The sequence below is a fragment of the Bos indicus x Bos taurus genome, chromosome 10 (assembly GCF_003369695.1).
Source record: "Bos indicus x Bos taurus breed Angus x Brahman F1 hybrid chromosome 10, Bos_hybrid_MaternalHap_v2.0, whole genome shotgun sequence".
NCBI classification, from domain to species: Eukaryota; Metazoa; Chordata; class Mammalia; order Artiodactyla; family Bovidae; genus Bos; species Bos indicus x Bos taurus.
Window position 1 is genome coordinate 20,593,794 of NC_040085.1, and position 141,754 is coordinate 20,735,547.

Sequence of the window (141,754 nt, forward strand, 5' to 3'; positions counted from 1 at the left end):
TTGCCATGAAATGATGGGACCGGATGCCATGATCTTAGTTTTCTGAATGTTGAGTTTTAAGCCAACTTTTTCACTCTCCTCTTTCACTTTCATCAAGAGGCTCCTTAGTTCCTCTTCACTTTCTGACATAAGGGTGGTGTCATCTGTATATCTGAGGTTATTGATATTTCTCCCGGAAATCTTGATTCTAGCTTGTGCTTCCTCCAGCCTGGCATTTCTCATGATGTATTCTGCATATAAGTTAAATAGGCAGGGTAACAACATACAGCCTTGACGTACTCCTTTCCCAATTTGGAACCAGTTTTGTTCCATGTCCAGTTCTAACTGTTGCTTCTTGACCTGCATACAGGTTTCTCAAGAGGCAGGTCTGGTGGTCTGGTATTCCCTTCCCTTTAAGAATTTTCCACAGTTTGTTGTGATCCACACAGTCAAAGGCTTTCACATAGTCAATAGCAGATGTTTTTCTGGAACTCTCTTGCTTTTTTGATGATCCAATGAATGTTGGCAATTTGATCTCTGGTTCCTCTGCCTTTTCTAAATCCAGCTTGAACATCTGGAAGTTCATGGTTCACATACTGTTGAAGCTTGGCTTGGAGAATTTTGAACATTACTTTGCTAGCATGTGAGATGAGTGCAACTGTGCAGTAGTTTGAGCATTCTTTGGCATTGCCTTTCTTTGGGATTGGAATGAAAACTGACCTTTTCCAGTCCTGTGGCCACTGCTGAGTTTTCCAAATTTGCTGGCATATTGAGTGCAGCACTTTCACAGCATCATCTTTCAGGATTTGAAATAGCTCAACTAGAATTCCATCACCTCCACTTGCTTTGTTCACAGTGATGCTTCCTAAGGCCCACTTGACTTCTCATTCCAGGATATCTGGCTCCAGGTGAGTGATCATACCATTGTGGTTATCTGGGTCATGAAGATTTTTTGTATAGTTCTTCTGTGTATTCTTGCCACCTCTTCTTAATATCTCTGCCTCTGTTAGGTTCATACCATTTCTGTCCTTTATTTTACCCATCTTTGCATGAAATGATCCCTTGGTAACTCTAATTTTCTTGAAGAGGTCTTTCCCATTCTATTGTTTTTCTCTATTTCTTTACATTGATCACTGAGGAAGGCTTTCTGATCTCTTCCACATTGTAGGCAGATGCTTTACAGATGTTCTTTGGAACTCTGCATTCAAATAGGTGTATCTTTCCTTTTCTCCTTTGCCTTTAGCTTCTCTTCTTTTCTCAGCTATTTATAAGGCCTCCTCACACAACCATTTTGCCTTTTAGCATTTCTTTTTCTTGGGGATGGTCTTGATCACTGCCTCCTGTACAGTGTCATGAACCTCCGCCCATAGTTCTTCAGGCAGTCTATCAGATCTAATCCCTTGAATCCATTTGTCACTTCCACTGTATAATCGTAAGGGATTTGATTTAAGTCATACCTGAATGGTCTAGTGGTTTTCCCTACTTTCTTCAATTTAAATTTGAATTTAGCAATAAGGAGTTCATGATCTGAGCCAGCTGATCTGAGTCAGCTCCCAGTCTTGTTTTTGCTGACTGTGCAGAGCTTCTCCATCTTTGGCTGCAATGAATATAATCAGTCTGATTTCGGTTTTGACCATCTGGAGATGTCCATGTGTAGAGTCTTCTCTTTTGTTGTTGGAAGAGGGTATTTGCTATGACTAGTGCGTTCTCTTGGCAAAACTCTGTTAGCCTTTGACCTGCTTCATTTTGTACTCCAAGGACAAATCTGCCTGTTACTCCAGGCATCTCTTGACTTCCTACTTTTTGCATTCCAGTCCCCTGTAATGAAAAGGACATCTTTTTTTTGTTGTTAGTCCTAGAAGGTCTTGTAGGTCTTCATAGAACTGTTCAACTTCAGCTTCTTCAGCATGACAGGTCAGGGCATAAACTTGCATTACTGTGATATTGAATAGTTTGCCTTGGAAATAAACAGATCATTCTGTTGTTTTTGAGATTGCATCCAAGTACTGGGGGCCTACTAGCATACAAACTACTTTTAATATAATTGATGAATTCCTCTTGCTCATTTCATCACCTAGCCCTTCAGAGAAGCAGAAACCAGGGTTCTAGGTCATTGTACACTGAAGGCAGAAGTGGAGGACCTTACCAATTGTGGCAGAGATGCTCAGGTAGGAAAGTGTGGTGCATGAGATGGCAAGGACAGTTCGTGTGGGGATACCTGTAGTAGGGTAATATTAACAAAAGTTTACCCATTAGTGGAGAGAAGAGGGGCAATAGAGTGCACTCCAGGCCTGGACATCCTTCTCACCTTGAGATCCCCAGAGGTTTTGGTCCTGGTGAGTACCCCAGTGGCTAAGAAGAAGATGGAAAATGCACCAAGGACACTGCCCTCTGGACCACACTCACCACTGTGGAACCATATTTTCTAAGAAAATGCTTCCTATGTAAAGGAACAGAGAGAAGAGGTGAGGTTTTGAGGAGCTCTCCTGGCTTCTTTCATTCAGCCCAAAGTATTACCCCTCTACTCAGTTTAGTGTTGGTGACTTAAGTTAGGCTGGGAAGCATAAGGGAATTTTGGTCCAGGGACTTAACAAGGACTCTGAATGGTCTGCTGGCCAACTTGTGAATGACATAGAGAATCAGAAGTCAAGGGGTCTTTTCTGAGGAGGGTACACATTTCTCAGTTAATTTCCCACTGTCTCACCTTGACACCCAAAGAAGCCAGTGACTTGTTGGCTGGGGTTTGTGGGGAGAAGTGTCCCCAGCAGGTAGTTGATAAAGGAGAGGAAGATGAGGAAGAAGATAATCTGGAACTCGACGGGTGACATCCCCCACGCCCCACTCCCCCAGGGAGAGAAAGAAAGAGAGGTGGTGGAAGAGAAGGAACAACTCTTCCTCCTCCCTCTCTGTGTCTCATCTTCACTGTTCTGTCCAGTCCTCTTGTTCCCTTTCTCGCCAGCCTCTTTCCATAAAGGATTGTGGCTGAATGGTTATCCTTTTCCTTCTTGCCTCAAACTGCAAAGCATCCTTTCCCATGCTAGAGGTGAATCTGAAGATTGTAACTATCTGGGAGCACGAAACAGGGCATCTCTCACCTGGTAATCATGTCTAGTGCTCATCCCAACAGATCTTCAGAAGGAGTCCTCTTTACTTTCCCCTTCAAGAACTGGCATGGGGAGTCTCCCCCTGCAGAACTGGCTGGTTTCAGGTTTGTGTCCCTGGAAATCAGTTCTGTCAACCACACACACACACACACACACATCTCCCCACATTCAGTCTGTTCCTGATCTGTCTAGCTCTCACTGCTATCCCCTTAGTCTTTTCACCCCCAACTCAATTCCCCTTCACCTGCCTTGGACTCCCACTCCATGCCTGCCAGTGCCATACCCAGAAGGATAGTCACAGTCACCAGGCCCACCACCCAAAACTCATTTACAGGATCCATGTTTAGTAGATGTGCTCCATGCTCCTGGAAGGGCAGAACACAGAGGTTGGGGGGTCACAGAGACTTTATTGGCTGATTTGATGCCTCCATCTAATTCTTAAAATAAATCACCCAAGGCACTGTGATGACCTAGAGGGGTGGGATAAGGAGTGGGTGGGAGGGAGGCTACAAAGGGAAGGGATATACATATATACTGATTCACATCATTGTATGGCAGAAATCAACACAACATTGTAAAGCAATTATTCCCAATTAAAAAAAAAATTTGACTTGCCCAGGCTGGAGTCACAAAAGTATAAGCCGGATGGTCAGTGGACTTGAGAAAAGGGCACACCAAGGAAGGAGATGGGCTTTATCCGGAACAGGTCCAAAAGGGTCTTCATGTAGCCTACCATATGCACAGCCATGGCTACTGCACTGGAAAAAGCAAAGATGATTCCATGGAACTGCTAAACTCAGAACGCGAGCTGTGCAAGACAGGGAAGTAGGTGCCACTAGAGAGGAGAGAAGAGTCAGTCAGTCTCAGCAACTCTCGACAGGACTAGGGGCCCTAAGAGATCATGGAGTCACAAGAGACTTAGCACTGGTGGAGGTGACTGAGATACACAGGCTGGTGATATTAGGGGCTGAAGCTGAGAGCAGTATTATAATGAGCCATCTGAGCCCTGGAGTGGGATAAGAATGGGGCTCCTTTAATTCACTCAGGCTGAGTCCTAAAGCCCTTCCTACTGTCCCACAGAATGATGAGCCCATACCTGTGCCTGAGCAGTGAGCCAAGGCAGCAGCAGGTAGAGGATAATGCCCCAGATGTCCAGCATGCAATAGATCTGGGGAAGCAGGGTCGGGAGGGAGAAGTCAAGGTCACCCTCAGCCCTCTTACCCTCGGACGTACCGTTGAGACTCTCCTCTGGAGCAAAATCCTCTTTTCATGCTTTCATCCCCAACCTTTGAGAATCCTGAGCACCAATCTGTTACCATGACTTCCATGGTCTAGCTAACACACACTGGGACTTGCTAGGTCTGGACTTGCCAGTCCTGAATTCTCCAGATGATCTTAGGAGCATGGTTACACATGGGGCTCCTGAGTAGAGGTGGAAAAAATAATGTCCCTTGAATGAGATGCCAAGACCCCTCCCCAGCAAGCATGTCAGCAACAAGACCTGGAGGTGCTATGGAGGGAGATCAGTCCCAAGGAGTTTAATGGAGGATGGACAATTGCCCAGAAAAGCGGATTTCATCCAACCTTTGTGGATTCGCTGTGAACTATGGGTCTCACCATGGCAGAGCTGAGCAGAGCTTCCTGAAACATGTGGCTGTGGTGGAGCTGTCCCAGGACCATGGGGTTGGCAGAGAACTCAGGGTCCAGTGTCCTTGTCCTTGTTGGCAGGGGAAGGAAGAGGTTGACCTGGGGTTTGTCTCTGCTGGGTAGCACTTCCTCCTCTTCCTGGTAGGGGCTCAAGGTGTTGGCCACCTTGTCTTTTGAAGGGGAGGCCATAAGAGGATCCACGCAGAGGTTAGTCACTATCACCCATTTTGCAGGCCAGAACAACCAGAGGTTGCCTCTCTGTTGACCCATCTGGTGGATAGCAGCCCCAGGGTTGGGTTTGGCTTTGTCACCACTGACTCCACCTCAGGACAAGGAAACCCCTCACTAAGAGTAGGTCACGGTTGGTAGCCCTCCCCATACCCCTTCACCTCCCCCACCCCTCTGCCTTTCTTGGACCAGATGGGTTATATCTGAGATTCACCCCAGTACTGTTCACTCCAGGGTCTCAGCTTTAGCATGCACAGAAAAATCAACAAAGGCCAGGACTGACCCCTAACTCACCCTTCACTCTCTCCCAACTTTCCCCTGTATCAGTCCAGACGTTCTTCATCCACCTCTCCAGCCCAGCCCAGTGGACACTGGGCTGGCTCACTCCACCACATTCCCCTCATCCTCCTTGGCTTCCGAGTTTGCTTTGCTCAGCACCAGGACGCGACCTCCAAGTGGAAGAGGGGAGGAGGTAATCTCAGGTCGGGCCCAGGGGATTGGGTGTTGGAGTTTGGGCACCCGGAGACCAGCCCCTTGCCTGCCAGCAATGGCTATAATTAGCCAGGCGCCACCACTGACAGGGACAGGGTTGCATTCCCTCTGCCACTCCATCAGAAGTAGAGCAGGCCCAAGTGAGAGGATAAGTGGGACGCTGGTGTCTTAGGAGGATGACTATTGGGATGGGGGAGAGACGGGTGGGGTACAGTTTCAGACACTGGATCTTTACTCATTGTTCTGGCCTTTGCCGCCCCCAGTGCACTTCATAGTTGCCTGGTGTAGCCTAGATGCTAGAGCCCTGGGATAGGGGGAGATGGTTGAAATAGGAAATGGGGCTGGAGGCAGGGCTTCCTCTGGCCTTTGTGGGTCCAGCTCTTACACTCTCTTCTCTTTCCTCTTTCTATCTGCAGCGATCCAGCAAACTTGGGCCATGAGCCTCTCGGACTCCACACGTCGTCCCTCAGGGGCAGCGGAAGTCTCTCTTCTGGTCCAGAAGGACGACCTTGACCTCCCTTTGCCCACCCAGAGAACCCCTTCCTGGCCTCCGTCCCCGGATGAGGATCCTGGTTTGCCCCCTTTTCCTCTGGACGAGCCTGGCCCCAGGCCTATGACCCCAGCGAGCCTTCCTTCTCCAGCCTTGTCCCTGGAGGAAGAAGAGGAGGAGGAAGATGAGGAGGATGGAGAAGACTCTGCCGAGCCCGAGGGGCTGTGCAGCGAGGAGCATCCCAGCCAGTTTTTCGCGGAGGCACAGCGGCTGCGAGAGCAGAGGTTGCTGCTGGACGAAGAGGTGTCAGTCGGGGGGAGAGCGTATGGCGTGCATCGGGTGATCTTGGCCTCAGTTAGCAGCCTCTTCAGAGGCAGGCTGATGGGCGGCAGAGGTCCGCAACCCCCCCTTAGCCTGGACGTAACCCCGGCGGCCTGGGAGGCCGTGCTGACCTTTGCCTACGAGGGTGTGCTGGGACCCGCCTCATGGGAGGATGTGCTGGTCGCCGCTGAAGCCCTGGGAGCCCCCCGGATAAAGGCTGCGGCCCAGTGGGGACGCCAGGGGACTGGAAGTGGACGGGAAGATGAAAAGCAGCCCAGCCAGGCAGAGGAACTGAGAGAAAACCTGCGCAGCATTGAGCTTCTGTACCAAGAAGGCATCGGGTGCGACCTGGAGCTGGAGGCAGGCGGCTGCCGGCTGCGGGGTGAGGGCCTGGGGGTGGGGGTGGGGGGCATTGCGTTGAGGCAGGTGCATATGCCACCTGGAATGGTGTGTGCAAGCAGTAGCTGATTCGATCCCTAGCATAGTGCTTTTGATCCCTGTTGAAATCAGAATTTCCCAGGGCGTGGCCTTGGCGCCTCTCCTGACCCACTGAGAATGGGGCATGCGCAGTTGAGTTGTTTTCCTTAGGCGCACCGACAGATTTATGCTGTGGCTTTTCCTGTGCCCAGAAACAAGAAACTTCCATTCAGCTGGCAGGCTCTAAGGTATAGTCCATGCCAGCAGAACAAGCAGAAGGTGATTGACTCAAACAGAGATTAACCAAAGCCCCTTCTTGGCATCTTCTATTTAAGACATAGGAAAAGCTAGAGGAACACGGTGGAAAAATTTATAGTGTGTCCTTTTGCCTAAGTGAGCTTGACACCATGGCACTACAGGACTCTACACCAAGGACCCTACAGCTCATGAGCAAGATCTGGTACTGTTTTCGCAGAATCTAAGGCTACCAGGTTGTGGCATTTTGAAGTTAACTCTGCTCATCACTAGGAAAGCTAAAGTGAAAGTCGCTCAGTCGTGTTTGTGGAATTCTCCAGGCGAGAATACTGGGGTGGATAGCCTTTCCCTTCTCCAGGGGATCTTCCCAACCTAGGGATCGAACCCAGGTCTCTCACATTGCAGGCAGATTCTTTTTTTTTTAAAGAGGGCACTATTAATAACTGTGTAGGCATGATACAGATAAAAAGGGGCTGCCCTGTGATCTGAGTGTGGCCCTAATAGAGGCCTGCTTCATAGACAGTGAGGAGAAGATTGGATTTTATTCTAAGGATAGTAGGATCCTCCAAGGGTCTAAATCAGGACAGCTCTGCTCTCTCTCTGTGTTTCAGATAAATGTATTGGAGAGGGTAAGAGTGTGATGGGGTGGAGGCCAGAGGAAAGACCTGTCAAGAGGCCTGCTTCCTCCAACTAAAGATGCTGGTGTCTTGAACTGAGATGACTGGGTTCATGAGAAAGAGAAACAAATTGTTTCACATATATTTTGGAGAAGAAATGTTGAGTTGAATCTGTTGGATAAGGACAAAGGAGAACCTAGGGATGACCCCTCAGTTTTTGGCTTTAACTAATAGGTAGAGAGTGATCTCTTTATTGAAAGGTGGAAGAATGTGAAAGACAGACATTTGGGAAACTAGAACCACAATTGGGTTCTGCATATTGAAAGGTTGTTGTTGAATCACGCGAAGACACCAGGATTCTTGGCCCCCGGAGGAGAAGAATTCAAGCCGGGGCCAGAGACAAGGCTTGATCAGTCAGAGCTTTTGTGTAATAAAGTTTTATTAAAGTATAAAGGAGATAGAGAAAGCTTCTGACATAGGCATCAGAAGGGGGCAGAAAGAGTACCCCTGCAGGCAGATTCTTTACAAGGGAAGCCCCCAGGAAAGCTAAAGAGGATTGAATACCTTGAGAATTATTCAGATTCTACTAACATTTAGTGAGGTACTGGGTACCAGAAATTTTGTTTTTTACTCATGCCATCTCTTTTAATCTCAGGTATTTCTAGCTGCAGATAAAGAACATTAAACTCAGAGATGTTAACTGGTGAAAATCAGGATATAAGCCCACATCCATTAGCCCAGTCTGCTCTCACTAGTCCATACATTGCTTCTTATGCAGCCAAACCAAAGGCACATAGCACCTGGCAAATGGAGCCAGAGTGTAGACATATAAAAGTTTAAAATTAAAAGGGATTAATTTAGCTATTATCTAGTTCAGTGCTTACACCTTACTGATAAGGAAATCAGACTTTAAGACATGTCCAAAGTCACATAGCTACTACTCATTAGAAAGTGACTGGGACCCAAAGTGCTTCTGCTGCTACCAAGTTGTTTCAGTCATGTCCGACTCTGTGCAACCCCATAGACCTTCAGATACCATTATGTTGGGGACTAAGGCTTCAACATATAAATTTGGGAGGGGCCCAAATGCTTAGTCCATAACAGATTTTGAAGTATTTGTTATAATTTCTGATAGCACTAGATGGAAGGGGAATTTAAAATTTCATAAAGTTTCCACTAGGATTTGGAATTTAAACATACTTATATTGATGCTTTCACTTTCTTAAGAAACATTCCAACTTAATAATGGTGAGTAAGAAGGGGTGCAAAATACAAGTGGTTGTGACTCCTTTGACAGTTGGCTCTGAGCTATAGGCTGATTGATGGTAAGGAAGAGGAGATGGTCTACTTGCTTTGAGGAATGCAGATGTTCCCGGGGCAATATATATGTGAAAGTTGTCACTAATGTCTACTGCTTGGGAAGCACTGAGCTACTACCTACTGCTTAAAAAGACAATGGAAAGCCATGCTGACATCACTTGCCCTCTGAGAGAGGTGAACATGCTGCCGCTGGTCAACGTAGCCTGAGGTTCATAAACGTTACTGGGAGCTTGGGTCTGTGTGACCTGCCTCAGAAGACTTCTAGCAGCATTTTCCCGCTTTTCTGTAATGAAGCATTTCAAACACATAGCAAAGAAAAGAGAATATTAAGATGAACGCTAAAACACTCATCACCCAGACTGAACAATTAACATTTTACTATGTTTGTTTCTGGAAAAGGAAATGGCAACCCACTCCAGTATTCTTGTCTGGAGAATCCCACGGACAGAGGAGCCTGGCGGGCTATAGTCCATGGAGTTGCAAGAGTCGGACACAACTTAGCAACTAAACCACCATACTTGTTTCATCTATTTATTGTTTTGGTGAAGTTTAAAGTATTTCACTCATAAATACTTGGGTATGTGTCTCTCTAAAAGAGGAAATTTTCTCATATAACCACACTATCTAGCAAAATTAGTGTGTTAGTCACTCGGTCATGTCCAACTCTATGCATATGCAACCACATGGACTGTTGCCCAACAGGCTCCACTGTCCATGGAATTCTCCAGACAAAAATACTGGAGTGGGTTGCCATTCCTTCTCCAGGAGATCTTTCCTGACCCAGGGATTGAACCCAGATCTCCTGCATTGCAGGCAGACTCTTTACTTTCTGAGCCACCAGGGAAGCCCTTTTCTCAATATCACCTCATCCACACTGAAATTTTCTCACTTGTCCAAAATAGTGTATGTTAGAGCTGTTCTGCTCAATCCAGGAGCCAATCAAGGTTTACACTGAATTCAGATGTCTCTGAAGCTTCCTTTACTCTTGTCCAGTCCTCTCTCCCTTTCTTTTTCCTCCCTTTTTTTTATAACTTGACTTATTGAAGAAACAAGATTAGTTTTCCCATAGAAAGCTCCAATTTCTAGATTTGTATACATTTTCCTTCTGTGTGTGTGTGTGTGTGTGTTTAATTTGTTCTTTTAGCCTCTCAATTTCCTATATACTTGAATTTAATCTAAAGGTTAGATTAGATTTAAGTTAAATATTTTGGTCAGAATACTTCATACTTGATGCCAACTGCCTCAAATTGAGTTACATTAGGAAGCATATGTTGTTGTTCACTAAGTTGTGTCCGACTCTTTGCCACCCCATGGACTGCTGCACGGAAGGCTCCCCTGTCCTTCATTAACTCCTGGAGTTCAGATTCATGTCTGTTGAGTTGGTGATGCTATCTAACCATCTCATCTTCTGCTGTCGCCTCTCCTTTTGCCTTCAAGCATATGAGTTCTAGTTATTTAACAACATTTAAAAAAATATTTATTTGGCTGTGTTAGGTCTTTGCTGCCACGCGAGGGCTTTCTAGTTGTGGTGTGCAGGCTCGGAAGAACACGAGCTTAACTGCCCCGTGGTACATGGGATGTTAGTTCCCTGACCAGGGATCAAACCCATGTCTCCTGCGCTAGAAGATGGATTCTTAACCACTGGACCACTAAGAAAGTCCCCTAACAACATTTTAAATAATTTATTTCTTTTTAATTTTTAATAGGACATTTTCAGTGTCATAAGGGCCATGTGCATAAGCAGGGAACTGATACACAAGTATGCTCAAAGCAGCCTGGCAGCAGTCACAGTGCATGACACTCTTCCCAGACAGCTACTACATGGAGATAAAAAATAAATCACTGCCTTTCACTAGGACTCAGTTTCCTTATCTTAAAATGAGCTATTGAACTAGATGGTTTTGAAGGTCTCCAGTTTACAGTGTTGTGATTCCATAACTCTATCAAGGAGGTGGGTATGCAAAGAAAAACTATAACACGTGGGAAGTATTAAGCACTAAATCTTGGGTAAGAGAAGATGACAGTTAGATGAGGTTGAGTCATAGCCATTCCTGAGTGTGGTACCATTTTCCAAGTAAAATCTGACTAACAGAATGGCTGATGTCAGTGGCTCTTCTAATTGTAGAGGAAAGAACTTTATTCTGTGCACAGTATGGAAAGACCTATATAAGCTGCACATTGGTCTTTGCAGTTTATTTTCTACCCCCTTTTAGCAAATGTTCTTTATAGCCTCTTCTCCACGTAATCAGTCAAGACCCTTTTTCTAATTGGCCTGCATCAAAAAAAGTAAAGCAATGTTTTTCCAGGGGCTTCCCAGGTGGCTCAGTGGTAAAGAATCTGCCTGCTAATGCAGGAGACAAGGAAACACACGATTGAACTCTGGGTGAGGAAGATCCCCTGGAGGAAGAAACGGCAACCCACTCCAGATTTCTTGCATGAAAAATCTCATAGACAGAGGAGCCTGGCAGACTACAGTCCATGGGATTGCAAAGAGTTGGACACGACGGAGCACATGTACACAATGTTTTTCAAAGTGTCTTTAGGTCACTAACATGAGAATCATGCAGGGTGCTTGAAAATGTTAAAACACAAATTCATAGGATCTCCCTCTGGAGCTACTGGGTCAAAATCTCTGGGGGTGGGTCTGAGAATTTAATTTTAACAAGCACCTAGTGGTGTTCTGTGCATATCACAGTTTAGCCTGTGGTTTGGGTGGTTGGCCCAAAGTGGGGGTTGTGAAATCGAAAGCGTGCCTAGTGGTTTGCAACACTCTGGATTCCCCTCTGCTTCTCCCTCTTGCAGTGCACCGAGCAGCCCTCGCCTGTGGCAGTGAGTTCTTTGGGGCCATGCTCCTGAGTGGGATGAGGGAATCCCAGGGCACAGAGGTGTCTCTGCACACCATCTCTGCCCAGGACCTGCGACTCCTCGTCTCTTTTGCCTACTCTGGAGTTGTGCGGGCAAAGTGGCCAGGACTACTGAGAGCTGCCCAGGCTGCTCTGCAGTACCAGAGCTCCTCCTGCCTGGCTCTGTGCCAGAAAGCCCTGGCACGAGGCCTCAGCCCTGCCCGTTGCCTGGCCCTGATCCCCATGGCAGAAGCCCCAGGGTTGGAGAGGCTCTGGAGCAAAGCCCGTCACTACCTCCTCACCCACCTGCCCGCTGTGGCTTTGTGCTCCACTTTCCCTACTTTACCGGCAGCCTGCCTGGCTGAGCTCCTGGACAGTGATGAGCTACACTTGCAGGAGGAGTTCGAGGCCTTTGTGGCTGCACGGCGTTGGCTAGCTGCCAACCCTGACACCCAGGAGTCAGAGGCCAAGGCCCTGCTTCGATGCGTCCGCTTTGGCCGTATGTCCACCAGGGAGCTGCGGAGGGTAAGGGCGGCCGGGCTGCCTCCACCCTTGAGCCCCGACTTGCTGCATCAGCTGATGGTGGAGGCTGAGGTTCCAGGACAAGAGAGACGGAGGGAGCCTGACCAGGCACTGGTGGTGATTGGCGGGGACGGGCTCAGATCAGACATGGCCACCAGACAGCCATCCCGAGGAGTGTGGTGGGCCCGGGCCTTTCGCTGCGGCATAGGACTGGTTCGAACTGTGGAGTGGGGGCGGCTGCCTGCCCTACCTGCCCCCGGGCGCTTTCGGCACGGGGCTGCGAGCCTAGCAGGAAGTGTCCTCTACGTGTGTGGGGGACAGGATTTCTACAGCCACTCTAACACCCTGGCTTCGACTCTCAGGTATGGATGGGCTCCAGAGAGTGGCAGGTCCCAAGGTGGGCAGCTGAGGGAGTTTGTGGGCCAGCCAACAGCAGACTCCCAGGGTCACTCTTCCCATCTCTTGTCCCACTGTCTCCAGGTGGGATCCCAGTCAAGAGGACTGGGAAGAGATGGCACCTTTGTGCCAGCCTCGGAGCCTTTTTCCCCTGGTGGCGCTGGATGGACTGCTTTACGCCCTGGGTGGACGAGACAGTGGTATTGCCCTCAGGTCTGTGGAGACTTATAATCCTGAGCTCAATGTCTGGAGGTGAGCAGGGAAGGGGGTGTTTCAGGCATCAGGGGTCTTGGCGGAGGAGAGCTGAAGATGACTGATGCCTGACCACGTGCTCTGTTCTCCACAGGCCAGCACCTCCTCTTCCCGCACCACGCTTTGCCCACGCAGCTGCTGTTTTGGAGGGCCAGCTGTACGTGAGCGGTGGCTGCAGTGAGACTGGCCAGTACCAGGCCTCGTTGCTGCACTACGACCCCAAACTTGAGAAGCCGGTGACACTTCTGAGCCCTATGGGGGTGCCTCGGGCTGGCCATGTCATGGCTTCTCTGGGTGGGCGGCTATATGTAGCAGGTGGTCTAGGTCAGACTGGGGATCTGCTGAGCTTCGAGGCCTATGATCCAAGTACTGGTAGCTGGACTCAGCTGACCCCCTTGCCCTCCCCCCATGTCGGAGCTGCAGGTGCCGTGCTGCAGGGGGAGTTGCTGGTGCTGGGGGGCTACAGCCACCGTACTTATGCCCCCTCCCACCTTATCCATGCCTATTGTCCTGGCCTGGGCCGATGGCTGTGCCTGGGAACTCTGCCGAGGCCTCGGGCTGAGATGCCTGCCTGCATCCTGACCCTGCCCGCGGTGCAGCACGTGGCTTTGGTTCCCACACGGCATCAAACTAAACCTGCTGGGTGAGAGGGCAGCAGTGGTGGATGGAGGGAGGAAGGGATAAGAGAGGATAGAGACGATGAGTGCAGGGAGAAAGAGAAGGCTTTGTTCATCATGGCATTTCATTCTAGCGCAGCGCTTTACAACTCATAAATCGCTTTTGTATATATGATCTGCGTTGAGGAAAAGGTGGTTCTGGAATTCCTAGGGAGAGTATGGAGGAAGGAGAGGCAGTTGAATATCTAGGTAAGGAGAAGAGACCTAGGGGCAACTCTACAAGGTTTAGGGACCCTGGCTTGATTCTTGGTGGGGAAAGTGCATCTAACTAGAAAGACAGTCATGAAGCATCGGTGTAGGGGCCGTGAGAGAACAGTCAGGAAAATTATGATTCCGACCAATGGATGAAGGAGAAAAATGAGGAAGGGTCATCTGTGAAAAGAGCTGAGGAGTATGTTGGGAGGACTGTAACTGCTGCTTCTTTTTACTCTCCAATTCCTGGGACATCCAAACCCTCTTGATGATGTTCTTTCTCAGGTAGCTGGTAGACCCAGTCTAGCGTTTCCTCAGCCACACACCGCAGGCTGCCCCTAAGAGCCTCTTGGATTTCAATCTGAGGACGAATTTCCCTCCTGGACCCGGCATAGCACAGGGGCCCGAGATGCCAGAGCGACCAGGCAGGGAGGCTGCAGGTGGGGAAGTTGAGGAGAAAGAGGGAGGCGTCCATGTGGAAAGGGATGAAGGATTTGAGGGCATGGGGTGGGAGAGGTCAGGAGCTGACTGGCTTCTTTCTTCCGCTTTGGGATGAATCGAGGGATCAGGAGGGAAAACGGTACAGTTGTGGTGTGTGGTCCTAAGTTGTGAGAGGAAGCAGCAGAGAGGAGAGAGGCAGAGAAGACCCAGAAAAGTGGTTTCTTTCTCTGTTCCTTTCTTCCAGAGTTTTTTGAATCCATTTCCCTTTCTCCTGGCCAGGGAAAGCTGAGTCAGATGTTTCCTCTCTCTCTTCCTCCACCCTGCTTTTCATCCCCTTTCCCCTTCTCTTCTATCTTTTCTCCTGTCTCCCTCATAGTTAGAAATTATCTACTGTGTGCCAGGTACACTGTGAGGCACTAAGGACCCCAAGATCAGGGATTTTGACCAGAACACAGACTTGTAAGCAAATACAAGTTTTACAGTGGACTTAGAGGTATGGACACTTGCCTCATAGTTCTCACAAGAGCCTCACACCCCACAAGCCTCACAGTTGAAGGTATGAAAGCCCAGAGGACAGAGAGGGAACTCTGTCCAGGGAAGCCTTCTTTGAGGGAAGGCATCATTTGATGGGTATAGACTGAACTGGATCTTGAAGGTTCCCTAGAAACTCACCAGTCTGAGGAGGGAGGCATTCCAGTCAGAAGAAAGAGGTAAATGGGATGTATGGTGCCCTGTGTCTCCACAGCAAAGGGGAAGTCAGTATTCCAGGGGTTCTTCAGGGAATTCTGCTGCTATTCCAGCCTACTCTCTTCCCTGAAAGCTTCCTGAAGACAGGGGCTTTCAGTTAACAATTGTGTGTTCCCTTCCTCTACAACTCCCCTACATCTTTCCTGTCTGGTGTTTCCACTTCTGACCCCTGAGCAGCTTAGGGCAAAGGAGGGCCAGTTCTTTGTACAGGTCAATTTTCTCTTACCACTGCTTATTAAGATTCTCACTCTGCTAAGGTCAAGATGAGGGAGCCTTCCTTGCTTCTTTCTTCATCCCGACATGTTTTTGTTTGTTTTGAGATTTCATTATTTTGCTAAGGTTTTTTTTCTGTATCTCTGTTTAGGAACATAGTTGAAAATGAGGAAGGGTAAGTAGGATATATAAGAGAACAGAGAAGAAAGATTGAAGAGGACAGGGAAGAAGGAAATTGGAAGCACTGAGAAACAAGGGTTGAGTCTTTAGGGTGAGCTTCTGTGATCAAGTTCTTAGTGATTTGTATGCAAAGACAGACTTAAATAAAGGTTTCACCATGACTGACTCATTCTTGTCTGCGTTTTTCCATTTTAAAAAAAATTCCATATCCCTTGTAATTTGGTTTTTGTCTACACTGCACTACCGAAATCATTCTCTCTCATGTCACTGTGACCAATTTCTCACCAAATTAAACAACCTAAGGCCAACCTCATTCTCTTTCATCTTTCTGCAGGAACTGGCTGGCTTGAAAACTGGCTTTTGAAACTGGCTTTTGCAAACTAAAAATTTCTCTTTCCCTGTCTCCAGAGATGGCGCACTCTCCTATTCTTATTTCTCCAATCCAAAGAGGCTGCAGAAAGTCAAATCATGGTGTCCAAGAGGGTATGGTGCCATCCGAGGTGGAGCTGATAGTCCAAAAGTATGTAGACGGGGGGAGATGGTTGCAGAAGGCTCTATCATTAGGCTTTTTAAATTTTTAATTAATTAATTTTATTTTTGGCTGCGTTGGGTCTTCGTTGCCTTGTGAAGGCTTTCTCTAGTTGCGGTGTGCAGGCTTCTCATTGCAGTAGCTTCTCTTATTGCGGAGCACAGGCTCTAGGTGCATGGGCCTCAGCAGTTGCAGCACTTAGACTCAGTAGTTGTGATGCAGGGATTAGTTGCTCCATGACATGTGGAATCTTCCTGCACCAGGGATTGAACCCGTGCCCTCTGCCTTGGCAGGCAGATTCTTATCTACTGCACCACCAGGGAAGTCCGCTAGCCTTAGTTTTGAAACTGTGGTTGGAATGAGAAGAGAGGAAGAGGTTTCTAATGTGAAGCAGGACTCTGGCCAATGGTCCACTCTTCAGTGAGAGGGTCCTGAATTAAGCCAGGTAACAAGTTGGGGCCTTGGGCAAGTGCACTGAGATTCAGGGCAATATTTCACCCCCAGAAGGGAAGTGGAGTAAGAATCAGGAATTAGGAAGAGATCATTCCTATAGAGTGGGCAATCATGGCAATTTAGGAATTAGGCGACAGTTTGGTGAATTCCTAGAGGTGCAGGATTCTTATTTTGGTAAATCAGATAATGAGCCAAAGTGTTGTATATCCTCCCCTACTAGTTGCCTCCACAGTCTTCCTTCAACCTCCTTTCTGGATTAGGGTGGAATTTGCACACTTGCTCTCGTCTTTTCCAGGTTGACTCAGAAGCTGGATAGAACTTGGAAGTGTGTAGTTTCAGTACCGATACGTCTGTTAGACTATAAGAGTCTTCTATGCCTAATTCATGGACAGGGGAGCCTGATGGGCTACAGTCCATGGGGTCACAAAGAGTTGGACTGAGCGACTAACACACACACACACCTAATTCTGGGTTGTCCATGTTCCTCTCTTACCTTGCTTCATGGTGCTCTTCAGAAAGCTCACTTCCCCTCTATCCTAGGCCTTAATGACTCACTCGGGTTCTGGTTAAATTTTTCTGTTTTTTAGCAGCCCTCACCTCCACTTGGATTTACCACTATCATCGGTTCAGACTCATCATGCTTTGTTGGTGCTATCATTTTTCCTAGACACAAAGCTTTATCATCACCTTGAGTTTGTTCTCTTATTTTCACTCGACTCATCATGGACTTCTGTACTACTGAAACAGAAACTGTACTGATTCCTTCTCCCAGTATTTTCCCTGTCAAATATACTGTCCTGGACATCTGGAAATCTGATAGCAGAGAAGTTTGAAAAACAAAGGAAAAATATATACAAAAGAGTAAAAATCACATAAAAATCCTACTTCAGGGAACTCCCTGGCAGTTCAGTGGTTGGGACTTGGCCCTTTCACTGCTGCGGGTCAGGGTTCAATCCCTGGTTGGGGAACTAAGATCCCAAAAGCCTTCCAATGCATCCCAAAAAAGTATCCTACTGCAAAACTAAGTGCCATTATTTATCTAGACTGACAGTCCAGGATATAGAAGCAACAATGTCCAACTCCGAAGAGTGAAAAACTACATAGAAAGATTGTTCAGTAGAACATGGAATGAAGAGATTTTGGAGACAGTGTAATTCAAACCTTCCTTTACACAGTGTAAGAAGCCAAGGCAAGTGGCACAGTCTGGATAATGAAAAGGAACATTTTCAATGAGCGCAATATCCAAGTGACATACCTATAACACTGGGACCCGGAGACTGGCTGGGACAAGCATCACAGGTTAGGTTTATATGCAGGACAGTCATAATTACTCTTTTAGGGCCACAGACTACATTCCAAATCTGAGCTAACTCTTGGGATCAAAGGATCATAGCTGGAAAAGTGTGAATTTATCACAACTCCTGCTAACACAACTACAAAAAAAATACATACATTACATACATACATATACATATGCATATATACAAGCGTGAATACATGTGTATGTCATTAGTGGTGAGATTATTGTCTTTTATAGTCTTTATTTCCTCTGAGAGATAGATGTTTATAGATGATTCAAAATACAATCATTTGTATTTCTAATCAGAACAGTGAAAAAAAGTACAGCTTGAGAGTGAACTGAATTAGAAGTAGTAACTTGAGCTCAAGCTCCAAATCAATTGCTGTTTTGGTAATCATGAGTAGATCTCTTAATCACTTTGAATGCCAGTATCTTAATCCATAAAACGGGGATAACACCTATATATGAACATCATAGGGTTATTATAGTCATGAGCCACAGAACTTGGGATAGTCCTAAGGACCTCTACGCACATCTTGAAAAGAATTTAGCTGATAGTTTGTCAATTAAGTTTCCAGGCTACATCCTTTTAGATTAGTGAGCTAGATGATGCCAAAACAAGGGGCCAGTGTATTGCAGCACCCCTGAGACCATGAGTGCCGTACAGAGGGTTACAGGTTTATGCCCAGCTAATGCAGACTAACATTGCTTCTGAGATAGGGATAGAGATTCATCTGGACTCCAGCTGAGGGTAAGGCACTTAGGGGGCTAGAGGTCTTCTAGTTATATATCAGTTTGACTCATCAGCAGACAGGTAATCTGAGCCCCAATGCATTACATACTTTTCAAACAACTTACTGATGAAGGTCAATCTCATAACAGAGAAAGAACTAGTTTAAGTGTTTGCTATGTGCCAGGCAGTGTGTTAAGTGCTTTACATGCATGATCTCATTTAAATGCCAATAAAACCCATAAAAAGTTGATGCTATTATTACCCTCATTTTACAGATAGGGAAACTGAAACTCAGAGGCATGAATTTATGCACCCAAGGTCATAGAGTTTATAAATGCTGAGCATTATTTAAACACAAGTAGAAGGACTTTTGAGCCTGCTTTCTTTATCATACCACATCTCCGGTGTAGATTCACCTCCATGGATGAAACTTATTGATGAAACTCTTACTAGGACTCTAAAAGTGGAAATAGTTAAAGGTTATCAATATCTTCTAGCAATCTATAATGGAAAAGAATCTGGTGAAATTCCCTGGCAGTCCAGTGGTTAGGACTCAGCACTTTTGCTGCTGTGGCCTAGGTTCAATCCCTGGTTGATACCAAGTGCTCTCAAATAGGTGCTTGTTCATAAACCACTTGTTCAGTGCAATTCTTTGAAGTAGGTAGTGGTTAGACTGAATGAAAGCTTCCCTGGTGGCTAGCCATAAAGAATCCGCCCACAATGCAGAACAGGCAGCTTCCATCCCTGGGTGGGGAAGATCCCCTGGAGAAGGAAATGCAACCCACCCCAGTATTCTTGCCTGGGAAGTCCCATGTACAGAGGAGCCTGGCAGGCTATAATCAATGGGATCCAAAAGAGTCAGACACAACTGAGCGACTGAGCATACACACACACAATTAGGCTTTAACGTTATTTTAAATATAAACATAAGGCATTTTATGCATAGTTTAATATACACTAAAATTTCTAGGAATGCCACTACAATGAATATCGTGAGATGACTATACCTTGTTTCGTCCAAAAATTTGCTAAAAATTATTTTGGAAAATCATGCTACATCAGCAATTCTGTTTGTGATATCTGAATCACCATTGAACACCCCCATATCATGCTGCATCTGTAACTGTTAAATTCAAGGTGATTCTATAGAGAGATGTGTACATCTAAGTATCTCATTGTGTCTTCTTGTCGTGTCCAACTACTTATGTATATAAACACATAGTATTTTATAATAAATTACCTTCTCTCTACTGTTCTTTTATATCTCTTTAGACATTTTATAAACTTCTGGACTGTGTATCTAGCTAAAGTACACTTTATGATTTGTAGCTCAGGATCAAACAGGGAATATAAAAATATTTCTTATAAAAAGAGTGCTGGGACTAATGGGATAGGTGGTAAGAGAGGCAACTAGGCAAGTTAGGTGGGATCTGGGTGCCCTCGATTCTGAGATGAAGCTCAGTTGTCACCTGAGAATTCAAGTGCCCTCCAGGCTTGTATGCATGCTCAGCTGTGTCAGACTCTTCCAAGACCATAAACTGTAGCCCACCAGGCTCTTCTGTCCACGGAATTTCCTAGGAAAGAATACTTTAGTGGGTTGCTACTTTCTCCTCCAAGGGATATTCCCCACCTGGGGATTGAACCCCTCTCTCCTGCTTGGCAGGCGGACTCTTTACTACCGAGCAACCTGGGATGCCCACTCCCCACCCTTAGGAAAAGTGAAAGTTAGTCACTCAGTTGTGTCCGACTCTTTGTGACCCCATGGATTGTAGCCCACCAGGCTCCTCTGTCCACGGAATTCTCCAGGCAAGAATTCTGGAGTGGGTTGCCATTTCCTTCTCCAGCAGATCTTCCTGACCCAGGGATCAAACCCAGGTCACCCGCATTGCAAGCAGACTCTTTACCGACTGAGCCACTAGGGAAGCCTACCCTTAGGAAAGGGATATTTTATTGGAGACAGATAATCATAATCTGTTTTACAGGAGGTAAGCATGTTTCTCCTGCTGGAATCTGTTTGGCCCTGCTCTTTATGAAACAGCACTAGCATTACCATCGTAAAGGTCACTTGTCTCTTCCCTGAGTCTGGTCCCATCTTTTGGGAAACAGTTCTGCATCAGCCATTCAGAATGGCTCCAAAAATTTTTTTGTAATCCAGGGACCTCTCCCAGATGGACATAGGCATGCTCTTAGTTCACTCAGGTTTGATCATTTGATATTTACATCCAGTTATAGGCCATTGCTTTAGACCTTCCCTTTCCTTTTCTATTTTTACCAAGTAACTTGCGCCTGAATTAACAGTCCCACTATATTTGATACCAGAACAAAATGTGTCCAAAATGTGTCCAGATCAGCAGCGAACATTGGAAGACATAACAAAAGAGGAAATTTCGCAAAAGAAGAAAATTTGGTAGAAGAGAATTTGGTAGAATTTGTCCCTGAGGGACAAGAAAAGAGAGGGCGAGGAAGGGGAAAAGAAAGTGCGGCTTGATAGTGGCACTAACCGCAGGCCCCAGAAAAAGCTGCGAAGTGCTCGCTCTGTCCTCGTCGTCAGCCGCTCGTCTCTCCGCCCCGCGGGCCGCACCTAGTCCTGCACAGTCTCCGCCCTTCTCCCCGCCCGGCTCCGCCTCGGGTTACCACTCTTCCTACCAGTGGAGCCCAGATCCTGATCCTATTCCTGCTGCCCGGAACCGAGCGTCCCGCTTGGCAGCTAGCTGCTCCAGGCCCGGGTGTCTCCCGGGAGGATCGAGCGCCGGCAGCACCGGCCCCGGCCTGGATCTCGGCGTGGGCTCGGCCGCCGGGGCGAGCGGGCAGGGCCTAGCGCGGCCAGGTAGAGACCTCCCCGGACGCGGCAGGGCGGGCGCCGCGTGGGGTGCCTCGGCCGGGCTACTCGGACAGCTCTGGGAGCGGAGGTGGAGTGTGAAAGAGGGAGCGAGAAGGCGGAAGGAACGGGAAGGCCCGGGGATGGGAGGGACACTGGAGGAGGGAGGAAGAGGCCAAATGAGAATGGGTCCTCTTCCTTGTTCTGTATGCTCCTTGGAAGGGAATCTGGGCTGTGCTTAAGCAGGGTAGAGTGTCACACTACTGCTGCTAAGTCACTTCAGTCGTGTCTGACTCTGTGCGACCCCATAGACGGCAGCCCACCAGGCTCCCCTGTCCCTGGGATTCTCCAGGCAAGAACACTGGAGTGGGTTGCCATTTCCTTCTCCAGTGCATGAAAGTGAAAAGTAAAAATGAAGTCGCTCAGTCGCGTCCGACTCTTAGCGACCCCATGGACTGCAGCCTACTAGGCTCCTCTGTCCATGGGATTTTCCAGTCAAGAGTACTGGAGTGCAGTGTCACACAGTCAACTTAAAAGTGAGATGGCTATTAACGTGCTTCCCAGGTGACGCTAGTGGTAAAGAACCTGCTTGCCAACTCAGGGGACATAAGAAATGCCAGTTCGATCCCTGGGTTGGGAAGATCCCTTGGAGGAGAGCATGGCAACCCACTCCAGTATTCTTGCTTGGAGAATTCCCATGGACAGAGGAGCCTGGTGAGCTACAGTCCATGGGGGCGCAAAGAATCCGAAAGTACTGAAACAACTTAACACACAGCGTCTAAAGTATGATTCTCTTTATTGTTGTTTATGCCAAAGCCTTTGACTGTGTGGATCACAATAAACTGTGGAAAATTCTGAAAGAGACGGGTATACCAGACCACCTGACCTGCCTCTTGAGAAATCTGTATGCAGGTCAGGAAGCAACAGTTGGAACTGGACATGGAACAACAGACTGGTTCCAAATAGGAAAAGGAGTATGTCAAGGCTGCATATTGTCACCCTGCTTATTTAACTTATATGCAGAGTACATCATGAGAAACGCTGGGCTGGAAGAAGCACAAGTTGGAATCAAGGTTGCCAGGAGAAATATCAATAACCTCAGATATGCAGATGACACCATGCTTATGGCAGAAAGTGAGGAAGAACTAAAGAGCCTCTTGATGAAAGTGAAAGAGGAGAGTGAAAAAGTTGGCTTAAAGCTCAACATGCAGAAAACTAAGATCATGGCATCCGGTCCCATCACTTCATGGCAAACAGATGGGGAAACAGTGGAAACAGTGGCTGACTTTATGTTTTTGGGCTCCAAAATCACTGCGGATGGGGATTGCAGCCATGAAATCAAAAGACGCTTACTCCTTGGAAGGAAAGTTATGACCAACCTAGACAGCATATTAAAAAGCAGAGACATTACTTTGTCAACAAAGGTCCATCTAGTCAAAGCTATGGTTTTTCCAGTAATCGTGTGTAGATGTGAGAGTTGAACTATGAAGAAAGCTGAGTGCTGAAGAATTGATGCTTTTGAACTGTGGTGTTGGAGAAGACTCTTGAGAGCCCCTTGGACTGCAAAGAGATCCAACCAGTTCATCCTAAAGGAGATCAGTCCTGAGTGTTCATTGGAAGGACTGATGTTGAAGCTGAAACTCCAGTACTCTAGCCACCTGATGCAAAGAACTGACTCATTTGGAAAGACCCTGATGCTGGGAAAGATTGGAGGCAGCAGGAGAAGGGGACGACAAAGGATGAGATGGTTGGATGGGATTACTGACTCAATGGACATGAGTTTGGATAAACTCTGGATGAACTCCCTGATGGACAGGGAGGCCTGGCATGCTGCGATCCATGGGGTTGCAAAGAGTCAGACATGACTGAGTGACTGAACTGAACTGAATCTCTTTTTGCGACCCCATGCTCTTATAGCCTGCCAGGCTCCTCTGTCCATGGGATTTCCTAGGCAAGAATACTGGATTGGGTTGCCATTTCCTTCTTGAGGGGATCTTTCCAACCCTGGGATCAAACCTTTGTCTCCAGCATCGTCAGGTGAATTCCTTACCGCTGAGCCACCTGGGAAGCCCCCAGATTACAATCCATTGGCTTGATGAATTCTGCTTCACAATGATAGAAAGCGCTGACATCAAACTATCAAAGAAGGATCCTCTTTGTGTAAAGCAAAAGAAAGGAGCGGGTGGTGGATATGGGGGAAGGAGAAGTATAGACCTATACATGTACTTGTATATGCATAGAAAGTTTCCGAAGCTCTTCATATAAAACTTAGCAGTGGTTGTCCCTGGAGAATGGAACTCGAGATAGGGATTTATACTTTTCATTTGTAGGTCAGTTGAATCTCCTTCACAAGCACCAGGGAAAGAAAAACATGTAACTGTAGTTTTTTCTATTTTTATAATAGGACTTCTTTTTAAAGTCTTGAGTCAATTCTGAAATTCCCCACTCCTTTTGCTGAGGGCTTATATAGCACAAAGACATGAGGGAAATGTACTAAGCATACAGGCTGTCATTCTTTTTTGTTGTTGTTGTTGTTAAATTTTTTTTTTTTTAATTGAAGTATAGTTGATTTACAGTGTTGTGCCAATCTCTGCTTTAAAGCAAAGTGACTTGGTTATATAGATATATACATTCTTTTAAAATATTCTTTTCAATCATGGTTTTTCCAGGATATTGAATACAGTTCTCCGTTCTACATATTAGGACTTTGTCCATTTTAAATGTAATAGTTTACATCTGCCAACCCCAATAGCTTGCATGTACCCATCCTAGTCCATCCCTCTGCCTCCCTTCCTTCCCTTTGGCAACCACAAATCTGTTCTTTATGTCTATGAGTCAGTTCCTGTTTTGTAGATGGGTTCATTTGTGCTATATCTTAGATTCCATGTATTAGTGATATATGGTATTTGTCTTTCTCTTTCCGACTTACTTCACTTAATATGATGATCTTTAGTTACATCCCTGTTACTGCAAGTCAGGCCATCATTCTTTTTTGTAAATTAATTAGTTTTTGGCTGTGCTGGGTCTTCATTACTTTGTGAGAGCTTTTCTCTATTTGTGGTGAGTGGGGGCTTCTCATCGCGTAGTTTCTCTTGTGGAGCACGGGCTCTAGGGCTTGCGGCCTTCAGTGGTTGTGGCGTGTGGTCTCAGTCATTGCGGCTCCTGGACTCTGGAGCCCAGGCTCAACTGTTGTGGCACACAGGCTTAGCTGCTCCATGGCATGTGGGATCTTCCCTGACCCGGGATTGAACCTGTGTTTCCTGCGTCGGCAGGCAGATTCTTTACCACTGAGCCACCAGGGACATCCAGGCCATCATTCTTCATTCCATTTGCCCACACTGATGTCCAGTGAGATAGCCATTGTCCTTTCTGGTTCTGGATTGTCAGTCCATTCAAGTCTTCTTGGAAGTATTCTACATTTCAGTACATAAACCTCTTACATATTAAGACATACGTACGTATTACATAAACTCTTACGTATTAACAACATACTTTTTCCTAAAATACTTAAATGTAAACAGGAGATAAGCATTTGTCCAAATAAGAGAGTATATACATTCCTAATAATATTAATTCAAGCATTCTGTCAGATGGAAGTTCTTAATTTGCAGTTAATAGAGATTCTAGGAGATACATAGGCGGACTTCCTGTAACCTGAATGCAAACTAGTATATACTCATGTGAAAAAGCTCCATAGCTTTCACCAGATTTTCAAAAACTTCTGAATCCCATGGACTAGGCATTGTTCCGACAATGCTGAACAAGGCTGAAGGGTCTTTGTCCTCAGGAATTTATAGTCTGGGGGGATGAAAGACAAATGAACAGACAATTACAATACAAAGATGTGTTCTCTGCTTGAGGAAGTACAATGTGGGAACATAGAAGGACCACCTGTACAAGGCTGGGGGCTGGGTTTCACCCGAGGCTCCGACTGTTAAACTGAGGCCTTCAGAGTGAGAAGGAAGTAGAATTTGGCCTAGTAAAGAAGAGGCTGGGGAAGACGGGTGGTCTCAGTAGAAGGATGAGTGTTCCAGGCCTCTGCCTGTGCAAAGATCGAGAGTCAAGAGATACCTCGGCAATTCATAAGCTGAAAAGAGTTTGTATGGTTCAAGCATGAAGTTAGATGGGAGTAGCAGGAAAAAATGAGACTGGGAGATTAGAAGCCAGGTTATGTGTGTGATGCTGGGCATACAGAGGTGAACAAGACAAAGGAGCCTTGACTCTCAGGGAGTTTTATCTTATTAAGGAGAAATGGTGAACAAGTAGGCAGATAACCTAACAAAATAAATTTTTATCTTGATGAAATAAAGTGATGCACTAAATGGTGGCTGGGGTATGTATTGCTGCTGCTGCTAAGTCACTTCAGTCGTGTCCAGCTCTGTGTAACCCCATAGACGGCAGCCCACCAGGCTCTGCTGTCCCTGGGATTCTCCAGGCAAGAACACTGGCGTGGGTTGCCATTTCCTTCTCCAATGCATGAAAGTGAAAAGTGAAAGTGAAGTTGTTCAGTTGTGTCCCACTTTTCATGACCACATGGACTGCAGCCTACCAGGCTCCTCCGTCCATGGGATTTTCCAGGCAAGAGTACTGGAGTGGGTTGTCATTTCCTTCTCCGGGGTATGTATTGGGAGCTCCTTTAAGTAGAGCTACGTACTGTGTGCCATGTGGACTGGAGCATTTCAGCAAAGATAGTGGCAGGCAGAACAGAGAGAATTAGATTTGGGAGATATTGAAGGAGTAGAATCAATAGGATTTGGTAGTTTATTGGATAATAATAATAAAAAATAACAACTTGCATTTAAGCTCCAGGCACTACTCTAAGTGCTTCATATATTTTTTTCTTACTTCTTCCTGTACAACTATATGAGGTAGGCATTTATTTCAGTTTTGTCGATGAGGAAACTGTGGCACAGAGTTTAAGGAACCAGTCCAAGGTCTCATCGGGATTCAAACTCAAGCCTATTTTATTCAAACCCCTGTAAGCCGAGGGGGCAATGAGGGGAAGTGGATTTGGGGAAGACGTAGAAAAATGATGCCTTTGGGATCTATGGAGTATTGGGTACCTTTGGGTCATCCAAGTGGTGATGTCCAACAAAGGAATGAATAAATGAGTATGAAGCTCAAATGAGACCTGGGTCATGGAATAAATATGTGAGTTGCCAACATAGCAGTGTTATTTGGAGCAACAGAGTAGGTGAGACCATCTTGAGAAAGTAGTGTATAGAAGGGTTAGAAAAGAATTCTAAAGAATATCAATATTCAAGGAATGGCAGAGGAAGAACCCCCAAGAGGTGCAGTCAGGGTTTTAAGAGGAATACCGGGATGGCACCATGGAAGCCAAAGGGAGAGTTTCAGGAGAGAGTGATCACAGTGTCATAGTCTACTTGACAGATAAAGTAAATAAGGGCCAAGATATGTCTATTTTTGTAGTAACCAGAATTTCATTAGTTACCTAAGAGGGTAGCCTTGGAGAACTAGTGGGGATAGAATCCTATTTAGTTGGTTAAAGAGTGAGTAAGAGGCAAGATGTTGACGTGGTATTTTTTTTTTTTCTGCTTTAAAATTGCTTTATTTTTTCTTTATATATTTTATTGAAGTATAGCTGACTTACAATGTTTCAGATGCTCAGCAAGGTGATTAGTTATACATATATCATTTTCAGATTATTTTCCATTATAGGTTATTACAAGATATTAGCTATAGTTCCCTGTGCTATACAGTAAACCTTTGCTTGTTTGTATCTATTTTTTTAAAATTAGAATCCTAGCATTCTATTCATACTGAGTCAAACAAGTAGAATCAAAATGTCATAAATTTTTTAGCTAGGCAAAAATTCATGTTCTTTAAAATATATATTATACATACTATATATATGTATACAAAGGCTTTTCTATTATGCTTAATAAAAGCTTGAGCAAGAACATTAAAAAAAATGAAGTGACAGAAATTGGAAAACATAAACTAAATGAAATGGAAGCACTGAATATGAAATAGAAAAAGTCAAACTAGATAAAAGTAAAAGATCATTATATAGTCTGGTTTTTAAACATGGCTCCTGCAGTCCATGGGGTCGCTAGGAGTCGGACACGACTAAGTGACTTCACTTTCACTTTTCACTTTCATGCATTGGAGAAGGAAATGGCAATCCACTCCAGTGTTCTTGCCTGGAGAATCCCAGGGACTGGGGAGCCTGGTGGGCTGCCGTCTATGGAGTCACACAGAGTCGGACACGATTGAAGCGACTTAGCAGCAGCAGCAGCTCATTAAAAACACATCTGGAGTTTTGGAGAAAGAAAGCAATAGAGGTGGTGAGTATTGATACCTGATCAAGATGTTTGTTTTTCTTTCACCAAGAATCCAGTCCAGATGACCAGTATGGCTCCTGTGCTAAGTTGGGATCAGACCGATAGCTCTAGAGTTTTCCTTACCCCTTCATGTGAAGACACGTTCCTTTCCTCTCAAGCCCTTGCTTTTTCTTTTCTTTTTTTTTTTTTAAGACTTCCTTACTCTTATTAAACTTCTGCCTTATCTTTTCCCTACTCCTCCTTAGAGTACTCTCTGTATTCTCTGGATTGAATACTCCCTGAATACATCCTTGGAATGAACCCAGTCCTAGAAAAACAAATATTGGTTGTTCTGTGCCTTCAGGTCACTGGCATTACCAGGAAGACTATGGGAAAGATTTAGTCCCAGTACACATGCATTCCCACTACAGCCAGCTGCTCATCACCTCTCTTTCTCTCCTTCTAGCTATATACAGATTGGGCCCCAGTCATGGAGAAATTCCATGGGTACGTGTCTACCCACATGGACATCCTTTCCTTGAAGAACCGGTGCCTGGCCACACTTCCTGACCCGAAGATGTTGGAGAAACCACTTGGGCATGTGTCTGCTCACTCAGACATCCTCTCCTTGGAGAACCAGTGCCTGGCCACCCTTCCTGACCTGAAGACCTTGGAGAAACCACCCGGGCATATGTCTGCCCACTCAGACATCCTCTCCTTGGAGAACCGGTGCCTGGCCACCCTTCCTGACCTGAAGACCTTGGAGAAACCACCCGGGCATGTGTCTGCCCACTCAGACATCCTCTCCTTGGAGAACCGGTGCCTGGCCACCCTTCCTGACCTGAAGACCTTGGAGAAGCCACCCGGGCATGTGTCTGCCCACTCAGACATCCTCTCCTTGGAGAATCGGTGCCTGGCCACACTCACCATTTTAAAGAGCACTGTGTCTATCAGCCCCTTGCTCCAGAATCTCCAGATATCTCACTTGGCTCAAGCTGATCTGTGCAGCTTGAACAGCAGCAACCACCTGCTTTCTGAGCATCCAGCCTCGAGGGTGCAGTACCTCTCTGAGGGACGAGGCCTTCTGACCTGCCCCAGGGTCTCGAAAACCATCTCTGCCCCAGAGAGAGTTCAGGAAGCAGTTCTGGTAATGGCTCCAGGCAGCTGTCTTCACTGCAGCCATATGTGTTGGATGCTCTAGTCACTAGCTTTCAGTGCCACACTGTCCCTCTGTTCTGCATCTGTGTACCCTGTCTCCTCACAGTCTCTTCCTGAGGTGCCCTTTACCCAAAGGTTCTCTTCATCAGCATCAATACTCTTATTGCATATATAGTTCAGAGACTCTGAACAGTAGAGCAAAAGTAGATTTTGTTTTTAGAAAGCCTCTGCATGGGAGGAGAGCTGGCATTATATTGCAGTAGCAGAGTCAGTCAGGTGCTTTTGAGATCTTACAAGGCAGAGACACGACTGTAATACCCTGGATCACTTCACTGTGTGTGCATGTGCAAACACACGTCCACTTACACATCTATATAAACACCTTTGGCATACAGGTCAGGATCGATAGGCAGATACACATTCCTTTGTGGAGACTTGAGATTTGGACTGAGGGAAAGGTGAATCTGAGTCTTTCCCCTTCTCTGCCTATTATTACAAGCCACTCAGACTTGGGCAAGACTCTTAACCCTTTGAAGCTTTAATTTTCTCACCTTTAAGATGAAGTCAGTGAAAGTCCACCTCATTGAGTCATTGTGAGGATTACAGCTACTGCCACCTTACGTTTATTCAGCACTTTGCAATTTGCAAAGAGTCATATACACATCCCATTCAATCTTCTAACAGCCCCATCAGGTAGGTGGCAGAGGATGAGGAAGCTGAGGCTCAGAGAGTAAGATCACGATTGCTGGGGGATTAATCTGGGACTTGGTCTTTTTTTCTTCTAACTCCATAATACCTTAATAGCAATTAGAAGATGTGTTGTGAGGGGCCCCAGGCTTCTAGGCTATGACATCAATAAGAAGATGAAAGCAGATCATGAATCATCTGAGCAAATGCTCAGAATGTTGATTTGGGAAACAATGTGTGTGTGTGCCAGTGTGTCTCTCCATCAGACCAGACAGATCCATGCTAGGGTGTGAAGGGAGAGGAGTTTAGGTGCTACAAGGTAGATGTGGACTCTTCCTAGCCCTGGATGTTTCTTTCAGCTCTCTGTCTGTTTGAGGGGCTGCCGGTGTATGCTGGGATTAATAACTGCCACAATCCCCAGGGTCGATGGTCATCTTCAGGAGAGAAAAAGCCAGAAGAGAAGGAATGGGCAGAGGCTCAAATGCCTTTTTATAGACTAAGCTTGGGAGAGGAGGAGGAGGTGGAGGAGCTGGCCTTGAAGCTCACCTCTGGGGACTCTGAATCTCATCCTGAGCCTACTGAAGAAGTCCTTCAGGAAGTGAAGGTAAAAGTTCCGGAGCTGGGAGAGGTTGGTGGTGGTGGAGGGGAGGGGATGAGGAAGGTGAGAAGAATGGTCACCAAAGGCTGATCCAGATCCCCTCCATGGAAAGAAGGGGCAGGAGCTCTGGCGTTTCACTTGCTAAACGTCTTTTCAGACCTCTTAGCCAGACAAACATCTTCCTGAATCTGGGTTCTTTTTCTCTGTCTTTGACATTGTAAGTTGGCCTGAGTGGATGCTTAAGTTGGTCCTTCTGACCCCTTTCTTCCCTCTCTTTCTTGATTCCCAGATGGTTCTCATGAGCTTTCTGTGTTCATCGCTGGTGGCAAATGTAAACAGAAATGATGCAGCGTACTCTACCCAGGCTTTCCTCCTCAAAGTCTGTAGCGAAGTTGCCCGCTTTGAGCCTGAATTTGTCCTCAAGGTATTGTGATGTGAAGGAAGGGATGGGAGTGGGAAGCTAGGAGGAAGGGAATTTGGTTATGGTGTATGAGGGGGATGGTGGGCAGATTCGTATTAGGGGTGGGAGGAGCTTTACTTAGGAAGACAGTAGGATCTTTGGGTGAGCCTGAGGCCCAGTCCCTAGGGTTCTCTGAGGAGGAGGGGAAGAGAGGATTGAGAAAGAATATACTAGGGTTTGTTTATTTAGTAAGTTCAGTTCAGTTGAGTCACTCAGTTGTGTCTGACTCTTTGCGACCCTATGAATCACAGCACGCCAAGCCTCCCTGTCCATCACCAACTCCCAGAGTTCACTCAAACCCATGTCCATCGGGTTGGTGATACCATCCAAACATCTCATCCTCTGTCGTCCCCTTCTCCTCCTGCCCCCAATCCCTCCCAGCATCAGGGTCTTTTCCAAAGAGTCAACTCTTCGCATGAGGTGGCTAAAGTATTGGAGTTTCAGCTTTAGCATCATTCCTTCCAAAGAACACCCAGGAATGATCTCCTTTAGGATGGACTGGTTGGACCTCCTTGCAGTCCAAGGGACTCTCAAGAGTCTTCTCCAACACCACAGTTCAAAAGCATCAATTCTTCAGCGCTCAGCTTTCTTCACAGTCCAACTCTCACATCCATACATGACCTCTGGAAAAACCATGGCCTTGACTAGACGGACCTTTGTTGGCAAAGTAATGTCTCTGCTTTTTAATAAGTACACAGGCTAAATACACAATGCCTTGAGGGCTATACCAAAAGATATAATGATACTTGGATCTGGCTCTTAGGGCATGTGTGGTATTGTTAGGGAAACCAAAGCAATCCCAGATATTATGTAAATGCAAATGGAGTAGTAGATAGTAAATGTCTCAGAAGCAGAGAAAAGGGGGAAAATATTTCCTATTAGACTTTGGAAGATGGCAGGATAAATCAGCAGTCTGAAAAGTGAGAGGTCTTCCAAAGAGGGAAAGTGAAAGTGAAAGTATTAGTCACTCAGTCATGTCCAATCTTTGCGACCCCATGGACTGTAGCCCGCCAGTCTCCTCTGTCCATGGAATTCTCTAGGCAAGAATACTGGAGTAGGTTGCCATTCCCTTCTCCAGGGGATCTTCCCGACCCAGGGATCGAACCTGGGTCTCCTGCATTGCCGGCAGTTTCTTTACCGTCTCGACCACCAGAGAAGCCCTCTAAAGAGGGAAAGGGTTAAACGCCCTTAAGTGGGGGTATGTAGATTATGGGCTAGATTATGGAGCATGTAGAATGCCAAGCCAAGAAGCTTGGACTTTACAGACAATATGGAGGGCTCAGGAAAGGTTTTATGCAGGCAGGTTAGATAAGGAAGTTAGTTTATGGCACGATGCAATGAAGAGATGGCTGAGAGGCCAGCGCTACCTACTCTGTTCCCTAGGCATCTCTGTACACCAGGCAGCAGCTGAATGTCCGGGATGTGGCCAACAAAGTCTTGGCCATTGCTGCCTTCCTGCCACTCTGCCGCCCCTACCTGCGACGGTACTTCTGTGCCATCGTCCAGTTGCCTTCCGATTGGATCCAGGTAGCCAGGTTCTACGAGGTATGGCATTCAGTTTCCTGAGCTTGGATTCTCACTTGGTTCCCTTTCCTTTGCTCACTGCATCCCTGGAGAAAACTCTCAGACACTTTGACCTGCTGTCTCAAGCCCGGTGCCCAGACAGGACAGTTTCTTGCAGTACCAGGCTGGGTTGCCCAACAGGGAGGGCGTGACTCAGAAGGGCTGGGCGGAGTTTGAGAAAAATTGGTGTTACTCTGGACCTCGTGTTTACAGTGAAGAGGAGACTCTGAGGAGTCTGCTGACAGGTCCAGGACCACAGAAATTGCCGTTGTTGAGCTGGGCCTGGGAATTTGTATCCTGTGCTGTCACTGAACCCCATGAAGTGGTCTCACCCTTGATGGTTTTTCATCTCTTTGACAGCTCCTGTGCAGAGAACAGGAAGACTGTCTCGCACCCCTGCCTGCCTGCCTGCGTGCTGCGATGAGGGACAAATTTTCCCAGTTTGATGAGTACCAGCTGGCTAAGTACAACCCTCGGAGGCACCGGGCCAAGCGGCGCCCCCGACGGCCACCCCGCCCGCCAGTCAGTCCCTGCCTCAACCCTGGTCATTTACAGCCTGGCCCCTTTTTCCCTAGAAAGTTGGCGGGGGTGGGGGGGGGAGGGGCAAGGTGAGGGAACACACTGATTTCCCCCCAGCCGCCCAACCTCCTCTAAACAACTGACATGTTTCTACCACCAGGAACAGAGGGAGTCAGAGAAATGCAGAGGAGCTGAGTAGAGCTCAGGCAGCAGAGAGCAGGGCCCGCCTCTTTCCCAGCCGCTTCCTTTGTGATAGAGATGGGCTATTGGAATGGGTCTCTCTAGGGACAACCATCACCTCCCTTTTTGAAACAGTTTCTTCTGTCCTTACAGAAGGAACATACATTTTCTGAGACACAGACGTATTTGCCAAGGTTCATTTGGCATATTCGAGGTGAACAGAGGATGGTGAGTGCCTTTTTCTGGGGTTCTAAATGTACATGTACAATCTTTTCTCAATTAATACTTAGAAATGGAATTCCATTTGGTCTAGAGATACTAGTAGTGGGTGTAGTAGGCACATGCCAGTGTCCTTGGAATTCTCAGCTGTGATTCTGGGGCTTTGGGAACACTGGGAAAGGCTCCTTTTGTTTCCACTTTGCTCTCCTTGGTGTCATTCTTTACTGACAGAGGTCACGTCCAGCTGGATAAGTGAGTTAAAAACATTATGGAATCTCCACCTTCCACAGGAATTTAAAAAAATAAGCCAAATAAAAAATTTTTATTTTCGTTTTTACTTTAATAACAAATTAGGCACTAGTCTTAGTGGTTAGGGCTTCCCAGGTGGCGTTAGTAGTAAAAAACCATCTGCCAACACAGGAGACATAAGAGATATAGGTTCAATCGTGGGGTCGGGAAGATCCCCTGGAGGAGCGCATGGCAACCCACTCCAGTAGTTTTGCCTGGAGAATCCCGTGGACAGAGGAGCCTGGTGGGCTACGGTTGCCATAGGGTCGCAAAGGGTCGAACACGACTGAAGTGACTTAGCATTCGCACACACACACGCTTAGTGGTTAAGAGCGTAGAATCTGGATCCAGACCACCTAGTTTTGAATCCCACCCCATCCCCACTCCTTAGTTGCTGGCTGTGCAACCTTGGTCAAATGACTTACCTTCTCTTGACTCATTTTCCTCACATATAAAATGAATCGGATACTAGCAGGACCTACTTCATTGGGTTCTTTGTGAGGAGTAACTAAATCAGTTACTGTATTTAAAGGATTTCTAACAATACCTGGATCTGAACGATGATATCATATTCATTAAAATAAGATTATTAGGGAAATATGTTAGTATTACAAGAAAACACATCCTCAGTTGGTCCACTGGTCTTTTGATCCTATTAATATATCCCAAACTTAGCTCTTCTAAGATAGAAGACTCTGAAAGCCAGCTGCTTTCATTTTTTAACTCCTCACAGCTTACATTGTGCTCCAGTTGCATGCTCCAAGTCTCAGACATTTGTTCCCCAACCAGGGATTGAACCCATGCCTCCAGCAGTGGAAGCATGGAGTCTTAACCACTGGACCACCAGGGAAGCCCATCAATGATTTAAATAAGAGCTGCTTTCGCTCTCTCTCCCTCTAAGAACCGGCTCGTCTCTGTTTAGTCAATCCCCATCTTGCTTTTCACAAGCCATTCATCCATTGTTAACTGTTGGTAGTCCGACTTGTGTAGATGAAACACAGTGACCCCACACACCTACTCAGAAGTTCCTGCTGCTGAAGAGTTTTACTCTTTAGTCCTGTTCTTTGTCAAATCTAGGTGTAGAATGGTCTTGTTTTTTGTTTTTTGAAGAAGATGACCATGTTATAGATTGAATGACCCCTGTGGGACTTGGGAATATTTCCACAGTTTGAGACAACCTATGGTTCAGTGTCAGAGAAAAAGAGTGAGCAAAGGTTCACCCTGAAGAAGTTGGTACGGAGACTGCACATCCATGAGCCTGCACAGCTTGTCCAGGCCCTGCTGGGCTGCAGGTGAGAAGATGCACACTCCAGCTGGATAACCCCTTGACTCTTCAGCGCCCATAGCCCCAGTCCTTATAGTTTGATCAGACCTGGCCTTAACCGGGACTTATTGGCTTTGACTGACTCACTGTTCCTTTCCGAGTTATTTTCAGATGCCTTTGAAATGATGTTTTTCCTTGTCTGTTTCAGATACCCCTCCAACCTACAGGCCTTTTCTCGAAGCCGCCTCCCAGGGCCCTGGGATTCTAGCAGAGCCGGGAAGCGGATGAAGCTCGCTCGACCAGAGACCTGGGAGCGGGAGCTGAGCTTACGGGGAAACAAGGCCACCGTCTGGGAGGAACTCATCGGTAGAGTAACCTTGACTATCACACTCCCTTCCTGTCTTACTCACTCATGCTTCTACATTTTGGCCCCTGAAAGAGAAGTTTCCATGGCGTGGTGCAATTATTCTCACTTGGTAGTTCCATCACTGGAAATGATTGGATTTAACAGGTCTGCCACTGACCACACCAAAGTGGCCAGTGGCCTCTGCTTTGAATAGCACTGACATCATAGGAAGGTCATAATTTCAGACGTGATTAGGTGATATGTTAGGTGATATAATACAAGCCTTTATCAATACATGACAAAAGCATTACCTTCTCTCTGATATCCCTTGTGCAATATCTGTGTCACTCTTCCAGACAAAGTAGGACTGGGACATGGCACATTGAAATCTCCACCAAAGCCCATTTTTAGGACACAGATGTTCTAGGTCATATGCCCACATGAGTAAAAATAATTCAGGTGGGGAGGACCAAGTTACTCTCAATCTCTTTTCTTGCTTGTTTATTTTTAACTATAGAAGGCCCTTTTTATTCCATGTTTTCTTTTACTTCCTCCTTCATCTTTGAAAGTTTAAAATCAGCTTCTTTCTGTCTGACTGTAGACTTTTTGCCTGCTTGAGGGTTTCCTGCGTTTGTTTGTTTTGTTTTCGTTTGTTTTTTGGTTGACTGTGTCAGGTATTAGTTACGGTGCGTGGGGTCTTCCTTGCACCCGTAGAATCTTTCATTGTGTTGCACCGACTCTCTAGTTGTATGCAGGCTCAGTAGCTCCACAGCATGTGAGATCTTGGTTCCTTGACCAGGGATTGAACCCGAGTCCCTTGCATTGCAAGGTGGACTTTTATCCGCTGGGCCAGCAGAAAGGACCACCAGAAAGTCCTGGCTGTTTGAGTTTTATGGACTTCATATTTTGGAGCTTCAGAAACCCAAGCTGGCTTTTCTTTTTCTGTGAGCTGTCATTTATAGATTGTACTCAGGGCAGACCAAATAGCTCAGCCGCTTATCATTCCTCTCACTTTGTAATTGTCTATGACAGTGTATATATCAGAATCACATGAGAATTAAAACACAAAAAGACACACACACACACACACACACACACACACACACACACACACGCTTGACAACCTTTTCCCCAACATTTGGTACGACTTTGGTTAGAGTGGGATAAAGAGACCTGGATGGCAGCTAGCATGTTTTGGTGATTCTAGTATGCATCATCTCCACTTCCTCCCTCTGACCCTGAAAATTAAAACTGTGTCATTTATCTTGGTTGAGACAAATGCCCATAATCTAATCCAGTGGTCCCCAGCCCACTGGATTATATATTGCAGAAAGAATTTTGGGGATACACCAGAATATATGTACATGTATTTTTAAAAATTTTATACATGTACTAATAAATTGTGTACTTTAGGAACTACATAACTTATATAAATATAGATATGAAGATAAATGTAAAAAATAAAGTATACAATATAAGATAAAATATAACTAGATATACAGATCCCTCTTTGGCCCTCAGAGGCTCATTAGTAACTCATTAACAATTTTTTTAGATTGAAATCAGTGAACTACTTCATCTATAGAATGAGTATTCATTTTATATTCTAGTGTATCAAAGAATATGATATTGAATTTAATTTCTTATCAAATTGATCAGTATATCTTTCATATATAGCAACATTTGAGCAAAACTTATGAGTTGACAAAGGATGCAATAGTTCATGACTTGTCACATATCATTTACACTGTGTATACAACTTAATTGTTGTATACAATCTAACTCAGAAGAAGACTTATGACTGGAGAACCACAGGACTTCCAGGAGGCTGAAAGCTTTCTAGCTATAGTTCAAATGAGACTTATATAACCTTAAAAAAGGTACCACCACTTTCCTAATGAAGGCTGTTGATGGTAGAGCTAGTGACTGGGATGTGGTTTGGGGCCTCATAGGCCAGGCCTGTAATGTGGTCTGAGTGTGGTCTGAGGGTTTTGCAGGGGTACCCAGGAAAAATATCACACCTCCTGTTTATGTCTACCTTTATCTAAAGAGTGTTTCCAGTATTTACTATACAGATTGAACTCCTGTAATCACTTAGTCCATGTTACATGGTTGCTAGTACTCCATGTATATAATTTATGAGATTACACTTGGAAATTTCTCTTTTAGCCATCTAAAAAGTTTGGAAATCATTATTGTAGAGAATGTATTTTGCCAGTTAAGCCCAGTCTCAGGACTGAAGCCAACAAAGTGATGACCGAAGTTGTTTGTTGAAATAGCTAATTCCATAAACGTACAGATTTTGCTCCAAGATCAGGCAACCCAATTTTTATCTTTCCAGACCTTTAAAACATTTTGTGGACAATAGATCACTTATTAGTACCTCATTTCCTCTAACATGCATATTCTCCTTGGCCTCTGGTCATCCTGCTCTGATCTCTGACCTCTCTCATTCATCCTTTGTTTGCTTTTGCCACCCTATGTCTACCTTCGGCAGACAGTGGGAAACTCCCCTTCATGGCCATGCTTCGGAACCTACGTAACCTGCTGAGGGTTGGAATCAGCGCCCGTCACCACGAGCTTGTGCTCCAGAGACTCCAGCATGCTGTACGTGTGAGGGGCGGGGAGCCAGGCTTCTCCGAGTGGCTGGGGAAGGTCATAGCCACTGTGCTGTTTGAGAACTTTCCTTTTTATTTTCTGAGATCATTTCTGTGATTTAACTCACTTAGGAGGGAGTCTGATATAAAAGAAACAGGGAACTTTCTGTTACTTCCTCTCCTTTTTTCTTTCCCATAGTCTCTCAGGACATCTATTCTTTTCTACCTTTGTCTAATATCTATTTTGTCCTTTCCCACCTTCCCACAGATCTAATAGAGGGGGTATCTCATCTTCCTGGCCCCTGAAGCCTCTGATGCTCCCCATCCCTCTTGGTCCTCTGCTCATGACCCCTCTTTTTGCTTTGTAGAAGACAGTGATCCACAGTCGGCAGTTTCCATTCAGATTCCTTAATGCTCATGATTCCATCAATGACCTTGAGGCTCAACTCGAAAAGAAAGGTAATATCTCTCTTCTTCCAACTCCTGTTTATCTCTCATGTCTGAGAACAGATGAGATAGCAGCACTGGTATTTTCAGCCTCTTACTTTCCACTCTCAGTGTATGGGGTGGGCAGAGGTCAGACACTGGCCAGCCTCCTCAAGACAGCATTGATGGGAAGATAAGAGGAGGAAATAGAAGCTGCCTAACTCAGATACTTACCTGTTGCCACCCAGAGTTGCCATTTCCTTCCAACACACAACTGATAAAGCAGATAATAATTAAAAACACAAAATATGGCAAGAAGCATGCCTATTCCTGGCAGTTTCGCCAACCAAGCCGTCGGGAACTTCGGACAGCAATGATGATCCCTGTGATATATGAACAGCTCAAGCGGAAGAAGATGAAAATACACAAGGCCAGGTGTGTGTGTGAGTATGTGCTATCTGGGAGCAAGGGGTGGGCATGAGAAGCACCCTAAAAGGGCTTGGAAGTCATCTTGAAACCCCAGCTTTTATTCTGTGAAAACATGCTTGTCAGTCTCCCAGCCACTGAAACTTGACTGTTTCCCATCGTCTTTTGCATAGAAAACCTAGTCTTTAACTTTGTCCTGCAGAGAGATAGTGAAACAATATCAGTGTTTGGCCTCCACTGTAGTATCTGTGGTTGCTTATTGGTTTCTGTGGACTCTGTCAGCCTATGTGGCATTTCCCTTCCTCTTTGTACCCGATAGTGCCTCTCTACCTATGCTCTGGTTCATACTCGTCTTTCTTTTTCTTCTCTATCTGTTTCTTTTTCTTTTTGTTTCTCTCTTCTGTGTATTTTCTGACCCATTCTCTTTCCTTTCTCTTTTGATACTTATAAAGATTGTTATCCTCAAGCAGACTCAAAGATAGGTATAAAATTGGTTCTGTAAGCTTGATGAATTTCCAGAATTTTGTCCTTTTAGATACTTCTTCATTCATTTTCATTCAAGACAAATGCAGGTCTCATCTAACCTTCTAATAGGACTCAGTGGCCAGGACTCACCTGAATCAGTGGATCAGTGGCTGAACACAGGGCCATTAAAGAATTAAGCTGAGGGTGTAGTCCTAACAGTATGTCTTTGCTGGTCAGTTTGGTAGCCACCAGCCACATGTGGCTCTTGAGCACTTGAAATGTGACTAGTGGGAACTGAGATGTGCTGGATTTTGAGGGCAATGTGAAGAAGGATGCAAAATATCTCATTTTTAATTTTTGTATTAACATGTTGAAGTGAAAAATACATATATATATATGTACATATGTACATTAGACTAAATTAAATGTGATATTAATATTTCCTGTTTCTTTTTACTTTTTAAAATGTGGCTACTAGAAAACCTTATATTACATGTATAGTTTCAATTTCATTTCAATAATTGTAATTTATTTCTACTGGATAGGCAATGGTAGAGACTGCTGGCTTCTCTAGATTAAAAAAATGATGAAAAAAATTAAACATGTAATGAGAATAACATAATGGACTCCCATTCAGTGAAAAATCAAGATTTTACCAGCCTTCGTTTCCTGATCCCTCTCTTTTCTTTTTTTGAAGATGTTTTTAAAAACAAATGCCAAATAATATGATACATTTTCTATCATTCCCCATATTTACTAGCTGGAGCTCTGAAAAGAACCACCCTCTGTGAACTAAAGCTATTTAGTTACTTTGAAATAGAGATTGTCTTGGAAAGGTGGGATGAATGTTTCTTTTTCCTTTAATTGCCATTTTTCAGATTAAGAAGTTAGTGTTTGTTCTTCAAATTGCAATTTAAAAATAAGCAGCAGTTGGAAATTTCCTGGTACTCTGACTACTGGGGCCAGTTTTGTCCCTGGTTAGGCAACTCATATATCCAAAGCTGCCCTGCACAGCCCCCACCCCCCAAAAAAGTTGCAGTTAAATCTTGCTTCATGAAGTAAATATGGCTTGATGTGGTAAGCATGGCAAGCAGTGTCTGAGAGTGGGTCTACTCCATGGGATGGATTAGCAGAGTCCTGTAGAATGGGGCCAAGGGAAGTTCTGTCCTTATTTTTTCTACTGACACTGGAGACGGGCTGTGGATGGGTGCAGACTTAATACTTGAGTGGCAAGTTCTCATCTTCCCGTTTGCCTTCAAGTGGCAAACAGAGAAGCCCCTGAGCCCTCCGTCTGTTTCTTTCCTGCCTGCAGACAGTGGAAATGTGACCGTGAGATGCTGGCTCGGTATCGACAGGCCCTGGAGACAGCTGTGAACCTCTCTGTCAAACACAGCCTGCCCCCACTGCCAGGCCGCACCCTCCTGGTCTATCTGACAGATGCCAGTGCAGACAGAATCCTTCCCAAGAGCAACCCACAAGGGGTAAGACACTCCTGCTCGGCAGGCGGATTCTTTACCACTGAGTCACCTGCGAAGCCCATCTATTTTTGTGGGGGGAGTATTTATTTATTTACTTATGTGGCTGTGCCAGGCCTTAGTCGTGGCATGCAGGATCTTTAGTTATGGCATGTGGGATCTACTTCCCTGACCAGGGATTGAATCCGGATCCCCTGAATTGGGAGCGTGGAGTCCATCACTGGACCACCAGAGAAGTTCTTGAAACTGTCTCAGTTGGGGACTTTGTCCACTTTACTCTAACCAGTAGAGACATTTGGTCTCCAGATTTGGGTGGGCAAAGTGGGTTCTAAAATAGGGGAGCCTATTTCACCCTGATGCTTGTCCAATCAGCCCCCTCTGAACTATGTGCTGCTGTTGATTGCCATGATGATGGTACGGACGGAGCAGGTGGAGCTTTTGCTGTGTGGAGGGGGCATTGTGAAGACTGCTGTGATTAAGGCAGAGGAAGGCATCCTGAAAACTGCCACCGAACTCCAAGCTCAAGTCCAGGTCAGACTCTCACCCCTTCCTTGCAAAACTGCATAACTAGACAGAGGCCTGGGAACAGCTAACTTCAGGAAAGGCTCGGATCTACTCAGATCTGAAGATTAGCCGTCTACAGTCTTTGTTGTTTACTGACCATCTCCTGTGCGACTGCATGACATGAGTTTCTTTCCTTCAGAAGTCAGATGAAAGCTGTGAACAGTCCCTGACTACTCTGGGGAAGCACTTGCTGTCTCTGGCTACCCAAAGGGTCCCTGTGAGTACTGCTCCTTCCCTGAGAAACCCTCCCTTTCTCCACGTTTTCCTCCGCATGGATGTTTCTCATTTTTCAAAGCTTCTTTGTAACCTATGCACAATACCCTGATGACTGCAACCCCCTACTCAGTGGTATGCTGGTAAATATTTTTTTTTATGCTGGTAGATATTTGCCTCAAATAGCAATCTGGAAAAATCATCTTGGTTAATAGCTTTTGCTATTTTCCATGGTGTGAATACTTCTTCCATGACTGATTTCAAACTACCCACGTGCTTTATTGACCACAGAGTTAGAAAGAGTTGCTCAGTAGCACACCTTTGTATAGTAATTCTATAATGTGTATAATATGGATGTAAATAAGGTCAAGAGTATTTAATGGTGAAATGTGGTAAAATAATTAGGAAGTGATGATGTTTTAGTATTTATTAACATTGTTTTTAATGTAATTTATTTGACTGTGAGCTTATACAATTTAATATTTAATGGTGGCCATATTTAACAGCTGGCTCACAGAATTCCTATAGGTTTGACAGTCAGCTTTTGTGAGCCTAAATGTGCCAGCTACTCACCACCTCTACCCCAAATTCCACTTTATTTTTTATTTTTGTTAAAAATTTAATATAATTTTTAAAGGTTACTTTCCAAATACAGTTATTATAAAATATTGACCATAGTCCCCATGTCGTACAATACATCCTTGAGCCTATCTTGTACCCAGTAATTTCTGTCTCCCACCACCCCCCCACCCCTATATTGCCCACCACTGGTAACCACTAGTTTGCTCTCCGTATGTGTGAGTTTGCTTCTTTTTTGTTTTATTCTCTAGTTCGTTATATTTTTCAGATTCCACACATAAGTGTTAACATATAGTGTTTGTCTTTGTCCCGTCTGACTTATTTCATTTAGCACAATGTCCTCCAGGTCTACCCATATTGCTGCAAATGGCAAATTTTCCCTCTTTTTTATGGCTGAGTAGTATTTCATTGTGTGTGTGTGTGTGTGTGTGTATCACATCTTCTTTATCCATTCATCTGTTGATGGACACTTAGGTTGCTTTCATATCTTGGCAACCCCTACTCCACTTTGATGCTCTTCAAGTCAGGGTGCAATGACTTTTTGCACCCTAAGTACACTCCAGAAAGGCCATTTACACCCACCTCAGAGCTCTCCTAGTTCCTCTGCCCTCAGAGATCCTGTCTCTTGATATCCTGAGCTCTTTGGCACCTCCCTCGTCTCAGCCCCTCCCCTTTCATCTTACAGGTGGACAGGGTCATTGTCTTTGGCCAGACTACAAATGAGAAACTGATAAATGCAGCCAAACAGCTCTTCTGGCAGCATGTGAATCCCAAGTGCCTCTTTGTTGGTGTTCTCCTAAGGGCAAGTTACCTGTAAGGGCGCTCATGTTCCTTGCTCAGTGCCGGCAGATAGTGATCCATATTTCCTGTCTATCCCTACTAAAGCTTGGGATACTCCCACTCTCTAGGCCCCTTCCCATTTCTGCCTCTTACCTCTGTTGCACTTCTAGTGCTAGAACCTTCTCTGAAGTCTTCAGCCTGGCCCCATACCCCTTTGTGACGGTCCACCCCAGTTCTAGTCTAGCACGGAACCCTATTAAAGGTGCAGAGGTGGGGGTGGTGGGGGCAGTGACTCTATGTTCCTGGCACTGTTTCTAACTGCTAGTGACTTCTTCTTTCTTTGGCAGATGTACCGATTTGAATCCCAATGATGTGACACTCTCAGGCTGTACTGATGGGATACTGAAGTGAGTATAGCATGGACATTGGAGAGGTTGGCGGCTTTGTTAGAACATCTTTTAGAGATTATCTGTGGTTTCTGCTCTAACCACTTCATTTTTTAAGCACGATAAAAGATTATTCTGCTTTTACAGCTGTCTAGGCATGGCAGCAACATGATATTACAGGTACCTGGTCATCTTCTATCTGTTGCTCTACCATTTTCAAATACTCTGCTTCTACTTTATAGTTCAAGATGGCTACTACATCTCCAGCCATCATTTTTGTATTAATCTAGTGGGAAAGGAGAAAAGGGAACATAGGAGATTGTACTGTTTGCTTTTAAGGGTACAACTCAGGAGTTTGTCCCATCATTTCTATTCATTCTCTGAGGGCTCTGTTCCATTCCATTTCAGAGGAAATACCACGTTAATTTTATTTATTTATGCCTGATCTACAGAAATCTTTGTTTGTTTTTCTGTCCGCTATCAGGCTTCCAATTTATTTGTTTTCTCCTCTGCTCTTTCCTTTGGATGCCACCCATTGCCCCATGTTAGGAAGCCTCATGCTCCTCCCTCCCCAGGGAGTTTTCATGGCTGGTACAGAGCTAATCAAGCCCAGAGCTGATCAACCTTAATCTTTACATCTTCAATCAGCCCAGTTGCCCCTGGTCCAACAGAAAGCCTGTGATAACCATGCACACAGAAGGGGCTATATCTGGGTTTCTTCTCTGTTCCCTCATTCCTCTGGTTCTGCTTCCTTCCTTATTTTAATCTATGTTTACTCTTCATGGTAATCTTCCTAAGAACCTCCAATTAACTGGTTGACCTAATTTAGCCATATCTTTGTCCCTTGCCCCCTCGGAGGACCTTCCTGATTCCCTCTCACTCTGCTATTTTGTTCTCATTTATTTTCTCACTCTTTATTTCAGGTTCATTGCAGAGCGTGGGGCCTCCCGGCTTCTAGAACATGTAGGCCAAATGGACAAAATATTCAAGATTCCACCACCCCCAGGGAAAACAGGGGTCCAGTCTCTCCGGCCACTGGAAGAGAATACTCCAAGCCCCTTGGCTCCTGTTTCCCAGCTTGGGTCAGTCTGTTTTTTATGCCTTTGTGAACTGGGAGAGGCTTTAGTCGAAACCTAGAGAAACTCAAGTGACTGAAATTCTGGCTGTTGAGATGCTGCTTGCTCTATTGTTGAGGAACATTTCCTCTTCCCAGGCAGGGGTTTGTCTAACACAGATGGTGAGCATGTCCCTTACTGTACTAGGGAGAGGGGGCTAGAAGGTGAGGCAGGCAGTGGGCACCAGGGCTCAGGCAGAGGGCTTCGAGGCATGGGCCGGGGCCTTCTTATCTTGGCTTTGCCAAATAATAGCTGAAGTTTGGGCTAGTTGCTTGATGTCTTAAGCTGTAGTTTCTTTCATTTATTTATCTTTGGTTGCACTGGGTTTTTTCATTGCTGGGTGGGCTTTCTCTAGTTGTGGCTAGTGGGGCTATTCTCTAGTGGCTGTATGCAGGCTTCTCATTGTGGGGGCTTCTCTGGTTGTGGAGCATGGACTCAAGGCACACATACTTTAGTGGTTGCGGTGTGTGGGCTCAGTAGCTGCGGCTTACGGGCTCTAGAGCATGGGCTCAGTAGTTGCGGCACACAAGCTTAGTTGCCCCATGACATGTGGAATCATCCCGGACCAGAGATTGAACCTGTGTCCCCTGCTCTGGCAGGCAGATTTTTAACCACTAGGCCACCAGGGAAGTTCAAGCTGTAGTTTCTTGATCAGTAAAATGGAGAGAATGATTGTGCTTACCTCACTGTGCAACTTGGGCCCATATCATGGGCAGGATAGTAGATGCATAATAATCATTGCTGACACAGGAGGGGTACATGAGAAATAGCCAGTGGGATTTAATTTCCAGACTCTGCATTTGAGGTTACAAGCCTGTTATTCACGGAGGCCAGTTGGATACCCCCTGCCATCTGTTGTACCTGGCTCAGCAGGGTGAGGGGTGGTCACAGCCCTGTCTATGGGGTGTGGGGCTGACCCCTGATTTACTGGCAGATGGCGAAGCATCCGGCTTTTCATTTCCTCCACTTTCCGGGACATGCATGGGGAGCGGGACCTGCTGCTGAGGTCCCTGCTGCCAGCACTGCAAGCCCGAGTGGCCCCCTACCGCATCAGCCTTCATGCCATCGACCTGCGCTGGGGCATCACTGAGGAGGAGACCCGTCAGAACAGGTGTGGAGGCTGCTGAGAAGAGGGGCTGGGTTGGAGATGAGGGGCTTGAGTGGCAGTAGGGATGGGGCTGCAAGGATGGCTGAGGGCTGTGGGCCAGAGGTGCTCTTTGGATGCTATGGGATGTGAGCTGGGCCGTCTCCCTGACATGGTGCTCCCATAACCTTCCTGCAGACAGCTGGAAGTGTGCCTCGGGGAGGTGGAGAACTCGCAGCTGTTTGTGGGGATCCTGGGCTCCCGCTATGGCTATGTTCCCCCCAACTACAGCCTCCCTGACCATCCTCACTTCTGCTGGGTAAGACAGACATGGTTGGGGCAGGGGCGGGAGAAGTCACGGTGTGTCTAGAACCCCGGGACTCTGCACAGGCAGATCCTTGAGACTTGAAGTGAAACACAGGCAGAAGGTTCTGTGAGTGACCAAGTCCTAGATAAGGGAATTCCTTTGGGAAACACCTCTGGGTTGGCCACAGGATGCGAGAGGTAGGCGGTCGGTCTGATTAGGCTTTGCCATCTGACAGAGCTGGGTTCTGATCACTCTTCTGTCATTGTGAGGCTTAATGGAAAATGGTTTATACTAATCTAGATTCAGCTTCTTCCTATATAAAGGAGAAGCAGTGATGTCTACATTTCAGGGTTATTATGAGAATCAGAAATCTATTTCAAGAAGGCTCAAAAAATGTTCAAATTGTGAGAGGCGTTCAATAAATCTTAGCTATTAGCTCTATTTTTACTGGCTAGTATCTGGAGAGAGAGGGGAACATTACTGAGGTGAAGGGCCCTGGGTCATGGCAGGTCTCACGGGAGGGGATAGTGTGACCAGGACTGAACCCACTTGCTCCCTGCCCTCTCCCTGCAGGCCCAGCAGTACCCTGCAGGTCGCTCTGTGACAGAGATGGAGGTGATGCAGTTCCTGAATCGGGGCCTCCGTCTGCAGCCTTCTGCTCAGCCTCTCCTCTACTTCCGGGATTCTAGCTTCCTCAGGTACCTCCACAGAAGGCCAGATAGGCTCAGTGGGGGTGTCTTCTCTCCTTAACGTTCAGAGTACAAGAAAGGGTGCCTAGGATGGAGAAGCAGGAATCAGAGAGCTTGCCTTGCAGCTGAAGGCAGGAGATCTCTATTGGAGCAGTTTCTTGAGGAGTTTCAGGGAACCACAGCCAGGTCTGGTGGCTGGCGGTGGAGAGATGCTTTGGTCTGAATCCAGCCTCACTCTTGGGGTGTCTTTGGTGGTCAGCTCTGTGCCAGATGCCTGGAAATCAGACTTTATTTCTGAATCTGAAGAGGCTGCCCATCGGATCTCAGAACTGAAGAGCTATCTGAGCAGACAAGAAGGAATCACCTGTCGCAGGTGAGCTGGGAGAGGTAGGGAGCACCTGCCTGGAGAGATGTGATGAAGGGTGGGCCAGGCCTGCTCTGATCCTGCTTGTGCTCACTCTGCCCACAGATACCGCTGTGAGTGGGGCGGTGTGGCAGCTGGCCGGCCCTATGTCGGGGGGCTGGAGGAGTTTGGGCAGCTGGTTCTGCAGGATGTGTGGAGTATGATCCAGAAGCTTTACCTCCAGGTCAGCAGGAGTGCTGGTGGCCAGGGGAGTGGAGAGGGGGTAGGATGGTCCTGGGTGGGAAGTGACTTGGTGGGGGTGCTGTAAGTTTTAGGCCTGGGGTCCTGAGGAGTGTGGAAACATAGACAGTCACTGCCCCATGTGCCCTCAGCCTGGGGCCCAGCCGGAGCAGCCAGTGCCCATCCCAGATGATGACTTGGTCCAGGCCACCTTTCAGCAGCTAAAGAAGCCGCGGAGTCCTGCCCGACCACGCCTTCTTCAGGACACAGTGCGGCAGCTCATGCAGCACCAGGGGAGGCTGAGCCTGGTGACCGGGCAGTCAGGACAGGGCAAGACCGCCTTCCTGGTACAGGGTCCCAGAGGCCTGGACAGGAGGGAGCGAGGGCTGTGTGTGCTCAGGAGGGCTAAGGAGGTGGGGCACCGGAAGCTGGCGTATGTGACCGTGTTTTCTGTTCTCTTCCCCCTCAGGCATCCCTTGTGTCAGCCCTGCAGGCTCCGGATGGGGCCACGGTGGCCCCCTTAGTCTTCTTCCACTTTTCAGGGGCCCGCCCTGACCACAGTCTTGCCCTCACCCTGCTCAGACGCCTCTGTGCCTATCTGCATAGCCAACTGGAGGAGCCAAGTGCCCTCCCCAGCACCTACCGGTGTGTTTCTCCCCGACCTAGACCGGCCTGTTGATAGCCCCTCACACCACCCCCGCTGACGCTGGCCCTCCCCCTCTGCACACAGGGGCCTGGTGTGGGAGCTGCAGCAGAGGCTACTGCCCAAGTCTGCTCAGTCCCTGAGAACTGGCCAGCCTCTGGTGCTGATCGTCGATGGGGCTGACAGGTTGGTGGACCAGCGTGGGCAGCTGATCTCGGACTGGATCCCAAAGATCCTTCCCCGGGTGAGTGTGAGAAGGAGGTGAGGTGGGATGAGGTAGGGAGAGGGGCTTCTCCAACAATATTCTCCCCGCTCTCCTTCTTCATCACTACCCTTTTGTCCAAATCTCACAGTGGGTGCACCTAGTGCTGAGCGTGTCCAGTGATTCTGGCCTAGGGGAGACCCTTGAGCAGAGTCAAGGTGCCCACGTGGTGGCCCTGGGGCCTCTGGAGCCATCTGCCCGGGCCCAGCTGGTGCGAGAAGAACTGGCCCTGTATGGGAAGCGGCTGGAGGAGTCACCGTTTAACAACCAGGTTGGGTCTAGGCTGGCGCTGATAGATGTGAGGGGTGAATCTGGGACCTATGAGACTCTGAGTGCTGAAGCTACCAGCTGCCCCGCACAGACCAGCTCCTTCATTTTCTCAGGAAGTCTGTGCAGGGGAAGAGGATTGTGATTGCTGATAATATTACCTGGTCCTTTTCCCCTGGTAAATGTCGGTTATCTATCTGGGTGGGCTGAACCAGCGGGTGTGGGGGGAGAGTGGAGCGAGCTGGGCAGAGCAGTGCCGGGCAGAGATAGCTGTGTTCTGAGTAGCACGGTGGGTCTCTCCCCTGTGGGGGCTCTCAGAGGAGAAGCTGCCCTGCACTGGGCTTGGTGCCCGAGTGGAGGGCAGTGGGCCAGCTCTCTGGTCCAGTGCTGAGTCCTCTGAGTCTCATCAGATGCGGCTGCTGCTGGTGAAGCGGGGGTCAGTGCTGCCGCTCTACTTGCGCTTGGTCACCGATCACCTGAGGCTCTTCACGCTCTACGAGCAGGTCGGTTCAGGATGTGAACCCTCACTTCTCATCTTCTGTATCCTAACCCCATTTCCCATTCTCCATTCAACCTCTTCATCCGCATCCCTCACCCCTTCCCACCCTCCTCCTTTGCCACTCCTCATCCACACCTCCAACCTGCTTCCCTCCCACCGGTGTTTCCTTTTCATCCCTTCCCATGCTTTTCCTTGCTGCCCCATCTCCTACCCACACCGAAGCTGCCTCTCCCCTTCTCTGCGCTGACGGAGGCCGTTCGCGCTCCTCCCCCAGGTTTCCGAAAGGCTCCAGACGCTGCCGGCCACCGTCCCTCTGCTGCTGCAGCACGTCCTGGGCACCTTGGAGCAGGAGCATGGCCCCGACGTCCTTCCCCAAGCCTTGGCCACTCTTGAAGCCACACGCAGCGGTCCGCGCTTGGAGTGGGCTCAGGGGTTGGACGACCTTGGTCGTATTGGGGTCTCAGCAAGCTGTACAGGGAGTGATTAGGGATTAGGTGGGGATGGGTATGCTGCCTGGTTTAGGGCCTCAGTGACCTTGGGTTTTCAGGTCTGACCGTGGACCAGTTGCATGGAGTGTTGAGTGCATGGCGGATTCTTCCCAGGGGGAGCAAGAGCTGGGAAGAAGCAGTGGCTGCTGGTAACAGTGGGGACCCCTACCCCATGGGCCAATTTGCCTACCTCGTCCAGAGTCTGCGCAGGTACAAGTGCCCCCACTGAGCTCCCACTGACCTGTGCCTCCCTGTCTTTGAGGCAGGGCCCCATGTGACCCTCTTTCTTCATCCTCTTCCTCTCTTGGTATAGCCCCTGACACTTGTCTCCAGACCCTGCATGGCTGTCACTCAAGTTACCACTGTTGGAGGTGGGACTGGGAGCCCACCTCTGTGCCAGACTGCTCACTGACAGCCCTTCTCCCACTTCTCTTGCCTTCTCTCCCAAACATGGGGTCAGTTTGCTAGGGGAGGGACCCCTGGAGCGCCCTGGTGCCCGGCTCTGTCTCCAGGATGGGCCCCTGAGAACGGCTGCCAGGTGTCGTTACGGGAAGAGGCCAGAGCTGGAGAAGACAGCGCACCTCCTCACTGCAGGTGACTGCAGCCTGGTTAACCTCCGGGGCACTGAGCGTGGGGCCTGGCACTCCCCATTGGCTGGCCTCCTCACCTGCCACCCCAGTGAGGGGATGGCTCTCACTGTAGCCTGAGGAGTGTGATCTTTGGAGATGCTTCAGGGCCGAGCTCATCTCAGTGTCTCTTCCTGTGACCCACACCTGCAGCTCAGCTCTGGAAGACGTGTGACCCTGATGCCTCAGGTACCTTCCGAAGGTGCCCTCCAGAAGCCCTGGCAGACCTGCCTTACCACCTGGTTAGTCCCCAGAGCCCATCGGCACCTTCTCCCAAGGAACTGCTGTGGCCGTTCTGAGCCCCCTCTTCCCCCAGCCACCACCATCATCCCCACAATCGTTACCCGCCTTCCACACTCTCTGTACCTCTCTTCTTTCAGTTTTCCAGCCCTCCTCCTTCAGGTCCTTTGTCCCAGCTCCTAAGTCTAAGTGTCAGCTGCACAGGCAGGGTCCAAGACTAGACTGTCCCTCCTCACCAGCTTTGTCACATCCCTAATGAATTCAGTCTGACTTTCCAGCTCCAGAGCGGGAACCGTGGCCTTCTTGCCAAGTTCCTCACCAGTCTCCATGTGGTGGCTGCACACTTGGAACTGGGTCTGACCTCTCAGCTCCTGGAGGCCCATGCCCTCTATGGTGAGATGAGTTACGGGCTGGAGTCTTCTCCAAGCTGTGGGGTCCTGGGTGTGTTCGTGGGGTCCTGCTCAGAGGGAGGTGTAATGGAAGGAGCAGTTGATTTCTATTCCAAGGTGAAAAATGCCATGAGTGTAAGCAAGTGATTCTTAGGAGACCTTTTACTCAGCTGTCTTAAATCTTAGTGGGCATAAAATTACTTGGGAAACTTGTTCAAATTGCTGATACCTGGGTCCTCAGATTTGGTTTCCTAGGTCTAGAGAGGGACCCAAAGCTTTGCACTTAAAAAAAAAAAATTATTTACTTATTTATTTTTGACTGTGCTGGGTCTTCATTGCTGTGTGGGCTTTTCTCTAGTTGCAGTGAATGGGGGCTACTCTCTAGTTGCTGTGCATGGGCTTCTCACTGCGGTGGCTTCTCTTGTTGGGGAGCACAGGCTGTAGGGCACATATGCTTCAGTAGTTGTGGCTCCCAGGCTCTAAAGCACAGGCTCAATAGTTATGGCCCACGGGCTTAATTGCTTTGCGGCATGTGGGATCTTCCCAGATCAAGGATCGAACCCCTGTCTCCCACATTGGCTGGTGGATTCTTTACTACTGAGCCACCAGGGAAGCCCGGCTTTGTAATTTTAACAGATGTGCCTGATCTGGAACCGGAGGGCCACACTTTAAGACTTAGCATTTTGGACACATCATATGATTGGCTTGGTCCTGGGGTTCATGGGGGTCAAGGCTGACTCTGCATCTCTTCTCTAGCTTCCTCAGTCCCTGGCGAGGAACAGAAGCTTCCTGAGGCTGATGTTGCTGCATTTCACACCTTCCTGAGGCAGCAGGCTCCCATCCTCAGCCGGTACCCACTGCTCCTGCACCAGCAGGTAGCCAACCAGCCTCTGGACTCGCCTCTTTGCCGCCAGGCCCCCCGACTCTCCCAGCGACAGCACCTCCAGTGTATGCTGCATTGGCTTAATAAACCTCAGACCCTGAAGCACCAGCAAAGGTAAAACCCTTGACCCCAGATGCTGACAAGCCCTGCCAGAGAGCGAGCTGCAGCCCTCTCTGAAACTAGAGAATAAAGAACAGACCAGAGTCACCAGTAAGATGGGACTTCAGGCACAGAAATGCACATCCTTCCCCTGGTCCCTCATTTCCACCTTTTCTTGTTATTTTTTCTGTAGCTCCAGCCTATCCCTGGCAGTTTCCTCCTCCCCAACAGCCGTGGCGTTCTCCCCTAACGGGCAAAGAGCAGCCGTGGGCACTGCCAATGGGACAGTTTACCTTTTGGACCTGAGAACCTGGCAGGTATGACACTCAATATGGGGCAGAGTTTACCTTCAGAAAAGCCTCCCAGCCTGCCCCGAAGCCCAAGACAAGACAAGCCTACCTGTTATCACCCTGTTTGATTCAGCAACTTTACTTTCACATCAGATCCCAAGGGCTTGGTCAAAAAATGAATCCTACAGCAAATTCTTGCTCTGTACTTTCCTTTGAAGGCAGTGTGTACTAAGCACTGCAAGAAACACAGGACTTAGGACATTGTCTTTGCCCACCAAGTGGTCAGTTTTGTTGAAATTTAAGGCACAGAAGGTTAAAAAGGGAACCAGAACGTGGCCATGTGTCATAGATAAGAGCTAAGTGAACTGTGCAGGTAGTAGAGGACACAGGATGAGAAGGGCAGGTGTTCCAGGTTGAGTGTGGAGCCTGGGCACAAACATTGGGGGGAACGTTTCCTTAAACTGCTGGCAGTGATTGCAGTGGAGTGTAGGTAAGGGAGGGGCCGAGTAGATGAGGCTGGAGAGGTGGGCCCCACAGCCACAGTCACTCTCTCCTCTTCCACCCATGTCAACCCATCTCCCCCATATATATGTATGTGTATAACGTCATTCCCAACTCAGACCAATCAGAATCTTCTGTGACTTGGGGATAGTTATGGGGTTTGAAATGGGGGAGACGATGTGACCTTACTTGGATCATGAGGTCCCACTTAAACCTGTTTGAGCTTGGCCTGGGTCTGGAGTGGGGCCCAGAGCTTTGCACTTTTCACAGGTGTCCCTGTGTGGGGCCAGAGGGCCATAATTTGCGACTCAGCAGGGACTGTAGAGAGCCAAGGGCTTTAGCCCTTCTAGCCATCGCCTCATTCCTGGTTGGGGCTTGGGGGAGCCGGACATGGGGTGGTCAAGGGAGTGCCCTGAGTGTCTTACCCACTTGCTGTCACAGGAGGAGAGGTCGATGGTGAGTGGCGGTGATGGGGTTTCCTCTTGTTCATTCCTCTCGGACAACGCCCTCTTTCTAACTGCCTTTGATGGGCTCCTGGAGCTCTGGGACCTGCAGCACGGTTGTCGGTAAGGGGTCCCCGTGCTTGGCGTGAGGGCCCTCCCTGTTTGTTGGAAGCCTAGGGGGAAGGGAATGAGGAGGGAGGCAGTGGCCAGGGGACCCTGACCTTATCTCCCTGGGGTAGGGTGCTCCAGATCCAAGCTCACCAGTACCAGATCACTGGCTGCTGCCTGAGTCCAGACCGCCGGCTGCTGGCCACCGTGTGCCTGGGTGGAGGCCTGAAGGTAACAGCCAGGGGCCTGTGGTGGTGAAAAGGGCCCTAAACGTGGCATCAGCCCCATGAAGTGGCTCTCTCAGTGGGGCAGATGCTCTGACTGCTTGGCCTGCTGAGGGCTGGGGAGTGGACGAGGTGGCCCCTGGAGCTCTGGGCCCAGCAGCTCAGGGGTCTATTCAGCTTCCCGTGTCCTCTTTCCCTTCTCTCTCCTCCAGCTGTGGGACGTAGTCCGAGGGCAGCTGGCCTCCCAGCACACCTGTCCCAAGCCCCTGAACTGCGTTGCTTTCCACCCAGAAGGACAGGTGATAGCTGTCGGCGGCTGGGCTGGCAGTTTCAGCTTTTTCCACGTGGATGGGCTCAGAGTCACCAAGGTGAGAGGAGCTAGGTGTCCCTGTAGCGGGAAGCACGGGAGAGTGGAGTGGAAGGTGGGGAATGGCAGACACTTGCATCCTGGCTCACTCTGGGTTTGGGTTGAGAGCAGGCCCTGCCATTCCAGTTTCTATCTCTTCGTGTAGGAACTGGGGGCCCCGGGAGCCTCTGTCCGTACCTTGGCCTTCGGTGTGCCCGGGCGGGTTGTGGCTGTGGGCCGGCTGGACAGGATGGTAGAGCTGTGGGCCTGGCAGGAGGGGGCACGGCTGGCTGCCTTCCCTGCCCACCAAGGCTTCGTTGCTACCGCCCTTTTCCTGCGATCTGGGTGCCAGTTACTGACGGCTGGAGAGGACGGCAAGGTCAGGTTACCGAGAGCTGGTGGTGGGCTATGAGGAGGGGGCGGCAAAGGCATGGAAATATTTGTGTGAGGGTGGGACCTTTGTCGAGGAGTCTAGAGGGGCTTGGCTGGAGAGCTACAGGGAGAGGGCTGTGGGTGTGTGCATAGAAGCTCTCCAGAAGAATTTCTGGAGGGAGGACTTTAATAGGGGCAGAGAAGAGGGTGGGCTATCTTTAAGGCCCTTTCTTGGCCCGCAGGTTCAGGTGTGGTCCGGGTCTCTGGGTCGGCCCCGTGGGTGCCTTGGTTCCCCCCACCTCTCTCCTGCCCTCTCCGTGGCTCTCAGCCCAGATGGTGATCAGGTGGCTGTTGGGTACCGAGCAGATGGCATTCGGATCTGCAGAATTTCTTCAGGTACCGAAGGGAGGAGGGCTGGAGTCTTTGAGCCTGGAAAGAGACCCCCACCTCTGTTCCTGCCCAACTCTGGCCCCCTGTGCAAGTGGCTTATTCTCTTGTCCCTTACTCTCCAGCTTCCCAGGGGGCTCAGGGTCAAGCGCTCGATGTGGCAGTGTCTGCTCTGACCTGGCTCAGCCCTAAGGTGTTGGTGAGTGGTGCAGAAGATGGGGCCCTGCAGGGCTGGCTGCTCCAGGGGGGCACCCTTCAGTCCCTCTGGCTCTTGTCCAGACACCGGAAGCCTGTGTTGGGACTGGCCGCCTCCCAGGAACTCTTGGCCGTTGCCTCAGGTACGGTGGGCAGGGTTGTGAGTCACTGTTGCTTTTAAATATATGAACACATTTCTTCAATTCATATGTATATGTGTGTGAAAATACACCTGTATAACTTATTTTTCCAACTTTCAAAGTGCTTTTATTTATTTTTTAAACTTTATTTTTAATATGGTAAAAATCACATAACGTAAAACATACCATTTCAACCATATTTGACTGTATTCAGAGTGTTTTTAAATGCATTTATCTTGCATAATCAGTCTAGGCTGTTTTCTTCTTGTTCCCTGACCCTGATTCTTAGATGCCTTTGTAAACCCTGTAACCCTGTGAGCTTCTGCCCACTGGGGATTTTGCTGTGTGAAGGGTTTCCCTTGGGAGAGAGGGAGATGTCGAGGTGAAAATGCAGGATGGCCTTAGTCCTTTCTAGGTAGGAGGCTTGGTCAGAGTGACACTGGGCACTTTAGCAGAGCAGAGTGTGGAGGTGCGGTTAGAGAGAACTGCAGGGCTGGAGCTGGGTGTCCTGGCATGCCTTCTTATGACCTCGCATGGGACAGACCTGTGTCCCAGGTCTCAGTGTGACTCACGGAGTCCCTCCCTTGGAGCTGTGCCTTCAGACATCACCCTCAGCCCCCAGGATTGCCTTTGTCTTTGGCTTTCCAGGCCTGTCTCACTTTCTCTTTTCAAGAAATCTTCCTCTCTCCCCATTTTCAATGCAGAGGACTTCACAGTGCGACTGTGGCCAAGGCAGTTGCTGATGCTTCCACAAAAGACAGAAGACTTTCCTCGTAGCACTGAGCTCCGGGGACACGAGGGCCCTGTAAGCTGCTGCAGCTTCAGCACTGATGGATGCAGGCTGGCCACTGGGGGCAGGGATCGGGTGAGTCTCGGGAGGATGCACCCCTGGGCCCTCCTCCCCACGGACCTCCAGCCCCTTGGGGGCCCACAGCCCCTGGATTTCCTAGCAGCTCACTTCCTACTGCTTCCTCTGGCTTTTTGCTTTCCTAAACCTCCTGTACTGGATCTGCCCACCCACCCTCCTTTGTTACTCCTTCTTTCCTTGAAACTTCTTACCTGAGATGGCCCTGCTATTCCTACCTCTGTCCTACTATCCTGACGACTTCCTCTCTTGGTACCTGTATCCAGAGTCTGCTCTGCTGGGATGTGAGAACACCCAAAGCCCCTGTTTTGATTTGCTCCTTCTCTGCCTGTCACCGAGACTGGGTCACTGGCTGTGCCTGGACCAAAGACAGCCTCCTGGTGAGTGAAGGGGTTGGGATGGTGTAGGGCTCAGCAGGGTTCCTGGGAGAGGGAGTCAACACTTTCTACCTCATCCTATTCCCAACACTCATATATAATAATACAGTATTAATATAGTTTTCTAACACCCAATATAATAGAGCACTTTTTGAGCACTTAGTATGTGTCAGACATTGGACTGAGTCCTTAGCATGTGTTGCCTCATATAGTCTTTACAACACCCTGTAAAGAAGTTACTGCTATTCTTTCTGTCTCATAGACAAGGATATTGAGCTCAGATAGATTAAAGACCATTTCCACGGTCATGTAAATGAAGAAGCTGAGTCAGTAAACTTTATGATAAGAAACCCCATGCTCATAACAGGAACACAGAGCTGTCTCCCCAAGGGCTTAGGATGCCCTGTTCCTGCAGGACACTTGTATTGCTATGATTTCTTTGGTCTTAAGTGAAAAACCAGTCTCAATTTATGCACTCAGGGTTGGTAAAGCCTAGTTTCCCAACACAGAATCACTGTTCTCAAAAATAAATAACAATTGAATAGACTTGTCATAGTCTGTTCTACCCCTGCCTTCTAGGCATAGATCTGTCCTGGGCATTGCAGACTTCTCACCTTTGTCAGGGTGAGACAGAGTTGTTGACTAACATTATGTTAATAACAAGGACAGTAGCTACTATTTATTCAGTGCTCACTATGTACCAGGCAGTGTATTAAGTCCTGTATATAGATGCTTCAGCCCCATATCAGTAGGTACCCTGTCCTTATCCTGGTTGAATAGACGAGAAATCTGAGGCCCAGAGAGATGAACTGGTCACCAAGTAATGAATGGTGGAGCTAGGATTAGAACGCAGGACGACCATTGCTCTTAATCACAAGGCTTACTGCCCTGCATCCTACATTATAAGCACAGAGAGATGCTGGAGGGATGCTGGTTAAGTCTACTCCTCTACCTTCTGGCTCTGCAGGTCTCCTGCTCCAGCGATGGTTCTGTGGCCCTGTGGGACCCAGAGTCGAGACAGCAGCTTGGTCACTTCCTGGGTCATCAGCATGCTGTGAGCGCCGTGGTGGCCGTGGTGAGAAGGCGGTAGAGAGCTCATGGAGGGTCCCTGGGAAGGTTAAGGGGACTTTGGGAGGCTGGATGCATGGGGTATCTAATCCTAAGGTCAGAAGAAGTACCAAGAGTGAGATGCTTGGGCCTGAATGAGAGCAGGGTTAGGTGTCGAGGCTGAGGCTCGGTGTGAGGGGAGGGAGAGCATGAAGACACAGTACCCTAGTGTCATGGCCTTGTGGCGGGATGGCATCCCTGAGCCCCCTGGCCCCACTGCCGGGTTGTCCTCTTTCTTTGACAACAGCTTCTAGGCTCTTAATGCTCAGTCCGCACCTCTGTGATGGGAACCGTAATTCCCACGTCCTGCTCAGTGTGACTCTTCTCTGATCCTGTTTCCTGGGGCAGGAGGAGCACGTGGTATCCGTGGGCCGAGATGGGACCTTGAAAGTGTGGGACCATCAGGGCGTGGAGATGACCAGCATCCCCGCTCACTCAGGACCCATCAGCCACTGTGTGGCTGCTCTGGAGCCCCGTGCAGGTACCGGGATATCAGCCACTTTCCAGTCCCCGCTGTCTCTTCCCTCCTCCCCTTCTTCTGACTCAGCCTCTGCATTTTACCAGCCGGTCAGCCGGGGTCAGAGCTTCTGGTGGTCACTGTTGGATTGGATGGGGCCACACGGTTGTGGCATCCACTCTTGGTGAGTTCCCTGAAAGGACCGGGCTGGGGGCCGTGGGAGGGGGTAGTGGGACAGCCTCCTGTTGTGTCAACTCTTCACTCTTCTATCTCCATCCTTTCCTTCCAGGTGTTTCAAACACACACTCTGCTGGGTCACAGTGGCCCAGTCAGTGCAGCTGCTGTTTCAGAGACCTCAGGCCTCCTGCTGACCACCTCAGAGGATGGCTCCCTACGGCTCTGGCAGGTGCCCAAAGAGGCAGGTGAGTGAGGTGTGGAGAGAGGCAAGGTGTGAAAGGGGGGTGGTGTGTGTAAGTGGGACCAAGAAATTCAAGGGTAGTCTGCTCTCTCCTCTTGTACCCCAGCAGTGGTCCAGCTGCTAATGAATCACTTCCTTTCTTCTCCAGATGACACATATAGACCTAGGAGTCCTGCAGCCATCACTGCTGTGGCCTGGGCCCCAGACGGTTCTGCAGCAGTGTCCGGGAATCAAGCTGGGGAACTGACCTTGTGGCAGGAAGCTAAGGCTGTGGTCACAGTACAGGTGAGTGGAGTAAACTTCAGTTTTATGTGAATTCTGCCCTGGTTGTGTATCTGGTGGCATGTGCTAGGGTCAGAGGTTGTGTAGAAGCCTGGGGGTGGTGGGTGTGGACAGGTTAATCCTGGTTCCTCAGAAGGGTGTTCATTGGAATGACTGATGTTGAAGCTGAAACTCTAATACTTTGGCCACCTGAAGCGAAGAGCTAACTCATTGGAAAAACCCTGATGCTGGGAAAAATTGAGGGCAGGAGGAGAAGGGATGACAGAGGATGAGATGGTTGGATGGCATCACCGACTCGATGGACATGGGTTTGGGTGGACTCCGGGAGTTGGTGATGGACAGGGAGGCCTGGCGTGCTGCGGTTCATGGGGTTGCAAGGAGTCAGACATGACTGAGCGACTGAACTGAACTGAACTGTGTTCACTAGGCTCCGGGCTGCATCAGTGCTCTGCTCTGGTACTCAGCACACACCTTGATTGTTGTCAGTGCTAATGAAAAAGTCAGCGAGTGGCAAGTGGAACTCCAGAAGGGTTCAACACCCAGAAATGTCAGGTGAAATGAGGCGGCTGAGTTAATGGATATGGTTAAACCTGGGATTTTGCTTAAATCTCTCTCCTCTCTTTCTGAACTCGGTCAACAGGATATTAGTTAGTAAGCAGGGAAAAGGTCCCTGGGAAATTGTTTTCTGCTCCTCATTATGTCAATTAAAATAATAATTATCAAGCTTTTACTGTATGCTAAGTTCTGGGCCAGGCAGCATGAACCAGATTGAAATTAATTTTTATTTAAGGGAGCTCACAGTAGAGGAATATGAATATAAGTAAACTGCCAACAATATGTGGAGTGATCACTGCTATAATAAATTATATAAAATTCCTGGGGCTGCAGAGTTTAAGAAATTTACTGTTAACAGTGGCTGTTTGAGACTGGGCTTAAAGTAAGGGCAGGGAATGGTGTTTTAGGAAGAGGAGGTAGCATTAATAAAAGGCACAGGGTGTGAGAGTGCATGGTGTATTCTGAGTATAGCTAAGTCTTTGGGTTCTTGGTGCGAGTGGTGGTGGGGTATTGCGTTGAAATAATACACTGGGGCCAGGCTGTAGAGGGCACAGTGCTAAGAATTTTGAGCAGAATAATTATCTGAATTTTGAAAGAGAACTCTAGTGGCCATGTGGAGGATGGATAGTAGTAGGGAGATACTAAAGGTAGGGCAACCACGTTTACAGATGATGCTATAGTCCCAGGAAGACATAACATGGGCCCTAATCTGGGCAACAGGGATGAGATGGAGAGAAAGATTTAGGCATATGTTGAACGTTGACTCTGCAGTGCTTATCAATCAGTTGCAGGTCAGGAGGGAAGGAAAGGACAAAAATATTAGAGATTCCTAGTTTGAGGGATGATAGTATGATAAATACTAATATGAGAGAGTCAGAAAGAAGGCAATTTGTGGGGACGGGGATACAGTTTGTTTTGTACTATACTCCTGAGGAATTCATGGGGAACTGAGGAGCCCGAGAGACGTGGACTAAAGTAGACTCTTTCTTGTCTATGTGCCTTGTTTGAACTTCAGTCTTCGCCTGAACCGAGTTCTTCAGGAGGACTTAGGTTTCCTGACAAGTGTAGGCCTGGCCCCTGATGCTCACTCCCTCATCTTGGCCAAAGCGGATTTGCAGCTGTTGCACATGAAGCCTGGTGATGAGCCCTCTGTAATCTGGTAAGACCCCAAGTGCTGTTTTCTCTTAGGCTGGAGAAAAAAGAAAAATGGGTTAATGGTTACCCTGCTGCTGCTGCTGCTGCTGCTGAGTCGCTTCAGTCGTGTCCGACTCTGTGCGACCCCACGAACAGCAGCCCACCAAGCTCCCCCGTCCCTGGGAGGTTGGGTCTAACTAAAACAAACACTGGGGTCATAGAGGGGTGTTCCTGGGCTTAGCCTCTTCCTTTCTTGTAAACCAGGCAAAGTTATTCGGAAGACCCTATGATGTTGTCCACCCACCAGGACTATGGTGTGTTTGTCCTGCAGTCAATGAAACTTCAAGTTCTTCCTTTCTCAGTAAGTTCTGTTTGGGTGTGTGTTAAAACAACCATTTGTTCAGGACTACTATTTTAAAGTCTTGAGGTCATGACTGAGTAAAAGAGGAAGGAAGTGAAAAGCAGTTGGTTCCAAATCCCCTTCTCTTCCTTCAACTGGAACTCTACTGAAGAGTGCTTTATATTGGGTTTCCTTGTAAGATTTCACTGATACAAAAGAGAATTCTATTGTTTAAAAGAATCGTGGGAAACCATAAACCTAAGTGGGTGTTCAGTAGCTCAGCCATATCTGACTCTTTGAGACTCCATGGGCTGTAGCCCACCAAGCTCCTCTGTCCATGGAATTTTTCTGGCAAGAATACTGGAGCTGGTTGCTATTTCCTCCTCCAGAGGATCTTCCTGACCCAGGGATCAAACCTGCATTGGCAGGTGGATTCTTTACCACTGTGCCACCTGGGAAGCCCCTATACTACACTTCATCTTAGCCAAAAGGCTGAGAAGTGATCAACCTAGGCATTTACTTAATTGCATTATCTTCATGTCTCTTGTCTTGTCACTATGGGTATTAGTCTGGAACAATACAGACATATCTCATAGACATTATACCAGGTGAAAGAAGCCAGACACAAAAGAGTAGATATTATATAATTTCACTTAAATGAAGTTCAAGAACAAGCAAAATTAATTTATAGTGACAGAAGTCAGAATATTGTTGACTCTGGGGGTGGTGATAGGGTAAGGGGCATGGAGGCAACTTTCCAGGGTGGTGGAATGTACTATGGCTTGATTTGGGCAGTAATTACATGGATGGGTACATGTGTAAAATTTTATCAAGATGTCCATTTAAGATTTGTGTACTTTATTGTATCATGGATACAATTTTGAAATGTCTTGACCAGCCCAGAGCAGAAAAGAGTTACTTTGTCTGGGAAGCAGTAAGTGATACAAGTAGGCTAGATAAAATGCTCTGTCCTTTCACAGGGGCAAAAGGAATTAGGAGAGTTTGATGAGTTCCTGGAATTTGATCTGAATTTAGAGAATCCCAGTAATACCCTCATATCAGTAACTCAGGCCAAACCTGGATCTGGTGAGTGGTGTTGGGAGGGCTCAAGGAATCCACAGATGGCCTCGGGGAGGATTGCAGATTCTTCAAAGTCTAAGACCTGGCTCAAACTCTGCCCTTGAAATGGCAGAGTCCTCATTTTTGTGTGCCAGCTCTGATGGGATGCTGTGGAACCTAGCCAGATGCACCGATGAAGGAGAATGGATCACGGATAATATCTGGCAGAAAAAAGCAGAAATGCCTTCAACTCAAAGTTCAGAGACAGAGTCATGTATATGTACTGACACCTACAGCTGGTCAACAGTCACAGAGCTAAAGACACAGCAACGTAGAAAGGTGAATTTGAGGGAAAGGTCACAAGATATTGGGGAGGAGGCTCTAGGTCTGACCCAGCAAACTTCTCTTCTCCCTTGACTGAGGAGGGTCCTTCTAGAACTCACCACACCTCTTCCTCTTCCTCTCTAAGATTCACTCAGGCCCTGTCACAGCCCTCCATGTGCTGCCTGAGTTGCTGGTAACAGCTTCAAAGGACAGAGATGTTAAACTGTGGGAGAGACCCAGTATGCGGCTGGTAAGTGTGTGTGTGTTTGTGTGTGTGTAAGGAGGACAAAAGGGATGTCAGAGAGCAAACTTGGGGTAAGGAAAGACAGAAGATCAAAATTGTTATCTTCTCTCCTTCTTGCAATAATGTGTAACTAACTTGTTTCTAAATAAAAGTCATTGGTGTGGGAGACAAATAAATTAGTAAGGAGGCCCTAGGCTTGTAGCCCTCATCTCCCATTTTTGTTCCATTGTAGCTGGGCCTGTTCCAGTGTGAAGGGGCAGTGAGCTGCCTGGAACCTTGGCTGGGTCCTGACTCTACCCTGCAACTTGCAGTGGGAGACACCCAGGGCAATGTCTACTTTCTCTCCTGGGAATGAAGATCACTACTCAGGGCAAGGAGACTGCTCGTGCTAGAGAGGCAAAGCCTGAAGACATCAGTGGCTACTCTCCTGATACAATCATATAAATAAAGGGACAGAAAATCTCAGAGTGTAGTCCTGTCTGTGTTCTCATGTGGATTTGGACCAAGAGGGAAGAATATGGATGTTCTTATGTTTCTTTTCTGAATTAACATTATTCCTTACTAGAACTGTAAGAACGTGAAGCAGATCTTTGAAATTAGGCTTTAGAATTCTTGTGTCATTTGCGGGCCCCAGAACCCTAAGGGATGACTCCTCCTAGGAGGAGGTATGAAAAGGATGTTGACAAGCACTTAGTCTGAACAGATATCTGAAGACCTCTCACTTGTTCAAAGAAGAGGAAGAGAAGGAAGACTGAGTTGTCTCCTGTCTAGGGCACTGGGAAAGAACTAGGATTGAACCAGGACATCACTAGGTTCCTCTCACAGAAATAGCCCATCTACTCAGAGCCAACAGCCCAGGTGAAAGGTGAGAAGCCAGGATACCGAGAGCAGAGTGAGTCTTCTGGCTTTTACAGACACTGAGGGACCAGTGGCAACCGCTTGACCTGCAAGCATTAGTCAGTATAGTAATTTGTCTTCTCAGAAGAGATCATAAAAGGGTTATCTCTCAAATTGCACAAAGATTAAAATGAATTGAAAGATGAAACAGTGCAAACGCATGGACTAGCTGTGGACTGTGACCCTCTTAAGTAAAAGTTCTCCAACCTTATATTCTTATCATCTATTTTATGGGCGAGGAAGTTACCTGAGGCCCTTTCTTCCTAAGGGTTAAGGAAGGGTTTAGGGTCTTCTGTGTCCAAGAATTTGAGGACTTGTATATGATAAGCTAGTGCTGTTACAGGATTTTATCCTGGGTTTGTAGGGTTCTTTCAGAGAAATACCACTGCACTCTGATGTAGAGTTTTCAGGATTTAGGGAGTTGAGGGGTACTCAGTTTTGTTCTTACTTTGCCCTGAAATCACCTGAAGAATTTTATTTTATTTTTATCAATGCCTCATATTCTTCCTCAACCTGAGGATAAAGACACGAGGAATGCCAAGAGCTGATGTCTTAATTATAGGTCATGCTTCTGTCATTCCTCATGGCCTCATGGCCTCATGCAAGGGCTCTAAATAAGCCTTCTGGACCAACTGTTCCACTTGCACCTTGTGGCTCGAAGTCCAAGTTAAGGTAATTTGAAACCTGTGATTCGTAATACTACCCAGAAATGCTACAGAGAACCATGACACAGCATCATCCAGAAAGTCGATGGTTTCATTTGCCTTTTGTTCCCCTGAAAGCATGGGCCAAGGACAGGAGGAAGCCCTAGATGTCTATCTTCCAAGTTATAAAAATCCTATCAAAGTGCCCCAGCTGAAGCTGGAGGTGTGGGGCTAGAGAAAGTAAAGTCTACTTGCTCAGTTAAGACTCAGGCTTGTTGGCCAGGTCCACATGAAGGGTGTGTTCTTTCTTAAAGATACACAGTGAGGCCAAAGTATATAAAAACTTGCTGTGAGTGAAGATAAGAACAGACTCACCCAAGGGAGGTGAAAGGAAAATCAGCTTAGGTTTTACACTGAATATTTTTAAAATAATTATTTTAAAGAGGACATTAAAAAATTATTATTATTTATTTTGGCCTTGTGGGACCTTAGTGTCCTGACCAGGGATTGAACATGGACTCCCTGCAGTGAAAGGTCAGAGTCTTAACCACTGGACCACCAGGGAAGTCCCCACATTAAATATTTTCTGAGTTCTTATCACTGAACAGAATTTCAGGATTGTGATGAGTTGCACAATTACAGTCACTGAATTGTAGGATCGTAGCACATTGGAACAGTCTCTTCTCCTGCATGTGTGCTAAGTTGCTTCAGTCATGTCTGACCCTGTGGATTGTAGCCTGCCAGGCTCCTCTGTCCATGGGATTTCTCAGGCAAGATTATTGGTATATATTTAATGTCAGATGAAACCTGGACTCCATTCTTCGGTTAAAAATAATATATATGGGGAACTGATAGCATTTTATTAAAAAAGGAAAAAACCACTTGTCGGTGCTAAATCTACCTGGAAATGAAACATCGCTTCCACTCATATTTTATATATGTGAGCAAAGCAAGTCACATGGCTCTACCGAATGTCAAAGGGGAGGGAAATATCATCCTACCATGTACCTGGGAGGAGAACTGGGAACCAGATACACAGTTATCCCCCAAAGAACCTGTGTTGATGCTTTTTCCAGTAGAATGGCTTTTAGTCCTTAAAAAAAGATCATTTAAGATTTACAGAGAATCTTCTCACATACCCTTCTTCATTCGGCTTCCTCTGTTAACATCTTACATAACCAAGAAATTAATGTTGATATAATATTACTAATTTGGATGTGGATTTGCATTTTTCCACTAATATTGTTATTTCGTTCCAGGGTCCAATCCAGAATACCACACTGCATTTAGTCATCATGGCTCCTTAGTCTAATCCTGCAACTGTGCCACTTTCTCAGACTTCCCATAATCTTGACATTTTTGGAGAGTTCTGGTCAGGTGTTTTGTAGAATCTCTCAGTTTGGCTTTGCTGTTTTCTCATGAAAAGATTAAAATTATGAATTTAAGGGAAGAATACAAGAGATGATGTGCCCTTCTTGTTATATCATATCAAAAGCAATCATATCAACATGACTTATTACTAGTGATGTTAACCTTGATCATTTTTAAAGCTGAGGTGATATTTGCCAGGTTTTTCTTACTGTACCATTTTCATCTGTTAGTTAGAAGCAAGTCATTAAGTCTAGCTCACACTCAAGGGGAAGGGGACTAAACCACTAAGAGGGAGATGTATCAGAGAATTTGTGGTAATTGCCACAAAATCAATACATTTTGAGGTAAGTTTTCTTTAGACTATGCAAATATCCTGTTTCACTGACTGTTTAATATTCATCCATGAGCAATTATTACTGTGATTTTCTAGTGATTTTCTATTTCCCCCTTCTGTATTAACTGAAATTCTTCTGAAAGGAATATTTATGCCTTCTTCCCTACTTATTTATATGCTGGTTGATTCATTCACATATCAGTGTGGACTCATGAATATCTAGGGGGGCCTGCTGTATTTTATTACTCAAACACCATAGTATATATATATCAGTGCAATTTTTTCTGGCCACTATTTATAAAAGACAAATATAGATCACAGAAATTCAGCACAGCATTTTTGAGGAATAATCCATTTTAACCCCTTTAAAGTGTGCAATTCAATGTTTTCTAGTATATTCCAACACTGCAGCTATCACCACTAAAATCCAGAACATTTTCATCACCCCCCAAAAGAAACATTGTACCTATCAGCAATCACTCCCCTTTCGCTCCTTCCTTCAGCTATTGGTAATCGCTCATCTACATCTTATCTTTATGGATTTGCCTATTCAAGACATTTCATGTAAATGGAATCATACAGTGGCCTTTTATGTAGCTTCTTTCATTTAGCATGTTTTCAAGGTTCACGCATTTTGTAGCATATATCAATACTTTATTCCATTTTATAATAATAGTAAAATGCAACAAATAACACAATAATATTCCATTGTATAGATAAACCATACAGTGTTCATCTACTCTTCAATGGATAGACATTCTGGTTATTTCCACTTTTTGGTTATTACTATGTTGCTATCAACAGTCATGTGCAAGTTTCTGTATAAACGTTTCTTTTTAATTCTCTTAGTTATATACTCAGGATTGGAACTGGTAGATCACATGGTAACTATATGTTTAACTATTTGAGGAACTGGCAAACTATTCTCCAAAGCAGCTGTGCTATTTTACATTCTCACCAGTAACATGTGAGGGCTCTAATTGGTTCGCATCTTCACCACTACTTGTTATTGTTGGTCATTTTAATTGTAGCCCTTCTAGTGTTTGTCAAATGGTACCTCATGGTTTTGTTTCCTTAATGTTTAATAATGTTGAGATCTTTTCAAGTGTTTATTATTGGGCATTTGTTGTTTCTTCTTTGAAGAAATTGCTCTTCAAATTCTGATTTTTAACTGAGTTATCTTTTTATTGCTGAATTTCAAGTTTTTTATATATTCTGGATAGTAGATCCTCATCAGATTATGATTTGCCAATATTTTCTCCTATTTTTGGTTGTTGTTTCACTTTCTTGACACTGTCCTTTGATTAACAAAAGCTTCAACTTTTGGGGGAAATAGTATGTCAGAATCAAGGGAACTGTGATAATATAAATCATAGAAGAGACATATATTCCTAGAAATGATACTTGTTATTTATTTGATAAAAAGTTTCAAATTTTGGTGAAGACTATTATTTTCTTTGGTTAATTGTGCTGTTCATGTCCTATCTTCAGAAACTATTGCCTAGTCCAAGGTCACAAGATTTCCACCTGTGTTTCCTTAAAGAGAGAATACATTTAACCAGTTACTTTTTTATGGCTTTTTGTATATAACAATTCTGCAGTAATATCATCTATGTAAACATGTATATCTGTAATTTAGGTCAAAGGGTGTGTATATTTAAAATTTTTGACAGATATTGGTAATCTGGCCTCTAAAAAGTTATAAGCTACTATCTTCATTTAAATAACCTTCACTGTTACTAGAAGTATGTTATATGTGTGTGTTTATCTGTGTTGCATGTGTTTACAAATAGTTAAGAAGCCTTTGGATTTGACTTTGGTACTTCTTAGATTGGGGGTACATCAAAATCATTCTACTTCTCCCTCTTGCTCCCTGAGATCTATTTAGGCTTAGTGACAATCCCAGAGGTACTTCCCAAATTTTGGACATCTGCTGAGATCTAGGATGCCAAGTGGTGGGAGACTGGGTCTGCAGATGGTAAACGGGAAAAAGGCAAGTGAGATTTGCATGGGAAACAATTCAGTCTTTGCTGCCTCTACCCTTCCTATATTATTACCCAACAAACTGTAATTTGCAGAAAAACTGTGTTAAATGAGGAAAAGCTTTAATCTCCATTTGTCTCCCTTACCGGGGTCCAGCCCCGGTTGGATCCAGGGATTCCCTCAGGAGGACGGCGTTGGCGATTAGAATAGCAAAGCAGAGATTTATTAGATGCTCAATAATAACTGGTTTACGTGGAAAATCAATATAACCTGTGACACCAGGTTAGCTCTGACCATGGAGGCCGCAGGCGCCCTCTCGAATAGCGGAAGGTGCCCCACTTTAGGCACCTTCTCAAGTGGGTCTTAGAAGCCCAGGCAAGTAAGTGGTCGCAGAGGACCCCCACGCTCCAATTATTTTGGCATGAAGGAAGAATAGAAGAGAAAAGGAGGAAAAAGAAACAAGAAAGAATGACACGGGGAGACTGAGTTTCAGTAAACAAGGCCCGCACTTTATTTTCCAAAGTAGTTTTTATACCTTAAGTTGTGCATAGAGAATAATGGGGGAAGGGGTAGAGTCATGCAAGGTCAGCAGTCCTTGATCCTTATCGAAGCTAGGCTTTCTTCCTGCAAACTTATCATATGCAAAAGTTTTAGGTGATTTACATCATCTTCTGGCTAGGAAGCCTGTTAACATTTTATGACCCTTTTCCTCAGAAAACTTAATTTTCTCTAAAGGTGATTATTCTCAAGTCAGGCGTCACCCTCCAAAAGCATTAGATAAAGTTGCATACCTATAGGGCAAAAGTGGTGGGCTATAACAAGAAAAGAATTAACTCAAGGGTCTAAGGTTACAAACATTAAAGCTACTACTTCCATTTCTATACACCAACTATATTAATCAATACACTCCCAGGGACACAGTAGGTAAGGCATATGGAAACTTGGCAGCAAGCATTAGCTCAACAAAGAAATCCTCTACTAGTTCTATTTAATAACTTTAACTCTCTGAGAAGCTCTGCATTGTTAGAATATCCTAAGCTTCCTGTGCCTCTTGTGGTTGGGAGGCTGTGAATCTGAACAAACCTGTCAGGCAAGCTAGAAAGTCATCAGAGGGGTTTGAATGGAAACACTCCTATTATGCCCAGGAGACTTATTAACTAGAGTTTTAAGTTGATTTTCTTACAGAGAAAGGTACGGGGATAGCCCCCCGTTAATGTCAGAGGAGTTGGTGAAAGTCGTGAAATAGTAAAACAGACTCTGGTTTTGGGGTAGATGACTCAGGCAGGCCCAGAGGGGCACCCCTCGAGTTCTGGCTCGCCTTGCCCACCAGAACTCTCTCACATGGCCTTGTCATGGGTGGGGACTCCTGTGCTGGCTCCCGGCATCTCCTCCTTTTTTATTTCTTAAGACAGCCAGATGTAGTTCAGTCGTGAGCTTCTGAGTGCTCTGTCAAAGAATTCTGACAATACAAGGAAGAATAATTATGAAAAGCAGAATTAGAGCAGCTACAGCAGCATAGCAAAAATTGTAGAAAGCATGTTCTTTCCTGAAATAAAGTTAGAGAATGTATGGAAGAAGTCATCTGCTACTCCTGCTGCAGTAAAATCTAATCAGGAGTGTTCCATGGTCGTTATTTGATTATGAAGTCTCCCTAAATCTAAACCAACGTCAGAGCTGTTCTAGACACCTGAATATGGTTTTTAATTTTTTCGCAGTTATAATCTGTCTCGTTTACTTTTAGGGGTGTTACACAAATCCATCGGTAGTCGGCATGACAGGACAGTGCCAATCTCACTTTTAAAGCCTGCAATTCAGTTCCAATATGTATTATTGCTTCTTCTAGGGTGTCTATCTTCATCTCTAGCTTCCTGTCTATAGCTTCCTGTGTTGCCAATGTTAAAGAAATATTTTTGGACATAGTATCAACATATTGAGCAGTATGTACTTGTTGAGTCAATGATATTGCTGCCACAGTAAGAAAAGTAATTGCAGTTATCAAAGCTGCTATTCCCAAGAAAAGTAAGCCCACAAACCGTCGTGATCACATTAAATCTTGAAGTTGTTGTAATACAGCAAGACCATAATTATCACATCAGTGTGTGGTTACAGTTACAGGCACCATAAGATAAGGTGGATGTTGTAACACCACAAAAGAGCAAACATTATATTGGGGGATCAAACAAGATGAGAGCATGCATTGTTCACAAGACACTATATGAGGTCCACCTGAATGATTCATTTGTATATTAAGTCTTTTGGAGTCATTAGTGAAGAGAAAAACATAAGGAGAGGGTAGACAAGCTAAAATAGAGTAAATAGAATTATTTTCTGCCTGGGTTAAAGTAATAGGGGCAGTAGCGGCAAGGGCTCTCCAAATTTCTGGTTGCCAATAGGTTCTGCCCTTAGCTGTATAGGACAACATTGGAGGAACAAATTGATTATGATGCCATCTAGTGGCGGCTAGTGGCCAAGGAACTGAATATTCTTTCCAACTGTCAAATTTTCTGGTAAATTCATCATTGGACATTGGGTTCTGACCTGGATTTGGGTTGCTCCAGTCCTGAATTGTATAATTTCCTTCTCCCGGTATTCTGTAATCAATTCTCAAATTATAAGTACAAGATTTCCAAATCAGATAGCCTAAGTGACCATCTATGGTGTTCCACATGACATCTGAAGGGGCAACATTATTACAATTTGGATATTCTGGTGGAGATTTGAAAAGCAGGGATTTATATGGGTCAAGGACCCCGGGCATACCAGCCTGTAATATCCAAACTGACCGATATTTTAAGTTTGGGAAATCTGTCAGAATTGCTTTTTCAGAGGCTCCAAAACATCCTTCTTTGGTAGGAGTAATAAAGCTTCCTGTATGACCAAAGGGGAAGTTAAACAGGAAGTTTGTCTGTTAATCCCCTAAAGGTATAATTGAAATTAATAGGGTATTGATCCTTTGTATAGGAAGCATATGATCCTCCCAAAAGACGAGGCTGGTTTGTGTGGACCCGTATAGGGTCACTGTTCCAAGTAACTACTTGGAAGGTGGGAGGATTTGGGAAATATGCCCAATAATTTTCTGGAGCAGGAGAGGAGGCGCTTACCTGGCAAGATAGCAAGGCAAGCATAGCAATAAACACTCTCTCAGGGGAGGTTGAAGAGCCCTGCGGAGAAGCTATCCTCTGTGCCTGGTGACAGAGCGTCTTAATCTGTCCCCAGGTGGGTATGGAGGCTTGTTGAGTTGCACGAGCTGGGCATCCTGGTGGTCTCCTGTGGGGTAAAGAATTAGGGGGGACAATATCTTTTATACAGAGTTGTGACATCTGTCTGGTGGGTGGTTCCTCTTCCTGTTCATCCAGGATCTCTGGTGTCATTTGTCTCGAGGTCAGCTGGACTTCCCGTATTGGTGGAGGGAGTGGAGGCCCCTTTGTTTTTTGTGGTCGAGGCAGTGGGGGGACCAGGTGTCTGGGGGGCTGTGACATGATGAATCAGTCTGTCTTGGATCCAAATCGGAGAATCTGCATCCTGTGGAAAAACACAAGCATATCCTCGGCCGCTAGTTAATAATGGATCGGGGCCCTTCCATTGCCCAGTGAGGAGGTCCTTCCACTTCAGCAATGGCTTTTTGTTTTGTTGTTCTGGGCACCAATGGTGAAGCATTGCAGTGGCTCCGGATGAATCAACATTCAGGTTATTTATTACAAATAGAGCATGATGCAGGATCTGGTGGGGGGAACTATACTTAATGTTCTTGAGCACAACTTGATGTGCTCTTTCTACTATAGCTTGTCCCTGTGGGTTATAGGGGATGCCTGTGTTATGTTTTATATGAAACTTTATACAAAACTCTAAGTCTTGGAAAGACTTAGAAATATAAGCAGGGGCATTATCAGTTTTTAAAGCTTTTGGCAAACCCAAATATGAAAAACAAGTAAAGAGATGTACTATATCCTTATATGCCTCTCCAGTGCGAGCAGTTGCAATAATGACATGAGAAAAAGTATCTACGGTTACATGAACAAAGGACAATTTTCCAAAGGAGAAGACATGAGTTACATCCATCTGCCAAAGTACATTAGGTCTGAGACCGCGAGGGTTAACTCCCATAGGTAAACTACAGCAGTGGGACAGTGAGAACAGGAATGAACAATCTCCCGAGCAGTTTCTCGAGGAATTTGATATCTTAATGCAGTAGCGTTTTGATGGTGGAGTGAATGAGAAGCTTGGGCTTCTTCAAAAACAGGAGCCACTGTGGCCTTAGTTAGTGAATATGCCAGATCATTTAAGGCATTTAAAGGTCCAGGCAATCCAGAATGAGCCTGAATGTGGCCAATAAAATATGCTTGGTTTCGTTTCCAAATTTGCTGCTGCAGTTTAGTTAACAAGTGAAATATTGCACGTTTGTTCTCGGGCAGAATCACAGTTTTGTTCTCGGGCAGAACCGCAGTCTCAATGTGTGGAAACAGCCTGACCACATACCTGAGAGTCAGAGTAAAGGTTAAATTCCTCCTTTGCAAACTTAATAAAAGCCTTTATAACAGCTGTGAATTCAGCTCTCTGGGCTGAAGTTTCCTGTGTTTGTAAAACCTTATGCTGATCTCTTACAACTATAGAAGCTCTGTGTTAGCTGACCTGTCAGTAAAAACCATTTCAGGGTTTGAGATGGGGGAGTATTTACATCTAACAGGGAAGATAACTGGATGTTTAAACATAAAGTTTAGCAAAACATGCGAAGGAAAATGATGTAAAATTTGACCAACATAATTTCCCCTAGCAATCTGCAAATTTTCATCAAACATTAAAAGAGCATCAAGCTGTTCTTTATTATATGGAATTACAATTTCCGATGGCTGTTTACCGAATAACTCAATACTCTGTTTCCTCCCTTTTAATATCAAAGCAGCTACTAAGTCAGGATAAGAAGCCACTACCTTTTTAGCTTGAGTGGGAAGATGGATCCACTCTAGGGGGCCGTTTTGCCATAAGGCTCCCATGGGTGCTGTTGGAGTAGCCAGGCAGAGGAATTGCCAGGTGGCTGTTAATTCAATTCTTTTTACATAGCTATCAGATAAAGCTTTTTCTACTTTGTTTAAAGCTTCCCGAGCTTCAACAGTTAACTGTCTTTTTGAAGTTGGATTAGGATCCCCTTGTAGAATGTTAAAAAGAGGTTTTAACTCAGCAGTAGTTAATTTCAGGTAAGGCCTTATCCAATTAATATCACCCAAAAGTTTTTGATAATCATTTAAAATTAAAATGGTGATATTTTCTTAGTTGTAAGGGACCATGAGTCACTGTTTCAGAATTTATAACCCTTCCTAAGTAAGTTATAGGTGGATTGGTTTGAATTTTCTCTGGGGTAATTTTTAAACCTTTAGCTGACAGTGCCTGAGTCAAATCTTGGAGAACAGTTTGCAAATGAGCTCTGTCTGGATGAGCTATTAAAATATCATCCATATAATGAATCATATACACTTGCTCATATTTAGTTCTAATATCTTCTATAGCTGTATTAACAAATTTTTGACATAAAGTAGGGCTATTTTTCCTTCCCTGGGGTAACACTTTCTATTGAAACCTTAAATGAGGCTGTTTAAAATTCTCTGATGGCAAACTAAAGGCAAATCGCTTTTTATCTTCAGCATTTAGGGGAATGGTGAAAAAACAGTCTTGTAAATCAATTACAATAATATTATGTCCCTCTGGAACAGCTACTGGGAAAGGAAGCCCAGGTTGCAAGGCCCCCATATCTTCCATAGTGGCATTAATAGCTCTTAAATCTTGTATAAGTCTCCACTTGCCAGATTTTTTCTTAATGACAAAAATAGGAGTGTTCCAGGGGCTATTGGAGGGCTCAATATGTCCCAATTGTAGTTGTTCAGAGATTAACATTTTAGCTGCCAGTAATTTTTCCTGAGGCAGAGGCCATTGTTCTACCCACACTGGGTCCTGAGATTTCCATGTAATGGGGTCGGCAGAAAAAACAATGGTCTCCATTATAAATTTGGATACCCCAATCCATTTGGATACCCCAATCCAGTGCGTAGCTGTCGAGGGGTTGGATGAATTGGCTCAATTATTCCTTCCTGTTGTTTACCTAATCCTTTTGATGGATCATAGCCCATATGGAGCATTTGAGAGGTCACTTTCTCGTCAGGACTGAAAAGCAGCACTCCCATTTGAGACAGCACGTCCCTTCCCCATAGTGTAAAGGGGAGTGAAGGAACTACATAGGGCTGGAAGGTTCCACAGGTATTCTCAAACCGCCAATCCAATATTTTTGCACTTTTAGCTACTGCCTGGGCTCTCCCTATTCCCACCAAGTCATTTTCAGTTGTATGTGTTGGCCAGGAACTAGGCCAATCTTTCCTAGCAATGCAGGAAACACCTGCCCCTGTATCTAACAGTCCTACAATAGACTTGCCAGAAACCAAGATAGTTTTCATAGGGTGTTTTTGAGTAATCTCTGTTACCCAAAAGACCATATCACTAGACGGAAACCCTCTTCCTAGTCTCTCACTTTGAGTAGCAGTATGCCCTATGGCAGTATGATAGGGCAGAAGCAAAAGCTGAGCTATTCTTTGTCCTTTATGAATTTGTATAGTTTTAGTTGGGGGAGAAATCATTATTTGAATTTCTCCTGTATAGTCTGAATCAATTACTCCAGGAATAATAGTAAGTCCTTGCATAGCTAAAGAGCTTCTGCCTAATATAATTCCCACCAAGCCTGTTGGTAATGGGCCTTTAATCCCGTAGGGATTTTTATAGTGGGACTATCTAGTGTTAGTATTGTTGAGGTGGTGGAACTGAGGTCCAGTTCCTCGCTGCCTGGAGTTGCTCTGATGAGCTCTGTGATGGGACGAGGGTATGAATGGGTTCATTGTTGTTGTAACTGTTGTTGCCCCATTCGTTGCTGGGGCCTGGGGCTGCCCCTCAACCCATTTCCTGACTGTTGGTCAGGACTCAGCGAGGTTCCGTTTTCATGGAATCTCGATCTGCAGTCTTTAGCCCAGTGATATCCCTTCTGGCAACGAGAACAAAGTGATTTAGGGAGATTGGGAGTCATAGCCGTGGAGGCAGGATTTGGCTGAGAAGAGTTAGCTGTTCTTTGGGGGCAGGCGCACGTAAAGTGCCCCTCCTGGCCACAAGAAAAGCAGGCTCTGGACGAGCCAGCATTTCGGCCTTGATTGTTGGAATTCCTGCCTACAAGAAAAGTTTGAACTGTTTGCTGATAAGAATCTCCTTTTATGGCCGCTGCTATAAACCTGCATCATTGCTGGCCCTATGTCTGCACATTGTCTGATGAAATCTGATATGTGTCCATTCTTTTTTATAGAACGTAGGACAGCCTGGCAAGTAGAGATAGCATTTTCAAAGGCTAATTGTCTTATCAGTATATCAGCTGCCTCTTCGTTAGAAATTACTCTGTGAACTCCCTCTATAAGCCATGCCATAAAATCTTCATAGGGTTCCTCTGGTTTTTGTTTAATGTTTGAAAAGGAAGATGTTGATTTTTTTTCTTGAGACAATGATCGCCAGGCCTTAATGGCGCAACCTGTCACTTGATCTAGAGTCCTTTTGTCTAGATTTAGTTGATCTCCTACTGTTTTATAGTCATCAATTTTTAGTAGCATAGTTTTGGTAATACGTCTCAGGCCACGACTGCGGTTGACATCAGCCTGTTGTTGGGGAGCATCAGAATATTTAGCCCTCCAGAGCACATATTGTTCTCCAGATAGACAAGCTTTAGCAACTGATTTCCAATCATGAGGTATCATCTATCTGGCCCCTATAGTCTCTAACAGTGTTATAGTATAAGGGGCTGTAGGCAATGCCACCCCACTCCAGTACTCTTGCCTGGAAAATCCCATGGATGGAGGAGCCTGGTGGGCTGCAGTCCATGGGGTCGCTGAGTCGGACACCACTGAGCGACTACACTTTTTCATGCATTGGAGAAGGAAATGGCAACCCACTCGTGTTCTTGCCTGGAGAATCCCAGGGACAGGGGAGCCTGGTGGGCTGACGTCTATGGGGTCATACAGAGTTGGACACAACTGAAGTGACTTAGCAGTAGCAGCAGCAGGCCCATATAAGGCACAAGCTTAAGTTTTTTTTTTTATCAATTTTATTGGAATGGGCTCCCAGCAGGGGGACGTCTCGTACTATTTTCATCATATATTATAGGAAAACGGGCTTTAATGTGGGGATCAATTTCATCATCAGGGCTTGAGATGACCCTCTTTTGAGGGACCATTGATAGGGGTTTTTTATCCCCATAAGGGGGAGCGGAATGGGAGAGCACCCCATATTTGTCCTCTCCTGTTCTGGAAATCTCTTGACTGCTTGATATTTAGGTCTTATAGATGGTCTATTTGGGAAATTATCTCCGAAGCTCTTAGGGGCAGATGGCCTGACTGGAGATATATCTCTTACTTTTTTAGGGGTGTTTTCTGTTAGGAGAGGCTGATCTTCATCAGAATGATATTGAGCTGCTGCCTCGTCTAAATCTGTTTTGTCTTGAGGGGAAAGCTGATCTTTTTTTTTTATCTTTATAACTACTGGTTTTTATAGCAGCTAATATAGCCCTTAGCTCTTGACAGGTATGTATGGGCTCTTTATTTTTATTTTTTTAATCAGGTACCATTTTATTTTTGTTGTCTTTTTTTACAGGTAACTTTTCAGGCTCACTTTTTTTTTTAGCTGGTATTTTTTCTTTTTTTTCTTTTTTAAGCAAATCTCTTTTCAGATTTAACGGCAGGATCTAAAGCATCTCTAATCATATTTTACAGAGAAAAGGTGTTAGTAGGAATTTTTTCTGGGCCGTGTTGAGCATAATAATCTTAGTTGTTTTTCTATTTTTTCCCAGATATCTAGGTTAACAGTGCCCTCTTGTGGAAACCAGGGGCATTGTTCTTGTACAAATGTAAAAAAGGATTGAATATTACTTTTTTTAACCTTTTTTTTTTACTTAACAGTTTTAAGATTACTTTTATAAAAAGTTGCCGTTTTTTAGTTTTAGTATTACCCATGTCAGAAAATTTATTATTTAAAAAATTTTTTTCTTGGAAAAGATTTCACTACTTTTCACCCTTTTTTACCCTATCTATCTTATGTAGGGGGGTCCGTGACACCCTGAGTGGGGTCCTAGCCGTCCAAGAACTGTAGAATTAGGGGCTTACCTGACTGGGAGTCCCTGTTAGGGTGCCACTTACCGGGGTCCAGCCCCGGTTGGATCCAGGGATTCCCTCAGGACTGCGTTGGTGATTAGAATAGCAAAGCAGAGATTTATTAGATGCTCAATAATAACTGGAGAAGGCACTGGCGACCCACTCCAGTACTCTTGCCTGGAAAATCCCATGGGCAGAGGAGCCTGGTGGGCTGCAGTCCATGGGGTCGCTAAGAGTCAGACACGACTGAGCGACTTCACTTTCACTTTCCACTTTCATGCATTGGAGAAGGAAATGGCAACCCACTCCAGTGTTCTAGCCTGGAGAATCCCAGGGACGGGAGCCTCGTGGGCTGCCTTCTATGGGGTTGCACAGAGTCAGACACGACTGAAGCGACTTAGCAGCAGCAGCAATAACTGGTTTACGCAGAAAATCAATATAACTTGTGACACCAGGTTAGCTCTGACCACGGAGGCCAGGTGCCCCACCTTAGGCACCTTCTCGAGTGGGTCTTAGAAGCCCAGGCAAGTAAGTGGTCGCAGAGGAACCCCGCGCTCCAATTATTTTGGTGTAAAGGAAGAACAGAAGAGAAAAGGAGGAAAAGGAAACAAGAAAGAATGACACGGGGAGACCGAGTGAACAAGGCCTGCAATACCTTAAGCTGTGCATAGAGAATAATGAGGGAAGGGGTAGAGTCATGCAAGGTCCAGCAGTCCTTGATCCTTATCGAAGCTAGGCTTTCTTCCTGCAAACTTATCATATGCAAAAGTTTTAGGTGATTTACATCATCTTCTGGCTAGGAAGCCTGTTAACATTTTATGACCCTTTTCCTCAGAAAACTTATTTTTCTCTAAAGGTGATTATTCTCAAGTCAGGCGTCACCCTCCAAAAGCATTAGATAAAGTTGCATACCTATAGGGCAAAAGTGGTGGGCTATAACAAGAAAAGAATTAACTCAAGGGTCTAAGGTTACAAACATTAAAGCTACTACTTCCATTTCTATACACCAACTATATTAATCAATACACTCCCAGGGACACAGTAGGTAAGGCATATGGAAACTTGGCAGCAAGCATTAGCTCAACAAAGAAATCCTCTACTAGTTCTATTTAATAACTTTAACTCTCTGAGAAGCTCTGCATTGTTAGAATATCCTAAGCTTCCTGTGCCTCTTGTGGTTGGGAGGCTGTGAATCTGAACAAACCTGTCAGGCAAGCTAGAAAGTCATCAGAGGGGTTTGAATGGAAACACTCCTATTATGCCCAGGAGACTTATTAACTAGAGTTTTAAGTTGATTTTCTTAGAGAGAAAGGTACGGGGATAGCCCCCCGTTAATGTCAGAGGAGTTGGTGAAAGTCGTGAAATAGTAAAACAGACTCTGGTTTTGGGGTAGATGCTCAGGCAGGCCCAGGGGGCACCCCTTGAGTTCTGGCTCGCCTTGCCCACCAGAACTCTCTCACATGGCCTTGTCATGGCTGGGGACTCCCGTGCTGGCTCCCAGCACTCCCTCATTGCAGAGGAGGCTATTCTGTGAAAGAACAGAATCCTGTGTAACCTGCAGCTAGCTGCAGGATATGTAGAGAAGCTATACTTTCTGTCTGCTAACATCAGAAGAAACATGTGCTTGCAGAAGTAAAGCCCCAAGAAGCCAGTGATAGATTTGTACTATCTTTATTACAGAAAATATGAGAAAAATCAAAAGTACAACATTGCCTCTTTCTTGCTTGAAGGTCATATCTTCTCTGGTTTATCATATCCTAACATCAACAGTCACCACAGCTGCAGGAAATTAAACTGAACCTTTAGAAGGTATCGCATACGGACCTGGTTAGGGTTATAGACGATAAATTCATTGTAGTTGAGGGTATAGCCCTCTGGATTCAGAATTCCTGTGTCACTTGCTGGTCCTAATGGCACTGTACTCCCATTCCTGCCAAATGGAAGACAGTGTGTCAACATATGCCTCTGGTTCAAAAGCCAGAATAGAGAAAGTGGAGTCTTATTTGGCCAAAAGGAGTTTTCTGGCCCTCCATCCTCTGTGTACTTACAAGGTGATGGCGCACGCAGGACTGGGAGCCATCTTGCCCAGCCCCTTGGTGCTGTGTTTGCCTTGAAGTAATCCCTCTGCCTCTGGATTGGCCCCGAGCAGCTCATTACACTGACCCAGAGCTACCTGCACAGTGAAACATCTTTAAATGACCACATCCTCTAAAGCGAAACAGAAAACCCCATCACTATTTTCTTCTCCTATTCCAGCAGAAGAATCGAATGCAATGCAAACTGCGTTCAACTTCCCTCTCAAGTTCTCTCGGTGAACCCCTTGGTTCTGTGGCCAGTCCTTTCTCTTTGGAAAAATACGAATAATTAGAGATCATAGATGTGTTCCTACCTTACCTCTGATAAGAGCAGCAGCCCAGTATCCTTTAGGCGAGTGGCAAAGCAGTAATTGGCACTCTTGGAAGACATGTCAGCAAAATAGATTCCTTTTCCGAACTGAAATATATAAATAAACAACAAAGTCAGCTGCCTAACCCAGTGTGTTACAAGAAAGGCTCAGCACCACCCTGGGCTCTACTATCTTAAACACAATAAAGACTCTTTTCCATTTCCTCTCACAATTCTGTTCCAAGAGGAGGCAGAAGCACTGATAAATCTCTGCTTTCTGGGGGGAAGGTGAGATATCTTTAGGAATTTAAGAAAGGAGAGTCACAGTAAATGCCAGGGTTATGAGTGAGCTGGTTTAATTCTCAGGAATGTCACCACTTAATCCTAATCTAGAAAAAAAAAAAAGGGTTCCAATTTCTACTCACCATGTAACCTGTGATGGGAGCCTCAGGTGGGGCGATTCGAAGCCCATGGCTTAGGATTCCTACCCAGTTACTCAGCCTGGAGCCATGCCAGAGTAGCATCCTAAGGAAAAGCTGGTATTATTGTACTCTCTCTTTCTCTCCTCCAAACATAAGCCATAAGCATCAAAAAGCCAAGAGCTGTCTGGGTTATCTTTCTTTATGAGTTCCCTAACTGCACTTCAGGCAAGCGACTGTCTTCCCAAACCGAAAGTTAAATGGAGACCTGTTATGAAGGTCCTCTCTGAAGGCTTCTTTTTCACCCTCCTTCTCAACTTCAAAGACATCCAGCAAGGTCATGGTATAGTCACTGTGTGTGGGAGCATGGGTAGACTGTAGGTACTGGGAAATCACCTGCGAAAAAGAATGAAAGACAAGGTTGACATGGACTCTATAAGAGACCAGGCTGAACTGAAGAACCTTGGGCTTCTTGTATAAATTGGCCTAAGCAGTCTCACAAGGGCAGCCAGAAAGAGCATTACCTTCCCAATTCTTAGTAAATAGAAATTCTGCCCTCAAGTTTTCTCTTAACCAGATGCACTCAGGGAACAGTGGCATGGGGAGGGTGGATCTTAATGGTGAAAATAAACGATCATTTTTCTTACTTTGAACTCATAACTCTCATGGTCTAAAGGGTGCAAGGCACACCGTAGTTTTCTATACTGTTGGTCCAATGGGTGTTCCGGGCTTTGCAGTTCTGTCTTCACCAGCTTAATTGCAATTTCAATGTCTCCCAAAGCCTGACAAGATGAGACAGAGAATTAATGTGGGAGAAACCTGGGACAAGGGATTTAATACTGCCCAATCCACACATATCTCACCTCCAGTAGTTGTACTTTATCTGACAGTTCTTTCTCTGTCCGGATTAATGGAGGGGTACGGAGTCTAAGGGCAGAGATACAGCCAATAATTAATTCTCTGATGCGTGGCCAAAAGGCCTATGACCAAAAACACAGACTAAATATAGGTCCTTTAGAAAATAGGTATAAGAACAGCGGTTTTCCATTTGAAAGAGGTCTGTATGAGATTTTTAACTTTCAAATACATAAAGAGATATTATGTATATATTCTGAGTAGGATAAAACAAACTACACCGACTTTGACCTGTGAGATGTACCAACATCAGTAAGGAACAGTTTGGATGAAGTCCTATCTAGAAATACACAGGCAGAAATGCACCTGTTGACCACTCAGGGTTATCTAGGTCACAGGCCTCTATAAAGCAACAGAGGAATAAAAATAAAGTAAGCGACAGAATGCAGAATCAATGAAGATAAAATATATTTTATAAACCTAATATCATTTGAGTTCCAGAAATGGTGCTGGTGTGTTAGTCACCTTATAGAACTGGGTGATATGCCTGAAGGTGTTTTACATGCTGGTTGGATGGCTAGACCCACTCTCCCTAGAGTTGGTAACTTCCGCTTGGTCAGAGAATATGGTTGTAGATCAAGGCAGGAGATTGCATCCCATAGTTGTAAATTGATTAAATAGGTTATTTATAAATTATGTTGGCTCTGTATCTATTCAAGATGATAATTTCCTTGGAAATGACAAATTAAAAAGATGATAGTTCCTGCTGAGTGACGTAGGGGATATTGCTGAGCAGAATACCAAAGTGAAGTAACAGCACAGGGCATACCCAAAGTCATGTGGGATTCTGGTGTAGAATTCATTGCATGCTTCCATGAGAGCTCGTCCATGCTGGCCAGCCCGAATACAATCCTCAATCTTCTTAAGAGACTGGTAACCTGCCTTGATTTGTGCCACTGTCAGCTTCCCTGCAGACCCAGACAGAGATCAGACTCCACAACTACAGGCCCATCCTGGAAACTGTATTTATGACCCTACCCAACAAAGACTCTCACCTTTCAACTTTCAAAACTGCTCTTCCTCCCCCCCAAACAACTTCTCACCCCAATTCTCTCTTCCTTTACTCAGTAATATCAGCAAGCTTTAAATCATGATGGTGATAAAATATCCTGTTAAATGAACTAGGAATATGAAGTGAGCATGTAGGATAGAATCTGAAGTCCTACCAAGTGGAGCTTTCTTGGTATCATATTTCATTTCTACCATCATTTCTTCCATGGCCTGGACATTACAGATCAACTTTATCAGCTCCTGTACACGAAGATCTAGCTGTGACTCTAGTTTCAAGGGGGATTTAAGAGATTCCTCTTTCTTTCTTTCCTCTTCATTCTGTAGCTCAAAAAAAAAAAAAGGAAAAAAAATCATAGATTTTGAAAAGATTTATTATATGTTCCTTGCAAGGACTGGCTATACACTATCCCTGGCAGATGAACACCAGCTTTTGCTTGAAAGTAGGCCCATCCCATTATAAACCTAGTTAGAGTACTCAGTGTGACTTCCACCTTCTAGTCTTACTTCTGCCTCCCATAAACACTCAGAATACGTCTACAAGGTCCTCCTAATATGATGTCATTAAGTTTGTAAAGACAGCTATTGTATCTCAAATCTTCTCACTTTAAAAAGATTGGTTTTTCCATTTTTCAAATATGAAAAATTTGTGACAGTTTTCAGGAAAGATCCTTTCAGGAAAGCATCTTGGTTGTACCTCAGCATTCAAAATTAAATTAAACAAAAAACAAAACTTTTTTTTTTTAGGACCTAAGATTTTATAAGGATTTTAGTAAATAATAGAGACTAGGACCTCATCCAAGTCACTCTACTAGACTTCACTCTGGTTAAGAGGAAAGAGTTTTTCCCTAAACATACAGAGTTTACCTGTGTATTGCTGGCATAGTCCATTTGTAGCATATCATATTTTCCAGGCACCTTCTCAAACTTCTCACGATCCTCCCAATTATTTTTTGTTTTGTCAAGGAATCTGTAGAGTTCAAGTTGATGAGAAAATCTTACAAATAAGGGTCTACTTCTAGTGATGGGCTTTTTCCTAAGAATATCTTTAAAACTTTTTATTTCTTACACCATCAATATTCCATAAATCTGGATTCTAAATTAGGACCCCGAATGGACAGAAAAGCTCTAGAGAAAAAGGGAACAAAAAGTGGTAAAAAAAAAAGGTTGTTGAACTTTTCCCAAAGGCTCCAGTCATCACTAAAGTCATTGAGATTTAAGATAAAAGATTACTATCCAATCCTTTTCTCTGAAAGAAACATTCCCAGGGACTCCAGGAAGTTTTTCATATCATAGTAAAACAATTAAAAAAAATTTATTTATTTATTTGGCTGTGCTGGGTTGCTGCATGTGGGACCTTTAGTTGTGGCATGCGAACTCTTAGTTGTGGCATGTGGGATCTAGTTCCCTGACCAGGGATCAAACTAGGGCGCCTTGCACTGGGAGCATGGAGTCGTAGCCACTGGACCACCAAGGAAGGCCCATACGTTTTAAAATTGGAGCTGGATAGTCTCATCTTATTCTCCCCAAATTTCCTAAATTGTTGGTCATGTGCTGAATATGTTAGCTTCTTCTGATTTTAGTCAATTTCTGGTTCCAAGTGATTTAATCACTATCTAAAGATCAGTTTGGTGTTCCAGTGGAAAGATGTTACAGTGGAAAGACATTATCATTTAAGCCAACCCACACTTATTATGAAATTCCTAAACATGATATATCCAAGAAGATGAAAGATATTATTTTGTACTCATTTCTTAGCACTCACTTCTTTTGAAAGATTTCCTTGGCCTTGTTGAGGTCCCCGGAACAAGCCACCAAGCTGTGCTGCCCTGTCTTCCCAACTGCAAAGTAAATGCCACATGTAAGATGGTTCCCTGCCCCCTCAACCCAAGAGGAGTTCTCTGGTAGTAACAAGCCAGAGCTCTAAGGTCTCTCCACTTAGCATCTGACAAACGGGCAAGAAGGAAAGAAGGAAAAGATGAAGGGCTTAGGGAACCGACCCTGTTGCCTCTGAGCAGCACTTGCAGCCCAATCGCAGTAGAGTTCTCAGCCTTAACGGGCTGTTCTTAGTTCTTCCAGTGCTAATGAGGATGCCTGCCAGGCCCCAATTTTAAGCAGCACAATTTGATTCCTAAGCCTCTCTCAGGTTACAGAAACTCCACCACACCAACTGAAACCCAGAGAAACCTTTGGCTACTCACTAAACTGCTTCTGGCTTTCTAAATAACAACTCACAAAACCCACAATAAAAGCAATTACCTCGGCCCCATCTCATCCAAACACTGAAGTTTCTCTGGGCATCATCTTCTAACAGCTGAATCAGGTAATACTTGTTGTTGTTGAACTGGAGATTGGTCTATGATACGAGAAATATGAACATAAAAGGACAAGTTTGCAAATGGAAGCCACATAAACCAATGACTCTTGGTCAAAGATCACAGTAATTGCCATGAGGAAAGGACAGCAAGGGACAAGAAAATGAGGTTCAGTTAAGAGTAAGGATATAATAAAAGAAGAAAAGGGTTTCTATATTATACTTTGAATTCCTAGGAATTAAAGGCTGGAAGCTTCCTAAAACCTCTGCTGCTGCTAAGTTGCTTCAGTCGTGTCCGACTCTGTGCGACTCCATAGAAGGCAGTCCACCAGGCTCCCCCGTCCCTGTGATTCTCCAGGCAAGAACACTGGAGTGGGTTGCCATTTCCTTCTCCAATGCAGCATGAAAGTGAAAAGTGAAAGTGAAATCACTCAGTCGTGTCCAACTCTTTGCGACCCCATGGACTGCAGCCCACCAGACTCCTCCGTCCATGGGATTTTCCAGGCAAGAGTACTGGAGTGGGGTGCCATTGCCTTCTCCACCTAAAACCTCTACCCAACCTCAGATATCCTGTATTGATTGGCTCCTTCTGTTTCTTCCTGCCTCACCTCCCTCCATAGATATTACCGAGGCCATATGTGTTTTCCAGCTCCCAATCCACTTGCAGTCATTATTTTCCAAATGAAAACAATTTTGATGCCCCTAAGATCTGTAACCATTATGCTTGTTTGTTTTGACAACTTATTCTTTAATAGTACTATTTACAATTTTGGCTTGTCACCTGCAACAATCTGACCATGAGTAGAGAGTAGGACAGTGTTAGGAGGGGAAAAAGGATAGGCAGAAACCACTGCCACCCCTACCCCATACCTAACATGACCAGGAGACATTCAGAGAAAATATGACCAGTATCTAAAAAGGTATCCTGTGAGTAACCTACTCCAGTAAAGAGCGGGAGCAATCCATGATAGGGGACAGCAGCTTGTGCTGTAAAGCTGAGCCCTGGCTACCCAGTCACTCTTCTTTGTTAAGCAGTTACCTGTTCTACCTCTTGCCTGCTCACATTATAAATTCGCTGAATGGTAGAACAAAAAGGCCTTAAGACCTTTTCTATCTGCTTATGATATTTTAAGGAAAAAAATGGTAACAGAGGAATTCAACGTAGCTGTTAGAAGTATATATGATACATCAATAAATTCAAATATGAAGACATACTCAGGAAATACCAAGCATGTATCTATCCAAAACAACAAAAATAAGCAAAGAGGAAAAGATAGAAAAGAAAAAAACTGGAGGTCAGTGGCATGATGGAGAAAAAAATGCTCCTTTCATCTCTCCCCTTCAGTCTATGAAAGTAAAAAATCCACAGCTCAGCAAAGGTGCCCACACACCAGAAAATTCCACACATCTGTACATCTAAAGGCGGGTGGACTGGAACAGAGGAAGTGGAACCAGGGGAAGAGTGGAGGCGCTGCCTGCAATCCCGTCCTGCCAGGGAACCCGGCAGCAGCGGTGATGCGGTGCACGTGACTCTGGCCTCTTGGCTGCAGTGGCAGCAGTGATGGGAGCCATGGAGGGCCCATGACTGGCTCCTTCACCTTCACCCTCACTGGCAGCTCCTGGCTGAAAGAAGCAATACCAGAGATCTCAGAGGCAGTGGTGAGGCAACCTGGCTTCTTGTTCCCCTTCCTCCTGAGGTGGAGCCTATGATTTAGGAGATTCCAGATGCATGGAAGCTCCTACCACCCTGGTGCTCCAGGCGGTGATGCCAGTGACAGTAGTAGCAGCAAAGCACCAACAGCCTTGGAGGCACAACTGTGATAAGGCGGGCGCCAGGTGATCCCTCTCACAGAGGTGGCAGAGGGTGGAATGTGCGCTCAAACTTAACTAGGGGCAGATCAGATAACAGAAACCAAAACTTGTGCTAGGGCGCCACCTACTGGAAAACAAAGGAAAGCCCTCTAATTTCTAACCACCTGCTGCTGCTGCTAAGTTGCTTCAGTAGTGTCGGACTCTGTGCGACCCCATAGACGGCAGCTCACCAGGCTCCCCCGTCCCTGGGATTCTCCAGGCAAGAACACTGGAGTGGGTTGCCATTTCCTTCTCCAATGCATGAAAGTGAAAAGTGAAAGGGAAATCGCTCAGTCGTGTCCGACTCTTAGCGACCCCATGGACTGCAGCCTACCAGGCTCCTCCGTCCATGGGATTTTCTAGGCAAGAGTACTGGAGTGGGGTGCCAGTGCCTTCTCCGAATTTCTAACCTATTGAATTCTTAAAAATTAAGATTAAAAAAAAGCGCTTAAGGAACAAAGGTGTTCATTACTTCAAATGTGCTGGCAGAAGAACACCTCATCAAACACTGCTGCTGCTAAGTCACTTCCGTCGTGTCCGACTGTGTGTGATCCCAGAGACAGCAGCCCACCAGGCTCCGCCGTCCCCGGGACTCTCCAGGCAAGAACACTGGAGTGGGTTGCCATTTCCTTCTCCAATACATGAAAGCAAAAAGTGAAAGTGAAGTCGCTCAGTCGAGTCCGACTCCTAGCAACCCCATGGACTGCAGCCCACCAGGCTCCTCCATCCATGGGATTTTCCAGGCAAGAGTACTGGAGTTGGGTGCCATTGCCTTCTCCGCATCAAACACTAGGAATAACCATAGTTACACTGTATCTCGAAAATGACAAAATTTCCAGAAACGAAACAAAGTCACAGAATATTGTGATCTAACTGATACAGAATACAAAATAGCTGTCATGAAGAAACTCAATGAGCTACAAGAAAACTCAGAAAGGCAGTTTAGTGAGTTCAGGAATAAAATTAATGACCAGAAGGAATACTTTACTGAAGAGATTAAAACTCTATAAAAAACCAAGCAGAAATTTTGGAGCTGAAGAACTCAATAAACAAGATAATATGTTAGAAAGCATTGGAAATAGGGAAGACCATATGAAAGACAGAATAAGTGAGCCCAAATACGCAAATCTAGAAGAGACACAGATAGGTTAGGAAAGAGAATTAAGATGTAAAAAAGAAGGAGGAAATTCTATAAGAACTATCTGACTCTTCTAGGAAGGGCAACATTAGGTAATGGTATTTCAGAAGAAGAGAGGGAGAAGGGAGCAGAGAGTTTATCTAAAGAAATAATAGCTGAGAACTTCCCAAACCTAGAGAAGAAAATTGGTGTACCACTCTATGAAGCTAACAGAACACCTAATTGCCTCAATACAAAAAGATCTTCTCCAGAACACATTATATTAAAACTGTCAAAAGTCAATGATAAAATAGGAATTTTAAAGACTGCCAGGGAAAAAACGGATGCTCACCTACAAAGAAATCCCCATTAGGCTATATGCAGATTTCTCAGAAGAAACTCTACAGGTCAAGAACGACTGGAATGCCACTCAAAATACTGAAAAATAAAAGCTATCAGCCAAGAATACTCTATCCACCAAAGTCATCATTCAGAGATGAAGGAGGAAAAAAGCTTTCCCAGACAAAAGTTGAGAGAGTTCATCACCACTACACCTGCCTTACAAGAAATGTTGAAAGGAGCTCTTCTATCTTTAACAAAAAAGCAAAGGTACACAAATCTTTGAGTAAGGTGATAAACAGAATCAGAAAACTGCAACCCTATCAGAATAGATTTTAAACAGTTTATTATAGCATAAAGGTTAAAGGGGAAAAAATAGAAAAAACAACTATAACTACTTCAATTTGGTAAGAAACTCACAACATAATGTCTGGCAGAAACAAACAAAATTCTGTAAAGTGATTATCCCTCTCTTAAAAAATCAATTAATTAAAAAAAAAAGAAACTCACAACATAAAAAGGAATAATTTGAGACAACAAAAACATAAAAGGAGAAGAGGATGGAACCTGTATGCTCAAATGAAGGCAGAAAAAGGACTATTTTATCTAAGAGATGTTTATACAAACCTCATGGTAACCACAAAACATAAATCTAGAGCAGAGATACTAAACAGTTAAAAAAAAAAAAAAGGAAACTGAGAAAAATGTCACAGAAACCACCAAAAACTGGAAAACAGAAACACAAGGAAAAAGAAACAATGGCGAGATCAAACAACCAGAAAATAAGAGATGAAATGGCAACAATAAGTCTTCATCTATCAATAATCATCCTAAATGTAAATGGTTCACCAATCAAAAGACATAGAGTGGCTGGATGGATTAAAAAATAAGATCTAACTATATGCTGCCTCCAGGAGACTTACCTCAGCTCTAAAGAAAAACAGGCTCAGAGTGAAGGGATGAAAGATGATACTCCAAGCAAATGGCAGCCAAAAGAAAGTGAGTGTAATCACTTGTATCAGACAAAGTGAAAGCGAAAGGCGCTCAGTTGCGTCCGACTCTTTGCGATTCCATAGACTATACAATCCATGGAATTCTCCAGGCCAGAATATTGGAGTCGGTAGCCTTTTCCTTCTTCGAGGGATCTTCCCAACCCAGAGATTGAAGCCAGGTCTCCAGCATTTCGCGCAGATTCTTTACCAGCTGAGCCACAAAGGAAGCCCAAGAATACTGGAGTGGGTAGCTTATCCTTTCTCCAGTGGATCTTCCCGACCCAGGAATCGAACCGTGGTCTCCTGCATTGCAGGGAAATTCTTCACCAACTGAGCTATCAGGGAAGCCCTAAAAGGCCTATTTTATCTATCAGACAAAATAGATAAAAGAAAAAAAGGTAACAGTGGGACTTTCCTGGTGGTCCAGTGGCCAAGACTCCGAGATCTCAATGCAGGAGGCTTGGGTTTGATCCCTTGTCAGGGAACTAGATCCCACATATCACAACTAAAAGCCCACGTGCTGCAACCAAGACCTGGTGCAGCCAAATAAACCAAAAAAAAAAAAAGAAAAACAAAGGTAACAAGAGACAAAGATGGACATTATATAATGATAAAAGGAACAATCATTAAGAAGACATTTTTCAATATATGTACATGCAACTTTGGAGCACCAAAATATATAAAACAATTATTAACAGACCTAAAGGAAGAAACTGATAGCAACACAATAATAGCTGGGGACTTTTAACACCCAAATTCCATCAATGGATAGATCATTCAGATAAAAAGTCAGCAAGGAAACAGCAGCCTTAAATGAAACATTAGATTAGATGTTTCATAGATTTGTACAGAACATCTCATCCAAGTGCAGCAGAATAAACATTCTTCTCAAGTGCATATGGAATTTTCTCAAAAAATATGTTGAGATACAAACAAGTCTCATACACTTAAGAAGAGTGAAATCTTATCGAAAGTCTTTTCTGATAACATGGAATGAAACTTCTACAACGATGTAGAAATCAACAAGAAGAAAACTGGAAAAATCACAAATATGTGGAAACTGAACAATGTGCTACTAAACAATATGCAACTGAATAACTATGAGGTCAACACAGAAATCAGAGGAGAAATTAAAAATACTAAAGATGAAAATACAACATGCCAAAACCTATGGGATGCAGCAAAAGAGGCACTAAGAGGGAAGTTTAAACAATACAGGCTTACCTCAAGAAACAAGACAAATCCAAATAAATAATCCAACCTCACACCTAAAGGAACCAGGAAAGAATAAATGCAGCCCAAAGTCAGTAACAGGAAGGAAATAACAAAGATCAGAGTAGAAATAAATGAAATAGACTAAAAATATAATAGTAAAGATCAATGAAACTAAGAGCTGTTTGAAAAGATAAATAAAATTGACAAACTTTTAGCCAGCCTCAGAAAAAAAGAGGTAAGACTCTGATAAAGGCAGAGACGAAAGAGGAGAAATAAGAATGGGTACCACAGAAACACAAAGAATTATAAAAGAATATTATAATTATCTGTATTCCAATAACTGGACAACCTAGAAGAAATGGACAAATCTTAGAATCATACAATGTTCCAAGACTAAATCATGAAGAAATAGAAAATGTGAATAGACCAAACTCTAGTAAAGAGATTGAAACAGTAATAAAAAACCTCCCCCAAACAAAAGTCCAGGGCAAGACAGCTTCCCAGGTGAATTCTATTAAGCCATCAAAGAGGATTCAATACTTCTCAAAGTCTTCCAAAAAATTGAAGAGGAGAGAATACTTCCTAACTCATTTTACAAGGCCCATATTATCCTGATACCACAACCAGACAAGGACAACACAAAAAAAGGAAATTAGGGGCCCATTTCTCTGATGAGCATGGAGAACTGTATGATGATGGATGGGAACCAAAGTTTTGGTGGTGAGCATCCTGTAGTAGGTATTTCTACACAGTAGAAATCTAATGTTGTACATGTGAAACTTATAGAATGTAATAAATCAATGTTACCTCAATCAAAATAAATTTAAACAAGAAAAAAATAAATTTAACTACATAAAAATTTAAAACTTCAGTATGGGCATAAAATATACTATAAAGAAAATCAAAATGAAAATGAAAATTTTAGAAAATATATAAGCAATTTATATGACAGATGAAGGACTATCCTCCACGTTATATAAAGTTCCTCAAGGCCCATAAGAAAAAAGACCAACAACTTACCAGGAAATGTGCAAAATCATATGAACAGTGGGTTCATAGGTTCAATAAAGACATAAAATCTGCTTAAGGATCTGCTTCTTATAGAGACTCCACTATTAGGCAGAGTGCACTAGAGTTGAGTATTTGGGATTATGGGGCTTAATATAAGGGACTTCAGAATTAAAGATCTGGGCTTTGGGACACTGTCATCAATAATTATCAAGAAGAAATTCTCATAGTTTCTTCCCTTACCTGATTTAGCATGACATCATAGACATCATTTCCTTCACAGTACACATGGGCCTAGAGAGAAAGAAAAAACTGACATTTGTACATTCCCAGCCCTGATGAGATCATAAGTGAGGTTCTAAATTTTTTATGCCCCAAACTATCACCTTCCCACATTACCAACATGCATCTTCCAGGGAAAAAAATGCAAAAGTATGTTCTTCTAAACATAACCTGTCAATCCTATAATGAAAACATGTTGCTTTTATGTAATTACAGAAACAGGGATGAGTCTAACTCAGTAAAGGAAACCTGCTCCAGAGGAAGCCTTTCTTCTGTATCCTTCAAATCCTTTTCCCATGCCATACATACCAGTGCACAGTTTCTCATTAGAACACTGATAATGATACAATTTTCTAATTGAGAAAGAGGTGTGGAAAGCTGATGACAACTCCATAAGTTAACCATGCTAGAAAACACCATGATTAGTACTCCCAAACCCCATGCTGTTCATCCCTTAGCCTTGGAGAAAATTTTGGAGAGGATTCCTAAAATAGATAATAGCAATGTTCCAGACAAGAATCCCAATAAGAACAATGGTTCTTTGAGAAATTAGTGGGAGTCTCTTACCTTCCCTACCTTGGTTGTGCACTCTGGGTCCACTGGAGCTTTGCCCTTTAACAGCAAGGTCTTCACAGACTCTGAGGGAAGACAGATAAGTCCTACATCTACTCGATTGGGAAACAAAAATAGCTGCCATGGTTAGAGAGAAACCTGTCATAATTCACTCTGCCCTTCCCAAGCAAGCTTGATCTGCTCAAGTCTCAGTTTATTGTAATAAAATATGTGAAACTAAAGCTTTTGAGAAACTAGGTTAGTCTTATGGTATGCCCCAAAGATAGAAAGTTAATTATATTTTCAAGGAAAGAAAAAATAAGAGTTGAAAGAACAAAATACTCTCCCACCCTCAGCCCTCCCAGGGACCCTCTTGCTGGTCCACATTCTCCTTGGTGTATGTGGGGGGCTGACCTTGCTTGTCTTCAGTCCTGTCACTATCTGTCTTTCCTTCAGCCACAGGCTCCTTTTTCAGCCTGTGACATTTTCGAATTTTCTTTGCAGGAGGAGGGTCTTCTGCAACTGTTTTGCCATTATTAACTCTTTCAGCTTCATTCAGAATAGGCAAGAAGAATGGGCAAAGAAGCAAAAGAAAGAATGAGTACACACTGAATATGATGCTACTATGCAAAAACATCTTTTTAAAGAAATAGATTGAGATGGTTTTGTAAATTTACAAAGGAATAATAACTGCCATACCACTCAGAAAACTGAGTTCCTGAACTGCTATTCTAGATAAAACAAAAGCAACTCACAGATCATGTGAGTTCATAGCCTCAGGCATCAGTCTCAAATTGCTTATCTTTTCTGTTTACTTGTGCCCCGATACCCTCCAAATACCTATCCTCAAACTACTAAAGGTGGTATGAAATAGGTTAATAGAGTGCTCTGGAGTCTGTGCCCTGTCTCTTCTAACTGGAGAATCAGTGTAGAAGTTATTTCATCTCTTTGTACTTCAGTTGCCCTAATTGAAAAATCTAGAGGAAGACAACACATTTAAGAACACAATACACAGAGTATGATACGTCATAAGTCAATTTTAAGAGCTGCATTTTATAATCTCTGAAACTGGGATGCATTTTACAAGGGATGACTTATAAGCTGCGAATCACGTTTTACCTGGAAGCGTTTTTCCTTGCTCAATGGTACATAAAATAATGGTGCACCTTACACTTAATTTTTTTAACTGTTTTGTATTAGGTATTTAAAACCGTGGTGGCACTAAGTTATAACAGGTCAACAGGCTGTCAGACAATTTTGTAACCCCCAAAAGCTATGACAACAGAAATTTTCAAAGTTCGGCATCAAAACAAGTGCTGGTTCAGGGAGCGATGCAAATAGGAAGGGCTGTAGTAGAGGGCACAGTTTCTTTTCTGAATTCCCGCCCCCAGTATTCTGGCCCCCATAGTTCACTCCGAACCTCGCGCTCTGCCCCCCGCAGTCCCCCGCCGCCGAGCTGCCATGGATCCCGAACGCTGACGTCATCAGTCCGCTCCCAGGAATCGCCAGCGCAGTCTATAGGCGGGAACCGTAGTGCGCGTGCGTCCTAGCGTAGACCTACCAGGGGCGGGACGCACTGTAATATTTGCATGTCCCACTGTCTTTTTGAGAAGTCACCGTAACCGAAAAGTGGCTCTAGGTATGAGCACATTATAAGTGCTATTTGCGTGCGGTGTTTGCCGTAGGGCGGAGGGAAGCTCATCAGTGGGGCTACGAGCTGAGTGCGCTTAGTCACTCTGTCCATTGTCCCTTGGGAAGGTCTGAGACTAGGGCCATAGGGCGGCCCTAACAGGGCCCTCCCTGAGCTTCGGGGAGGTGAGTTCCCAGAGAACGGGGCTCCGCGCGAGGGCAGACTGGGCAGGAGATGCTATGGACCCCGCCCTCGCGGAGGGGCCTGGCGGATGCCTCCTTAGCCGGAGCTTGGAACAGACTCACGGCCGGCGAAGTGAGTTCAATGGCTGAGGTGAGGTACCCCGCTTGGGGGCCTCATAACCCAATTCAGACTACTCTCCCGCCCGTCCTTTTTTAATGAAATGCTGAAGCTATGAGAATGGTAATGAACTATGGAGGCCAAGTGAATTTTAGAACGGGTAATTTTTTAGATGGGTGGAGGCGCGCGGGATATCCCAGAAGCTCCATTTCAGACACTGAATTAAAACTCATTTTCTGCGTTTTTAACAACAACCAAGTATTGGTGACTTTCATACAGATTTTTATCCCCCCCCCCTTTTTTTTGAAGTTTTGAAAACTTTTATTTTATATACAAAGAGCTAGTAGTATTTCCGCCTAAGGTTGATGTGCTGGATGAGCCATCTAAGGAAGTTCGTTTAGTCCAACTTAATGAAGCCGATGTCCTTCGCATACTGGCGGAAACACTGGCGGCACATATTGAGGCCGTATTTCCGGATCAGACGGTGCCGGTTTGAGCAGACCCGGCAAGAGCGAGAACCCTGGCCGAATTTTCTCGGATGGCTCCAGTAGAGCTGCTGGTGACCCATGTTGCTTTCTTGGCTGCAACGAGGTAAAAGGCTATCCCCCCTTTTTTAATCCACATATTTATTGGGCACCTTGGCGAGTTTTGGGGATATGGTAGTTCAGCCAAAATACACATGGTTCATGTTTTGGGGACAGGCGTTAATCAAGTAATTACACAAGCAAAAGCAGCAACACTACTATAAGAAGTATACAGTATTTACGGAAGTTGTGTGAACTGTTGGTCGCTCAGTCCTGTCTGACTCTTTGCTATCCCATGGACTATAGCCCTCCAGGCTCCTCTGTCCATGGGATTTTTCCAGGCAAGAATACTGGACTGGGTTGCAATTCTCTTCTCCAAGCAATCTTCCTCACCCAGCGGTTGAACCCATGGGAAAGTAGTACTTCAGGGCTGTATATTGTCACCTTGCTTATTTAACTTATATGCAGAGTACATCATGGGAAATGTCGGGCTAGATGATTCACAACCTGGAATCAAGATTGCTGGGAGAAATATCAACAACCTCAGATACGCAGATGATACCACTCTAATGGCAGAAAGCCAAGAGGAGCCTGGTAGGCTACAGTCCATGGTGGCGGGGAGGGTCGCAAAAGAGTCAGACACTAGTTAGCTACCAAACAACATCAACAGTGCTATGAGCTTTACACATATTTAATTCTCACAACAACCCTGATGTTAGGCAGGTATTATTGTCTGTATTTTACAGTTGAGAAAATTGAACTCTAGAAAAATGTGAGTAATTTATTCAAAGTCGCAGTGTATTGGTTTGCTAGGGCTACCATTACTAAAAACTACAGACTGGATTGCTCAAACAAGAAAATTTTATTTCCTCAAAATTTTGAAGGCTAGAAGCCCAAGATGAAGGTGATGGCAGCATGGATTTCTCTAAGGCCTTTCTTCTTGGATTGCAGGTGACTGTCTTTTTCCGGTATCTTTCTTACTAAGCTTGTTAACTTGAATATTTCCCTGATGGTAAGTTCTACCTTGAGTAGATCTAGACTAACTAACCCAAAAGAATGAAAATTGCAGTAGTCCATCTAAACTAGAATGTGTGTAAATACCTTGAATTAGTCCGTGCTAAAGTATATTAACTCAAAAGGAAGCTTGGTTTAAAAAGTTTAATCTAAGAACTGTGCAAGTAGCATCTTTGGTCCTTAAAGAGACAGGTACCTGAGGGGGTGTGCGGGTGGGGCAGGTTGCATCTTTCCAGCCTTTTAAGGTAAAGGAGGGAGGGAATCATCATTAGCCAATCAGGCTCTGAGGTCACTTCTCAAAGTCACTTCCTGTCTCTCCACTTTCTCTCTTCATTTTGGTGCTGGGCTGGTGAGTGTGCATTTAATCCTGATTCCTAATTGTTTTGAATTTCTCGTCAGTTTGAACCACTGTATCCTTGTGACAGCCTTAATTTCCAGCTAGCCTTGGAGTGTATGTGAGCTACTAAGCGATTAATTTCGGCTGTGTGGAAATTGGAGGAAGGCAGTGAAATGATCTGCCTGGGTTGTTTCCACGTGGGCCTCTTCAGGATCCGGTCTGCCTTCTTTTTCTGAGACAGGGTGACCTAGGAACACTAGACTCTGCTTTACGTACATAGTGTTTCTGCAAAATGACTGGATTCATTTTGCTTGGGGGAAAAGGTACTGTTATTTTCTCATTGCTGTTTTGACTTCTGTCTTTTAGTGAGAGGGTAGATCTTGGAAGAGGAGTTTAGACCAGTCAGCTTTAATTCTCCTGTGTCTGCAGGGCTCAGGTTTTTACTGGGTTTGTGGGAGCTGCATTGGTTGTTGTTTTTGCCCTGGTCTTCGCTCAGAGCAGTTCATCTTGTTGGGAGGACGCTGCAAACTCTGAAGTCAAATGATTTTAACGAGCTTCAGGAGGAGCTCCCAATTTTAATGTCAGCACTGTGGTGATGGTGCCCTCAACAGCTTAGGATGTACTGAAAAAGATGAGGGCCTTAGCTTAGTGCAAGCCTAAATGAAATTCCAACACCACAGTTTACTCCTCCAGTGATGTTAGGTGAGTCAGTGGACCATTCTGAGGCTTAGCTTTTGAAGATCAAAGTATATGAAGTCCAAGCACTAGTGGATGTATAATAAATGTTATACACCTTTTAGAAATAAGCAATAAATATATTCTGGGTATTATTTTTCTCCTACAAAGTTTTGCCCAGTGACCTTGAGTGATATACATTAATATAATATATGAGTTATCCTTACAGGTAGAGGGTGTTGAGCAAGTAAACTCGTATTTTAGCATTGTTGGAAATGTATTGGGGACTGTAAACATGCAAAATAAAAGAGGAAGACTGAATTCCTCCAAAGCTATTTATTTTAAAAAGTCTTAAAAGTCTCAGATCATGTCTTGTGAAACAACTAGTTTTTCAGTTAGAGGTTTTGTTGAGTGGGAGAAAAATTAGTTTTCAGTGGAGATATGCTTTATCTTATTTTATATCTATTTTACATAAGTTAATCTTCACAGAGTTCTAAGAGGTAGGTGGTGTTTGTCCTCATTTTAAGGAAAGGAAATCTGAGGCTTAGAGAAGTTGCATAACTTGCCCCAGGTCACAACAAATGGAGCTAGGAGTCAAATCTAGCTCTGTCCAACTTCATTATCTTAACCATTAAGCTAAGTTGCCTGCCAACTTATTATTAAAACCTTGCTTGTATACCTATAAAATGGAAAAGATAACATAGTACTTGCAAAATGAGTTACTATAAGGACAGTGCTTTATAAATTCTTAATAGGTAAAATATGAAGTTATTCCTTACTGCTGTTTTGACCCAAAGCCCTCAGGTACTATTTTTTTTTTTTTTTTCATTTTTATTTTGCTCCACCAGCAATGGGACTAGGATTGGGTGAAATAGTGTTCTCTTGGGATGAACTGCATGATTATTCAGTGTTTCTGATCTTCCTACTTTTATTTCATATATGCTCTGAGTGGATTCCTCCTGGAGTTCAGTTCAGTCACTCAGTTGTGTCCTACTCTTTGTGACCCCCTAGATTGCAGCATGCCAGGTTTCCCTGTCCATCACCAACTCCCAGAGCTTGCTCAAACTCTTGTCCATCGAATTGGAGATGCCATCCAACCATATCATCCTCTGTCGTCCCCTTCTCCTGCCTTCAATCTTGCCCAGCATCAGGGTCTTTTCTAATGAGTCAGTTCTTCCCATCAGGTGGCCGAAGTATTGGAGCTTCAGCTTCAGCATCAGCCCTTCCAATGAATATTCAGGACTGATTTCCTTTAGGATGGACTGGTTGGATCTCCATGAAGTCCAAGGGACTCTCAAGAGTCTCCTCCAACACCGCAGTTCAAAAGCATCAATTCTTCAGCACTCAGCTTTCTTTATAGTCCAACTACCACATCCATACATGACACTGGAAAAACCATAGCTTTGACTGGATGGACCTTGGTCAGCAAAGTAATATCTATGCTTTTTAATATGCTGTCTAGGTTGGTCATAGCTTTTCTTCCAAGGAGCAAGCATCTTTTAATTTCATGGCTGCAGTTACTTTCTGCAGTGATTTTGGAGTCCCAAATAATAAAGTCTCTAACAATTTCCATTGTTTCCCCATCTATTTGCCATGAAGTGATGGGACCAGATGCCATGATCTTCGTTTTCTGAATGTTGAGCTTTAAGCCAACTTTTTCACTCTCCTCTTTTACTTTCATCAAGAGGCCCTTTAGTTCTTCTTCACTTTCTGCCATAAGGTGTCATCTGCACATCTGAGGCTATAGATATTTCTCCCGGCAATCTTGATTCCAGCTTGTGCTTCATCCAGCCCAGCATTTCACATGATGTACTCTGCATATAAGTTAAATAAGCAGGGTGACAATATACAGCCTTGACATACTCCTTTTCCTATTTGGAACCAGTCTTTTGTTCCATGTCCAGTTCTAACTGTTGCTTCTTGACCTGCATACAGATTTGTCAGGAGGCAGATCAAGTGGTCTGGTATTCCAATCTCTTTAAGAATTTTCCACAGTTTGTTGTGATCCACACAGTCAAAGGCTTTGGCATAGTCAATAAAGCAGAAGTAGATGTTTTTTCTGTAACTCTCTTGCTTTTTTGATGATCCAATGGATGTTGGCAATTTGATCCCTGGTTCCTCTGCCTTTTCTAAATCCAGCTTGAACATCTGGAAGCTCACAGTTCACGTACTGTTGAAGCCTGGCTTGGAGAATTTTGAGCATTACTTTGCTAGTGTGTGAGATGAGTGCAATTGTGCAATAGTTTGAGCATTCTTTGGTATTGCCTTTCTTTGGGATTGGAATGAAAATTGACCTTTTCCAGTTCTGTGGCCACTGCTGAGTTTTCCAAATTTGCTGGCATATGGAGTGCAGCACTTTAACAGCATCACCTTTTAGGTTTTGAAATAGTTCAAAGGCAAAGGAGAAAAGGAAAGATATAAGCATCTGAATGCAGAGTTCAAAGAATAGCAAGGAGAGATAAGAAAGCCTTCCTCAGTGATGAATGCAGAGAAATAGAGGAAAACAATAGAATGGGAAAGACTAGAGATCTCTTCAAGAAAATTAGAGATTCCTTCTCCACTGAGAGGTTAAAACAATCGGAATTTTTAGCTAAAATAACTGACAGTAAGTGGGAAATAAAACTTGAGAATCTGTTCTGGTAGTACAGCCTTAGAGAGCTGTTGCTAAAAGATGACTCTGCCAAGCAATTAGTTTAGCATTTACTTCATATTAGTATTGTTTTCCTTTTGCTTCAGGTTGAAGATGGAATCTACTGAGGAAGGAAAGCCTAGGTCTTCAGCACCACATGTGCCAGCCCAGAAGCAGCAGTGTGAAAACCTCTATAACATCTGGAGTCCCCTAAAAATTAAGGAGACTTTGATTTGGACATTCTCAGTAGGAATGGTTAAAGGCTAATGGGACCATAGAGGCAAGTACTTGAACTTTGACTAAGATATGATGCCTTAAAGTGTTCTGTTTTACATGTGCAAGTGTCTTTTCTATCTAAAAAGACAGGAGGTTCCTTGAATTATCATTGTATCCCATACTGTGGGATACACAGTAGGCACTGAGTAAATTGGAATGGGACTGAGCAAAACTGAGTGATAGTATGATCTTAAAATGGAAGCATCAGCTCATTCAGCATGATCAATCTGTGTTTTGTATCCAGCCTCATGAATCATCTGTTCACACGTAAAATGTACCTTTTGTCCTTTGAAGAACTTATTTCCACAAGAAGCAAAATGAGTGGGTCATTGATTGCCTGTGGGATATTTACAAAATGTTTACTTTAGCTCCCTAAGTAACTCAGTAAATGTACAATGGTCTTCATGTGGTGGAATGACACTTTATGAAGCATAACTAAAATCCTGCACGGAGCATCACACATTGGGAAAGGCATCATGTGCTACCAGGCAGGCTTTGTGCTATGTGCCACGGAAACAAAGACCAGGCCCTTTGCAATCTGGGTTTAGTTTTGTGAGATGAGACAAATAGGCAAGGTATACCTTTAAATCTATAATTATTTTTCCCATAAGAAGTACTTAGATGCAGACTTTTGAGGTGGACAATGTTAAAACTCTTACAATAAGAAATGGTGAAATTTTGCAGTGTCTGAATGCTTCCTATGTTCCCTTAGTTAATCTCACATTTTGCTGATATCCAAAACATTTGGAATAATTAAAGCACTATTCAAGTATAGGATAAGAACAAGTAAAATAACACTTTGATTATATCTCTGAGTTACTTAAAAATTTGTAGTTTATATCAAGCCTTATGAATCATCTGTTCACGTATAAAATGTACCTTTTGTCCTTTGAAGAAGTTATTGCCACAGGAAACAAAATGAGTGGGTCTGTTTCTTTCTGACCTACTGAGCCAGTATGCCATTCTTTTTATTCCCCCACTATGCCATTCTTAATACGTTTTAAAGCAAATTGTCGTTTGCAGTTCTGCTTCTTAGTTCAGGTAGTAAGGGGCATCAGTTCAGTTCAGTTCAGTCACTCAGTTGTGTCCGACTCTTTGTGACCCCATAAACTGCAGCACGCCAGGCCTCCCTGTCCATCACCAACTCCCGGAGTTCACCCAAACTCACGTCCATTAAGTTGGTGATACCATCCAGCCATCTCATCCTCTGTCGTCCCCTTCTCCTGCCCCCAATCCCTCCCAGCGTCAGGGTCTTTTCCAATGAGTCAATTCTTCGCATGAGGTGGCCAAAGAATTGGAGTTTCAGCTTTAGCATCAGTCCTTCCAAAGAACACTGAGGACTATCTCCTTTAGAATGGACTGGTTGGATCTCCTTGCAGTCCAAGGGACTCTCAAGAGTCTTCTCCAACACCACAGTTCAAAAGCATCCTTAGTGAAGTGAAAATATGGAATTTTGACAGAATTGGGCTCATATCCCAGGTCTTAATAGCTACATGGACTTAGGAAATTTATTTAACTTCTCTGAGCCACAAAATTTCCTTATAAATATGGGAAAAAAACTTCTGTTGTAAAGTTTGAAATGATTTCAGTAGTTCTTGACAGATTATAGGTAGGACTTTAAGAATGATAACTGCTACTTCCTTTTTTGTCAGCTTACGTTTATTCATACCCACTGTTTAAGGCACTGCTCTTCAACAGAACTTGAATGTTCTATATTTGTACTGTCCAGTTTGATAGCCAGCCATACGAGGTTACTGAGCAATTAAAATGTAACTGAGGAATTTAACTTTTAGTTTAGTTTAATTTAAATTTAGGCTGTAATAGGTGTTAACTATTGGACAGTGCAGTTATTCTTTTAGAGATATAGTTCATGTGTTACGTTATGTTAGTTTCAGGTGTACAACATAATGATTCAGTATTTGTATATATTGATATTAGGACATGATTACTACAATACATCTAGTTAAGATCCATCACCACATCTAGTTAAAAATTTTTTCCTCTTATGATGAGAACTTTCAAGATTACTCTCTTAGCAACTTTCAGATACATAGCAAATACTCTTCTAAATGCAATTTTGAGACTCATTCAAGACCTACTATTTTTTATTCATGAAGCCTTCCTTGACCAATGATTCTTCTAAATATAACTTGGCTCTCTCTCCGACTTGTTTGGTACTTACCATGGACATTAATTTTTTCGTGTGTTGTCTTTCTAGCTAGGTTGTATTTGAGATTATGGAGTTTTAAATTTCCCCATTGCCTCATGAAAAGGAACATGAAAAAAATATAATTGTAATATTGTAGTTAATGATTTTATATGATCATTAAATATAATAGAAAGAAATTTTAACTAGTAATTAAGTGAAGAGTAGGGAATAATATAAAGGTTGCTTTCTGGATGAGCTTTGTGTCTAGTCTGTTTCACCTAAAAATTCAGATTACACTCAACCTCTGGAAGAACAAATTGAGGCTTCTTTCTTATACTGCCATCTCTTGGCCAACTTGTGCTCCAAGTGATGCTTATTCAATTTTGCTATGTCAAGGGAAGGTTTTCTTTAGTTTATTGTGATAAATACTTTAACAGAAGTAGAGGTTAAATATAATTGACACTGGCTCAAATGAAATTGAAAGATACTTTGAAAAAAAAAAACAAACTATTTTAGATTGCCTTCTCATTTATCTGATACTTAGCAGTTCTTGAAAGTGAAAGTCGGTCAGTTGTGTCTGACTCTTTGCGACCCCATGGACTGTGAATTTTCCAGGCCAGAATATTGGAATGGGTAGCCTTTCCCTTCTCCAGGGGATCTTCCCAACCCAGAGATCAAACCCAGGTCTCCTGCATTGCAGGTGGATTCTTTATGAACTGAGCTATCAGGGAAGCCCTACCGGTTCTTAGCTCCTTCCATTTTTTAATTTATTTTTTCTTTAAAGGATTTTGTGAACTTAATGATTGTGGTCACCCTGTGGTTACAAGTGTTTTCTGTAATCACATACCCTGTGAACTTGGAGAGACTGGCAGTAACTCATACCATTTATGCCCCATCTCCCTGAATTTGTTCCCATGGCTGCCATACTTTGGTTGCAGCCATCACGGGGCTTCTTCTATTTGCATACCTATTCTCTTTTTGACTGTTGACTTTTATTAATGTAACCTTTCAGAGATTGGTTAGACTTACTGTATAGTTTTACCCAAACTTTTAAATTTATACAAATAGCAGAGCTTGTACAGAAGTCTTGCCCTAGTCTGATAATGAGTTTGGGCATTTGATGACGTTTTCCAAAATAGATGGGTCCATTTATATTGCTGAATGGAGATTCAAATAAAGAATGAATAGTTTTCTTTGAGTTAATTTTCCTTGAGGCTTTATGGGTGTGACTTGGTGTGGAGTAGGCTGGTGTGCATTCAAGTCTTGTAGTCATAACCTTTGTATATTTGTTTATTATTTAATTTTTTATTTTCCAGAGATGTCAGATGCTTGATAGATCCTGTAGTTCAACTTGATTCCTAGAGAGAAGCTGTTCATATGATATCAGAAGTAAGTGTAAAAAAAACCTTCATTTTTACCTCATTTGAGTTTCTAACCACCTCGCAAGTTTGGAGATTGAGTTTTCTTAGTGGTTGAAATTTGGTAATTGAAGGGGCTCAGTGCTAACCTCGAGAGAGTTTGAGATAGAACTTGGGTCAAGAATCCTTAATCCAAAAATTCAAACACTACAGAGAAAACGCTGATAACTGGTATAATTCTGTTAACCACTTAACTTGACAGTATTAAACGAGTCACTATTTTGTTCATTTATACACAAGATTAAGAGAACCCCAGAGTTGGTTAAATCAATTTTAAAATCAAGATGATAAAATGCAATACTATGTAATCACTAAAAATTATGGTACCAGTTTATCTTTCTTGAAATGGAAGAGTATTTATGATATATTAATCTAAAAGAAGTTACAGAGCAATATGTATAATCCTTTTTCTGCTTAAACAGTTTTATGTGCTTATGTTTACTTGAGAAATCATTTGAAAGGATATATTCCAATACTAGGGATTATTGTCTTTAGTATTGGGTTCTATGGATGATCTTGTTAACCAGTATTTTCTGACTTTGTTACATTCATCTATAATTTAAAGTTATTTAAAGCAGTCTAGATAGGACAGGCTTGTATTCTTGTACTTGCAAGTTTCAGCAGAGAATGGGGCAACGTATGAGTGTGAAATATAGGAAATACAAATATTTAAAAGCAGTGTTAAAGTAACATCAGCACTTGAAATAATTTTTTAGCTTTCAGTTCTATCTTTTGCAGAAATGAAATTTCAGGAAACTAGACTGGAGTCTCACTTCTTTCCCAGACCGGAACTCTTGGGAGCTGTAATCCTGGATATACAGTAGATAATAATAGCGTTTTTGTTTTATGGTAAGGCTTATGTTGAAATTGAAAAGCTTTGATATACATATCAATCTGTGGAAACAGCTTAGTGACTTCATAGCTAGCTTTTAAGGTGCTACAAATTTTATTTTTTAAAAAGCCAACTGAAGATGTTGAAAGGTGGCATAGCATAGTAGCTATACATGGCTTCTGAAGTCAGACTTGGTTCAAACCCACTCTCTATCACTTAAGCAGCTATGCAACCCTGGCAAGTTTCTTAATATCTCAATGTCGTAGGGTCTTTATATTTTAAAAGGTGATAATAATAGTACCTGACTCAAAGGAATAATACTTGACTTAGAAGATTAAATTAGATAATAAATGTGTGGGGCTTAGAACATTATTAACATATGGTAAGTGCTCAATATATGTTAGCTATTTTATTACTGGAGTCCATGTGTATATTTATCTTAGACTTTGTACTACCTAGCAATTTCTGACATATGCATAATAGTTATGAGAAATTCCTTGTTTTTATTGCTTATGTGCATCTTTCTGGCAGTTGGGCTATGCCTCATTATCTTTACCCTTAGTACAGAGTCTAATTTAGTTCTAGTGTTAGGCAAAGTATGGTAATAAGGCCTATAGTGTATATCCCAATATCATTGTTTCAATAACATTTTCTTAATTAATCTTTTTTTTGACACTAATTTATTTATCATCTAATTCCTTTTTTTGTCTGTCTGCTAGCTGGACCAGTTGATACTTAATGGTTCTTCTAGTTCTCAACTAACCCTTTAAAAATTTAGAAATGATAGTGATGTTTCTTAAAACATTTATTGAAGTGATTGGAGATAATCTTTGATGGCTGTTCCTCTCACTGCTTGGAGCCTTAAGTAGTGGGATTTTAGTCCATCATATATCTAAACTGACTTGTCTTCACTCAGGGCACCATGGGGACGGGTTGGCTGTCCGTTAGTGCCTTCTGATTTTTGCGGAGTCAAACAATTGTGAAGCAGGTGGTGACTCTAGATTAAGAATTATACTTGGGATTAAAAAACTCCATTAATTCGAAAACATGAGGATCTAATATATAGAGAACCGCCTGATTGCAACAGATTTGAATAGCACTGATCTAGGACTATGAAAGGAAGCACTCTAGTCATTTGATTCTAGGAGTTATTGAAACATACTCTGAAATCATTCATGTTTAAATTTTAAATGGTTTACTCAATTTTCTATTGAGTAGTTATTCACCTTTCTATTAAAAATATCTTTTTCTCTGCAGTATGAAGGTGGATGATTCTTCAAATTAAAGGTGGACACTGACTTTTCTCACCAGAAATGGTTTATAAGAAATCAACTTGCAAAAATTTAGAGGCAATAAAAGAAAGAGTAAAATATTTTCTTCTATCATTGTTTGATTCTTTGCTAGATTGTAAGCTCCATGAAAGCAGGATAACTTGCTTATCTGCAATGCCTGACCCAGAATAGATACTCAAGAAATACTTGAAGTTAATTAAAATCTCCATAGAATTTTTTTTTTTTAATCTCTGGAAATGATAACCATTTTAATGGCATTTCAACAAGATTACATGGAATACTTGGGACTTAAATTTTGACTTGATAAACTATGTGGATAGCAATGAGCCTTAATAATAACTTCTGTTATAATATGAAACCTATTCTTTAGAAACCTATAATATGAAACCTATTCTTCTGTTAAAGCAAATATAAACATCAAATTAGATTTAGAGTAGATGATGCTGACTACCTGAGATTCAAACATAATAGGAAGATTATTATTTCTGAAGCTCTTAGAGAAATGTGGTACATAATATAGCCAGTAAGTACTTATAATATCTAAACAAGATCAATATCAAACTTCATGGTAAAATACCAGTTAAATGGTATATGATAATGAATGCACAAATTGTGCTGTCAGAGTTTATCCAGACTTTTTATGTTAGGAAGAATGGATTGCTACTGCTACTGCTAAGTCACTTCAGTCGTGTCCGACTCTGCAACCCCATAGACGGCAGCCCACCAGGCTGCCCCGTCCCTGGGATTCTCCAGGCAAGAACACTGGAGTGGGTTGCCATTTCCTTCTCTAATGCATGAAAGTGAAAGGTGAAAGAGAAGTCGCTCAGTCGTGTCCGACTCAGCGATCCCATGGACTGCAGCCCACCTGGCTCCTCCATCCATGGGATTTTCCAGGCAAGAGTACTGGAGTGGGGTGCCATTGCCTTCTCCAAAGAATGGATTAAAGATCTGTAAATTGAAAGCAAAACTTCAAGCCTATATAAAAGCAAAGAATATGGCACTGTGACATTGGATTAGCCATAAGACAAAAGAAAAGACTGATAAATTTGTATACACTAAAATTCAAACTTAAGTTTGCATGCCATGTAACTGACAAAGGCTCCATTTAAATCAAGAAAATGATCAAAGGATATGAATGAACAATTCATAGATGAGGATCCCTGAGTAGTCACATGAAAAGATGCTTAATCTAACTACTAATAAAATAACTTTACATTAAAACAACACTGAGATTCCATTTCACTGCCATCAGATGGGCAAAAATTGAAACAGAACAAATGAACTCTGACACTTAAACATGTTGTCAAGGTTGGAGTTGCTGGTAGCAGTGAAATTAATTTATTACTTTGGAGAAGGTTTGGCAACATCATTTTTTTTGAAGATGATTATACCCAATCTTTGGGTATTCTTAAGGAGTTCTTGACGTGTGTACTCAAAGAAATGGGCACAGAAAGTTTATTGCAGTAAAATATTTTTAGTTGTAAAAGCCTGGAACCAATGTCCATTAGAAGAATGAGTAAATAAATTGTGGTTTGTAGAATTCGGCTGTTAAAATGAATTAATATAAGGTATGTGTATTAACTTTACACTTCAAAAAAAAAGACTTAAAAATGGCCAACTGATATGTATTGTGTGAGATTTAGTAGTTTGAGAACATGAAAACAAAGTTTGATGTATGTACATATTAAAAACCTGTATGAGAATGATAACCCCCCAAATCTGGCTTGTTTACCTCTGGAGAGGTAAAAGGAAAATGGATTGAATAGCTGTTAACTTGTTACCTCATTAAAAAACATCAAACTTGAGAAGAGTTTGGGTTTATTAGATTGAATAATGGTCATTCTCCACATATTTTTTATATGCTTAATATTTAATAATAAAAGCCCATCTATTTTTAGTACTTTATTTATTCATTTAACATCAAAAACATTTTGTATTGGGGTATAGCCGATTACCAATGTGTGGTAGTTTCAGGTGAACAGTGAAGGGACTCAGCCATAAATATACATGTATCCCCCCAACTGCCTCCCACACAGACTGGCACATAACATCGAACAGAGTTCCGTGTGCTATATGATAGGTCTTTGTTGGTTATCCATTTAAACTGTAGCACTGTGTACATGACCTTCCTAAAGTCCATAACTATCCCTTCCTCCCAGGAACCATAAGTTTGAAAAACCAATATTTTAAAATGCTCTTTTTAGTGGTCAGGTCTCTGTATCCCAGCCTTAACTGATTTCAGTGGTTTCATCCTCAGGAGCACCTTAGAAATGAGCCACAGAAGGGTTTTTCTGTGCCATGAGAGAACAGGACACATGCCACCAAAAAACAGGTTAAGTCTATTTCCTGGTATTCCAGACTAGTGGGATATTATATTAAGAGTTTGTAGCTCCCCCCACTTTTTCCTATCTGGCAAAACATCCCCGTCGTTCCCCCCCACCAAATGTGTGTATATGTGTGTAGGTATATCTATCTGTGTACATACACACACACACACACACACACGATTCATATAGGCTTTTAGCCAAATAGGTTGGAAATTGGAAACTGACTTTAAAAATGGTGTGGGTTACACCAAGCTTTGGGGAAACAATGAAATTGAAGAAGCAGGAAGGGATCATATTGTAGCACAAAGGTAACTTGGCTAGACTCAAAGTTAGGTCAAATGTGAATGCTTTGTGTTTTATAACTTGACATGAGAGTGTACCTTTTTATTGTACTTCAATATTTCTACATTTGGCATAGTTAAAACCAGAAAATGCACAAAAGGCTCAGATAACCAAAACATGTTGGGGATTACATGGTTTACATATGGAAACCATGATTTTCTTCAAACCCGTTTTGTAACTCTAGATTGAATTTCTATTTTGAACTCTCAGAAGACATTTTAGGAAAAGTATACAAAGGCCAAGATGACCTTGATTACTGTGAACCAGTTACAGATAGACAAAAAACTAGAGAAAGCTGTTCAATCAGAGTAGGTTTTTGTCTGAAGGAGAAAGGTTTAATATATAGATTCACAACCTATAAGGGGGTTTGCAGGGCTTAGTGTCCCCGTTGTGTTGCTGATTTATTGGATTGTTTCTGTTACTAATTCATACTAGTGTCACATCTTCAGGAAAGGTGGCTACAAAAGTCAGCATTAGGCTTATATTCTTAAGACCCCTGGAGCTCTCAGCTTAATTTCTAATATGAATTCTAATAGATTCATAGATTGAGCAGAAAGTCATACAGTAAGTACAGAAGAGAAAATGTAATAGGTAAAAGTATTAGGATAAAATGGGTGCAAACATTTAAACAATTATTAATCCAAGCAGGCCCAGGAATGTACACACGTGGATGATCTCAGAAAAGCTGTGAAACCTAACCCTATTGCTTAAGAGCTGTATGAACGTTCATATTGCAGATTCTAAATCAAGTTCTTTAGATCAGATCAGATCAGATCAGTCGCTCAGTCCTGTCCAACTCTTTGCGACCCCATGAATCGCAGCCCGCCAGGCCTCCCTGTCTATCACCAACTCCCGGAGTTCACTGTGACATCCATCGAGTCAGTGATGCCATCCAGCCATCTCATCCTCTGTCGTCCCCTTCTCCTCCTGCCCCCAATCCCTCCCAGCATCAGAGTCTTTTCCAATGAGTCAACTCTTTGCATCAGGTGGCCAAAGTACTGGAGTTTCAGCTTTAGCATCATTCCTTCCAAAGAAATCAGGGCTGATCTCCTTCAGAATGGACTCGTTGGATCTCCTTGCAGTCCAAGGGACTCTCAAGAGTCTTCTCCAACACCACAGTTCAAAAGCATCAATTCTTCGGCACTCAGCCTTCTTCACAGTCCAACTCTCACATCCATACATGACCACTGGAAAAACCATAGCCTTGACTAGATGGACCTTTGTTGGCAAAGTAATGTCTCTGCTTTTGAATATGCTATCTAGGTTGGTCATAACTTTCCTTCCAAGGAGTAAGTTCTTTATATAGAGGATGTGAAAAACTGGAAAGATGTCTATCTCAAGATGGATTAAAAAACGGCAGAAAATACAACAGAGGTGGTAGGTGTCAAATTATAGATATCACACAATTTGGGAGACTTTCCTGAAATACAAAGCCTTGTTGCCCAGCCGGTACTCCCTAAAATTTCCCAGAACAAACACCTGCGTGTACTCACTCCTGCTGTTAGCTTCTCAACTGTCCCCACTCTACTCTGACCTCAAATGATAGGCTGAGGACAGCTAGGAGAGAGGGGCTTGGTGGGCTACAGTCCATGCGAGTCACAAAGAGACACGACTAGCGACTAAATAACAGCTTGTGCCAGTCGAGGGCTGAAAACCGCACACAAGGACAGTATCTGCGAGGCTCCCAAGTGGGACACCTAGACCAGCCTCAGTCAGATTCACTCAAAGACACGCGCGCCTGGGGGTGCAACGCCCATAGTCTAGGAGCCAGAGGCCTCGGGTCCCAGGATCCTGAGCTGCGTGACTTGGCGCCCACCACCCGTAAGGCTTTGCGACCCCGCGCATGCGCCCTAAGACGTAGTGGCGTCGCCAGTGGAGAATCCTCGCTTGTCGTCGTCGTCGTCGTCGTGGAGTTAAGGCAGCAACGGTGTTTTCCCGCGCTTTTCTTGGGAGTCTCAGGTTAGATTTTAAGAACAATTTTTTAATTAATCTTGTTAGTATTTTCTTTTGAGAGCGCTGCGAGTTTGAAGTTTCCGTGAGTCTAATCTTCAAAACTTGGTCCTCGCTAAATTGGACGGCTCACTAAATTGACTCGTTCCCCGACCTTGTGGAAAATTTTGAACTAGCTGCACCTCTCGCTCTGCCTGGTGCAGATCCCCTGGAGAAGGGAATGGCCACCCACTCCAGTATTCTTGCCTGGGAAATCCCATGGACAGAGGAGCTTGGCGGTTGCAAAGAGTCAAGACTGAGCAACTAACACTGGCTCTGCCTGGTAAGGGACTCAGGTTCCAAACTGTTCCGAGCTCTTCTTCTTCCCGTCTGCACTCTACCCTGCTGGAGCGACGAAGGCCTTTAACTGCGGCCGCCAGGTACCTGTGGAGACTCCTTCAGCAGGGACATTTGGGGTAAAACATGTCGGAGCGTCCTTGTCCTACCCCTGTGACCCAGGCAACTGTCTTGACAGAATTTATCCGTTTCTAAATGTGACCATCTTCCCTTGGTGTATAATTGGTGTGTCACTATTATTTTATACAAAGTGTTAGCCGCTCAGTCGTGTCTGACTCTGCAACCCCTTGGACAGTAGGCCCACCAAGCTCCTGTGTCTGTGGAATTCCCCAGGCAAGAATACTGGAGTGGATAGCCATTCCCTTCTCCAGGGGATCTTCCCGACCCAGGGGTCAAACGCGGGTCTCCTGCATTGCAGGCAGATTCTTTACTGTCTGAGGCACAAGAGAAGACCTATTTTATACAATAATGGCTAATTTTGATATGTTCAGGATATTGCTGCCTAGTTGAAAAATAATGGAATAGAAGCATAGCATTGAATAGTATTTACATTAATAGGTGAGTTGTTTAATTGGTGATAAAGTTTGCTTTTATATAGATTTTCAGGCTTCATCATGTCAACTACTTGAATGAATTAGGTTAGTTTCTATTTAATAGTATAGGTTACTAGTTAAGGCAACACAGTTAAACAATCTGAGGAATCAGCATATATGAAAACCTAAAAATGTAACTTAAAATACTTTGCATTAAAGAATGGCTAAAATTAGTGCCTGGACTTTTTATATCTGCCAGGTGTGAGAAGTGATACTAAAATATTCTAGCAAACTATGAATGGGTAATACATTTGGATTTTTGTTTAGGTATTGAGAAATGGCAAAAGGCACTAATTTAATTTTTATCTGTACTTTGTAAATGTTCCTAAACTTTTTTTTTTTGCATGAACATATTATTTTTAACTTATAAGTGAGATATGGAACTACCTGTGTCTTTAACTTTTTCGTTAAAAAAATTTTTCATGGCCTTAGCAGTGGTTTGCACAAAGAAGGAGCACAATATTGTTGGGTGGCTGAAATCAATATTATGTATTGATTGTAATACAAAAGCATAATAAAAGGTATATTATTTTGTCTTAGTAAAATAACATGTTTCAATTTATTTTTATTTATTTATTTAATTTTACTGCAAATTGACTTTCATTTATCCCTTTTTAGGATTCTTTTCAGCATCTGGAGACTTTATTATCTATTATGTCTTTGTGTGAAGACATGCTGCTTTGTAATTATCGCAAGTGTCGTGTCAAACTCTCTGGTTATGCATGGGTCACTGCCTGCTCTCATATATTCTGTGATCAGCATGGTAGTGGTGAGTTTAGTCGTTCACCAGCTATCTGCCCTGCCTGCAACAGTACTCTTTCTGGAAAGCTAGATATTGTCCGCACAGAACTCAGTCCATCAGAGGAATATAAAGCCATGGTATTGGCGGGACTTAGACCAGAGATTGTGTTGGACATCAGCTCCCGAGCGTTGGCCTTCTGGACATACCAGGTTAGTGCTTAGGCTAGTTTCTTTGGAGAGTATGCTTTGAGGCGTATGTGAATGCTTCTAAAGTTTTTCCTTCACTGTGTTTGTATTTGTTTTTTAATAAATGTATGGAAAAATGTTCTTTTTAATTTTCTTTTTTGCAAAAGTAATATGTTTAGTGTTGAAAATCCAAAAGGAAGAAAATAAAAATAATCCATAATTCCATCACTCAGAGATAACCAGTCTTGATACTTATGTTTGTATATTACTAGATTTTCCTGGGTATAAATATATATTTATATATATTTTGTCTATACAAACCTAGAATAATACCACAGATACCATTTTTGTGGCCAGGTAAATTGACAATAGATTATGCCTGTTATGAGTATTTTATTAAATATTTAAAAATTAGCCATTCTATAATCATAATTTTAATGGTTATAATGTATCATAATTTATTTCCAAGTTATTAAAATGCTGGGATGAGTACTGTTATCATTAAATTCATATCCTTAATTTTTTGCTAACTTTAAATACCTGAAAGTGAAACATTTCAAAGTTTAAAAAATTGTAGTACTAAAAGTTGCCCTCCAGTTAGATCTTGTCAGTTTGTGTTCCCTTAAGAAATGTAGGCAGGTGCTTGTTCACCATACTTTCTGCTCACCAATTAGATATGATTACAGTAGAATCTCATTGCTCTCTAAATATGCATTTGTTGGATGGCCTTTAGATGAATACATTTTCCTGTATTTTAAGTATATTTTTCTTTTATTAGTTATCTGTTTTATTTTATTTCATTTGCTGTAGATTTCCCCCCACTGATTTTTAAGAATTCTCTCTATACATATACTTAACTCAGATGTTGCAAGAAATTTTTTTCACTTTTGTTAGTCTTCCTTGATTTTTTTGACATACAGAGGTTTAAAATTTTTGTGTGTTTGATGAAATCATAAAATCATAATTTTAATGATTGAATTGTATCATAAATTGTAAGTTATTTAAAAAATGCTATAATGAGCATTCTTATCTTCAAATTCATATCCTTATTTCCTTTTTTGATTTCTGCCTTTGGCTTCTTTTTAGAAAGGCTTATCTGTGGAAAACTTTAATCAGGTCCTTGAGTATAATAGTGTTATATCTTATATATGCAATTATAATAATGCTTCTAAAAGGTCTGTTTGTCATCTGTCACATAAATATTTTCATTATATTTTTCTAGGTAAAATGTTCCTCTTCTATGCTCCTATATCTTCTTATGCTTACTTTGTTGTATTATTTACACTATATCGTAGTTACTTATATATTTGCTTATCTTTTCTAGTTAGGAGAGTTCTTTAGGTCATGTTTTGATTCCTGTGTATCTTTGGGTCCTCAGTGGCCATCATAGTTACTGGTCTTAAGTCTCAGTAATACTTATTGACTGAAATGAATAGACACTCTGTCTTAAAGTAGATCCCAGTTTGGGGGGTAGTATTGATTGAACATGAACATGTGGTATTGTTATAAAGTCTATCCTTAAAGTCATTGTGACCTTAGTATTTTGCTGGCTATTTCCCAGAGACTGCTCTTAGTCACTTGCCTGTTGGCCTTTCCAACTTGGCCTCTTACTTCCACAAATCCAGCAAGAGAGAGAGTATGCTAGTAAGAGAAACTGTATTCTTATGTAATGTACTGATGAAGCGATATCCTGTCATTTTTCCTGTAATCTAGTCACAGGTCCTGTCTAGATCAAGGGGAGGATATAAGTGTTAGAAGGCAGGGATAATTGGGAACTGTTTTATAAAATGTTCTCCACACTATGGATTACTTGAAATATTAGTGTTAGATTTCTTGGAACCTTTGGTCTACATGTCACTTGTTGAGGTTAAACAAATATTCACATTTTTTGTTGGTGTAATGGTCATTCTTTGAGAGTATTCCTCCATTTTTTTCTATGCATTTAGTGACATAGTGTATTATTTTCTATAATAATTATTCTTTTGTACATCCTAATTTCTTCTTAATCTGGTTCTAAAATTTAAAGTAATAACAAATAAAAAAAATAAAGTAATAACATTCCAGTACGTGTGTCTTTCTTTTCTTTCTGTGTTTGTATAAAGTTAAAATAAGCAACTTTGCATTTATTACCTTAAATCTTTTCTCTCTTGGGACAGGTACACCAGGAGCGTCTCTATCAAGAATACAATTTCAGCAAGGCAGAGGGCCATCTGAAACAGATGGAGAAGATATATACTCAGCAAATACAGAGCAAGGATGTAGAATTGACCTCTATGAAAGGGGAGGTCACCTCCATGAAGAAAGTGCTAGAAGAGTATAAGAAAAAGTTCAGTGACATTTCTGAGAAACTTATGGAGCGAAATCGCCAGTATCAAAAGCTCCAAGGTCTCTATGATAGCCTTAGGCTACGAAATATCACTATTGCTAACCAAGATAGTACTCTTGAACCATCTATGATTGCACAGTCTGGTGTTTTTGGCTTCCCATTAGGTAAGAAAGGACATGTAATATCCAGTATCAGTTCTTTAAATTAGTGATGTTTCACACTGTACCCTGCATAGTTCCATGCAGTTAGTGGAGACTCCAGAGGCCTAGAGTGGTAGTATTAGTGGTAGGCTCTAGGTTCTTCATCTATGTCTCAGTCAGCACATCCTTACTTTTATCTGTTTTATTTGCTTACATTTTTAACTACATCTTCAATTTATTTGAATAGAGTAAATAATTCCAAAATTAAAGCTGGCAAATTTCCACTTCAAATGAAAAGCTATTTAGTTGCAGTAATAATAATAATATTAGCTTCCATTTATTAATTCCTTACTAAGTATTAGAAACTTATAATTTCACATGTATTTGTGAAATTTATAAATTTGTGTCATTTATAAAACTTTATGAGGTAGGTGTTTATTATCATGCCTATATTACAGATGAGAAAGCTGAGGAACAGAGAGGTTAAGTAAATTAGTCAAGGTCACAGAGCTGTCTTCAGAGCCCATACTCTTAACTATTTGAGGTCCTGTGAGAAGACCATGTTTTAGTTTCTTTCACATGACAATACTGATTGCACAGTTCTTAAGTTATTATTGGTTGTTCTTCTGTTTATTCATTCATAAATTTATCAAATATTTATTAAGCATGTTTCATGTGCCAGACTGCTGGAAAAAAATTTGGGCAATGGGGATGTAAGGATTATCCAGATAAGATTTCTGCCTCCTGGAAATACACAGTCTAGCTTTTTTCTACTTGTCAGATGGCAGAGAATCTCTTCCTGAGTTCTCTCCTTTATACCACTCTTGATATAACAGAATCTAATAGTTTTTACTATGCTATTAATATGCTTTTTTGACACACAAAAAAGTGAAAATTCTTGAGATGAACTTTTATTTGAGCTGGATTTTTATAAAACCTCTTTTTTTGAATTTTATTGTTGAGAAGATGATATCCTAGAAAAGGCATGAAGTAATGAGATGAAGAATATCATAGGAGAATTGAAACAAGTTTCAACTTAGCTTTCAGTTAATCATATGATTTAGTCAATCAAAGTATTATTGTGTATGGGCATTATAGGTATTCTTATTTTTTCCTTGTGACTATCCACATTTATTTCAATTTCTTCCATTTTTGCCAGTGCTTACCTATTCCTTTTTTTGCACACACTTATCTTTTTCCTTTCACCTCTTGCTACCATTGTTGGCTTGAAGTAGATATAGTCAACATTCTCCTTTAGTTATATAACTAAAGCCAAGGATGGGTTCAGTGAAAGTCACTCAGTTGTGTCTGACTCTTGGCAACTCCATGGACTATACAGTTCATGGAATTATCTAGGCTAGAATATTGGAGTGGGTAACCTTCTCCAGGGGATCTTCCCAACCCAGGGATTGAACCCAGGTTTCCCGCATTGCGGGTGGATTCTTTACCAGCTAAGCCTCAAGGGAAGCCCCATTGGAAGCTGTTAAATGTTTATCAGATCTATTGTATAATTTTTCTTAAGGGTGTGCTAATTGATCTTGGGACGTGAATATGTGCCTGGTTTTCATGGTAGTCATATATTTTCCAGAGCACTTACGGAAATTGTAAAAAAGAAATTTGTTCTTAAAGAACCTGGGACAAAAGACACACACACATGAATATATATGATATTCCTTGGATGTAGATTAATAGATAATAAAATTATGATACTGTAAATTCTAGCTCTACAAAAGTATTTCACTGTGTTAAATTACTTTTGGTGATGAGGTAATGGGTATCACTGGAAACTGCACACAGAAGCAGGTAAGATATCTATACTGTGGTAAGGGGAGGAGGCCATCTTTTCTTTATCCAAGGTGTATGTTTTACGCAGGTCATAAGTGTTGAGTTCTGTTAAAATATTATTGAATGACTTTGTTTTTTGATCCAGAAGATCTGTAAGGAAATAGATACTTAAGTTCTTCCCTTATTTTTCTTCTAGGGAACAACTCCAAGTTTCCTTTGGACGGAACACCAGTTCGAAATCGGGGTGGTGGAGATGGAGATTTTCAGTTCAGACCATTTTTTGTGGGTTCTCCCACAGCACCTGAACCTGCCAACAGTTTTTTCAGTTTTGCCTCCCCAAATAATGAATTAGAGCAGCAGCCAGTCTCTAGCAGGGCTTTTAAAGTAAAAAGAATTTAGTTGACCTCACAGAATTTTCTCTGTTCTCTTTCAGTGATTTCATTTAGTAAATAATCTTTGTTTTATATAGGAGTCACCAGCCTTTTGTGTTTGTACTGAGTCTTCAAAATTGTCTTTACGTTTCCAACTTATAAGAGATTAAGTGGCAGTGGGTGGGGGGTGGCTTCAGGTTTCCTTTTCAGTTTCTTTTATTTGAGGCATAAGCATTTTAAACTCAACTTTAGGGTAAACTGTTGAGTTTTCAGTGGTAGCAAAAAGCTTACAATAATTTTTGGTGTTTGTAGATCACCGTTTGTTTATGTTTGAGCTATTTCTGGCTGAGCAATATGTTTAAGTATACTGCATAAGCACCTCTGTTTTATGTCTACATGTCAGTTTGGGTTCTGGTGTACATATGTTTCTTTACATTTTTTTTTTGTTGCCATATTTGACAGTATGTTTATGTGAACATTTTGGTTTCAGGAATGAGTGAGCCTGTAGCTTGTTATTTGGAAACATACATTTATTTGTATATACTTAATGTATTTGCCCATGTATGAACTTGATTGGAGGTGTCATATCATTGAATGAAGGTACAATTTGATGCATGTATGTTTAGTTCCTATTTCTATTTAAGAGTAATTCACATTGATAAAGTTATGTTGAAAGTTGACTTTTTGGCATTTGAGATAAAATTACTTCTTTTTTGCTAGCTGTTGCCCTGGATCTACTTATTTAGGAATGTACTTCTACTGCAGAAAACTTGCCAATATGTTGTTGATCTCAAGATTATAGTAATTAAAATACTTTTAATGATTTATTCCTTGTTTTTCTTTATTAAATAGTGGTCATTTCTGACTATTATCACAGTATAATATAGAACCAATAAAGAAATTTGAAGGATACTTTCAGTAACTTTACATCATATTAGAGGCAAGACTTGAAATCATACTGGTTGAGGAGGCAGAACATCAAGGTTCTAGTTATTTTTTCCCCCATATATTAGTTGTACAAGTTTAAGTTTAAACTTTTGGGGCCTTTGTTTCTATGTCTGTGATATAAGGGGTTGAATTAAATTATCCTTACAGCCTTTTCTAACTCTTAAATTTTGTGATTTATTGTTACTGGCTTGGGAAGAACTGCCATGGAATTACCTAAATTCCAAGTTCCATTGTTTTTTAGGTAGTAAAAGTCATACTGAAATCATTTGAGTGTATTTTATATTTAGTCATTGTAGTTCAGTTCAGTCGCTCAGTCGTGTCCAACTCTTTGCGATGCCATGAATCGCAGCACATCAGGCCTCCCTGTCCATCACCATCTCCCGGAGCTCACTCAAACTCACGTCCATCGAATCCTCTGTCATCCCCTTCTCCTCCTGCCCCCAATCCTTCCCAGCATCAGAGTCTTTTCCAGTGAGTCAACTCTTCGCATCAGGTGGCCAAAGTACTGGAGTTTCAGCTTTAGCATCATTTCTTCCAAAGAACACCCAGGATTGATCTCTAGAATGGACTGGTTGGATCTCCTTGCAGTCCAAGGGACTCTCAAGAGTCTTCTCCAACACCACAGTTCAAAAGCAGCAATTCTTCAGCGATCAGCCTTCTTCACAGTCCAACTCTCACATCCATACATGACCACTGGAAAAACCATAGCCTTGACTAGATGGACCTTTGTTGGCAAAGTAATGTCTCTGCTTTTGAATATGCTGTTTAGGTTGGTCATAACTTTCCTTCCAAGGAATAAGCGTCTTTTAATTTCATGGCTGCAGTCACCATCTGCAGTGATTTTGGAACCCCACAGCATAAAGTCTGACACTGTTTCCACTGTTTCCCCATCTATTTCCCATGAAGTGATGGGACCGGATGCCATGATCTTCGTTTTCTGAATGTTGAGCTTTAAGCCAACTTTTTCAGTCTCCTCTTTCACTTTCATCAAGAGGCTTTTGAGTTCCTCTTCACTTTCTGCCAGAAGGGTGGTGTCATCTGCATATCTGAGGTTATTGATATTTCTCCCAGAAATCTTGATTCCAGCTTGTGTTTCTTCCAGTCCAGCGTTTCTCATGATGTACTCTGCATATAAGTTAAATAAGCAGGGTGACAGTATACAGCCTTGATGTACTCCTTTTCCTATTTGGAACCAGTCTGTTGTTCCATGTTCAGTTCTAACTGTTGCTTCCTGACCTGCATATAGGTTTCTCAAGAGGCAGATCAGGTGGTCTGGTATTCCCATCTCTAAGGCAAGTAAATACCCTTGCTTTACCTAATTTAATAGCAACCAAGTAACATTTTCTTCTTTAAGGATATAGAATATCAAATCTCTTAAAAAATAATTTTTATAGTTCAGTCACTCAGTCGTGTCTGACTCTGCGACCCCATGAATTGCAGCACGCCAGGTCTCTGTCCATTGCCAATTATAGTACCCCAAAGTTAAAATGGTATCCGAGAAAGAGGATGAAAAAATCTTTACTTAAAAGCTCAAAACACCCCTTTCTATTTCATTGCTAATTACACAGATTTTTATAGGTTGAAGAGTTTTTTCTTCCCTATGAAGTTTTAAAATTTGTTGAAAAGTGATTTGAAGAAATAATTTTTGTACATTCATGATTTCTGTCCTGAACCTTTGCTTCCTTTGTTAGGTTCACAGAATCAATTTGAAGTATAAGTAAGCTATAATTAAAACTAAAGAAAAAGTCTGGTGGACTATTACATGCTACTTTTTAAAAACTGCATTCTACTTTAAAAAAATGTAAGAGTTTAATACATTCACATGGAACAAATTCCAAAGGTACAAAAAATTCAGAGTGAAAACTCTTGCCTTTCACTCCTGTTCCTGAACTACTCACTTTTCATTTCTGGAAGCAGTTAGTCTTGTAGTGTCTTGTGTCTCATGCAGAGATAGTCTGCTGCTGTTAAGTTGCTTCAGTGGTGTCCGACTGTGCAACCCGATAGACGGCAGCCTACCAGGCTCCCCCTCCCTGGGGTTCTCCAGGCAAGAACACTGGAGTGGGTGCCCTTTCCTTCTCCAATAGAGATAGTCTATCTAGGTGGAAGCAAATCCTTTTTTTTTTTAAAATTATGTTTGTTTTTGAATAGGTAATACATTTACATGACAAACATTCAAAAGTGTACACAATGAGAAGAATCTTCTTTTCCTAGACAGCTCTCAGTCCCCCTATTTCCCTCTTCAGACACAGTCAATTGTTTCTTAAATACCCTTTGGGATATAGTTTATATAAACATTATTAGTGTACTGATACATATGTGTGTGTGCTGTGTCCAACTCTGTGACTCCATGGACTAGCCTACCAGGCTTTTCACACACACATGTGCACACACACACACACATTACCCAGGGATCCAGTGTGCACATAAACACACACACACACACACTACCCAGGGATCCAGCGTGTGCATACACAGACACACACCCACACTACCCAGGGATCCAGCGTGTGCATACACACACACACACACACACACACACACACACACACTACCCAGGGATCCAGCGTGCCCGCACATACCACACACACACTATTAGTGTATTAGTGATGGCTTTCTTAATACCATTCCAAGTGTAGTCGATTTATTAGGATAGTGTTTTAAAAATTATAAAATTCCTCCTATAAAGAAAATCACTGTAAAGTTTGGAAGACATTCAGGCAAGTTACCTTACCACTGTACTACATTTCCTTCAAAATTTTAAGCTTATAACACAGGCACCCACTTTCTTAGTCTGTTTTTTCCCTGGGGTATTATAATTTTGGTATAAACAAATAGGAATATACGAAACAACAATACGCAGGTACTTAATCTGAGAACATTTTGTTTGCAGGATTTGGAAAAGACAAATTTATGAATTTGAAAGTGATTGCAGACCATTTCCTCTGGGCTATAGGCATTGCAGGCGGATTCTTTACCGTCTGAGCGCCACCAGGGAAATCCACTTAACATAGTTAAGTTTGGAGCGGCGCGCTTCCTAGAAAACCAGCTTTCACTCAGGTGCCGTAAGCCTCCAGAGCTCTAGATGCCGCTGTGGCTCTATCGTGGGGACGGGTATGCGTCTCTATGGTTTTAAGTTGGGGGCGGAGAAGCTGGGAAATGATGGCTGTTGAAGAGGAAGAAGTCAAGGAGGTCTTGCAGAAATTGCAGGTGGGGGTCATAGATTAAAATACATATCTGCTTTTGTTACTTGGGAAGAAGTAGAGAGCCCAGTTTATGCACTGCCTGCGAATTTCTTGACACATACCCGACGCTACTTGTGTCCCCGTGGTTACTATAACAACTCCCGAAGGTGCAGCCGCCACGGGCTAGAGGAGCCCCCCGGGGCCAAGCGACAGGCGCAGCCAGTTTGTTGGGATCCCGTGGTGCTGACCCGACTGCAGTCAATTTCAGTTCTGTAGGGAAGACGATTTATTGCTCCTAACTTTATTCCTGTACATTGTTGCGAGGTTGTATTCCCCCCTCCCCTCATTCACCCATAACAAATAGTATACACGTGTGTTTGGCAGATCTGCAGGCGCTATTACCTATTGCTTGTAGTTTTGATAAGACCATTTCTTCAGTACTTTCATGCTTTCAAATTGGCAACAATCACAGTAATGGCTTGCACCGCGTGAATTCTGGTTACTCTCCTTAGAATTTAACAGTTTTGATTTTTTTGTGTACTCCACAATTCCAGTTTGGGGTCTAATGCAGAAGGCTCCAGACTGCACTCGGTTCACAGTTGACTGTAGTAACTGGGACAGTCTTGTACTTGGTAGATAGGAGCTAATTAATTGCTTGACTCTTTTCTTTTAATAATCCAAGATTTTTCTTAAATCTCAGAAACTGAGTTTTTTGTATTCTAAGGCAGCCTAAAATGTAAATGTTGGACTTATGACAGGTTTGTAACTTTCTTAAAGGCTTCTACAGCAAAAGTTTAAACATTGATGAGATTTCTTTGTTTCTTTAGTAGATTAGACTAATAACACTTTTTAGAGTGTGAGCTTGACCTCACATCCAGTTGTCTTGGATGTAGTTCTTTTCCCTAGTGTGACTGTCTGAAATCAGAGATTCTCAAAGCTAGCACTGTATTACAAACATTGTGTATGTATGTTTGTATATGTATAGAAAAAACCTGAAAAGGTAAACTAAGCCATGGTTATCTCTGGGGTTATTGGGATGGTCATGAGGAATTTTTTACTCTGCTTATTTTACATGTACCTATTTGAATTTTAACAACATATATATATTGATTTTTGCCAGGACAAAAGTTACTAAAAATGTTCACTGTAGCAAAACAAACCAACAAAGCCAAACAATTTCTTGTATGTTTTCTATTACAAATAGAAGCAAACAATAAGACCTTCTCTGCTGCTAAGTCGCTTCAGTCATGTCCGACTCTGTGCGACCCCATAGACGGCAGCCCACCAGGCTCCTCCGTCCATGGGATTTTCCAGGCAAGAGTGATGGAGTGGGGTACCACTGCCTTCTCCAAGACCTTCTCTGTAATTCTTAATATGTGGCTATTGCTGACTGCATGATGAAAGGAAATGGGTTGTAATATTTGCTGAGATCTGTCTTTTCCTGCTCTTATTTGTGGTAGATGCCCTAAGCAGCGAAGTAGAGGATACTGGGGTATCTTGGGGGTGGGTGGGGAAGGTGCAAGGATGGAATGGGAGAATGGAGTAGAGAGAGGAAAAGGATGGTGATGTTGCTATTCATGGGAATGGTGGTAAACTTTATTTCATTGTTATAGATATTTTAGATTAGAAGGAATATATTAAGGATTTTTCTCAAAGTGTATTTTACAGGTCATTTTTATTAAAGTCATGCAGGGTGGTTGTTAAAATGCAGAATTTTGAGTTCTGCTAAAACCACTAACATCAGAATCTCTGTGGGCTGGGTCCTGGAAATAATACAATAAAACTTGAAAAGCACTGTTACAGAAGGAGATAATCTAATTTCATCATTCTGGGTAGAATTTTAACTTCAAATAAGTACTGTGAAGAAAAGTAGGAGTGTGATTTAACAGTAGGGTGGAGGAGGAAGGAGTTACTTTAGTTTGGGTAGTCAGGGAAAGCCTCTCTGAGAAATTGGTGTTTGAACTGAGACCTAAATAATGAAGAGGAATGAGCCACGCAAAGGTCTGGAGAAAGAATGTCCAGGCAGAGGGAACAGCATGTGTGTAGGCAGGATTGAGAGTGGATTTGAGGACCTGGATGAAAGCCAGTGTGGCTTGAATAGTGTAGGAGAGTGATAAGAAGTGAAGTTTGTGGCAGGATGAATGGTGGGAGGTCAGATCTCACAGTCTTCTAGGTCATAATGACCTGAATTTTATTCTGTCTGCAGTGGGAAACTATCTGAGTGTTTGTGACATGACCTACATTTTTGTAAGGCTATCCAGCTATAGTGAGGAGAATGGGAAAGAGTAGAAGCAGAACGACCCGTTAAGAAGCTGTTGGAATAGTTCAGGCAAGTAATGATGCTGATTTAGTTGAGGGTACTCATAGTGACATGGAGACTGGTGGATGGATTTGGGGTGTGAGGCAGAGGTAGTTGGTAAGACTTGGTGGGATTGGATTATACCTTTCTACTGCTGTTTTGTTTTAGGAAAGAATAGATAATGGAAAAGCTTTGATTGATGTCCCAGGAAGACTCAAACAGAGATATTTAAAGAGGAAGGAGAACATTTACTTGGAAAGAATGCAAGCAAGCCAAAGGATGACTTGACAAAAACAACAAACAAAACCCACAAATATCTAAAGAAACAAAACTGCAAAAATACAAAATTTATCAAGCTTAAATTGGCCTGTTTGTCATAGAGAATGGCTCTCCCATGTTTGTCATACTCACAAATGTCACATATTTTCAGATATCGGCATAGGAAAAATCAGAAGTAAGGGATTTTTATTGTTAGGAAGTCCCGTTTTAAGGGTAAATTTCAAAATTTTATACTTTAGGAACCAGTACTAGATAGGATGATCTTATTAACTTTGTTTTATCTCAAGGTGCAAAGCATTTCCTCTCTCCTGACTAAGGTATATGAAGTGCTTAATCATATTGGAAGCTCTGCTGGGTCTAAGAGGAGAGATTGTCAATCATGGTACAGGTTGACTTGGGACAGTGTGAGAGTGGGCTGAACAACTTTCCTTCCCTATCTGCAACCTGCCTCTTGTGTCATTCCTGGGTGAGGTAGAGGATCAGCATTTCCAGGCCAAAAGTTGGTATGGCTAGCCAGTCTCAAAGTTTACTTGTCTGGTATCCTCTCCACTGAACGGAAACTATTCTTATAATGGTCTCATTCTTATATTCCTAGGAACTGGTGGATCAGCTGTATTCATTTCGAGAGTGCTATTTCGAGACACATAGTGTTGACGATGCTGGGAGGAAGCAACAAGATGTGCGGGAAGAGATGGAGAAGACCCTGCAGCAGATGGAGGAAGTAGTGGGTATGAGTCCCAAAAGAACACACAACCCGCTGTTCCTTATTGAAATGTGATGGAGCTTTGCTCTCTCTGTAGACTCTTTGGTATCCTGTTTGTGGTTGCTACAAGTTAGTACAACAGAACATTTCTTCTAAGGGTGCCTGTGTAGGATGGCAGCCTTTCCGTTCCCTAAACTCCATTTCCAAATGCTGTGAAATGAAAAAGACCATACTTATTGCTTGATTACTGTTTCAGTAATCTTCTTAACTGACCTTTCTGCCTCTTAATTTCTTTTACTTTCAAATCTACTTAAATAACGACCATGGCCATAATCTTTCTAAATAATTGCTTCATGAATTTAATCTCATCTCTTGTCTGCCTCTTTGCTCAAGTATCTTCAAAGATTCCTACTCTTGACTGGTTGAGGTCTAAACCAGTCCTTTGTTATTCAAGTCTTCATTGTCTGACTTTTTCCCCCCTACCCTTATCTCTGACTACCTACTCACAGAGGAGCCTTTTGTTTCATTCAGGTTGAACCATCCATCCTCCCATGGACATGCCACATGTATTTCTCCTTTCTGCTTCTTTGTCTTTGTTTACATCATTTTTCTTCCTGGAATGTCTTGTCTTTTCTCCTTTTCACTTTGTAAAGTCCATTCATTGGGTGTATGTCGTATGCTCTTTTTCATTGTGTTTTAATTTTCCATGGACAGACATTGTCCTCTCCACTAGATTGTAAGCCCCTCAAAGGTAGGGATAATGCTTTCTTTGTTACCTTGTTTTCTAACATAATAGTCTGCATGTGGTAGGTTTTCAATAAATTATTTGTTCATGAAGATTTTCCTTAATTATTTGATTGCTAGAACTGGCATAGGGTGATTCTGTACCCTGGTCTCACCTGTAAAACTGTCTGGATTTCCTTTATCTTTTCCCTTCGTCCTAGGTTCTGTCCAGGGCAATGCACAGGTTCTGATGCTGACTGGGAAAGCACTGAATGTGACTCCTGACTATAGCCCCAAGGCTGAGGAGCTTCTGTCTAAGGCTGTGAAGCTGGAGCCCAAGCTGGTAGAAGCCTGGAACCAGCTGGGTGAGGTGTACTGGAAGAAAGGGGATGTTGCAGCTGCCCACACCTGCTTCTCAGGAGCTCTCACCCATGTGAGCTGCCCACTGTACCCTCAGAAAACACAGATGGGGAGGATGGGATTTCTCTGGTTTTGTGAGTTTCCCTAGGCCATGAATACCAGAGTAGAACTGCATGGGAACTAGGAGAACAGAATCAGAAGAGGGGAGAAAGGATAGGGGAGCAGACTTGGATGAGGAAGAAGATGATGGGACCAGGTTCAGAGGTAGATGAGAAGTGTAGAAAAGTAACCAAGTTGATCCTTGTAGATGGGCATCTTAGATACAGATGGCAGTAAGAATTAAGATGAAAAATTAGAAGCCTGGAATAAAATAGATCTGCAAAGGAGAAATAGAACCATGCAGGTTAAGTATATGGCTTCTCCATTTGCAGTGCAAGAACAAAGTCTCCCTTCAAAACCTGTCAATGGTGCTTCGCCAGCTGCGGACTGACTCCGGAGATGAACATTCTCGCCACGTCATGGACAGTGTCCGACAGGCTAAGTTGGCTGTGCAGATGGACATCCTTGATGGCCGCTCCTGGTGTGAGTGCTTTCAAAAGATCTCCAGCAGGTTTCTAGAGCAGTGGTTCTCAACTGTGGCTGCACACCAGGATCATCTGGAGCCCATCTGTTGAGTCTGACTCTTAAGTGTGAAGCCAGGGCATCTTTGCTTTGAAGGAGCCCAGAAGGTATTTTGATGAACCACTATTCTAGTACCTCTTGGACCTTTTCATTGAAGAGAGGAGGCTTATGTTTCCCTGTAAGCAAAGTGGGGCTTTTGTGCAGTCTCCTGTTGTTTCCTTTGGGTTCGTTTTTGCCTCTTTATCCCAGAGGAATTTTGGGTATACCCTGAGTATAGTGTCCTCACTGGTTTGTTTCAGATGTGGGGCCTTTCATATAGACTTTTGAGGGTGACCAAAATAGTTATACTTAGCTCTTGGGCTCTGAGATGATCCATCACTGTGTTTCTCAGTTTTTTTCTCTGCCCTTCCACCCCAACTTAGGAGGCACAGGATGGCTAGAGTTGGTTGGAGTTGGATATTTCCCTTCTTGCATATGGAAGGCTAGAGTTAGCTGGAGTTGGTTATTTCCCTTCCTTAGGTCAGTTACCTTCTGATAATACCTTAGCAGGTTAAGCTCTGGTTAACTAGTTTCTCCTGGGGGTACTTGTTAAGAATGGAGTGTTCAGGAGTTCCCTGGTGGCCTAGTGGTTAGGATCCCAGGTTTTTACTGCTGTAGCCCAGGTTCAGTCCCTAGTTGGGGAATTGAGATCCCTCAAGCCATGTAGTGTGGCCAAAAAACCCCACGCAAACAACAAAAACAAGAATGGTGTGCTTTGGCATATTTCAAAAAAGTTTCTTTGTCCCCTCCCTCTGCTAGAAGTATGAGGGTATTCTTCGATATTTGCTATGGGAATCTGGTTGAGTTCTTGGAGGGAAATCTTACAATATTGTTGGGGGTCCCTTATGACTGGCACCCCTGGAGTTTTTAACTCCCAGGTTTGTCCACGGTGAGGCTCCAGAATTCATCAATTTCAGTTTAGGTTTTCCTACCCCAGCACTGTTGCTGTGGTAGCTCCTGAGTTTCTGCTAAGTGATAACTCCCTGTATTCAGCTCTGTCTGTCTAATTTTGGAGCAGTGGTTTACCCCTATTGTCTCCTTTATTATGCACCCAAGAGGAGTTGGAGAAGGAAATGGCAGCCCACTCCAGTGTTCTTGCCTGGAGAATCCCGGGAACGGGGGAGCCTGGTGGGCTGCCGTCTATGGGGTCTCACAGAGTCGGACACGACTGAAGCTACTTAGCAGCAGAGGAGTTGTGGATCTTTTAGTCTGTTCAGCTTTTTACTTGTTAGGATGGAGTGGTGACTTTAAGCTCCTTACATGCATAACCAGAAACCTGTGTTTCTCTTTTAGATATTCTGGGGAATGCCTACCTTTCTCTTTACTTCAATACTGGCCAGAACCCTAAGATCTCCCAGCAAGCCCTCAGTGCTTATGCCCAAGCAGTAAGTATTTATGTTCACCCAGGCTGGATATGTAGAGGCAGCAACAGGAGCAAAAATGTTGTTCAGTCTTCTTTGTGGCATTTTAGCGAGCAGCATGGGGAGTGTTTGCTGGCATCTGATGGGTATGGTTTTGTGGAGCCAGTCCTGCAGAGGTGAGGTATTTCTTCCTATAACTTGAGTATTAGCCATCGTTTGCAGTGTGTGCCTCAGTGCGAGGTAGCTGTTTGAGCTGTCTAGAGTTCTTATGTAGGCGTGTGCAACCAGATCACAGAGCCCATCCCAATATGTTCATCTTTTTGAATGGGGAAAATGTGTATGTTAAAAATAATGTTTATTAATATATATATACACATTAAAAAGATTAAAACTCTGCTACTTAAGTATAAATTAAGCAGTATCCCCAGGTTAACCATTAAATAGTATGAATCTGGATTTCCCACAGGCTAAAATAGAAAATAGCAGGGAGTCCATTCTATATTATATCCTAGGGATTAATTCACTGGAGCTTATGCTTTGCCTTAGGCTTTCAGGCTGTTTATATTAATATCCACTTGTAGGGCGGTTTCCTTCAGGCTTTGAGTGCATGACTGCTCATTGTTAACAAAGTTTACATTGGCCTCCTGAGTACTTTTTATTTAGACTTCGTATTCACCTGCTTTTGTTTTCTCTTGACATAGAGACTCACTTTTTAACTTATTTATTTTGCTCTGAGTGGCAGAATAAGGAATATAGCTACATTATATTCATGTTTGCAGTTTAGGGACTGTTCTTTTTTCTTTCTTTTTTTTACCATCCCACAGAAACTTTATTTTTCACAAAACTGAATTCTGAAACATAGATAACCATTTTTAATAAGCACAGTCAAATTTTTAATCACAGAATGTCTCCAAGAATTATAGCTTTAAAATACACAACCAATTTTTGTATTTCAAAAATATCTAACTCAAATAAGTTAGTTTCTTAAAAAGTACACTTCTCATACTGTTTGTTTGGATTTACCCGACCCTGGTGCACTCTGGTGCAGCCATGCCGAGAAGCCGTGGGGACGGATGTGTGTACTGTGCTCTTCTGTTGCTCTGTGCTGATGACTGCAGCTCACCCGGTAGGACTTGCACCCGTGACAGAGGAACATGCAGTAATAAGATGGCTTTTTAAAAAATGACAGAGACGACTTCCTCACACACTGTGCTTCTCACTGTAGCCTTAACAGTGGCATTTAACTCAACCCAACCTGTGTAGTCAGCAGGTTTGGTTTTACTCAATCAGGGAACTTTCTAGGCAGAAGTATTTTGTTTTACTCTGATTTCTTAATCTGGTAACTGCTTACATTTTAAGGTATAATGTGATGTACTCCTTTAAAATTTTATATTTGGCTTCTGCTAAATAATTGCTTTTAACTCTTAATTTCTTCATCAGACCTGCATTTTTTTAAACATATTTGAACCAGTCATTTAAATAGTTTTAATTCCTATTGTTTGTGCTTTTGCAGTGTGCCCGGCAGTGAATAGAATTAAAAAAAATAAAGTAATCATAGCCACGAAGATAGCTGCAGATACGTTTGTCTATACTGCTGTGTGGTTTCTGGCTATCTATTTAAATTAGCAAATCAGAATTTGGCTTTCTCTGTGTGTTTTAAGGGGGTTTAGATGTAGCAACGTGATTCCATTTGTGTCTGAAGCTGGACTCATGGGCAGAGGAAATGTGTTAAATCAGCATCATTTGTTTTCTAGATTTTCTTCATTTGTATTAGCATCTCATTAATTAAAATTTTTTATCAGATATTAGTCACATATTACTTCTATCTTTATACTATTACGTGGGTAAATTATAATCTGTTTTAAAGTTCCATGCACATACAAAGCCCTTACATCCTTGAGGTTTCAGGGACTGTGTAATATGTTCTACACAAGCATTTACTGTATTATAGTGTGGGTATAGGAAACAATTTGACAAGCAGAAACTTAAAAAGGAGACAAGGTTTAGGACATGTTGTGTATGGCCGTCTTAAGACTGAGACAAGAGCCACTGATGGTCTTCTTATTCCACTATAGGAGAAAGTTGACAGGACAGCTTCCAGCAATCCTGATCTTCATCTGAACAGGGCAACGGTAAAAATAAAAAGAAATTATCATTTATACTGGGGAGTGGTCATCTGAAAGTCAAATACATAAGCTATCTAGGTCTTAGCCTGTGAGGATAACAGTATTCGTAGGGACAAAGTTGGGTACTAACTGCTAGAGGAAAGCTAAATTATTTCTGGGAAAAACTTGCTTAGTTTGACTAAAGTATCTGGAGGGAAAGGAAAGGGGGCTGAGTTGGTGGGAGGGTGAATAGAGGATGAGGGGCGCAGTTTACAAGACTTTCCTAAAATGTTCATTATAAAAATAAAAATAGAATCACCCAATATATGCAACTTAACTGTTTTAGAGTTTGGAAGTTAGCTTCTTTGAAATGATTTCACCTTTGAGGTTGTGATCACCTTGGCCAGGAAAAAAGGATATAAGGTATTAACCAGCTCTTCATGCAGTTTATTTGTAGAACAGGAAAAAAACCGGGAATGTTTGTAGAGTAGGAAAACAGTTGGGAACAGGAGAACAGTTTATTTCTCAAAATTCCTAGCCCACTGTGCTAGCCCACTTCTGCATAGTTTGTGTTAAACATACTTTAATTGGGAGGATTTGTTACTTCTTGTGCAGTTACATAAATATGAGGAGAATTATGGTGAGGCCCTGGAGGGCTTCTCTCGGGCTGCAGCACTGGACCCTGCCTGGCCAGAGCCCTGGCAACGAGAGCAACAGCTCCTGGATTTCCTGACTAGATTAACCAGCTTCCTTGAGAGCAAGGTAAAGATGTCTGAAGACTGAATCCTACTTTTATACGGTCAATAAAATAGTAGGCCTCGGTAGTACTGACCCTGCAGAAGTGGGTAGGTGGTGGGGAGGACTGGACTCTCAAGGAGAGTGATTAGTTTCCAGCTTCTTACCTGTTTCCTTTTCCTTTGCAGGGAAAGGTGAAGACCAAAAAGTTACAGAGCATGCTGGGAAACTTGCGCCCAGCCCACCTGGGCCCTTGTGGTGATGGGCGCTATCAGTCAGCCTCGGGGCAGAAGGTGACTCTGGAGCGCAAGCCCCTGAGTGCTCTGCAGCCTGGTGTAAATAGTGGAGCTGTGGTCCTGGGAAAGGTGGTGTTCAGCCTTACCACGGAGGAGAAAGTCCCCTTGTGAGTTTCTCTCGCCTTTTCTCTTTTTCATCCTTTTAAACTAGTTGCTCTCATTTCTTGGCCTTTCTCTGAAACTTGAAGATAATTGTTAGTGGTCAGAGATCAGTGAGTTCTCTTTCCCTTCTGTGACTGTCCCAAGAGACATTGTATTGTCTAAGTAATGTCTGACAGTCTCTCTGTAGATTCTGTTACCACCCAGTTTTTCCCTGAGTTTGGTGTTCTGTCGACTCTTATATCTGAAGCTGAAATTTGACAGCTACATTTTTTTTATAAGATAGGAAATCTTTTTATAAGATGGAAACCTTAAAATTCTCCTACCTCTTTGTGTTTTCATGATCATAGAAATAGAAGGAGAAAGAATTCTAAATCCTGTTTGGACTTAGGTATGCCTAAGCACTTCTGGAAGGTGAGCTTTGAGTTTGAGTTTAAGGACTGTTGGAGAGATTCTCTCAGATATTATTCAACAAATATTCATTGAGCATCTGCTATATGTGTTGTAGGGAGTTAAAAAAAAATGTAACACATCCAAGTGAACGGTTCTTATAGCTGAGCAGAGGAAATGAGTTAAGAATATTCATTTAGAAAATTTTAACTTTTGAAAAATGAGGGTTCAGTCAGTGCCATCATTCCTTGGTCCTTTGCTCAATTCCCAATCCCTGATTGACTGGTTTCCTTTTTCTGTTTTCTGCTGAAACTTTTTTGTTTCTGGAATCACTAGTGTTTGATCCAGTAGCTTCTATTACATGGCTCCACAGCATTCTGACTTCTCTGTTACTATTGCCTTTCAAATTCCTTCTGCTTCAATCAAACTATAATACAGTTCCTACTGTATACCTGATTTTCCTCCATGGCATTTTTGTGGTGTATGTGTTTGAAGAATTGAAGAACAGGAAGATAGTTGAGAAAAGTTTAGTTACTAGAGCAGACCTTAGAGTTAAGAGGAATGAGGAAGAAGTATAAACAAAGGTAGGTTTAGGGGCCCCAGAACAAATATTTTGCTACTCTTTGGTTTCTCTTTTTCTGCCTAATTTCTAAATGTTAAGTTCGAGGTGGACTCTGTTTTTGTTTCTTTCCTTTCTCTGCTGCTAAGTAACTTCAGTCGTGTCCAACTCTGTGCGACCCCATAGACGGCAGCCCACCAGGCTCCCCAGTCCCTGGGATTCTCCAGGCAAGAACACTGGAGTGGGTACAGGATGGCAAATAGATGCCACCTTTGATCACCTGGCAGTGGCTGCATGACTTAACTGTTTAGAGGATTCTGAGGCTTTTTCACCAGGAGAGGATGCTGTGCTTGATTGCAGTGTCTGCTGTGAGTTCGAGTGTGCCAAGTGGGCGTGAGCACTGATGCCTCACCATCTCATTTGTAGGTCATCTCTTTTGGTGATGTCATGTAAACCCAAGGCTTTGGCTGCCTCCTCTATGCTCACAGGTCTAGCTCCAGCCCAAGCCTCAATTCCAAGTTTTGGATTCCTATATGCAGCTGCCTCTGGGCTTTGATAAAATCTCTAACTCATTGTGTTCAAAATTACTTATGTCATCTTTCTCTGTCAATTTGCTTCACCTCCCTGAATTCTTTGTCAATCAATGGTATCACCTCTAGTCAGTCACTTAAGACTTCTGAGTTCTAACTTCTCCCTTCTCTTGCCTTGAAGCATTCGCCAAGATCAATAGATACACCTTTTAGTCCCTACTTCTTTGTGTCTACTAATTTAATTCAGCCCCAGCACTTCTCCAGACAAGTCTCCTTATTCCCTGTTTTTCCTCCAGTATTCCACAGTGTGAAGAAATTTGCCCCAGATACAGATTTGACCATTGCTGTTTCTTATTTAAAATCTCTTACTGATTATGTAACTTTTGGGATGAAGTTTTAACTCCTTAGTTTAATACACAAAACCCTTAATGATTTTTTCCCTGTCTACTGTCTTCCGTCATTTTTCCTCTTGTACATTTTATTCCAACCTTAGGATTATTTTGTAGGTTTCAGAACAGCTATTTTCATGCCTCTGTGTCTTTACACACAGTTATTGTACCTGGATAATCTTTTTGCTGCTTCTTGATATAGATTACATTTTTCCCCCCAAAATTCTATTATAAAATTTTCAAACATACAGCAAAATTGAAAGAATTTTACAGTGAATATTTGTGTACTTATATTCTACTATTCATATTTTATTATACTTAGTTTATCACATATCTGTCTATTCCCTTATTCGTCTGTTGATCTCTTATTTTTGGTGCATTTCAAAGTAATTACAGACATTAGTATGTATTCAGCATGCAGTCATTAACTAGAGTTCAGTATTTGTTTATAGTTTTCTTCTTTTTTATGTAAAATTTACATACAATGAAATGTGAAAATCTTAGTGTACATTCCTAAGTTTTGACAAATGGATATTCTCATATAACCCAGATGCCTATAGAGAACAATACCACCACCTCAGGAAGTTTTCTCATGTCCGTTTCTTATCAAGCCCTATTCCCTTCCCTGTAGAGGTTTTTTATTTCCACTGAGGATTAATTTTCCTGTTTTAACCCAAGTAGTTTTTCATTTCTTAAGATTCAGTTTGAGGGTCTCATCTAAACGGAAGCCTTCCTGGCTTTCCATTGATTTAGACATTCTCCTCTGGGCCCCCACAGCCCAACCTTTGGCTTCACTGAATTCAGCACAAGGAAAGAGCTATTCTGGAACCTTTTGCAGTTGTATTGTAAGTGATGGTTTAATTTTCGGACATCCACTAGACTAATAAAGTCACTCATAGCTGGATTGATGTCGTACTGCTAAGCACAGTGGCTGACACCTGATAGGTAATCAGTGAAAGTTTGTGGAATTAAGTAAATTGACAGTGATGGTTAGAGAGTTTGATATTGTGACAGTTAAATTGGTAGAGCAGGAATACTGTTCTGCTGTAACATTTTGAGCTAATTCATTATTAATATTTGTTGAAGGCTTCAGTGTGCACGTTTCCCAGGTTCTTGGGAAAGTGAGAGATTGATGAGTCTTACGGACGTTTTTTAAAGATACATATCTAAGACAAATGAGCCCTCAGGCGTACACAGTGAATGATGGTACCTGCCATAGGATTTCTAAGGAAGTAACTATGAAAGCATTGTTTATTTTGCTGGTATTATTAAAATCACTGTTTCTGATTTTCTTTGCTGCTCACTTCTTTTTTTTTCCCCTTGTCTCTCTTAACCCATCTTAACCTGGCAGTACATTTGGCCTGGTAGATTCAGATGGACCTTGCTATGCAGTTATGGTGTATAATATGGTGCAGAGCTGGGGAGTACTCATTGGGGACTCTGTAGCCATCCCTGAGCCTAACCTTCGTCTTCACCGAATTCAGCACAAGGGAAAGGTAAGTGATGGCTAGGATTCTTTCTCAGCTCATAGGCTCTCAAAGTGGGACCAAGTTTACCTCTTATAAAAAATATATATGTAAGGTAATGCATATATATGTGTGTATGTGTTGTATGATATCCTATATCTACACACACATATATAATTATTTTTTACTAAAAGCTAGATTATTATTATTTTTTTGGTTTTTCTTTATTAAAAACTGCTGGTAAACAAAGAGAATTTAAAAAATGGACTGAACAGAGCAAAGAAAAATACATATGATATCACATGTGGAATCTAAAAAAGCTGAACGTGTGAAAACAGTAGATGGTGGAATTGGGGAGGTTTTGTTTAAGGATACAAACTTGCAACCAGTAGATAAATAAGTCCTGGAGACCTAATGCACAGCATAGTGATTATAGACAACAATATGGAATTATAAACTTCAAAGTTGCCAAGAGACTAGATCTTAATTGTTCCCACCATAAAAAAGAAATGGTAATTATGAGATGTGATAGAAGTGTTAGCTAATACAGTGGTGGTAATCACATTGCAGTATATAAATATATCAAATTAACACATTGTATTGTATACCTTCAACTTATATAATGTTATATGCCAATTATTTCAATAAAAATAAAATTTTAAGAATAGACTGAAATACTCTCATTCACATGCTATTGCTGTTAACAGTTTGGTATGTAAACCTATAGTCTCTTCTTTTCATAAAAATATACACACATTGTATGTATATTTTAAATTATGAGTGGCATATTATATGCAGATGTTTGTGAACATTTCCTTTGGTTTTCCATATTCTACAACTTTGCTTTGAGTTAAGACAGAGGAGCTGATGAGGATAGTAAAAATTTACTGAACACTTAACTGACTCTAGACACTGTGTTTAGAGTTTTACTGCCTGCACTGGCTCATTTAATCCTCAGAGCAGGTGTTTAACCACTTTTTCAAACCATTTAGATCTAGGGTCAGCAAGTTATGACTGATTGACCAAATCTGGCTCATTGCCTGTTTCTATATGACTTGTGAGCCCAAAATGGTTTCTATATGTTTAAATAAAAACAACGGAAAGAATAATAATTTATGGTATGTGAAAATTACAGGAAATTAAAATTTCAGTGTGTTTGTAATTAAATTCTTTTAAAACAAAGTATGCTCATTTGTTTACTGTTATCTGTGGCTACTTTGGGGTTTTCCCAAGTGGCTCAGTGGTAAAGAACCTGCCTGCCAATGCAGGAGGTGGAGGAGTTTCAGTTTGATCCCTGAGTTTGGAAGAGTCCCTTGAGGAGGGCATGGCAACCCACTCCAGTATACTTGCCAGGGAAATCCCATGGACAGAGGAGCCTGGTGGGCTACAGTCCATGGGGTCACAGAGTCAGACATGACTGGGCATGCATGTGGCTGCTTTTACACTATAGTGTCAATGTTGAACGGTTTTGGGACAGAGACCATATGACCCACAAAGCCTAAAATATTTACTTTTTGACTTTTTACAAAAAAATTTGCTGATCCCAGATCTAGATTATTTAGAGTTTTTTTTTTTTTTTTTAATTCTAAAAGTACCGTAGTAAATATTTTTATCTGCCCATATCCATGATTATTACATAAGTTTAATTAATTGACTAAAGAAATAAAGTGAGTTTCTAAGGTAAAATCTTAGTTTCAAAGCTTATGCAGTCTATGACTTTTGATATATACTGCCAAACTAGTTTTTGGAAGGTTCTACCAGTTAATACCAACAGTGAATGTAGTTGTATTTCTTTGCAATTCTCTGTAGAAATCTTTGAACTATTTGCTGATTTTTTGTGAAAAGGATAGTATCAGTATTCTTTGGCTTTGGTTTCTTGATTATTGGTGAGGTTGAAAATTATATTAATATGTTTATTGACTATAATCCTTTATAAATTTTTTTTGGGGGGGTCACTTACTCATGTTCCTGTTAGGATGTTTCAAAAAATTGTTTTATGAGAATCTCTTTACTTTGACTTAAAAAGAACCTCCTTTACATTCCAAGTGGAACAGTGTATTTTGTATAAAGAATTTTTAGCAACATGTTTACAACTCAAAGTACATTTGAACTGATAAAGTGAGCTGATATCTTCTGTTATTAGGAGAATGTTTAAAATCTACCTTCTGTTAATTCCTCCTTATAAAAAAGGAGAAGTCAATCTATATTTGGCAGATTAATTTATAGCCTAACAAACACTTGATCTAAGAGTTCCTCAGACTTTCCATTGGCTCTGGATTGCCCACTGTGTGTATTTAGTTATAATTGTTGATAAACACTGCGGGAAGGGCAGATTTTGTAGAGCCAGTGGGACTCTTTGTTGGGCATTGCCAGGATCCTGTCCTTTTTGAATTAGAGAATTGTCCCCCCCCCCTTTTTTTTTTAATTTTTATTGGAGTATAGTTGATTTACAATGTTTTGTTAGTTTTGGGTGTACAGCAAAGTGTTATCAGTTATATATGTACATACATCCACTTGTCCCTTTCTTGTAATAACAGTACTGGCAGTCTACCTGCCCCAGATATTCCTTGTGAAGATTGAAAACTTTGGGAAAATTGCATTCCCTATGTAAGCTCAGGTTTGTTTAATGTGAGATGGAGGTAAGGGGTGTATCTACTGAAGAAGGTAGAAAGGAGGGGAAGAAAGTCAATATGGTATATCCCTGTGCAGGAGTTTCTTCCATCCTAGGATCTGTAATTAGTTTCTGTATATTTGTCTTTTCCAGGACTATTCCTTTTCCAGTGTTCGTGTGGAGACACCTCTCCTGCTGGTGGTGAATGGGAAGCCTCAGGGCTCCAGCAGCCAGGCTGCTGCCACGGTGGCATCGAGGCCACAGTGTGAATGACCCTCCTTGGATTGCATGCTGAAGAGAGAGTGGAGGCAAGGAGATAAGCTCAAGGGCACTCGGCAGCTCCATCAGCCACTTCTAGTTACACAGCTGGAATTGGGGGGATGTTTTAGATGACAACTTTCCTTCCTTTGCCCTGTAAGACACTTGTGTCTTGTATTACGTTTCAGCTCTCTCTGGGGCCACACATGTTCATGGGATATCTCTCCTGCCTCTTTGCTTGCTCTTCTGTGTTTTGGCAAAGAGTGTGGAATTGGTAGAAGGGTTGGGACCTTGTCACAGGATAGAGTCCCCAAGGTTCCCCTTCTTGCCTCCTTCCTGAGCCTCATGTGTATATATCATTTCTGTATTTATTGCTAAGGGAGGGGGCTTAATTTTTTAATGACTTAGTTTTTAAGCAATTTTTATTTTATTTTTATTTTAAAATTTAGGTTCTTCCCCTTCTTTGGGGCTGGAACAAAATTAAATTTGTTTGGAAAAAAAAATACCGTGTAGTTTGGCTTGTTTCATTCTCTCCAGGCTTGAATTCTTGGTTTTAGGATCACTTCAATCCATTGGCGCAATACCCCTCCCCCACTTTTTTCTTTATTCAAAATAGTTTATTTTTCTTTCAGTTAAAAGAAATCTGACAATAGGCAGCTCGGGGCAGGAATGGCAGTTCCATGAAGTCACTGTGAACCAACTTTCTTCCGTTTCCCTTTTCTGTCATCCTCAGGAGTGGTCCTTATCATGTCCAACATGACAGCAGTACTGTTCTAACAGTGGCATTAGGCTGAAAGACAAGTCAGAGTTAGATACTCAGTACCTTTAGGCTCTAGTGATATATTTTGTAATAGTTTTGCTTAATATTCTTGCAGGAAAATAGGGAAATAGGAGGGAGGATTATTAACCAGCTGAATGGTTACATCCAGAGAGTTCATTAATGGATACAGATTAATTTGGAAGACTTCTAGTGCTGTGCCTCAGGTCTTTGTCCTTGCTCCTTGAATATCATTGATGACCCATTCAGTTTATGAAGAATGTAAAATATGGAGAAGTCCTTAGAGAATGGATGATAGAATAAACGTCAGTCTATCTTAAGAAGTTATAAGGGCTGAATCTAAAATAAAAATTGAAGTCCATTCTTTTGGTCTAAAAAGGGCAATTTTCTAAGGTATATCTTCGACATCATGTACGAAAAATTACTCAGAATTTTAATAGATAAGATAAAGTCAGTAGAAGTAACTAGTATGATATAGTTGCAAAACACTTTTTTTTAAGGTTATACCAATGAGAATATAGTGTACATTCTCTGCTAGCCAGGGAGAGTTTTTAATACATTGTCTGGCAGACCGCATGTGGAGCCTTGTATCCGGTTTTGATTGTTGATTGTGAGGTATATAGTCATGAAACAGTGATCAGGAACTTAAGGGAATGTAAAATATCTTGACAAATGGTTGAACGATTGGGAAGGAGGAGGGTGGTAAGATGTGTATATTAAAGTCAGTAGAGGAGATCCAATTGTTGTTTAGTTGCCAAGTTGTGTCTGACTCCTCTGCGATCCCATGGACTGTAGCCACTCTGCTCCTCTGTCTGTGGTATCTTCCAGGCAAGAACACTGGAGTGGGTTTCCATTTCCTTCTCCAGGGGATCTTCCGGACCCAAGGGTCGAACCTGTGTCTCCTGCATCTCATGCATTGCATTGCAGGTGTATTCTTTACCTGCTGAGCCATCTGGGAAGAGAGGAGGTCCAATAACTACGCCTTTTATTCAGGTCCTGAGACAAGGTGACATATCTGTGTTGGGCCAGACAATAGAAAGATGGCCAGTAGGTGACAGAAGTGGAACTTAAAAGATTTAATGACAAAATATATGTACAGTTGAGTATACAAAATATACATGTATAGTTTAAAGAGTAATTAGAAATGTCCACTTATGATCTCATCTTGTTTTTACAGATAAATATCTCATTGTTTGATTATGCCACAATGCATTCATTCTATTGTTAAAGAATATTGGATTTCTTTTTTTTTTTTGCTATTAAGGCAGTACATTATTAGTATTCTTTATGTGTCCTGATGAGTAAGAATAAGAATTTCTTTTATAGCAATGGTTCTCAAAGAGTTGTGATGCATACCAATATGTGAGAACCATTGTTTCAGAGTACTGGCACAAGGGTAGAATTGCTGGGTCATGGAGTTACATACACTCAGCTTTTTTTGAGAAATATCAAATGTTTTAAAAGTGGTTATACCAGTTTATCTCTGCTGTCAGTGGATGAGTCTTCTTAATGAGTCTTCTGCATCCCCATTTCTGTTTGGTTCCCTCATTATGTTTTAGGATTCACAAATATAGGAAATTTGAATATTTTCCTGTGGCCTTAATGTGCATTTCTCTCTCTATTAATGGCTTTGAGCATCCTTTCATATACTTTTTCATGGTAAAATGCCTATTTGTGTCTTTGCCCACTTGTGCATTGGATTTCAAATGGATTTGTAGGATTTACTTATCTCCTGTACTGATCTTTGGTCATTTTATGTGCTGCAAACATCTAAGAGTTTTTAGCTTTTTTTTTTTTTTAAGTCTATATTGGATCTTTTGTTGAACAGAATTCTTAATTTCAGCATTATTGAATTTATCAATATTTTCTTTTATGATTAATGCTATTTGTGTTTTAATAAGTCCTTCCCTATCCTGAAGTCATCAAAACATTTCCTCTCTATTGTTTTTATGAATTTTTAACATTTTGTCTCTTTCTTTTATTAGGACCTTTCCTTATGTTGTGATGTAAATATATAATTTTTTTCCCAATGAGTAATTGATTGGTCCAGCACCTTTTACCACTGATCTTTAAAGCCCAGTCTGTCTTAAATTTTCATATATAGTATGTAGGTCTGTTTCTGAGCTTTCTCTTTCTGATCTTTTCTGATCTATTTCTTTATTTCTATACCAGTACCATATTGTGTTAAAGTTTTATGAAAAGTCAGTATCCAATCAGAGTAACAGTGAGCCATGTTGTCCGTAACCAGTGAGCCCATTTATATTTTAGTATCTAAATTTTCATGAAAAATTCCTCTGGGATTTTGCTTGGATTGCATTGAATTTATAGATCAATTTAGGAAGAATAAACATGTTTATAACACTGACTCTGCTTTTCCATGATTTTCTTTATTTATTTAAGTCTTCTTCAGTGTCTTTCAATATAATTGTATACTTTCTCTGGGAAAGCCCTGTATATCTTTTATTAGAATTTTTTTCCTAGATACTTCATAGTTTTTTATGCTATTATAAATGGTATAATTTGTAAAATGACATTTTCTAACTGTACTTGAGATATACAATTGACTATTTTATATATATATTATATATATATATATATTTGTGGCTGTGACTTTTTTTGAACTCTCTCATTCTAATAATTTGTTGATTCCTTTGGTTTTCCTATAAATAACAACTGTTTTGTGTCTTCCTTTTCAGTCCCTTTACCTTTTGTTCCATTTTCTGCAGTAGTTAGGATCTAGTATGTTGAATACAAGTGATGATTACAAGCAGTCTTATACTTAACGGGAATATTTTCAGAATTTCAATGTTAAATGTTTGTTTTATGGTTTTTACATACACTTGATCTGAGATTTCAAGCCTATTTGAGTTTTTATCATGAAAAAGTATTATATTTTTATTACTGTTGTTTGGTTGCTAAGTTGTGTCTGACTGCAACCCCATGGACTGCAGCATGCCAGATTATATTTTATCTAATGCTTTTTCTGCATTTATTGAGATAGCAGATGATTTTTTTTCTTTTAATCCCTTAGTGTGGTGGATTAGCGTTCTCTGCTTTTGATTAACAAACCAAACTTGCCTTCTTGGTACAAACCTTAGTTGGTAATGATATGTTTTTTTTTTTTTTTTTTAACATTGCTGGATTCACATGGGTAATATTTAGGGTCTCAAGTGCTATTAGTTTATAAGTACACTATTTCTTAATCTGTTCTAGTCTAGTTTTGGTATGAAAGTTACGCTAGCCTCATGTAATGAGTAAAGAGTATATTTCTCCTGTATGTGAGAAGTTTATATAAAATCAGTTTGTCTTTTTCTTTGTAGAATTTGCCTGTAAAGACAACAGCACCTGGCATTTTCTTCATGGAAAGATTAACTTCTTATTTAAATTTTTTAATGTTTTTTGAATTATTCAAACTTTCTCTTGATTTAGTCTTGATATATTTTTTAGTAGTTTATTTTATTTAAGTTTCCAAATCTACTCTTCTAAATATTTATGATATGTTCCCTATTTGTTTATTCTCCATGGTATCTGTCATTTTGTTTCCCTTTTCTCTACTGGTATTGTTTATTTGTAACTTATTTCTCCTTCAGCCTTTTGTCTCTTACAGGTCTTCAAAGAACTTGACTTTGTTTATTGCCATTTTTTGTATATTTTTTCTGTTTTGTTAGTTTTTATTTTTATCTTCATAATATCCTTTTTTCTCCTAAGAGTGCCTATTCATGAGCTGGGATATAGTTTTTATATTCAGCAGGCAACATGACATTTCATTGTTTTAAATTTGCATTCCTTTATTTGTGATGTTAAGCATCTTTTAATAAAATACTTGTTAGCTACTTATAAATTTGATGTAAAATGTAAAAGAGAGCATCCAAGACTGAAGAAAATGTATTAAGAAATTTTTAGGGAGGTATGTTTAGGAAACGATATAGCACTTTGTACAGTCTATAATTATATGGCACGTTTTATTGTATTATGATTTCTTGATTATATGATTTGAACTTTTAAAAGGAAAGCCACTAACTTACACTTACCTTTAAGTTCTAGACATTACTATATACATCTCTGAGTGTTAGACATTGCCTGACTCATTAACAAATGGCTGGCTGACTGGACAGATGGTGGGTTAGGCAAATAAGATTAATATAGAGGGTGTTAACACCTTGTATCAGAATAATAATGATTTTGAAACTATTCTTTTGGCTTGAAGAGCCTTTGAAACAGGGTTCCTGTTCTGGTAATTGTCTTCTTGTAGTTCCAGTAGGTCTCTAGCCATTCAGAGAGATAGTGGAAATTGTGCTATTCTTTATCAGAAAATGAGGGGTATGGAGGTCAGAATTAGGAAATAGGAGGATGGAATGTATCAGTTATGGTTCAGTCAGGGGAGCAGAACCTTTATGAGTTATGGGACAAAGGATTTAATATATAAATTAGACCTTATGCAAAGTCTTATGTAACAATATTTTATGTAAGTTTTATGTAGTAATAAACCCTGAATACTCACTGGAAGGACTGATGCTGAAACTGAAGCGCCAGTATTTTGGTCACCTGATGCGAAAAGCTGACTCGAGAAATTTCTGATGTTGGGAAAGATTGAGGGTAGAAGAAGAGGGCGTCAGAGAATGAGATGGTTGGGTGGCATCTCCGATGCAATGAACATGAACTTGGGTAAACTTCGGGAGATGGTGAGGGACAGGAAGGCCTGGAGTGCTGCAGTCCACTGGGTCGCAGAGATTTGGACATTACTGGGCAACTGAACAACAAATGTAATAATATGTTTATTATATAAAAAAGACCTTGTGCAGTTCCAGCTTAGCAGGTTGGCAAAGTACAAACCAGCATGTAGGACTTGGAGGAGGATACTCCAAGAGTAGAGCAGAAGTTGAAGATGAATAACTAGTTTCTACAGGGGAGGAAAAGAGGCCTAATTACAGTGATTAGGGGAAGAACTGGAGGGAAAAAAACCCAGAGTGTTGAATCTGAGAAGGTAACTGTTAACATGGTGAATCCAGGTAAGTGCCAAAGCACAAACTGTTTCTATCTGTGGATACGATGAGCATAGCCCTGGTGAAGTCAAAATCTTACTGAGACCTACTAGGGACACTTCTTCTCATCTTCTCTTTAAATGATGCTGGCCTTAAGAGTTCTACTTAATGGCCTGCTGCTCACCACCCTCAAAAGATTTTCACTGAACCATTTCGCTCATACCCATGTGTTGTTCACTTACTAAACTACTAATTTTCCTAAATCTGTATTTCCAGATCTCTTTCCTTAGAACTAGTGATCAATTTACATCAGATTACTAGGCAATATGTGCCACAGACGTTTAAAATCCAACATATCTAACGTAGAACTCATTGTCTCTAGCAGCCACCTGTTGTCTCTATGTGAGCAGCTGACATCGCCATGTATTCAATTATCCAGGCCAGAAACTTGGGAAGTCACTTCTGATTCTTTGTTTCTAATTTCCAGTCTGTCATATGGCTACTGTGTTGATCATATCTCTTTAACATGTCTTTATTTTCTTTCTATTCATATTGTCTTAGTTCAGTAATTCTGCATTTCTTGCTTGACTGTGGCAGTAGTTTTTTTTTCCTATAGTTGAAATGTTGCTTTCTCTAATTTTTTTCACATTTTAAAAATCAATTCAGTCACTCAGTTGTTTCCAACTCTGCGACCTCATGGACTGCAGCACACCAGGCTTCCCTGTCCATAATCAATTCCCAGAACTTACTCAAACTCATGTCCATCGAGTCGGTGATGCCATCTAACCATCTCATCCTCTGTTGCCCCCTTCTCTGCCTTCAGTCTTTCCCAGCATCAGGGTCTTTTCCAAAGAGTCAGTTCTTCGCGTCAGGTGGCCCAATATTGGAGTTTCAGCTTCAACGTCAGTCCTTCCAATGAATATTCAAGACTGATTTTCTTTAGGATGGACTGGTTGGATCTCCTTGCAGTCCAAGGGACTCTCAAGAGTCTTCTCCAACACCACAGTTCAAAAGCATCAATTCTTCAGCACTCAGCTTTCTTTATAGTCCAACTCTCACATCCATATATGACTACTGGAAAAACCATAGCGTTGAATAGATGGACCTTTGTTGGCAAAGTAATGTCTCTGCTTTTTAATATGCTGTCTAGATAGCTCATAGCTTTTCTTCCAAGGAGCAAGCATCATTTAATTGCAAGGCTGCAGTCCCCATCTGGAGTGATTTTGGAGCCCCCCAAAATAAAGTCTGTCACTGTTTACACTGTTTCCCCATCTATTTGCCATGAAGTGATGGGACCAGATGCCATGATCTTCGTTTTCTGAATGTTGAGTTTTAAGCCAACTTTTTCACTCTCCTCTTCATTTTCATCAAGAGGCTCTTTAGTTCTTCACTGTCTGCCGTAAGGGTGGTGTTATCTGTGTATCTGAGGTTATTGATATTTCTCTTGGCAATCTTGATTCCACCTTGTGCTTCATCTAGCCTGGCATTTCGCATGATGCACTCTGCATATAAGTTAAATAAGCAGGGTGACAATATACAGCCTTGACGTACTCCTTTCCTGATTTGGAACCAGTCTGTTGTTCCATATCCAGTTCTTTTTTTAAATTTTTTTTTAAACTTTATTTTATTTTTAAACTTTACATAATTGTATTAGTTTTGCCAAATATCAAAATGAATCCGCCACAGGTATACATGTGCTCCCCATCCTGAACCCTCCTCCCTCCTCCCTCCCCATACCCTCCCTCTGGGTCGTCCCAGTGCACTAGCCCCATCCAGTATCGTGCATTGAACCTGGACTGGCATCTCATTTCATACGTGATATTTTACATGTTTCAATGCCATTCTCCCAAATCTTCTCACCCTCTCCCTCTCCCACAGAGTCCATAAGACTGTTCCATACATCAGTGTCTCTTTTGCTATCTCATACACAGGGTTATTGTTATCATCTTTCTAAATTCCATATATGTGCGTTAGTATACTGTATTGGTATTTTTCCTTCTGGCTTACTTCACTCTGTATAATAGGCTCCAGTTTCCCATATCCAGTTCTAACTTGCTTCTTGACCTGCATACAGATTTCTCAAGAGGCAGGTCAGG

The 141,754-nt window shown here is 42.8% G+C and overlaps 5 protein-coding genes, 1 long non-coding RNA gene, 1 other non-coding gene and 1 pseudogene across 11 annotated transcripts; 6 read left to right on the forward strand and 2 right to left on the reverse strand.

Annotated features, from left to right (window-relative positions):
* The first annotated feature begins 5,258 nt into the window (after positions 1-5,258).
* Positions 5,259-15,499, forward strand: KLHL33 (kelch like family member 33). The gene is made up of 5 exons (XM_027553431.1): positions 5,259-5,590; positions 5,867-6,643; positions 11,673-12,597; positions 12,716-12,883; positions 12,978-15,499. The coding sequence occupies exons 1-5, from the start codon at positions 5,506-5,508 to the stop codon at positions 13,528-13,530; spliced, it is 2,508 nt and encodes an 835-aa protein (XP_027409232.1). The 5' UTR covers positions 5,259-5,505; the 3' UTR covers positions 13,531-15,499.
* A 5,468-nt stretch (positions 15,500-20,967) lies between these two features.
* Positions 20,968-61,450, forward strand: TEP1 (telomerase associated protein 1). Of its 4 annotated transcripts, none has more exons than XM_027553432.1 (55): positions 20,968-21,175; positions 27,917-28,597; positions 29,717-29,899; positions 30,183-30,317; positions 31,737-31,898; positions 32,277-32,438; positions 32,769-32,843; positions 34,290-34,414; positions 34,595-34,752; positions 37,230-37,339; positions 37,698-37,788; positions 38,004-38,190; positions 39,959-40,127; positions 40,494-40,652; positions 40,825-40,902; positions 42,163-42,290; positions 42,605-42,664; positions 43,567-43,725; positions 44,693-44,869; positions 45,041-45,161; positions 45,723-45,847; positions 46,098-46,211; positions 46,308-46,425; positions 46,574-46,768; positions 46,891-47,066; positions 47,152-47,308; positions 47,418-47,597; positions 48,004-48,096; positions 48,367-48,499; positions 48,640-48,790; positions 49,041-49,174; positions 49,360-49,448; positions 49,725-49,839; positions 50,592-50,832; positions 51,011-51,134; positions 52,050-52,174; positions 52,291-52,390; positions 52,596-52,751; positions 52,896-53,108; positions 53,344-53,497; positions 53,614-53,826; positions 54,528-54,688; positions 54,955-55,068; positions 56,033-56,140; positions 56,521-56,653; positions 56,737-56,813; positions 56,919-57,051; positions 57,196-57,332; positions 57,757-57,881; positions 58,900-59,043; positions 59,283-59,379; positions 60,339-60,444; positions 60,551-60,756; positions 60,887-60,991; positions 61,218-61,450. In XM_027553432.1, exons 2-55 carry the CDS (start codon positions 27,941-27,943, stop codon positions 61,338-61,340), a joined length of 7,971 nt encoding a protein of 2,656 aa, XP_027409233.1. In that variant the 5' UTR covers positions 20,968-21,175; positions 27,917-27,940; the 3' UTR covers positions 61,341-61,450. The 4 variants fall into 4 exon arrangements, 3 of the variants coding, with proteins under 3 accessions (XP_027409233.1, XP_027409235.1, XP_027409234.1); XR_003513049.1 differs by having other exon boundaries at positions 20,991-21,175; positions 60,573-60,756; XM_027553433.1 differs by lacking the exons at positions 60,339-60,444; positions 60,551-60,756 and having other exon boundaries at positions 20,992-21,175.
* Positions 61,451-77,030: 15,580 nt separating this feature from the next.
* Positions 77,031-91,301, reverse strand: PARP2 (poly(ADP-ribose) polymerase 2). Its single transcript, XM_027553435.1, has 16 exons — positions 91,193-91,301; positions 90,187-90,321; positions 89,788-89,858; positions 89,182-89,232; positions 82,362-82,458; positions 81,868-81,943; positions 80,970-81,072; positions 80,261-80,423; positions 79,864-80,002; positions 79,043-79,106; positions 78,827-78,961; positions 78,448-78,575; positions 78,186-78,285; positions 77,770-77,868; positions 77,424-77,548; positions 77,031-77,305 (listed from the first exon to the last, which is right to left on the reverse strand). Exons 1-16 carry the CDS (start codon positions 91,233-91,235, stop codon positions 77,146-77,148), a joined length of 1,689 nt encoding a protein of 562 aa, XP_027409236.1. The 5' UTR covers positions 91,236-91,301; the 3' UTR covers positions 77,031-77,145.
* Positions 91,302-92,008: 707 nt separating this feature from the next.
* Positions 92,009-92,293, reverse strand: LOC113900024 (annotated as a pseudogene).
* An 8,323-nt stretch (positions 92,294-100,616) lies between these two features.
* On the forward strand, positions 100,617-102,928 carry LOC113900025. Of its 2 annotated transcripts, none has more exons than XR_003513050.1 (3): positions 100,617-100,695; positions 101,463-101,573; positions 102,814-102,928. It is a non-coding gene; the product is annotated as an uncharacterized LOC113900025 (long non-coding RNA). The 2 variants fall into 2 exon arrangements; XR_003513051.1 differs by having other exon boundaries at positions 100,621-100,695; positions 101,448-101,573.
* Positions 102,388-102,535, forward strand: LOC113900547. Its single transcript, XR_003513185.1, has one exon. It is a non-coding gene; the product is annotated as a small nucleolar RNA SNORA79 (small nucleolar RNA).
* Positions 102,929-106,736: 3,808 nt separating the features above from the next.
* CCNB1IP1 (cyclin B1 interacting protein 1) lies at positions 106,737-114,772 on the forward strand. The gene is made up of 4 exons (XM_027553436.1): positions 106,737-107,476; positions 109,015-109,347; positions 111,480-111,813; positions 113,771-114,772. The coding sequence occupies exons 2-4, from the start codon at positions 109,051-109,053 to the stop codon at positions 113,971-113,973; spliced, it is 834 nt and encodes a 277-aa protein (XP_027409237.1). The 5' UTR covers positions 106,737-107,476; positions 109,015-109,050; the 3' UTR covers positions 113,974-114,772.
* Positions 114,773-118,018: 3,246 nt separating this feature from the next.
* On the forward strand, positions 118,019-137,041 carry TTC5 (tetratricopeptide repeat domain 5). Its single transcript, XM_027553437.1, has 10 exons — positions 118,019-118,100; positions 121,249-121,381; positions 122,301-122,512; positions 122,871-123,021; positions 124,393-124,484; positions 126,536-126,592; positions 127,181-127,327; positions 127,489-127,703; positions 130,915-131,059; positions 133,794-137,041. The coding sequence occupies exons 1-10, from the start codon at positions 118,050-118,052 to the stop codon at positions 133,911-133,913; spliced, it is 1,323 nt and encodes a 440-aa protein (XP_027409238.1). The 5' UTR covers positions 118,019-118,049; the 3' UTR covers positions 133,914-137,041.
* Positions 137,042-141,754: the final 4,713 nt, after the last annotated feature.

Coding starts and splice junctions, on each gene's coding strand:
- CCNB1IP1 (XM_027553436.1), top strand. CDS start 109,051: ATGTCTTTGTGTGAAGACATGCTGCTTTGTAATTATCGCAAGTGTCGT. Junction 109,348..111,479: donor TGGCCTTCTGGACATACCAG/GTTAGTGCTTAG, acceptor CTCTTGGGACAG/GTACACCAGGAGCGTCTCTA. Junction 111,814..113,770: donor TGTTTTTGGCTTCCCATTAG/GTAAGAAAGGAC, acceptor TTTTTCTTCTAG/GGAACAACTCCAAGTTTCCT.
- KLHL33 (XM_027553431.1), top strand. CDS start 5,506: ATGGCTATAATTAGCCAGGCGCCACCACTGACAGGGACAGGGTTGCAT. Junction 6,644..11,672: donor AGGCGGCTGCCGGCTGCGGG/GTGAGGGCCTGG, acceptor TCCCTCTTGCAG/TGCACCGAGCAGCCCTCGCC. Junction 12,598..12,715: donor ACCCTGGCTTCGACTCTCAG/GTATGGATGGGC, acceptor CACTGTCTCCAG/GTGGGATCCCAGTCAAGAGG.
- TEP1 (XM_027553432.1), top strand. CDS start 27,941: ATGGAGAAATTCCATGGGTACGTGTCTACCCACATGGACATCCTTTCC. Junction 30,318..31,736: donor AGCCTGAATTTGTCCTCAAG/GTATTGTGATGT, acceptor TCTGTTCCCTAG/GCATCTCTGTACACCAGGCA. Junction 40,128..40,493: donor CCAAGAGCAACCCACAAGGG/GTAAGACACTCC, acceptor TTGTCCAATCAG/CCCCCTCTGAACTATGTGCT.
- PARP2 (XM_027553435.1), bottom strand. CDS start 91,235: ATGGCAGCTCGGCGGCGGGGGACTGCGGGGGGCAGAGCGCGAG. Junction 77,869..78,185: donor CTCCCATCACAGGTTACATG/GTGAGTAGAAAT, acceptor TATATATTTCAG/TTCGGAAAAGGAATCTATTT. Junction 77,306..77,423: donor CCTGCGTGCGCCATCACCTT/GTAAGTACACAG, acceptor TCCATTTGGCAG/GAATGGGAGTACAGTGCCAT.
- TTC5 (XM_027553437.1), top strand. CDS start 118,050: ATGATGGCTGTTGAAGAGGAAGAAGTCAAGGAGGTCTTGCAGAAATTG. Junction 127,328..127,488: donor CCAGCTTCCTTGAGAGCAAG/GTAAAGATGTCT, acceptor TTTCCTTTGCAG/GGAAAGGTGAAGACCAAAAA. Junction 127,704..130,914: donor ACGGAGGAGAAAGTCCCCTT/GTGAGTTTCTCT, acceptor TTAACCTGGCAG/TACATTTGGCCTGGTAGATT.